The 111597-nt window shown below is 45.3% G+C and overlaps 2 protein-coding genes, 1 long non-coding RNA gene and 1 pseudogene across 4 annotated transcripts; 2 read left to right on the top strand and 2 right to left on the bottom strand.

The window, feature by feature from the left end:
- Positions 1-6486: 6486 nt before the first annotated feature.
- Positions 6487-35983, bottom strand: FDXR (ferredoxin reductase). The gene is made up of 13 exons (XM_083430043.1): positions 35656-35983; positions 30697-30806; positions 24025-24120; positions 22139-22261; positions 20914-21027; positions 19995-20096; positions 17233-17340; positions 16607-16691; positions 14452-14651; positions 13651-13822; positions 12820-12993; positions 8764-10381; positions 6487-8563 (listed from the first exon to the last, which is right to left on the bottom strand). The coding sequence occupies exons 1-12, from the start codon at positions 35963-35965 to the stop codon at positions 10251-10253; spliced, it is 1725 nt and encodes a 574-aa protein (XP_083286169.1). The 5' UTR covers positions 35966-35983; the 3' UTR covers positions 6487-8563; positions 8764-10250.
- Positions 35984-36027: 44 nt separating this feature from the next.
- Positions 36028-49033, top strand: LOC310672639. Its single transcript, XR_014508696.1, has 4 exons — positions 36028-36134; positions 38078-38095; positions 38136-38254; positions 48783-49033. It is a non-coding gene; the product is annotated as an uncharacterized lncRNA (long non-coding RNA).
- FADS6 (fatty acid desaturase 6) lies at positions 44363-71321 on the bottom strand. Its single transcript, XM_083430048.1, is given in 10 exon segments — positions 44363-45624; positions 47567-47746; positions 49040-49227; positions 51296-51476; positions 54672-54838; positions 56716-57247; positions 65918-65968; positions 65970-66029; positions 68760-69317; positions 71246-71321. Coding segments are annotated over 9 exon segments (1575 nt in total). The 5' UTR covers positions 68826-69317; positions 71246-71321; the 3' UTR covers positions 44363-45474.
- A 24786-nt stretch (positions 71322-96107) lies between these two features.
- On the top strand, positions 96108-97365 carry LOC310671959 (cyclin-dependent kinase 9-like; annotated as a pseudogene). The gene has a single exon. The product of its transcript is annotated as a cyclin-dependent kinase 9-like (transcript).
- The last annotated feature ends 14232 nt before the right edge of the window (positions 97366-111597 follow it).

Raw genomic sequence — 111597 nt, 5'->3', positions numbered from 1 at the left:
CTCCAATACTTTGGCCACCTCATGAGAAGAGAAGACTCCCTGGAAAAGACCCTGATGCTGGGAAAGATGGAGGGCACAAGGAGAAGGGGACGACAGAGGACGAGATGGTTGGACAGTGTTCTCAAAGCTACCAGCATGAGTTTGACCAAACTGCGGGAGGCAGTGGAAGACAGGAGTGCCTGGCGTGCTCTGGTCCATGGGGTCATGAAGAGTTGGACATGACTAAACGACTAAACAACAACAATATTATTATTATTATTATTATTCCCCTGCTCATCTGACTGGGTTGCCCCAGCCACTCTGGGTGGCTTCCAACATAACAGTCGTATTTGGTTGATGAACAGCATCCGTTCCGGAAGTCCATTTGACTTCCGAAAACGTTCGACAACCAAGGCACAGCTTCCGATTGGCTCCAGGAGCTTCCTGAACTCAATCACAAGCCGGGTCAGACATTTGGGTTCCAAAGAACTTTTGCAAACCAAAACACTCACTTCCGGGTTTGCGGCGTTCGGCAGCCAAAACATTCAAGTCAGAAGGTGCTCGAGATCATAGGTACGACTGTATATAAAAACATAATAAAACATTAAACATTCAAAAATTCCCTATACAGGGCTGCCTTTAGACGTCTTCTAAAGGTTTTATAGCTACTTGCCTCCTTGGCTCGGCGGTCGCATAACTCCATACCCTCTGACATTTCGCTGATGAAAACAATGACATGTTAAGGAAAAGCATGACATTCTGGGATCAAATCAGAAACCAGGGCGGCTTCTGTAAATCTGGGACTGTCCCTGGAAAATAGGGACCCTTGGCACACTTGACAAACTACAATTCCCAGGATTCTTTGGGGCTGTCAGATGTGTGCTAAATGGTGCTTTATATGGTGTGGAAGTGAAGCGTGGCTACCTCAATCTCCCCCAGGACCCCAAGATTTAATGGAGGGTCTCTCCATGATCTCCCCTCCCTTCGCAGTACAGTGGTAGCTCGGGTTAAGTACTTAATTCTTTCCGGAGGTCCATTCTTAACCTGAAACTGTTCTTAACCTGAAGCACCACTTTAGCTAATGGGGCCTCCTGCTGCTGCCGTGCCATGGTCATGCGATTTCTGTTCTCATCCTGAAGCAAAGTTTTTAACCAGAGGTAATATTTCTGGGTTAGCGGAGTCTGTAGCGTCTGTAACCTGAAGCATATGTAACCCGAGGTACCACTGTACTAACAGCAGTCCCTCCTTAGGCCGAGGGGCGGGAGACGCCAGGTGGGGCGCAATGAGTGCCCTTTCCCCACAACTGGCATTTTCAAGAGGCTCAGCAGGGCTTGCGCTCAGGCCAGCATTTCAGCAAAACGGAGCCTTCCGGTGCCAGCAGCCTCCGGTGCCATCTGTTCCTCGAATGAAAGGCCATTAAGGAAAGAATCATGAAGCCGCGCACCCGAACGACGGCTGCCGGGCCCGATGATTCATTGCCGCTAATGTCGGGGAACTTTTTAAAAAGCGGGACGCAGCCTCTGCAGACGGGTGTGTGTGTGGTAATTTGGTAAATTCGTCTAATTTTTTTTTAACGGTTTCCTTAAACAAATCGCTTTTTGAACAACGTCCCTCTCCCGCTCCTCTTCCCTCTTCACTCGCTTCTGAACCGCCCTCTTCCCCTCCTCACTGCTCTGCCCAAAATGGAGGCAAGGAGGCCTCTCCTCCTCCTTCGTCCCTCGTGAGCATTAAACAACCAGGTAGCCAGGCGGCATGGGTCCCCAGGTAGCATTGCGCACACACTTAGGAAGAGCTATTACAATAACGAGGGCGGTAGTTAAGCAGGCGGGCGCGCCAGTCATTTGTTGCGCCTGCACAGAGGAACATGTTTACAAACACAATGGGAAGGAAATGACAGGCTTTGGCGTCAACTGGCATAATGGGCCTCTGCTGTGGGAAGCTGCCGCGTTGGCATTGCCTGCTCCAGGGATTCTGCAGGGGGCCGAGCTAGTGCATTTTCTGTCGCTTGTTATCCACACACCCCTCTCCTCTCTCTATTTTTAAAGCCTGCATCGTGGGGCAATAGATGGGGCTACCAGAAAAAGAGGCTAGCAAAACGGATGGCAGGCTTGTTTCATTTTTTTGAGTGCGCAAGGACGTAAGTCACATTCGCACCAGCCATTTGAAGAGCTATTAAGACTGCTTTCGATCGTCGTGAAGGACCCTGGGAACTGTAGTTGTGAAGGGACAACTACATAAAAAACTACAGTTCTCCATGACTGCTAAAAAGTGGCACAACAGGGCTTTAAGTGGCTGGTGTGGACGGCGTGAGCAGAACCGCCAAAACTGCGTCCACTCCTCTCACAGAATTGCCCACCCACAACTTTTCCAGTGATGTGGTGGTACGAAAGAAGTGAGGGGGTGTATCAGGAGAACATGCCCTTTATCATACAGTCTTCGGCTCTCTTAAAAGCAATTTTGTCTGTAATATAATGAGGGATGGGGAAGAAATTTGCTTGTGGTCACATTTTGATGCAAAGCGACTTAGCCTGCGCTTCCTCAAACAATATATGAGCCAATCCTTTGAAATTCACACTCCTCTGAATTTTGTGGTGCAGTTTCCCAACCATATACTGTATTTTTCCGTGTATAAGACTAGGGTGTTTTTTTTACCAATAAATTAGGTTTAAAATTGGGGCTCATCTTATACACGGGTAGTGCTGAGGGGTGTTTTCTTAATTTGGAGTCCCCCAAAATAGGGGGTGTCTTATACACGGGGGCATCTTATACACGAAAAAATACGGTAATGAGTATAAAAACAATTAGGGGAAAGTATGCATAAAAAGGCAGGAACTAGTTCAAATAATATGCCCCAAAATGCATTATATTAAGAGGAATTGCCAGCAAAAAAAATAATTAATGTGATAAGCAGGCCCTTCTGGCTTTGTCTTTTGCGTCCATAGAGCTGAAAGCTCCTAGCCCAAAGATAGCTTCTGCACTATTAGTAGCTATGAGACAAGGAAACATTGGGGCAGAGGGGGGTGCCACTTATTCCATCACAGTTGTGTTGATGGTAAGAGAGCAGTGTCTGTAAGTTCCCTCCTCTCTCTTGACGCAGGGATGTTAAATACATAGCAAGTGCAACCTCATTTGTCAAGAAAGAATGCTAACTTATCAGCCCTCAGACTCTTGATGCGTGCTGCACCCCTTGTATTTGTGAACAGACAAGAATGTGGTGAATTAAGACACCCCACCAACAGAGTACAGTATTCCCTTCATACCATCTGTTGCCCTGCCAATTGTGGAATAAGACGCTCAAAACAAAACTCTATGAAGCAGCCTTTTTCAATCCAATGCCCTTCATATGTTTTGGACTAGTGGTGACTGGGGTTATGGGCATCAGGTCAGTGAAGGCAGATGTAAAAACTATGCAGAAACATACTAAGAATTTAATCCCCCCCCCCAAAAAAAAATCATATGGAGGGAAAAGGTATGTAAGATAATTATTGGAAGCTTGGGTGCAACTCAGCTTTTTTCATGGGACCTCCAGCTTTCCAGGCAATCCCTGTTCTTTTATCTCTTTGCTGACTTCTCTCTAGCCTTTGAAGTATAGACTGATACATCTTCGATGGCATCCTGTTTATAACTTCCTCCTCCTCCTCACACTTTCTCTGGACCTCGAAGTGAGAGGTCATCTTGGATTTATCTTCTGACAACAAAGCAGAAAATGTGGCTCCTTTTTTTCTTCGACTAGTTAGCTAGGACTACAAAACTATTTTCCATCAAGAATGTAATTCCTTTAAGCAAGCTTTCTTATTTAATACCAAGTCTCAGATCTGAATACCTTCCAACTAAAGGTGTGCTCCAAGAAGAATGCATTTAACTAAAGTTAACTTCTGCTGCTTATGAACTCTCTATGCTAACACTATTTTCTACTAAGAAGTCTTCTTGACCAGGGGAAACAGGAAATGATTTCAGAATTGTGAAAGTGTACAGACCTTCAAAGTCATTTCTCCAGTTCCACACTGTGGCCCGGCCTTCATATAGCTCCACAACAGTCTGGCCTCTCAGTATTCCACAGAGAGGAAATTCTCCTTCCTCTTAATAAAAACCATAACAGCGCCCTATAAACATAATAAATACAATATATTTTAAAAAATTGTGAACCCAAATAAAGGAATGAAAGGTTGCACAGGTTTATAGGCAAACCAGTTGCAAGATTTAGGTTTTCTATGTACTGAATTCTAATTCCCTCAATTTCGTTTTACCTCAGTTCCTGTCCCCTAGGTGGCTTCACACTTCGTGGGGCAGTCATGTGTGCACCAAATGTCTACAAGGGCACATGTCTATAAATACACAGTGGGCGCACGCTGAGAGCCATGCTTGGTACTGGCATCCTGGCATGTTTGTCCATCTCCCTTCCTAAAGGTATGGAGCTCATTGTTTTTATGCACCAGGCAACCAAGAGACACATTGGCTACCCAAAGCATAAAGGGGCCTCAGTGGAACACTAAAGATTAAACCCAACAGGGGGCTTATTCACCTGTAGATATTATCAACAGGTGCCTCAGCAGGAGAAAAATAATGGTTTGTGCCATTATGGGCAAAAGCTGAGGGAATCTTTTCCTGTCACCAGTCTTTAGATCAGCCTTAGTCAACCTCCAACACTTTAGACTGGGCTGGGTTAAGTGGGGCATGATCGACCCACCTGGTGGTGCGAGGAGACAGGCAGTCCAGTGAACATCTTTTAATTGCATGACAAAGTGTAGATGGGGCATTTTATTGCAACCCTGCGTTTAGCAGGGAAGATGGTGAGTGGCATATCTGAAACTTGAGTTCACACCCACTCTATAGGTGATCTTAAGCCCTTTCCAGATTATTCCCACCCCTTCCTCCCAGTCCTAAACACAGGTTTAATATGCAAATTTTGTTGTTCTTGTTCCAACCAGGACAGAATTATCAGGGCATGCTGCAGAGTTTGGAGGTAAATGAACCATTCCATTCCTTATATCCCGACCTCATCACTGAGGTCTTGAGGTGAATCGCTGTTTGTGGTCCTCCACAGCTCAGATGCACAGCTCCCTTCTACCAGGAGCCATGCACATTCAAGTACTATGGGCCCAATTTTGGGAAGCTCCCTTCCAGTTGAGGTCCGACGGGCTCCTTCCCCACTGGAACTTCTGGCACCTGGTAAAGTCGTATTTAAATTTCTGCAGGCATTTCAAGTCAGGTGGGTGGGATACAAATAATAAAATTATTATTGTTCTTTCCAATTTTATAATTAGCTGTTAACTGGCCTTTCCTCTGGTGCATTTGTTGAGCTTGCTGTACACTTAAAGGCGATGGTAATTGAGGAGGATATAAATGGTCAAAATAAAGAACTCCTGCATTGAATGGGTACCTCTCTTTTTTGACCATCTCCCCTCCCCCCCCCTTCCTCATTTAGCACTGCATAGCTCAGTCGTACCTGAACTTAGAAATACCTTTAACACTGCAACTGGGAAGCCACGGGAAAGAACCTCCTTCTAAACTTAGCGGCAGGCAGCTCCTGAGCAAAGAACGATTCCCTTCCTCTCCCCAACCTGCCTCCCACCGGTTAAACAGGCAGAAGGGGTCTTAAACAGAGGAGAAGGCAAGTCAATATGTGTGGCATGAGCCATGCCATGGCATCCAAGCCAAGCCTTAAGTCCAGCCACTTTTCACTCAAACTTTTCAGGAATCAGGTGTCTTGGAAGGGGTGTGTGGGCGCATGCACAGTAGTTTCTGGCTCCACAGCACCACCTAATGGAGAGAGCAGACTCGGGACAAGAAAGTTGCCCCAGGAAGGTCGGCCTTGTATGGGGAGAGAGAGAAGAGAGAAGGGTTTTCAGGCCAAATTGGGTCACAGCAAACCGATGTGGTGGGAGGGGCAGTTCAAAGGCATGAAGAACCGGCAGCACATTTACATAATCTTTACTGAGGGCTCCCTTCCCTCCCCTGCTCCCACAAGGTTAAGCCCAAAGGATTGACTTTTTGTCCTCCGGTGCTACTTTGCATAGGGGCATTAATCCCCCAAGCTCAAATCAGACTTCAGTGCGAATAGCTAAGTGGCTGCCCCAAAAAGTTTCTCCTTCAAGTCTTCGTCCTTTCTCAGTTACTGACGTAGAGGGGAAGCCAAACCAGAGTGGCAGCAGGATGGTCATCTATGTGGAGCTGCCATCTCTCTCTTGTTTTACACAGCTGGAATGGTGAAGGTTGTGTGGGTGTCAAATAATGTACCATTTGCTTCCACTGTGGATTTTTTTTACCTGTAGGCCTGATCTTGAGGTAGTTCCTGCAAGGGGCACGGGGAAACGCCTTTGCAATGGGAATTCAGGCATTTTGACGGAAGCACCAGCACTAAGACCTTGCACCCACCGTTGAGTTGGGACGGTGCGTCAGAGGCCCTCCTCCACCTCAACATCCCCACCAGAAGCCCAGCTCTTCCACCTCCACAAACCCCAAACACACGTCAAGGCTAATTCAAGAACAAGAAATACGACAACGAAACAGAGTAGGCACACTTCGACTGGCCTCCTTAATATATTCAAGGCTGCAGCTTTATAGCTCTTACAACACTCGCTTTATTTACAAAAGGAAATGTTGGAGGCAGGATTTATAGACGGTCCCCCAAAGTACCTATTTCTCCCATTTATGAGAGGCCAGGCAGAGCTGATACGTGTACAGCAAAAACTGATCACTTGCCCAGCTCCCCAAGGGCTCCGGAGAGAGCAATAGTCAGGCTCACTCTCTGCAAACTCATACTAGCACAGGCAAGAATTTGAATTCCAAACTCTGTTGCTGGGAGACAGCATGGCTGGCCCCAAACGTTTTGCTTCCCAAGGTAGCATATCCACATGACCCTCCTCTGCCCCACAGAGGAGGCAGACAAACCCCACTTAATGGCAAACAGTGCTGTGGTGACATCATCTTCAGGAATGCCAGGGGTTTGTAACATGACCTCCTTGCTCTGGCTGGTGAATGAGGAGATGACAAGGCTTTCAAGTTTTACTTTTGTTTGTGAAATGTCAGCATGTGACATGATTACTGTCAGCTTAAAACGCTTGGCTATAATGGTATATTATACAATTGGTATAATGCTGGGCACTATTACTCTTTTGTGTCTACGTGTAAATTCAGGAATAGGGAACCAGGTGCTCTCCGTGCGATGATGTAGGACTTCTATCAGCCCCAACTTATGCTCAGGAATGATGGGAATTGTAGTCCAACTACCTCCGTTGAAACAAGAGCTGCCTGATAGCATGATTCCTGGTCATTTCAATGTGCCTTTTACAGAGTAACCACCCAAGCAGAGTCTGCTACATGGGACAGATCCTCCCCATCTCTCACCCAAAGTGGGTCGCTGCTGGAGGCGAGATGCTAGCTCACTCCCCAAGCAGCAAGGGTCAGCTACCACCCTTGGGGTCCAGGTAAGCCGCCTCTTTTATCCACAGATGCACCCAGCAAAGGATGGTGGGATGCTTCAGAGTACAAGATTGCCTTCTGCCGAAAGGCTTTAAAAAAACAAAAGCCAGCCTTCCGAGGGAAATCTTTGGATACAGGAGCAGGCCAGATCAGAAAACTAAAGGGCCCCCGCTTTTTGTACCGGGACCCTGAATCCTCACAGAGCAGGGGACGCAGATCAGTTCCAACACTTCTTAGAGCATGCTGCCAAAACCAGCTTTCCTAAATCCAGAGTTGATGTAATCCCCAGATCAGAGAGAGTAACACCATAAATGCATCATCCAAGTGCCGTAACAGGGGCTCTATCACACAAGCAGCTGTTCGACAAGCTTTATTGCTCGTTTGCATACGACTTTCCAGCAGTCACTCCATTTCTCCCGAGTTCCCTAATGAGAGACTGCAAATGAGATTCCGGGGGTGCGTGCCTGCCTTCTCTCCGGGTTGGAAATGGGTCTCAAATACGGAAACCGGGCAGCTCGAAACCTAGTGTCTCCCAGCAACTGAAAAAGCCCCCTCAGGTCCCCATAGTGCAGTGAAAATGTGTATCTTGTGCTCAAAAAGCAAAGAAAGAAAAGCCGAGGCAATAAAACAAATCTGAATTTTTTAAAAACTAGAAAAATCCACACATTTCAATGGGTTTGCACAATTTATTCTGTCCTGCTAAATCATGGAGAAGGGTAATGAATTCTGCAGGGGCCCTACGCCATAACCCTGCCAATTAGGTTGGCTTTAGAGTTCCCACCTGGGAACCTCTTATTTGCAGCTACAACAGTTCTAGAACATGGCTGTGGAACCTTTTCTTCTGTCCCTTGGGGAAAGGTCCTTTGGGGGGCTGCATGCTAGCAGTGGGCAGGGTCTGGAGCCGCTGCTGTTGGGGGGTTTGGGTCAATGACAAAAGTAGGTGGGGCCTGAAACCATTCCCCCACCTCCTTGCCACCTGTCTGAAATGATTCAACAAAATGCATATACTGCTTGACTGTACAAAAACCTCTAAGCAGTTTACCAAAATATAAAATAAAATTATTGGTTAAAAACCAGTCTAAAACAGGCATTTAAAAATATTCTTCCAAACAACCCAAGGTCTAAAACCAACTTGATGAATCCTGCCTTGTTTTGTGAGCCACTAACCACAGTTTCCGAAAGATGGAGGGCACAAGGAGAAGGGGACGACAGAGGATGAGATGGTTAGAGAGTGTTCTCGAAGCTACAAACATGAACCTGACCAAACTGCGGGTGGCGGTGGAAGACAGGAGTGCTCTGGCGTGCTCTGGTCCATGGGGTCACGAAGAGTCGGACACGACTGAACGACTAAACAACAACAACAACCACAGTTTCCAGTTATGCTCAAACCTGGAAACTAAGGTCAAGTGCTGGATTCTTGGCTTGCACATAGGTAGGAGCAAAAGATTTCCAGATACCGAAATGTAGCTTAGGCACATGTTGGCTTATTAAGCTTGGAACTGATGGTGCGAAGGAGATCACATTGCCTCTGCAGCCCTACCAAGCGAGGAGGAGGATTACAAACCTCCTCCTTTCAGCATAATAGATTGATACCCAGAGACACACTCCATGGCCCGAGAAAGCCCCAAAACATGCAACCCGAGAAGCCATCACTAATGCCCACCCAAACTTTGCATTGTGGGAGCAAGCTAATTAATCACGCACGTACGTTCCTTTATCTGCAGCAGTAATCCAGCTTCTGTTTGAGCTTCCAACAAGAAAAGATAATCATCGCCTGTGATTTATTGACAGTGACCGTGTGCTTGAAATTGGCAAGGACCAGTCAAGTTTGTCAAGAGCAGCCCTGCATTTCCCCAGCTCTTAGGACGGCTCCCGTGGCAGGTTTGCAGGCCTGCGTTAAAGCTAAAGCACACAGGCTGGCTAAGGAAGCTGGATTCCACTGTGCTGACCCAGGTTCACCTTCTGTTTGAGAAAGAGCTTTATTTTAAAATGGTTATACAATCCGCAATCTGGCATCAAAGTTGGGCGGCGGGTAGAAAGGAATAATTTGAGTTTCGGGGCGAAGGGGAAAGGTGACTGATGTTTCTCGTCCTATCTCTGGCTCACTCTCATGATTATTCATCCAACTTTTCGGCCCTCTCTCGGAAAGTTCTTTGACTTGGGTTTTTACTTCTTTTATGCTCACGTCCAGTGTGTGTGTAAATGGAATGCTCTGTACATTTAACTGGGGGGGTGCTCTTATGAAGCTTTTCATTATGGCAGAATAAGAGATGGCGAAAACTCATCAGGATTTTCTAATTACACAGGGGGAGGGGGAGGCGTGCCTGGCTTTGTCTTCTCAAGATGGTTTGTGTAAACCTCATTACGTGGAGATGTGAAGTGAGAAAAACAAAGGGACAACCCTGAAATAACAAGTAAGGCACTTGGGAAAGGCCTGAATAATAAAAAAAAACACAAAAATGTAAATTGTTCGCTTTAACCATTTACAGGCTACCTTTTCTGCAATGATTATGGCAAAGAGACAAGTGAGCCAATTCATTTTCTGGAGCAGGAATGTAAATCAGGAGGTAAAACTATGGCTAAAAGCCAGAGGTCCTTTGCAAAAAAAAATGAGCGTAAAGGTGGACAGGGCTCTGGACCAAACGCTACTGCTGGCAGTAGCAACAAGCTTTTAGCATATTCACATCGTTTTCAAAGTCCAGTGCCAGCACCGCCGTCACACGTTCTCTGTTTTCGGCGCATCTGTAGCATCATGAACGATGATTTCCACCATCTTTAGCAAACCAAGCACCTTTGGGAGCTGCAGGGCCATTAACACGGCTAATTCTTGGCCGATTCCTGGCTGCATCTCAGGGACCGATCAATTCTAGCATTTCCTTCGGGTCGACAATCTTCTCCCGAGGCTTCCCGGCCAGCTTGCCTCTCGCCACTTCGGCAGCGTCAATCTTCTCCCAATCCGAAAAGGAAACTGGGCGGATCCCTGTTAATCACCGCAGAAAGGGAAAGCACAGATCAGATCAACCTGCTGCTCCCAGATAAATTCACACATGCAAAAACGGCAGAAGCTCACAAGCCTTCCGCATCAATTACTAGGCAGACTCAGGAGTGCCGGTCAAATGAGATTACTTGTATCTTGGAAGGCTCTTATAATAGCACAGCTCTACCTTAGGGGATGAAGCTCTTTTTTGGTTTGCTTTAAAAGCCTGAATTGGTTTAGAGGGAACACGTTAATTGAAAGCATTTAAATATAATGACAGCAAAGGACCCAGTTGGGCTTTAAAACTACGTCCCCAAGCCCACTGGGGAAGGATCGCTGCAAAAACGATTCAACGTTTCTCCACAAAAACAAAGCCGTATTCCTGTGGTCTTTTCCCCCCCCCAGGTTCTGCACATCGCTGAGAAGCAGTCAAACCGTCCGGGTTCCTTTTGAGATGGCATTTCTGCCCTCTCAATCTTGCCACGGCTACTGCTTTTCACATCACCACCACCCCATAGCTTTGCACCCTTGGGAGTGCAGGGATCCTTTTTGCATAGGAATAAATTACCTGCATGGATCTCTCTGCCACACAGCAAAGTGAGCATGCAGCTTTGTGGGTGGACAGTTACATGGGCATCCCTTATGCTGCATGTTCAAATAGAGCAGGAAGTTTTAAATGGCCCAGGTCACCAAACGAAATAGACACTAGGCCTGGGTGATATATCACATGATAGCGGTTTCATAATTTGTGATCTTGCAATATATCACAATTCATGATATATGTTTGTGTGTGTGTGCCCTATGCAAAAAAATATGTGGGGAAAACCGTGAAGTCAGCCAATGACTCTTTGTAGCTCCATCCTTATTTCAGGCATTGTGATATAAAAGTAAAAGGCAAAGGACTTCTGGACGGTTAAGTTCAGTCATCTCGCTTTCAGGCCGAGGGAGCCGGCATTGGTCCACAGATAGCTTTCCGGGTCATGTGGCCAGCATGACTAAACAGCTTCTGGCACAACGGAACACCGTGATGGAAGCCAGAACGCACGGAAACGCTGTTTAGCTTCCCACCACAGCGGTACCTATTTATCTACTTGCACTGGCATGCTTTTGAACTGCTAGGTTGGCAGAAGCTGGGACAGAGCAACAGGAGCTCACTTCATCGCAGGGATTCGAACCACTGACCTTCTGATCACTGAGCCCAAGAGGCTCAGTTGTTTAGACCACAGCGCCACCCGCATCCCTATCAGTATATCACAATGTTTAGCGGGCAATATATCACGATGCTGAAAACCAGATATCGCTCAGCCCTACTGCTCACCTCTACAGAGTTTCATCCTTATTTCAGACATTGTGATACATTGATATATCACAATGTTTAGCTGGCAATATATTGTGATGTTGAAAACCAGATACTGCCCAGTCCTAATAGATACATGTTTCTATCACATAACTGTGTGTCCACAAACAATTGCTTTTACATACTAGGTAACTATTTTCCCATGGGCAAAGTGGCCCCAAGAGCTGCCAATGGCTTCCTGCTTGCTGCCTTGGCTTTTATTTGAGTCAGATATGTAAGCAACAGCACAGTGCTCTTACATAGACAAACCTTGTTCGCCCGCCCCCAAAGCTTGCCTGACATGCTGAACACGGCACAGCACAAACCTGACGTAATCCTCTATTACGGCAGGCAAAAAAGAATAACACCACCAGACTCTTTGTGTGGAAAGGGATGAAAGTCTCTAATCGTAAGAATGAACACCCAGTTCAAGCTCCAGTTCTTTCAACCTCAGCTCCCCTTCAGTGAAGCACTGAACAACAGCTCACCTCAAAGCACTTGAGGCAAGGTTAGGCAAAGACTGCAAACTACACACTTAAAGAAGAGAACAACCACACTAACACCAAGTTCGTGTCTTTGGTTCCTGGGAGAGGAAGGCTGAATTTCCTGTCCATGATGTTTGGGTCAAAAAAAAATCTCATTAAAAGTGAGAACAGCAAAATAAAGTTGACGGTAGGTATCCTCAAGGCTCCAGAAAGAGATTAGAAAGAAACACAACAGCAAAGGGCATTATTATTTCTTAAGATCCTTATAATGTAACAAGTACAGATAAAAAACAAGAACCCAAAAATCAAGTCCCCTGGCAAAGCCTTAAAAATCTAACATATTTCTTTAAAAATTAGAAGATGTATCTTGTCCCTCAACACTTGAACTGTGTATTTAAAGCCTCACATTTCCAAATCTTGTCTCATTGTTCGGTGCACTGTGCGTCTTCCAGCAATATATTGGGTCATTAAGGTAGCTGCATGGACACCATTGCCAATCTGGTGACAAGCTTCTCTAATGAGAATTAAAATACACACCTTGGCCAAGGTCACCTGTCCTATTATAGGATTCCAGTGTGAATCGCAGTAGGATGGACAGAAAGACAGAGCAACACACTTACGTCGGGATTGAAGGATGCTTCTCACTGAGCCAAAGCCTTCCTTGGCATCAGGAAAGTCCAGAGCGCCAGACTGCAGGTCCTCCAGCACAGACTGGGCCGTGTCAAAGCTATCGTTCATCGTGGTGATGATGACGCCGGTGGGGCCCCTCTTCACCCAGCCGCTGCAGTAGAGCCCTGCAAAGGGAAATGAGCAGATGAAGCACGTGTCCGCAGGTCTTCACATGGAACAACTCCAAGCAGAAGCTGCAAACCTGCAGCTCTTTCTCCAGGGTCAACTGGAATACCTGCGGCTGACCCCAGGAAAAATTGCCGTATTTTAATATTTTGTTGGAAGCCGCCCAGAGTGGCTGGGGAAGCCCAGCCAGATGGGCGGGGTATAAATACAGTGGTACCTCGGGTTACAGACGCTTCAGGTTACAGACTCCACTAACCCGGAAGTTCTTAACCCTTGGGTTAAGAAATTTACCTCAGGATGAGAACAGAAATTGCGTGCTGGTGACAGCAGGAGGCCCGATTAGCTAAAGTGGTACCTCAGGTTAAGAACAGTTTCAGGTTAAGAATGGACCTCCAGAACGAATTAAGTACTTAACCCAAGGTACCACTGTATTATTGTTATTATTGGGAGGGGGGACAAATGCAGCAGCGACACTCCAAGGCCCATGCATGCAGGTGCCACAAAGCTGGCCCAGAAAGCCTCGGTGCCAGAGCCACGAACCTCTCAGTAGAAATTACCCTGGGAATCCCAGCCAGCCGCTCTCACAAGCATCCCTGTCAGAAACACAGTCTCACCCTCTGCAATGCCAGTCTCCACATGGCTGCAGGTCCACTAACCTGGTGCCCCGAGAACTCTGCCCAACTGGTTCGGGATAACGCCTCGCTTGGGGTCAAAGGGCACAGCGGGGTCAATCGGGAGGCTCCTGTACCCAATGCTGCTGAGAATCAATCCGCTCATGACGTCCTCAGTATCTCCAGTGGGGACTGCCTTGGCAGCGTCTCCTGAGCCCTGCACAGTTCAGGGGCAGAAAAAGAGGAGCAGAGGACAGCGTTAGGGAGGGACGTCCTGTCCTGCCAGCACACACACAAAAACCAGGCTTATTGGCCGGGTGCATGAGCCGAGAGCCCCCAGCAGCACTGCTAGGTGTGTCCCTGGCTAGGCATCTCCGCCACCCCTGTCCTGAGAGCCTCATGCTCCAAGCTTTTACATAGCTGAAATAGATTTCAGAAGCAGCATCCGTTTGGGTCTCACCAGGATGCTGGTGATCTCCTCGTGAGCACTGGCTGCGTTATGAGGGCATCCTCCTCACCCCAGCTACCAAAGAGATTGTGGGAGGGGGAGACACTTTCTGTACCACTCGGAGGAAAATGGATCCTCGGGGAGACATCGTCCCGGCTTGCCGAGAAGCTGCCATTTCAGCTTGCAGACGGCAGGCAGTTTACACCGGTGGCTCTAATTAGACTGGGAGAATAAAGCTGTCTTCCACTTAATGCCGAAAGGCTCCTGGGGGAAACTCCAAAGCTAAATGGATGCAGCAAGGCGTTCCAAGCGCCAGACAGGATGAGCGAAAGGGGGCAGGAGCAGGGAAGGAAACGAGGCTTGGTGGGGCCACGGGAGAGGAATTTCGGAGCTCGTACTTCCAACCTGGTGGCAGCCAATCGGATGGCTCTGGCCTGCTTCCCGTCGGCGGTGGGCAAGACTTCCAGCGGGCTGCACAAGAACTTCAGGCTCCACTCCTTGGAGGCCGAAAGCCAGCGGCCAGACACCACCTCCCCGGGCTCTTCCAAGGCTGTTTTGGCCATCAGCTCCGTCAGCCGTTTCCTAGGTCTGGGGAGATCTGAAAATTACAAAAGCACTTCAGAAGCACAGGGCGGCCCTGTTGGGATCAGAGGTCCCTGTTGTGCTACTTCAGATGGTGATGGAAGAAGGCCCAGCAGGAGGAAGAGAGACCATCTTGCTCTGCTACACAGTAATCAGAAAAAGTGGAAGACTATCTGCGGGACTCAGCCAGCCACCAGAACGTGAGAAATTGGGGTTAAGGCTCCATTAACTGAGGCAGCTGGCACTGAGCTCGGTAATAGAACATGAGGAACAGGACAACTCTGCCCACAGAGCCACTTGCAACGAGGGGATTCAACCTGCCGTGTGAAGCACAAAGCAGAAGACTTTTTTCTCACAAGGAGAGAAAACACAACAGCCATCTACATGGATACAACAATGGAGCCTAAGTGGGGAGGGCTATTACCCCTTTGACGAGGTAGCCACTTTCCTACAAAAGGAAACACACAAATAAAGCAGGAATGTAGCCCTCGTGCGATACATTGGGCTCCATCAGCAGTTCTCAGAAGGCGTCCCAAGCATGTCAGCATCTGTAAAGGTCAAACTAGACATGAAGTGATAGGATTTTCCCCAACGGGGCCCTTTGCTTTGCTTAAAAGCAGCAGGGTGGGGTAGAGGTGAGATTGGATTGGGGCCCAGGAGGACGACGAGGGGTCAATTCTTTTCCCTGCCACTAACACAGTGATTTATATTGCCCCACAGCCCAAACTGTTATTAGCCTCCAGGTGTGGGATTTGTGGGGAGGGGCTAAGGAAGACCCATGCAGTATTTCAACATAAAGAAAGCGTACATCTAGGGATCTGATCGCGGATCTTCTCCCTGTATCTTGGGCTGCCAATTCATCAAAAGCGGAGGTGGAACTGGCTCAAGTCTGCAAACTGGCTCAAGCCCTTCGCAGCTTGCTACACTACAAGGGGAGGAAAAACTTGGGTTGTGATTTTACCAAAATTGTTGTTGTTATTATTATTGTTAATGTGGCAACAAGCATTCATTCCCCAACCCCAATCTGAAGGGTTTCAGATTTTACTTGCTGAATTCAAAATTTGAACATACAACACTTTAAAAGACAAACAGCTTAGGCCAGCTCAGCTACGAGACAGAATTCCAAACACAGCATTTATCTGTTTCCCCCCGCCAACAGAATGCTTAACCTTCTACTCTCTTCTGCTCAGCCCCCTTGAAATGCACCCTCCATCAACTCCTTCGCCGCCTACCCCTCTGGGCTCCTCCTCCTTCTCCCCTGATGTTCCTTTGCTGTTGCTGCGATCGGGATGTGCAGGGAAGAAGCCTTAGGACAGAGCTTGCTGCACGCTCCCGAGAGCCAGCCAGCGAGGAGGAGCTTCTGCCTGTCTCTGGCCCTCAGCCATCTCAAGGTTAAAGACAGCTGTTGTTGCAGCTCATTGCCCTTTGGAGCACTGCAGTTCGTCCCGACAGCGCACACTTCATTATTGTAAAAGAGGCTCTCCGCAGGAAACAAAAGGCAAAACAGGGGACATGTTTCGCTTGCTAAACCAAACCACTCCTGTTTGAGGTACGGCTGCACTGTAAACATTTGCAATGGTTCGACCTTCATAGCAACCCTCACACCTCCACCATGGAATTTGGGTATGGTGAGGAGGACTGGTTCAAATTATCACCCTGTGTTGACTTGGCCTTGGTCATCAGCACCAAATGGTAATTTATGAACCATAAAAAAGCACCAGCTGCCGAACGAAACATAAACATCATCCACATGTCTCTGCCATCTAAATGGAGGACCCCTCCGTCTCTATATGGGGACTTGGCCCAAGAGCATCTGATGTGCCCCTACCCATGTACAGAGTGCTTTCTGCTCATCACTTCCCGTGCTCAGCCACACCACAACCAGCTGGGATTAGCAGGAAAGGTTTTCAGATCACGAGCCATAGCAGCAGCACCATTCATTTAGGAAACGAGCTTTGGCTGATTCCTCACCTTTAACAGCCTCTCCAAGGTCTTTGAAGTCTGCAGGATCTAGGAAAGGCCGGGCGCTAGGTAGGCTGATCATCTCCCGCAGTTCCTGAAGGTTGTCAGACAGAGAGCCATTATGCGCCACAACTCCACACCACCGAGTTGCAGAAGCAGGTGTGATGCAGGGATGCAGAATCAAATTGGCTTTCAAAAGTCCTATTATCAGTATATATTTATACTCCACTGCCATAAAGAGCCTATAGGCTTAGAAAACTCATGTTTCAAATACCCACAAATTTTCTACCCAGCAGGCTGACCTCACAACCAGGTGTGTCCTGGCAGGAACAGGCAGAGATTGCAGTCATTTTTGCGATTGTGAACTGCGAGCAATCTTCCCGCCTTCAAAACATTGGTGCGGAGTGCAGAAGCTCTTGCTCTGTTCCTTTTCAGACCGTAATGTGGCGAATCCAAGATTGTCTTGGATACTCTTCATCCCAAACTTTAATCAGTGACTTCAGCAATTTTACACCCAATGGAACATATCAACCACACCAGATGAAGTGATAATTATACTGAGCTGGAAGACACAGAACCTGAAGAGCTTTCAACTGAAAAACAAAAGAAGTGTGTGTGTGTCTGCTTGTTCATACCTTTATGGTGAAAGCCACCTGGAGGGGTCCCCTCCTACCGATAAGGCACACCCGCTTGACTTTGCTGCGGGCCAAGGCTGTCAGGGCATCCTCCGTGATGTCAGTTTTCTAGACAAAGGGAAGGACAGCACCATCCAGGGTTAAGGCAGGGCCACGAGGACCAAGAGTGAAAGTCATGTAGCCACCAGTTCACAAGAACGACCCAATCTCCTTTAACGCAAAGCTCATCTACGCAAGCAAATCTGCCATTCAAAATTTGAAGAATTGAGCACAGCACAACCTGAGTGGGAGTATAGGAATTTGCATCATTCCAAGTCACACAGCTGGTCCACTCTGCTGAGTATTGTCTGCACCAGGGTTTCCCAAACTTGGGTCTGAAGCTGTTGTTTTTTGGACCACAGTTCCCATCATCCCTGACCACGGGTCCTGCTAGCTAGGGATGACGGGAATTGTAGTCAAAAAACAGCTGGAGAAGTTTGAGAAATCCTGGACAACACTGATGGAAAGCAGCACTCCAAGGCAGCTCTTAACTGGAGATGCCAAGGATGGAAACGGGGACTTTCTGCTTCAGCTCTGAGCCACACCCCTTCCACACATTTCTCGAGATTATAGACCAGCCATGAGCGTGCTGGAAACTCCGCCTGCTGCCTTCTTTATAGGGCACACGTGGTAACTCAGGAATCAAATTCTGAGCTTAGAATAGCAAACTAGTTCTTTGTCGTTTTGTCACTTATGAATGACCAAAGGCTTCTGGTTGCAGAGGGATCCAGTCCTCATCTGATGACCAGTCACATATACACAAGAAAGAGCTGTAATTGACATACAATGTGTCAATAAGACACTATGGGTTGCGTCCCAAGGAAGACATCCCATCAGCGCAAATGCTTCCACCTGCACAACAGGATCTCCCCTCCCCTGTCTCTAAGAAGGGACAGATGTTTGCAGGTAGAATCAACCAGCATATCCATGGCGACACATCTGGCAACCCAACCAGATGGGCGGGGTATGAATGAATAAATTATTATTATTATTGTTTGGCAGCTCCTTAGGGCAGGGCAATGACATCACAGGGGAGATCTTTCTAGGCATTTTTGCAATGACTCGCCCAACTAGTTGAGCTTCAACGTGAAATCTTCCGGTGGGGAGGCGGGAGAACAGAGAGCTGCACAGCAGCGTGATGAAAGGTCAGCCGAACAAAGCCAGAAGCACAATTCGACATGAGTGTGGAGGGAGAAGCCTCAACGGGCAGCATCTCTGGAGCTTCCAATTCATGTTAGCTCAAGACTGGTTTTCTCTCCTTCACTAGCGCAGGAAAGCTGCAGGTCTAAGCCTAGCAGGGCTCGTCGGATTCTCCACTGTCTGTGTTTTCCAGATATAAAAGGGCCGAGAGATGCTCAGATGCCTCTTGCCCAAGGCTGAATAAACTCCAGTTCAGTCAGCGCCTCCAGGTGGATTTAGTCCAGATGGAAGGCAAAGGAAAGGCTGGCTGAAGTCACCAGGGAAGCAGTGGATAAAACTCAAGGCGCCAAGTTGGACGTGGGTCGGAGGAGGAGGGGGAGAGTTTCCTGACCAACATACATGAAAGACATACCCAGGCTGCCACCTTGTGCTCAGCTGAGGTATGGGAGACGGTTCCAGAAGAACGCACTGTGGCAAGAGCTGCTCCCATTTCAAACATTGGCTCAAGAAAGCTCTACCCTTCTGCATGCAAGCACTGTTCCCTCAATGGACAATTCTGCTTTTATTTTTTTAAGGACATCCTTTCCTCCAGTTCCCACAGGAGGGAAGACTCTTAGAAGTGAATGCAGGCAACCTCTAGGCCAGGGAAGGGGAATCTCTCTCATCCCGAGGGCCATGCTGCTTTGTAGGAAACCTCCCCAGGGCCGCAGGGTATGTGGCAAAAGTGGTTGTGGCCAGACATGTCCCATTGCATCCTCCCTCCAAGCAAGGAAAATATATTCTTACTACAGTTCAAGGGCACATTCCAGCCCAGTAAAATCTCCCGAGAGGTGGGCACGGAGCAGGGCCAGCGAGGAGCATGGCTTAGGGAAAGGGGAGTGTGGGCTGAGGAGTGCCAAGGGCCAGGCAGAAAGGCTTGGAGGGCCACATTCAGCCCTGCGGTTCCGCACCCCTGCACTAGGCTCCATTCATTGCCGCTGATAACCTATTTACTGTATGCCACCCACACTGGCATACAGCATGCAAGGAAAGAAACAAAAGAATCTTGCAAGGAAAGAAACAAAAGAATTTAATGCATTTAAATAGCAAAGAATGCAAGGGGGGTTTTTTGTTTTGTTTTTAAAGAGATTCGTTTTGCCCGTGACGGTGTGTCAGTCCTACTGTTGGTGGATTTAAGCAGACACACCATAAGAAAACGCGAGGGTTGATTTGTCTGTGTCTCATTTCTTGTCCATCTCATGCACACACAGAACAACACACACGGCTGTGACCCTATCAGAACCCTCAATCACTCCCCCCCCCCCGGCCACCTCCCTACCCCAAACTCCTTCAGTGGCAGATGCAGGATTACAACCTCCCCACAGAGCTAAGCAGCAGGAGGACAGCTCTTATCTGCAAGGCGGGAATCCAACAAGCTGGCTGTAGCCATGTAGCTGCTTTTAATTAGATTCTGCCCAGCTCCACCTCGATGGCAAGAGCCCTTCATTAATCTAGATGGGATTTTCTGGTATAGTTTTACGCAAAGCCTTCACTGGCTTACACACACCCCTGCGCCTGACTTCCGTCGCTTGTTCTCGACTTACCTGAAGGATTTCAAGTGGGGATAAGAGAATCCGGGCAACGTCCAGCGCCACATTCCCATGTCCCAGGACCACAGCTGTCTCACTGCTCAGGTCTGGTTTCAGCTACAAAAGGAAACGGATTTTTCACCACAAGCACTCCAGCCATCCCCCTCAGTCTTATTACACAGCAGAGATTATCAGCTCTTCAGGATATGCAGTTATGCTTTGCCTGCCCTTCGCCGTCTCTTTCAGGACTTCCCATGCCTCCCCGCTCGAAGTCTCTGGAAGAGTTTCCCATGCCTCCCTCTCACAGTCTCTGTGGATATAGGCCTGTGGACTCCATTTCTCTGTGCTCCAAAGGTGCCACTGTTCTTCTGACCAACTAAAAGCTGTCGCCAGCATCACAACCGATGTGGTTAATTGAAGAAAATCTACCATAGAAGCCACTTAGTCCCATATAACTCAGAGACCAGCCAGTTCGGTGGACCCACTTCAAATCTCCTCAGATGGGAGCCTTAGGCAAGCCACCATTCCCAAGCCTCCCCATCACATGCAATATTGGGATAACAAAGCTTTTCGTACAGGTTATAGGACAGCCCAATCCTTTTATTTCCTACACTCAAACAGGGGTGGGAGGTGGGGGAAACACCCCACTGGACATACCCCCACTTCCCACCCACCCCTCTTCCCCAAAGCAGAAAAATGCCCCTTCTAGGTTTCCTCATGGCACCTCCAAGAGAGGGTGCCAGCTAATCCCCTCTTACGGACGTGCAAATTGTTCACATTTGTAAGTCTAAGGAGGATTTAATTTGATGTCTGCTAATCTTTTCCAATTGCAGGCCTTTCAGCCAGCCACTAATCTGAAGCTGGATGGCTTCTCTGGAACATGTGGAAAGCCTGAAGAGGCTGCCGGGGGTGGGGGTGAGGATGTCCTCCTTACGTCTCTGTTCTCAGGCAGGCCATTGTACCACCCCACGAAGGCTCTGGCTGTATAAACTCCTGCCAGGTCTTCCCCTGGGATCCCCAGGGTCCGGTTGTCCTCAGCTCCATAGCTCTGCAGGGGAAAGAGAGGAAATCCACATACATTTTGCAGCACAGCTGGGAGGAATGGCTGGCAACATTCTGCAACACTGCGATGGGTTAACTTAAATTACCCTCATGTTATCTGCAGCAGAGGAGGAGGTGGGAAGACCACGATGACCATAGAACTGTCAAAATCCTGGCAGAGCGGCAATGTTACTTCTCCCTTAGTTCTAGTGTGCTACAAGGGACTTTTGCCGAGATCTCACACTCACATTTATCTGATCGTAATGGGCGGCTTGAGCATTTTGAACTTCTAAGCCTCCAGCGATTTGTTTTCCGACTTCTGCATGGGACTTTTTTGTACTCTGGGAGCTTTTCCAGTTCCCAACAGTCAGAACTGAAGCAAAGTGGTTCTATTTGGGTATTTTAAATGGTTCCTGTCACTAGGGGGCAGTGTAACAACAACAACAACAACAACAACATTATTATTCAACAACAACTACTTTACAGTAGTAAAGTACTTTACAGATGAAGGGCACTGTGGGTTAAACCACAGAGCCTAGGTCTTGCCGATCAGAAGGTTGGCAGTTCAAATCCCCGCAACGGGGTGAGCTCCCGTTGCTCGGTCCCTGCTCTTGCCAACCTAGCAGTTTGAAAGCACACAGTGCAAATAGATAAATAGGTACCATTCCGGCGGGAAGGTAAACGGCGTTTCTTTGCACTGTTCTGGTTCAACAGAAGCGGCTTAGTCATGCTGGCCACATGAACCGGAAGCTGTACGCTGGCTCCCTCGGCCAATAAAGTGAGATGAGCGCCACAACCCCAGAGTCGGCCACGACTGGACCTAATGGGCAGGGGTCCCTTTACCTTTACCACTTTATTATTTAACCCCCTGCCCATCTGGCTGGGTTACCCCTCTAGGCGGCTTCTAACACATATAAAAATGTGTCTTTGTGGTTTCAGTCCCAGGAAAAAAATAACTAGGGACCTAGCAATGGACACTGTGAGAAGTGGGCACACCTGGACTAAGGTAAAACATAGTCCAACAACTCTGACCTAGCCAATATATCTTTGAAAAACCCATGTCTGATCAGGCCTGCCACTGATTCTCCCGCTTAAAAACCAGAGCCAAGCAAACTTACCAAAACTACCGCATGGTACGCTTTCTGCAGCTCCTCTACGGTTACGTCCTTCCCCACAGTCACATTCCCGTAAAAGGAGCAGCGGTCGGAATGTGCCGTCTGAGTAAAGGTGTTGATCACGTTCTGTTGCAAAAGGTCAAAAGGGAGAGGTCAGAAGAAGTCGTGTTCCCACATCTGCAGAGAGAACTCCCACAGCACCCAGGCAGGAGACCAGAGTCAGGCCAGAGAACAATGAAGGTCCTCAATGACCTTGCAGCATTTAAGCCAGCATCTCGCTCTCTGGTTCATGCTGCCTCTTCCAAGACTCTTATCTGACAACCGACGAGAACATCTCATTTTAAAACAACATTGTTATCTATGACCTGGCACAAGGCCAGACAGTTTCACTAAAACGGTACATTTATTTATTTTTCGTCCCCCAGCGTATAGTCATAGGAGAAAGATCGGGGGGAGGGGAGGATTTCAAGTGCTGTATTCACAGGGGGGAATGTGGGCTTTCTCACCCATCCATTTACAAGCATTTTATAAAAAAAAATGAGACAATGGCAAGCTAGCAACGACCTTGTCCAGACATCAGGGTTTACCACTCCAAAAATCTAGTTACCCATACTATTGCTTTCCGTTGAAAATCCTGCAAAATCAAAAGGTGAAGCGCAAAGAAGAAATCTAAACCCACGGAAATAATGCAAGTGCTGCACATATTACCACTTTTAAAGCACCTGCCCACAGAAGACGGTCCTTGCCTGCAGGTGCACAATCTAATAGACATGGCACAAAAGGTGAAGGGGAAAAAATGGGGAGGGAAGAGGACAAATTCAGATAGCAATTATTGAAGTTACATAACCTGAGCAGCATCATTTGATCAGGACAGGTGGGCATCCCTGCCTTTTAAGTACAAATATATATGCAGCCCAGCAGCCCTTAGTCCCTCAACCAATGACAGAATCTACTCCGATTTTCTCTTCAGCTTAGCAGTTGGATCCTAGCTATTACTTACCCATCCTGCCCCAAATTCATACCTCTAGGATATTTCTTCCTTTCACTATAATACCTAGGTTACTTGTACAGCTCCCTTTACTAGGCAGGTGGAGAGAGGAGCCATTGGTCTAGCCTGCTTCTTCCCATAAGAAGCCTGCTTCTTCATGCCATAAGGAGGAATATTGCTCCCTCTGACCTAAGATACACACACCCAAAAAACCTGCAGCCAGGGCAAAAAGGGCTCAGGTGCTCGCAGCTTTTCCAATTCTCCATTTTGCAAAGGTCAAGTGGCTCCTCCCTGTTCAGCATGAGATCCCTCAGCCCTGGATCTCTCCTACTTCTTGTTAACTACTCTGTAGGATCCACATTTGTCTCAATTCCTTTATGGAGAAGCTCACGGCAGCATTTTGGCTTCACTGCAACCTGTGAGGTAAGGGAGGCTGACAGATGGTGACTTGGCCAAGGCAACAGAGTTCAATACTCCACTAAGCAAGGATATGAATCTGTGCTTCCTCACAGCCAAACCCCAAATCCTGCCCAGTGTGCCAGGCTGGCTCACAGGCATCTGTGTCATTTCATGGAGAAGAAAAGAAAGAAAAGCGTGATTAAAGCAGGAGTGGGGAACTTATGCCCCTCTAGATCAGTGGCGTGGCAACTTGTGGTCCTCCAGGTGTTGCTTAGCAACAATTCCCATCACCCTCAGCTATGCTGGCTGGGGCAAATGGGAGTTGCAGTTGCACAACAACCAGAGGACTATAGGTTAGCCATCCCTGCTCTAGGTGTTGCTGCTGCCACCATCCCAGATCATTGGCCACGCTGACTGGGACTGACAGGAGCTTGAGGTTAACGATATCTAGAAAAGCACAGGTTGGTTTTAAGGCGAGAGATGTTCCCAAGCTACTATTTACCTTTACTTCAGGGTGGTCCGGGGCTACTCCAAAACGAACAAGGCCAAAGGGAACAGGCAACTTCTCATATATATCCACCTGAGCCAGTTTGTGGTGCTAGGGAGGAAATTAAGTTGGATTAACACATGTAGCTGATAGCGGTGGGGCGGGAGACACAGGAAAAGTTGAAATTAAATTGACTGAAGCTATTATACAGTTGAAATAGGCCATATGCAACAGCTGCTGTTGCAGCAGTTTAATGCAACTCCTATTTTTACTTTTTGAACAGACAGTTTTGAGGTCCACTTACTCACAAATTGCTGTGGACGCCACCCATGGATTACATTACTTCCTTTTAAAAAACCCACATCTTCTCCTGGATGATGGCAGTATCTAGAAGGCTCCATGAAGTTGGTGGGGATCAAAGCATAACCACTTCAAGTCAGCACTGACACCATCTTGGGATGCAGCCACCTGGTCTGGAGTTCTCACAAAGCAGAACCCAACATCCATATGTGTTCACTTTCAATTTACTTCAATTACAATTAGCAACTTCAAACATTCCACTTTTCAGAGGTTTATCTCAGAACAGGTCTTCTTGCCTAAACCAGGGAAATGTGGGTTCTCTCCTCCTTTACTGCAGCCACAAGGAGGAGCTTGAAAGCTTTCCCTTCTGTTTTCAGTTTACTGTGGTGCCTCGCAAGACGAAAAGAATCCGTTCCACAGGTCTTTTCGTCTTGCGGTTTTTTCGTCTTGCGAAGCAAGCCCATTGGCGGATTAGCGCTATTAGCACTATTGACAATTTAAGGGCTAAAAACGGCTTTTTAAGGCTTGGGGGATTAGCGGTTTTGCTGCTAAAATGCTTTTAGCAGCTTAGCGCTTCAGGAAAAGGGGTTTTGGAGCGAGAAAAAAAATTCAAAATTTTTCGTCATTTTTCGTCTTGCGAAGCAAGCCCATAGGGAAATTCATCTTGCGAAGCGCCTCTGCAGACGGAAAACCCTTTCGTCTTGCGGGTTTTCCGTCTTGCGAGGCATTCGTCTTGCGGGGCACCACGGTACTGTGGTTTTCTGTAATGCCAGAACCTGGAACTGTGGCTAAACTTAACTACCACTTAGGAAACAGGATCATAAACCACAGTTTGAAGTTGGTTTCTTTCCCTCAAGCATAGATAAGATTGACCACTGTTTGTCCAGGTTTAGCTGTAACACACAACCGCGGCTTGTAGGAAACTGAAGCAAAAGCTTCTGATCTTCACCTTGCAAACTGTGCTAGAGGAGGAAAGAGCCTGATGCACAATCACGTAACACTAACACTATAGTTCAGTGTTACATCCAAAACATAGCCACCGTGCTCCAATAATGTAATGCCTTTTTCTTAAATCTTAGTGCTCTTTATTCATTGCCGCATAATGTGTATTTAACAAGCGGCAGGCCGCAGTCCCAAATACTGGGGAGTGAATCCCATCAGACTTAATGGGATTTGTTCTGAGTAAACATGCTCAGGGTTGCTTTGTTAGGAAAGGAACTACAATAGATCTCAGTTAATTACCAGATACTTGTGAACCAGTTGGAACCATCCATTCGTGGATGAGCTCCGGAACGTGCTAAACAGTACAATACAGAACAGCTCATCACAACTGCCACCTTCTAACCCAAAGAGCTGCCTGTTATTGGAATACAGATTGGCAAAGGGACGAGACCTCGATTCAGTTATAAATATGTATGCGAGGTTTTGAACTTTGGGGACATTATTGTTTCTCGGAGAGACTTCCCTCACGACCTGGTAAATTATTTGCTTTTGATCATCCTTTGCCTGGGGATTTCGGGGTAAATCTTAACACTGCAATTGTTTCAGCAGGAGTGGGAACTCTGGGAAGGGGGCTAGAATCTAAAGTAGGCACACACTTTGAAAATTCGGTTAGAGAATACCATGCATTTAAATATGCTTCCCACCAGGTAACAAAATGTCTCCCACCAGACAGCTATTATGGAATCCAACATCAACAAACCCAAAACCCTGGGAATGATTGGGTTGTATTCAAAAGCTGTTTGTGCCCAAGTGGAAGTGACTTCGACTCCTAAAATGGGACATTACCTCTCTCCTTTCCCTCCCATGTCCTCAGGGTTGGGGGATCTGCCAGAGCAGATTTCAGGAGCATGTGGTGGAAGGACAGAAAGGTGAAGTCCCACTGCGTGGGCTGAAGTCCATTCACATAACACTGGGTTCCATTCTGTAGCTCTGCGAAATGACTGGTGGCTCCTATGAACTAGCAGTACATTGGAGGCAGTATGCTTCTGATTACCAGCTGACAAGGACAGTACATTTGTGAGCAGGTCCTCTTTCCAGGTTTCCTACAGGAATCTGGCTGGCCACTGCGAGAAGCGGATGGTTCTCTGGTCTGATCCATCCGGGTTCCTCTGAGCAGCACTCACAGAACTACCATCCCTATGGTTCTTCAGGAGGAAGCGGTGAGACTTTAATCATCTGAAAACAAGCTTTAAATGTGGAGGACAGATTTAATGTTGGCTTGTAGCAATTCAGCATGGCCCCGCATTACAGTGTATTAGAAAGCCAGTGTGGCGCAGTGGTTGGGATGCTGGACTAAGACATGAGAGTCAAGGGTTCTAATCCCGACTCATCCACGAAGCTCACATGGTGACCCTGGGCCAATCACAAGTCTCCATCCTACGCCACAGGGTCGTTGTGAAGATAAAACGTGTCGGCAGTGGAAATCGTGGGTAGGACTCAACTAACAAAGCCCCACAAATGGAAGGGCCTTTGCTAGCACAACGGGCCTTTGCCCCACCTCCGCCACTGGCCTTGGCTCTGGGTGCGTTGGCAGAACCCCCGGAACAGGGAGGGAGGAGAGTGTAAAAACTGTCCCATTAGGCAAGCAGAAATGTTTGTGGTGACGGGAGCAATCTGCTTAGCACCACACAGAATTTCTCCCTGCGAATGCCTCCTAAGGCAAGATAGGAATGCATGCAATTTCCTTTTGACAATCTGAAGCCACAGTAGTAACTCCATGAGCAGTACCGTTGTAGGGGGTTAAGATGAGATAGAGATAGTCCTCCTCCAGGCTCCAGTGGGGCGGGAGAGCAGGAGGTCTGCCCCTGCCCAAGCCCCAACTGTACCTGGCAGAAGCCAATAGAACAGGGCAAAGCAATTCAAAGCTGCTCCTCCACCCCCAGAGAGGAGGCTGATATTTGCCCCTGCTCTGCTGCACCAACGTGAAGCTAGCGCAGCCAAAGAAACATGCATGCACATGCACACATGCGCAGGCACCCCTTGTGGCCAGCAGGGTCTGGGTGCAGTGGAGGACCTGATGTTACGTTCCTCCAGTCTTAGGACTGCCATGCCGGAGGACTTTCCCAAGCCTTGACACAAACGCAGGACACAAAACAAGGCTGGGGAAGCCAGAGCTACTCTTGCAGAGACCCACATTTTCAGCTACACTAGCATCACACGTCAAGAGCTCGCCCTGAGCAGGGAGAGCGATGCCCTTGAACATGCTGGCACCCATTCCAGGATCAGTTTGTTATGCCTTTCAGGATTATCCTTCACAGTCGAATTCTGCAGCTGAGGGCGAGCAACAGGAACATTGTTTTCCCAATTTCAACCAAGAGGGAGAGAGAGAGAGAGCTCTTGAAGTTCAAAAGGATAGCAGTGGAGGCGGGAGAGAGAAGAGTGATCCTAATTTAATAGCATCACAACCAGTACTGCAAGAAGCAGAACACTTTATTCCCAATTACAGTCTCTTCCATATTCTGAACCGGCCTTCCAGCGAGAGATTTCCATCCCTCCAAGAGTCTCTGATGTGCTAATTAACCTACCTGACCTGGCTATACACAAGCACAGAAAATCCTTTTTTCTTTTTACTATTTGGATCTAATCACCCTTGCAAAAAAAAAAAAAAAAAAGTTGTGTGAAGCTTGCTTTCTCTTTTCGGGTCCAAAGCATTGTCCCAATCAAAGGAATCGCCTCCACCATCAAAACTTGCAATCTCATGCAAGGCTTAAGGCCAAGATCTGCTAAGCATTTCAGACAGTGGGTGTGAAATTTTCTAGTTTAGAATCCCTCTGCAGAAAAGCTGCAGGCCTCCATAGACCCTTAACCAGGAGTAAGTCCTATTGAATTCAGTGGGGCATACTTCTGAATAGACAAATGCAGGGTTTCCTCTGTTATTATCTGTGGAGCCTCCACGAAAGGAGGCTCACCAAAAACCTGCTATGAACAGTGTCCAGTTAAGAGATGAAGGTTGCAATTCTACACAGGCATAGTAAGTACCAAGGAACTGAGCCATAATAATAATAATAATAATAATAATATCTTTATTGTCATTGCCCCCTTCAGGGACAACGAAATTACTTCACTGCTCCATAAAAACACTAATTAAACAATACAGTAAATGCACAGGATTGCATTTTTGCTCACACTCATGTATGAGGATGGATTTTTAAAAAATATTATTTGGGAATGGCTATTGTAGTTGTTGCTGTTTTTTATTCTATTACATGGTACAGGAAGCAAACCCTCACATCTGCTTCTCAGTGACTTGCACACAGACACACACAAAGAGGGGAAATGCTACTAATCGCCTGTGATCTTGCAGGTACTATTCAACAGACACCCAGTCAGAATAATAATAATAATAATAATAATAATAATAATAATAATAATAATATATTTATACCACGGCTGAGTTTCCCCAGCCACTCTGGGCGGCTTCCTATCGAGAGTTAAAAACAATACAGCATTAAATATTAAAAACTTCCCTAAACAGGGCTGCCTTCAGATGTCTTCTAAAAGTCTGGTAGTTGTTTTTCTCTTTGACATCTGATGGGCGGGCGCCACTACCGAGAAAGCCCTCTGTCTGGTTCCCTATAATCTCACTTCTCGCAATGAGGGAACCGCCAGAAGGCCCTCGGCGCTGGACCTCAGAATGTTTTAAATCAAACCACAAGGAAAAGCAATTGGTCCGAAAACATTCCAATCTAAAACAAAAATAGATAACTGTGTGTTTTTTGTATTTTAATGCTTGCCTAAGCGTTTCACTAACAAACATACAACAGAGCCACCAAAATACCCAATAATATAGAAATGAGCTAAAATGCCAACTCTCCAAACGTTTTTTCAGCTACTCAGGTCTTCTTCAGCAGTTTAAGCACGTTAAAAAGAATCCTACAAGAGTTGGGAGGGACCATGAGAGTCATCTAGTCCACCCCCCTGCAAGGGAGGAATCTTTTGCCCAATGTGGGGCTTGAACCCACTTCCCTGAAATTAAGAATCTTTTGCACTACTGACTGAGCTAAGAAACCTTGTTCTTGCTCATCTGGGCCCTGCTAGGCCTACATATTCATCATGCCCCCAAGTTCTGGTATGTTTCATGCACACAATAGAGCTATGCTGGATCAAAAAGGAAGACAATATGCCATGTCTGGGTCTCTTGGGCCTTTGTGCACATTTTTTTCTGCTTTAGCCAACAGAGGCCTTGGCATCATGATAAGAGTAGCGGAAAAGCAGATGCGAAGCCAAAACAAAGGTGACAGAATAGCACATTTTGGCAAACCGGCACTGGAATGTGATAAAATGCCCTGTGTGGAGAACTGCCGACACAGCAGGGTCCCAGGTGCTCAATTCTCCACCCCCTCCCAAATTAATTAATTAGTCTGTTTCTACTCTATACAGTGGCACCTCGGGTTAAGTACTTAATTCGTTCCAGAGGTCTGTTCTTAACCTGAAACTGTTCTTAACCTGAAGCACCACTTTAGCTAATGGGGCCTCCTGCTGCCACTGTGCCGCAGCTGTGCAATTTCTGTTCTCATCCTGAAGCAAAGTTCTTAACCTGAGGTATTATTTCTGGGTTAGCGGAGTCTGTAACCTGAAGCGTATGTAACCCGAGGTACCACTATATATGTAGTCATTTCGGCTGCATGAACAGTAAAATTAATAGAAAGTTCCTGGTTCCATTACTGAATGATCTTAAGACGTAAAGGGATTTTTAAAGGTTGTTCTTTTGCAGAGTTTTCTGCCCCCCCCCCTTCTTTCTTGCTTCATGATTGCATTCCATATGGATTTTCATATCATTTAATAGAGTCATACCTCGGAAGTTGAACAAAATCGGTTCCGGAAGTCCGTTCGACTTCTGAAACATTTAACTTCCAAAGCGCAGCTTCCGATTGGCAGCAGGAAACTCCTGCAGACAATCGGAAGCCGCGGAAACCCCAGCGGACATACGGCTTCCAAAAGAACTTTAGAAAACCGGAACACTCACTTCCAGTTTTCGATCGTTCGGGAGCCGGAACATTTGACTCCCAAGGCATTCAGGAACCATTAAGCTTTGGGTAGTATTATAACAAAGTGAGCAACTGCAGTCCTTTGTTGCCTCCTTTCCACATGATAAGCCGTCAAAGCCCCAAAGAGAGAATTTGGAACACACGTATTAAGTGAATTCTTCACCCTCCAGGGACAATCATTGCCAGCAAATAAGAGTCATAGAATAGTAGAGTTGGAAAGGTCCACAAAGGTCATCTAGCCCAACCCCCCTGCAATGCAGGAATATTTTGCCCAATGTGGGACTCGAACCCGTGACCCTAAGAATAAGAGTCTCGTGCTCTACCGACTGAGCTATCTAAGCTCCTGCTTCCAGAAGCCACGGTGGAGATAAGAAGCCTTTGTAAGTATGCCAATTACCTTCAGAAGGTGTTGTGCCGTGTAGAATCCAGCAGGTCCGCTGCCTACAATACATATCCGAGGTTCGGTCTTGGCTGTGGAAAGGAGCCTCTTGTTGCCTGAGAACAAAACTGGGGGGAAGACAACAGAGAGGTCACACGAAAAGCAAAAAAACAAAAACCACAGTGGTCCATAGCTGGTAGGTTCAATCCAGCTGCAGAAATGTGCACCTGGCCTGGAAAATAATAATATATCACTGGAAAAGTGATGTATATATACACCCCTTCAGTTCCAGCCTGATTGCTGTCAAAAGTGGCTATCAGCAAACAAAGCAGAACCAAACCCCATGGAAGTGGGGCAGAAACAGTGGGGCAGGAAAAAGACCCCCTTACAACAAGGGGGCTTATGGCCCACTGTTTCCACGTTCACCTTGCCTGCTGATCACCACTATCGGCTTATTCAGCTTGCAGAATGAAGCACAGAAGCATAGAGTTGTAAGTGTGCAATATTTCCAATTCGCCAACCATCCCCTCCTCTAGCCATCCTTGCTCAGAGTTAACATATAGAGAAAATGTTATTCTTGTGTCTGTGAATTTTATTCCCCTCATAGGGGGAAGTGAACTGGTGCCTCCTTTATTACTAAGCATCCCCAACTCTACCAGTTAATTTAAAAAATAGCAACAATTGTTCCTATAAGCAGTTATCAGCACAGTTTGGATAAGCAGCTGTGAATCCAATATACCCACAAAATGCATGTCAAAGGAATTAGAGGGGGGGCCTTACACTTATTGTAACAACCTCATGGTGATAATGGGCTACCTATTATATTGGGGGGGGGGGCACCAGTCACAGCATTGCATGGGTTTGCACTGTAATATTTTATATTTCCCCCATGATCCAAGTCCTTGACAGCTTGCTTATCCATGACAAATAACAGGGTTCATACTCTCATCCCCTTTGTGTCCCAGCAGCAATGCTGGTTTGAAATATCTCATTCACGACAGCAATACAATCCAGAGGCCAAAAATCATCAGTTACCACACGTGACTTAATCAAAAAGGCGAAGGCCTAGAGATCGTAGCCTTCCCACCCCCCACCCCACCCCAGCCTAAAAAGACCTTGGCAGTCACTGATAATTTTTACACTGTGAAGTACAAAGATAGCCCTATTCCCCAGCACGTCACTGAGTCGAACATTTTGACGAACTGTCCCTGAGATTTTATGGGTTGTTGTTTTTTACCAGTTTGGGTTGCGCAAGCATTACTTGCTTCAGAACTGCTAGACTTGCTTGGATCTACAGCCTGCCTAAACTTGTATTCCAGTTCCAACCGGGGCCAATATTAGAAGCTTGAAAACAGAGATTGAGAACCAGTGGGCCCTCCAGAAGTTGCGGCCTACAGAGCAGTCAGTGCACAGATCAAAATGGACTTCAATAGACCCCTATGGCCTTTCAGAAGGACAAGCATTTACCCCCTATACCAAGGCTACACTATTGAAAAATGCTGCTAATCTACCTCAGAAGATCCTTGTATGACCTACTGAGATAGTGAACGTGAATACAGTGGTGCCTCGCAAGACGAAATTAATTCGTTCTGCGAGTTTTTTCGTTCTGCGAGTTTTTTCGTCTTGCGAAGCACCACTGTGTATTGACGGTTTCCCGTAGGAATGCATTGGCGGTTAAAAAAAAAAAGGCGCAAGACGTTTCGTCTTGCAAGTGAGCCCATAGGGAAATCCGTCTTGCGAAGCAACTCAGAAAACGAAAAACTCTTTCGTCTTGCGAGTTTTTGGTCTTCCGAGGCATTCATCTTGCGAGGTACCACTATATCCAGAAAGACAGGAATGCCAAATCAGATCTATATAGTGGCTGAAAGAAGCATTGTGGGTGTGAGGATCTATGGGTCTTTGGGGGCACACTATGTGAACCTGCCGTGGATGGTTCAGCCTCCCCGGCTATCACAATGCATTGTAGAGGTCATTTGGGATCTCGTCTGATTTACACAACAGACACTAAAGCATACAAGCAATTTAGCAGGATACACCCTATGCCAGTGGATGTCCAACAGGTCGATCGCGATCGACAGGTCGATTCCCGGGGGCTCCCTTTTGATTGCCAGCTGTAAAAAGAATTGTGTAGGAAGTCTCCCCACCCCCACCCCGCTCATTCTGTCCGTGAGATGGGCGGTCATTTAAGATAAAAAAACTTGTTTGTATCATTTTGTCTGTTCTTTAGACCTGTGGTTGTTTTTGAGTGCTTTATGACCCTCCCCAAAAAAAGTTCACCAACTTTCATCCTCCCCCCCAAAAAGGCTCAACAACTTTGGTTCCCCCCTTCCAATGACAATGGGTAGATCACTGCCAGTTGTTTTATACTGGGAGTAGATCGCAGTCTCTAGGGAGGTGGGCATGCCTGCCCTGCGCTAATGCATTGCCACTGAGAAGGGGAATACCTTTACCGCCTGTGCCTGCAGTCTAAAGACTACTGTGTAAACTTTACCTTTGGTTAAATACAGTCTTGCAGCCCTTGGAATACTTTGTGTAGGCCTACACCCATCTGGAAGCAGGGTGGTCCAACACACAGCCCAAGGGCCACATGCAGCCCTCAAGGCCTTTTTTGGCAGCAGTCTTAGAAAATCAGATATACAGTGGAACCTCTGTTTTTGAATGTAATCCGTTCTGGAAAACCTTTTGACTTCTGAAACGTTCAAAAATGGAAGCAATTACTTCCGGGTTTTCAGCGTTCAAAAACCGAAACGTTCTGCTTCCAAGACGCTGAAAAACCGATGTTCCACTGTTTAAGCTAACCAACCAAATGGTTCCTTAAACCTGGGTTAAGGTAAGGTTGACACAGCAGAATATCTAGGCGCCACTGGGCAGGGGAACAGTGAGGATTATTATTAATTATTATTATTATTATAATCATCACCATCATTTATATACCACTTTATAGTTTAAGGGGGGGGGCATCTCAAAGTGGTTTGCAATACATTAAAGCATCCAATGAAACAATCCAATTTCCAGCTTCAAGGAAAATACTTCAGTGTCATTTTGCTTTCCCCATATTGATTTACCAACTTAATTTATATAGCTTCCTCTTAGCAGAAGTACTCTATGAAGACAGTGTGGTAGTTAGTGTTGGACTAGGACCTGGAAAATGCCTGTACAGTGGTACCTCGGGTTACAGACGCTTCAGGTTACAGACGCTTCAGCTTACAGACTCTGCTAACCCAGAAATAGTACCTCAGGTTAAGAACTTTGCTTCAGGATGAGAACAGAAATCATGGTCCGGCGGCGCGGCGGCAGCGGGAGGCCCCATGAGCTAAAGTGGTGCTTCAGGTTAAGAACAGTTTCAGGTTAAGAACGGACCTCCAGAACAAATTAAGTTCTTAACCCAAGGTACCACTGTATTTGTGCTTCACGCACGGCCCTAAGACGCCCATGAAATGTACGTTACCTAAGCGGGTCCAAGACAGAACAGCAACACCATATCCAATTGCAGTAACGCTGCACCTAATCCCAAACTCACCCCTGCACATGAATGCAGAAAATCTCTGGTGTACCCTGGTTTGAACACACTCCAAATGCCACAAAACCGACAAGATCAGACAAAAGATCTCTCCCTCTCTAGTCCGGCCTCCTGTTCCCACAGTGGCCAACCAGAACCCACAGCAGCAGGACATGAGCACAACAGCCCTCACGCCTCAGAGTGCCTCTGGTCCTGGAGAGAGCATAAATAGCAGCCACCCTGACTAGTAGCCACCGACAAGGAATTTGATACCAAACACTTTTTCAAGCTATGCACGCCAGTGTTGGCTTCCCACGCTCTGGACTAACAACGGTGGGAGAAAGAAGCACCTTCTAACCCACTGGGGGTTAGTAGCATCAAGCAACACTGGGCAGATCACACAGGCAACCCACACTACTGGCCTTTCAACTGCCACACCTCTGGAGCACGGAAAGGCCTAAGGGGCAGCAGCATAGGCCTCACCTCATGTGGCCTACGGCCTCAGGTGGGCCCAATAAGGGCACCAACTTTCCCCTGCTCCTGCTGTTGCTGGGATAGCAGAGTTGGTAGAGCATGAGACTTCATGCTGACCTTCAAAGCCCTAAATGACCTCAGTCCTGTATACCTGAAGGAGCATCTCCACCCCACCTTATGACGGTTCCCTCACTGTGAGAAGCCAAGTTACAGGGAACCAGGCAGAGGGCCTTATTGGTAGTGGCACCCGCCCTGTGGAACGCCCTCCCTTCAGATGTGAAGGAAATAAGCAGCTATCTTATCTTTAAAAGACATCTGAAGGCAGCTCTGTTTAGGGAAGTTTTTAATATTTAATGCTGTATTGTTTTTAACACTCGATTGGAAGCCGCCCAGAGTGGCTGGGGAAACTCAGCCAGATGGGCGGGGTATAAATAATAAATTATTATTATAATTATAATTATTATTCATCTCAGGGTCGTGGGTTCAAGCCCCACATTGGGCCAAAAGATTCCTGTATTGCAGAAGGTTGGACTACATGACTCTCTGAGATTCCTCACACACACATTCCCTGCCGCCCGGACTTGGGCGCCTCCCTCTCCCTGTTTCTCCACCCTGCCAAACAGCCAAGTTCTGGGACAGCTCCCTTGGTAAAAGCCTGGGACTCTTAATGTCTCAGGGTTGTCTGTTCAAGTCCCACGCTGGGCAAAAGATTCCTGCACTGCAGGGGGTTGGACTGGATGACCCTGGGGGTCCCTTCCAACTCGACAATTCTACGATTCCGTTCTTCTACCTTAGTCTTTCAGCAGATCGGGAGCAAGGTATCGCTTTCGTTTCTTGCTATGCCGTTTATCTTTTGCCTTTTTATATTGCAAACCGCCCTGTGACCGTCGTGCGGTATAGAATTTTAATTGATATTAAGAACAACCAAGCATGCAATCAAATGACGCCCCCCACTTATAGGGTCCCCCCCCCCAAAAAATAATTCCAACAGCTGCCCCGCTTACCGGCTCCGGAGGGAGGCCGCTCTCCCGCGAGGGCTCCGCTAGGCAGAGAAGAGCGGAGCGCGCTCGCCCTCCTCCAGCGAAGGATCCCCCCGGCGCGGCTCATCCTGGCAAGCGGCGCGGCGGCATCGAACCCCGGCGCCTGTCCCGCCGCTTTAGTCTCCTCTCGCCCGGAGAACGCCGCGACCAATCGCAGGGCGCGAGGGGACGTCCTTAGCGTGGGTCCGCCCACGCGCCGCCGGACGGCTCCGTTCTCGTCCCGCCCCTCGGTCAGCCAGAGGGCCAATCGCGCCGAGCGCAAGTTATTTAGCATAGGACCGGCCCAACCCGGAAATTCAGAGCGCGGCCACAGGAGGAAGCACGTGACGGAATGCGCCTCTCCTGCCTTGGCCAGGTGGGCTGCGGAACTCTATGGTGCATCCTCCGCGGAAAAGGGGTATCGATTCTTCCCCCAGCTGCATGGGAAGCATTGATAAGTAAAGGTAGCTACGATCATGGGCGTAGCCAAGGGGGCGGGGCAGACCCCCCCCCAATAAATCAAAATCAATAGAAATCTGAAGTTCTGCCTCTCCGTAACTAAAATCCTGGCTACGGTGATGGGGAATAATCACACTTGCCCAGCCCTGAGTTGTATTCTGTTCAACAGTGAGTGGACAATTGACTGTCCACGTGCAGCAGCAGCCCTGCCTCGTAATAGGGCTTTAATCCACCCTGGTCCATACTAATTCTTCCTTATCGCAAACTAAGCCATATGATTCGCAGACAGCATGCATGAATTCCCTTGCTAGGAACAAAATAGATTTGTTTTCTCGTACACCACTAGATGTGAAACGTAAATGTGGAGCCCTACAATACAGAAGTGCAAATTGCATGTTGTTGTCACTCCCTTGCCGTGGCGAAGGGGCTTGAATAACTCAGAGAAGCTATGGGCTATGCCGGTCAGGGCCACCCAAGATGGACAGGGCATAGTGGAGAGTTTTGACCAAACGTGATCCACCTGGAGAAGGAACCGGCAAGCCACTCCAGTATCCCTGCCAAGAAAACTCCATGGACAAAGACAACAGGCACATTGTTGTGGTGGTGGTTATTATTACTATTATTATTATTGTACCCCACCCATCTGACTGGGTTGCCCCAGGCACTCTGAGCAGCTTCCAGCATACAGTGGTACCTCAGGTTACATACACTTCAGGTTACAGACTCCACTAACCGAGAAATAGTACCTCGGGTTAAGAACTTTTCTTCAGGATGAGAACAGAAATCGTGCTCCGGTGGTGCGGCGGCAGCGGGAGGCCCCATTAGCTAAAGTGGTGCTTCAGGTTAACAACAGTTTCAGGTTAAGAACAGACCTCCGGAACGAATTAAGTACTTAACCTGAGGTACCACTGTATACAAAAACATCAAACGTAAAAAACTTCCCTATACAGGGCTGCCTTCAGATGTTTTCAAAAGGTTGTATAGTTACTTATCTTCTTGACATCTGATGGGAGGGGGTTCCACAGGGCGGGCGCCACTACCAAGAAGTCCCTCTGGCTAGTTCATGATTAATACAGCCTCTTTCCCCTTCCATTGCTTTCTACCTTAACATTAGCTAGATAAGTGTGCTGCTAAGGGAAACCGTCAGGCGTAAGAAATGTTTAGGCTGGATCACTGTTGTGTGTGATAGAGGACCTTGGTGTGTCACCTGAGGATGCCAAGCCCTAAGAGTTACTTGTCTAGTAATATAAACTAAATACAGGGGTACCTCGGGTTAAGTACTTAATTCGTTCCGGAGGTCCGTTCTTAACCTGAAACTGTTCTTAACCTGAAGCACCACTTTAGCTAATGCTGCTGCGCCGCCGGAGCACGATTTCTGTTCTCATCCTGAAGCAAAGTTCTTAACCCGAGGTAATATTTCTGGGTTAGCGGAGTCTGTAACCTGAAGTGTATGTAACCCGAGGTACCACTGTAGTGCCATCTGAATTGGGTGCAAAATGCTGTCCAATCACAGTCAGTTTCATAAAAGTTTTAACATTATATAACCTTTATAATGTCAAACAGGAAACACATTACATTTTTGTTCCACCATTCCGCCTTCAGGATGTTTCTCTCTCATCCCTCATTTTACCTTGATAAAATCCTTGTGAGATAGTTTAGACTGAGAGATGGTAGTTGGTTCAAGGTTATTCAGTGAGTTTCATGGCCAAGCGAGGGATTTGAAGCTGGGTCTCCCACATCCTTGTCTGACACACTGATTTTTCCATAGACTCACTAGCTCCGCACGTCAAATGTTAATGGTAAAACTGAAGGTCGAGATACAGCTGGAATCTTTTCTGGTCAACAACCCTTTATGGATGCTAATCTGAGTCATTGCTGTTCCACAGTCATCTGGAACAGTACTTTGGAAAGCAGAATACTATTTATTACTTTGAAATTTTCTTCACAGCTCGTTTAGCAGGGCCAAGCCCCCACCCCCCAGTTGAACACTCATTCAGCAGGGCCAGGCCCCCACCCCCCAGTTGTACATACGGTTACATTTGTACTGTAAATCATGTTGTTTCCAAAGAGGTATCCAGCCTGATTCTGTGCATGTTTAGTTGGAAAGAAGTCCATTTACTTTCAAGTAAGTAGTAGCATTCTCTGTGATACTGCAGTATTCGCTCAATATTCAAGTTGACAAAATCATATACATATCAACACACTAGACTTCTTGTCTATCCCGTTGTATATTCCTTTTTTTACAAATGAATGTACTCTTATTATTGTATATTTCTTTACATTTTATCTAATACATTCCTATATCAATATGTGCTCTTATTCTTATTTCTCAACTCAGTCTCACTCCAACGTCAGTCAAATGCTAGCATAGATACAAACCTTTACTGTATTTTTGAACATATCTTTTATATCTATCCCACTTTTCCATAAATTTTTGTTTTGAATTGCCTCTCAGGGTATTTGTTAACTGCGCCATTTGTTTTTGTTTTTTCTCTTTGTTCTTTTGTTTGTTTGTTTGTTTGTTTCATTTTTTTCTAGGTATATAAAATTTGTATATAATTTTTGTATACATGTTGGAAATTATATTATAGTAAGTCCTGTAATGTAATATAACAACGTTTACCGATGTAATATAAGAATGTTAACAAATAGATAAAATGCAAATACATACATATATATATATATATATATATATATATTCAAGTTGACATAGCTGTTGTCCTGCCCCCAACTCTGGCTTCCTTAGTCACAGCTACCTCTTTTTTTCTTCTTCTTTTTGGTCATCAGTTACATGTTGAAGGATTTTTCGTTCCCAGGACAAACCATGCCTTTAGAAGTCTATTTTTATTAAAGACCTTGAAGCCATAAATAAATACTTCCTAAAAGGTCTGCTAGATAAGCCACTCACAGAAAGAAAAAAACAAGGCTATATTTATCTGCCTAAAATAGACCATATTTTCCCTTTCATCTTCTCTTGAAGTCATTGATCTGCAGAATTGCCAATTATTCAAGATTTCAGCATGAATGATAGGAAATGTGCCCCAGCACAAATGTTGCTAGTTCTGTCTGTTCTCCCTTAATTTAATAGCCAAGAAGAGCATAAAAACATGACCTAGGTTTATTTCAAGACAAGCTGTTGCAATCTACTACTTGATATGCCACAATATGTGGGTTTTTACAACACTGAGTATAATGCAAAAATTATATTCTTTATAATTTCTAGTGTGTTCTGATTTCTCACTAAACTGATACAGTGGTATCAGTGGTACATCTCACTAAACTGATACAGTGGTACGCTTCAGGTTACAGACGCTTCAGGTTACAGACTCCGCTAACCCAGAAATAGTACCTCAGGTTAAGAACTTTACCTCAGGATGAGAACAGGAATCGTGCTCCGGCGGCGCGGCAGCAGCAGGAGGCCCCATTAGCTAAAGTGCTTCTTCAGGTTAAGAACAGTTTCGGGTTCAGAAAGGACCTCCAAAACGAATTAAGTTCTTAACCCGAGGTACCACTGTACACAGTTGTCTAGTATTGAATCCTTCATGGCACTTCCTCAGTAACATATTGCAATAAAAAGAGTTTCCATGAAGTTGGGATCAAGGGCAACACAAAATGGCACCGTGTGGTGGCTTCCTGAGGAGGATGAGCAAGATCTACTGCCTCTGAACTTGGAGGGGATGTAATAATACAGAGCCATCGTGACTAGTAGCCATTGATAGCTTTTCCCACTGATGTGTAAAAAAACCCCAAACCCTTTTTAAAGCCATCCCTGTTTGTGGCTATTGCCAGATCTTGTGACAGCATATTCTGCAGTTCAGCCATGCACTGTGTGAAGATGTATGTCCTTTGTCCTGATCTCCCATCATTCAGCTTTTGTTGGATGACCCCCATGTTTTGGCACAGTGGTACCTCGGGTTAAGAACTTAATTCGTTCCGGAGGTCCGTTCTTAACCTGAAACTGTTCTTAACCTGAAGCACCACTTTAGCTAATGGGGCCTCCCGCTGCTGCCGCGCCGCCGGAGCACGATTTCTGTTCTCATCCTGAGGTAAAGTTCTTATCCCGAGGTACTATTTCTGGGTTAGCAGAGTCTGTAACCTGAAGCGTATGTAACCCGAGGTACCACTGTATTATTAAAGAGGGAGAAAAACTTACCCACTTCCCCCACACCGTTGTTCTATAAACTTCTTGTAATGTCCTTCCTTACTCAGTAGAATCAGAGATGGAAGGGCCCATGTGGGTCATCTAGCCCAACCCCCTACAATGCAGGATTTATTTATTTTTTACCAAGGTGGGGCTTAAACCCACAACCTTGAGATTAAGAGTCTCATGCTCTACCAACTGTACTATCCTAGATTATATCCTATTTTTGGTAAACTAAAAAGCTGAAAATGTTTGTAACCTTTCGTCTGGGGTGTTGCTCTTGCTCCCCTGATAATTTTGGCTGCTCTTTCTCTGCAGCTTTTCCAGCTCTTAAATCTAAACCATTTCTGTCTAGACCAGCCTCTTGTTTCGTGAAACAGCCAGTTGGAATATTCTGGGGCCTTACAAGCAAAGCACCAAGAGCACAGTCTTCTCCTGTTTGTTCTCCGTGTCTGGTAGCCATTTAAACAGCATATGAAGCTGAAGGTTTATTAGCCATTTAGAGTCTTCCCACCCTGACTCCAAATCACTTTAGTCATCAGAGTTGTTCGTAAACATTACATTTATAGGTGCATGATATCAACCCTCTACAATGGCAGTTCTTCTGAAATATATCCAAACAAGCACTGAATAAGATATTTTCTGAATATCCTGCTGACCTGAGACAATTCTCCTGAAGTGAGAGGGACTAGCTGATTTTTTAAGCGATCTGTTTTGAATGCTGTGTCCTGTGATAGTTAATACCATGGCTTATAGCCATTGGTAGACTTAGCTTTCATAAATGTGCCTAATCCAGTTCAAGGCGGCTTCCAAACCAGCAGCTACCATCACATTTTGTGGTAGTAAATTCCACAAGTTAATATATGTGCATTGTGTGAAGCATTTTATCCTGTCATCTGTGAGCTTATTGCCAATCAGCTTCATTAAATGGCTGCCCCATTCTCAAGGCATGAGAGAATATTTATTTCACCCATTTTATCCACTCTGTACCCAATTTTGTAAACTCCTTAATGATAGCAAATTAATTATGAGCAAGCCCCTTGGATCCCCATTCAACCTGCAGATGTTGGCTAAGTATGCAATCTGATGCATGCTTACCTGTGGTTAAACTCCACTGGTTTGAATGGGATTATGAGTGGACATGCATAGGATCGCACTGCTAATCTCTGTGTGGTGATACCATAGAGAGGGGCATTATTTTCAGTAGCAAGCAAATTTTGCTTAAAAACTTCACCTGCATGCTGTCAATATGATTTTACTGCAATAGCAACCGCTGTGTATATGAACTGTATAGTTAAGCTTTATTCTGAACAAGATCAGAGCTTGTCAAACATGATTGTTTCTGAACTGAGCTGTAATTATGCCAGCAGCATGTGGCATTGGGATTAACCTCTTCACACAATCTGAAATGGTATCGAAATAAATCTCTGTTTAATCCTCCTCTCCCCCCCCCTTGCCCCTTAATTTTGCTGCCATTGGATTGGGGGGCACTGTGGTCTTCGTAAACCACGGAGGAAATTCATCATGATGATTAATCAAGCCTTTAATGAACAAATAGAGAGGAATGGATGGGAAATTAGACCAGCAAAATCCACCCTTGTCAGCCAGTTCAGGATTATTCCCTACGCAGTGCTTGCTTCTACTCTGAAATGATAAAGCCTTACTTTCAGTTGGTGGCTATTAAGTAAAAGTTGAAGTGAATGTGTTGTTTTGAAAATATTGTGATGAATACTCAGATTTTTAAAAAATCAGGATAACAAAAGGCCAACAAATGACCTTTCAGACATTTGTTGGAGTATGACTCCCACCATCCCTGACCATGGGGCTTTGCTGATTAGGGATAATGGGAGCTGGAGTCCCAGCAAAATCTGAAGGGTTCTGCATCCCTGGCTTCCAAGAACATTCAGGTTTATCTTCTACTTCTAGAACTTCTTGTTCTTGTGGCATACTGCTTAATTTGCCATGATTCATTTGCTGGTCAACAGTGAAAACATTGCACATCAATAGTTGCAAAACAGACATCACTCTGAGCTTGCAGACATAAGACAGGTGAATGACTTCTTGTATTATCTTATATTCCATCCTTTCAGCACTTACCTTTTTACATTCCACTCTTATCCTCCATGGTGTAGGAGCTCTGGAAGTGGGGTAATAGCTACAGCTATGGTTTGCCATTTCAGAAATCACAGAATCATAGAAGTGTTGTAGTTAGGATTCCTTAACCATGACTTAGCATCATGTCTTACTTGTGCCTATGTATCAGTCATTAAGGATTTGTATTACAGGCTTGATATGTTGTTGAGGGGTTTATATTCTTGCTATTTGGATTGGGGGGGGGGTCATTTGTTCATAAACAACAACAATGACTTTCATAATAAAACTTGCAATATAGAAAGAACTTCAAATTTGATCTATTTTGGTAAGTTCAAGCGATGCATAGTCTACAATGAATATTCCATTCGATACCCACTAAGACCAAAGAATAACAGTTTCGGGAACTAGCTGAATTGAAATGAATATTCAGAGCAAAATGAATTTGTTATCTTGGTCCGGCACAGCTACTGTGTTGCTGATCTCTTGCCTAAGAGAGTGAGAGCAGGTATCAGGCTCCTATTTGCTTCAAAGTGATCTTCTTCTTCTCTTCCTTTGACTTCCTGCCATTAACTATAATTTCACAGAACATGTTCACCAATCCAACCCAAGGTTGATGCAAGCCAGCTTCCCCTAATAAAGCATGATTTCAAACCACAGTTTTCAGAAGAACATGGTTTGTGATGATATTCATGTAATATTCAACTATAGTTAAGGCAGGGGGAAATTATTCTGAAGAGGGGAGGCTTTGTCTTTTCTGTGATGGCTTTGTTATAAATTTAAGTGCATAGGAGCCAACTCTAGGGGCTGGGGGTTTTTGCACACACCCCCAATAAAATATTTGAGAGTTGATGGGCAATTGACATCCAAATGATGCATGCGCACTATGTCATTTGATCAATTATGCAGGGCAGGCCTTACCTGCCCCCCCCCAATATTTTATTCAAGTTGGCACCCCTGTTTAAGTGGGAATGTGTGTTGAGTACTACAGAATACAGTGGTACCTCGGGTTACATACACTTCAGGTTACATAGCTTCAGGTTACAGACTCCGCTAACCCAGAAATAGTACCTCAGGTTAAGAACTTTGCTTCAGGATGAGAACAGAAATGGTGCTCCGGTGGCGGGGCGGCTAATGGGAGGCCCCATTAGCTAAAGTGGTGCTTCAGGTTAAGAACAGTTTCAGGTTAAGAACAGACCTTCGGAACGAATTAAGTACTTAACCCGAGATACCACTGTACTCACATTCACATCTCATCCTGATTTTCTGCCCCCAAATATCTTCACACTTTTTCTCCCTATCAAAAATACCTTGCCACGTACTGGATGCTTCATGAACCCAGCTGTACCAAGTGATAACAAATGGCACATTGATTACACAACGCTCGACACCTGCAGCCAGATTCGGGATGACAGGTTTTTTTGTAAAATAATAATCATCAATGAAATCCATCAAATCATGGATATGTAACGGAGCCTAGTTGGCTGTCTTATTGAAAAAATGTCACTTTAAAGTTCAGTAATACTAAATTTGGAATGTTGGAGCAGCATCAGCAATTTCAATATCCTGACTACATCTGGGTCTCTGCAATAGCTCATACCATGTTCCACCCACCCAGTCATCTTCCCTTCCTGCCTCTGCTACCTGCGACCTTGCTGGTGATGCTCAGTGGCGGAGGAACTCTCTCCGGCACCCGGGGCGGCACAGCCCATATGGACTGCGCATGTGCGGCATCCCACGTTTGCACAGTCCATATGCCACTCATGTGTGACAGCATCCCGTATGGACGGCATGTATGAGCAGCAGCCCGGATGGACGCCATGTGAGCAGCGCCCATACGGACTGCATGCGCCCTCGGCCGCTCTACAGCTGGGGGGAGGCAGGGGCCATCTTGTCACCCCTCCCAGAGTGGCACCCGGGGTGACCTGCCCCCTCCTTCCTACACCCCTGGTGATGCTCCACATTCTTTCAAAAGAAAATAAATTAGGCAAGGCAGAGATGTAAAATTGCATTACCAGTTTTATCTCAAGAACGCAAGTTCTCCATCACAGGAAATTTTAGGGGGAGGGGGAGGTAATATAAGAATTCATTTTCTTCCTACCTCCTCCCCCGCATTGCATAATAATTTCCACAGCAGCAGTCTTTAATATAGGCTTCCCCCCCAACATCATTCTTGTTAAGAAGTCTACCACCCAAGGTGGTTGTGTTGTCCCGGCTTATTGGGCTGTCATCATTTGGAGGTAACTTCCATTTTGCCAGTTCTGGAAATTTGCCTTCAAGGCCCATCAATCATTCCATGGAGAAGTATCACCTTTTCAATTGTCCTAGATTGGAGGCTTGACTTAACAAAGTGATTTAGCTAAGTTTAACAAAGTCCCTGAGTTATCCTGTCTGCACTGAGACAGGAGTCAACTTGATCTTTCATGTATTACTTTCCCCCTTGCAGACAAAACCTCCACACATTTCATTTCTGTTGTAATGTATGGAAAGCAGTATGAAATTTCCTCCATTGTGGATTCATAAATCAGCATCAGTCTGATCTCAGGCATACACCAAAGTTGTGCGGGCGAATACCACTCAACCATCTTGCTGTGTGCAAGTGTCTCCTGACATGAATGTTACATCTGTTTAAGGGGCAGCGGGGGAAATAACGCATGAATCAGCCCTTACAGCAGCAGTGGCAAACCTGTGGCTTTCCATTTGTTGCTGAAACATAACTCTCATCAGCCCCAGCAAACATGGTCAGGGATGATGGAAACTCTAATATAGCAATGTCTTGACTAGAGGGTTCACCATCCCTACTCTATAATTCATAGGAAGGATGCATCAAAGTTGTCGGTGTGCAAAATTAAAAGAGAGCGGGGAGGTTGAGTCAAAGTATTAAAAATATCTCTTGTATAGGAGCAATTGATCTCCCCTTTGACTCATCACTGAGCAGATGCAGTTTCTTATCCAAAAGGTCATCTACTTGTCCATATGGAAGATATTAAAGACATGCTGGTGTTCCCCTTGATAGCTTGATCCAGTTCCTAATCTGAATTCTAAATTTCTTGATTCTGGGAAAGAGCAGTCTTGCCTTAGGTTTATAATAGCTGTGTGTCCTAGAAGAGCTGTCACTGAATCCCAACAAGTTCAGAAATAGGTGGCGCGTGGACCATCAGTTCTTCATATTTGGCCAGGAACAACTTCAGGCGGGACCAATAAGAATCCTCATTGTATGTCAACTTCTTCTCTTTAAAGTACCGGGAAACAATTGGCTTGATCTAAAAGGGAAAGGCAGCATTAATTAGCATTACTAGTGATTACTAATATTTCCAGCAGTTAGGATAGCCCCTAGACTAAATCCCTCTTGGGCCCTCATTTGCCAGCTGCAGAAGCAAAAGAGGGGTGTGGTTAAACAGCATGCCCTTCAACATTTCTCCGATGAAAATAGGGACATCTTAATTCAATAAATTGAGGGACGCGGGTGGCGCTGTGGGTTAAACCACAGAGCCTAGGACTTGCTGATCAGAAGGTCGGCGGTTTGAATCCCCGTGACTGGGTGAGCTCCTGTTGCTCGGTCCCTACTCCTGCCAACCTAGCAGTTCGAAAGCATGTCAAAGTGCAGGTAGATAAATAGGTACCGCTCTGGCGGGAAGGTAAACGGCGTTTCCGTGTGCTGCTCTGGTTTGCCAGAAGCACCTTAGTCATGCTGGCCACATGACCCGGAAGCTGTACGCCGGCTCCCTCATGACTGGACCTAATGGTCAGGGGTCCCTTTACCTTTATTAATTATTATTACTATTACTATTATTATTTTGTTTATATCTAGCCCATCTGACTGGGTTGCCCCAGCCACTCTAGGTAGCTTCCAACATATATAAAAACATCATAAAACATTAAAAAACTTCCCTATACAGAGCTGCCTTTGGATGGCTTGGGGGCCGCATTAAAACATACCCTCCAATATTTCTCTGATGAAAATAGGAACACTCTAAGGAAAAGTGGGAAATTTCAGCATCAAATCAGAAACTGGGACAGCTTCTGAAAATTCTGGACTGTCCTTGGAAAACAGGGACACTTGGAGTGTCTGGAACAGTCCTCATGCCACAGATATTTGGCAAGTGGCTGGGGGGGGGGGTGTCCTCCACTTCCATTACAAAGCAGCCCCAGCTCCAGCAAAACTCTTTGCTGTTGACCTGAGTTAAAGCCTCAGGCCCCAAGTATCTGAACAACCACATCCTTCCCTACAACCCCTCTCAACTGTTAAGATTGGTGGGAAGGCGGGTGCTTAGTATTTCTGCTGCCCTCAAAACTAATGTGAGGTGGTGGCCTGGAAGCCAGCATTCCTTGTGACAGCCCCTAAATTGTGGGATTCCCATGGCACCAAGGTTTGTCCAGCATCTTCACTGTACAGCTTCCATTGGATGCAGAAGACACTCCTCTTTACCCTGGTCATTGATAGCTGAGAATGTAAAAATATACCTGTCTCTGCCTTCCGATTTAAACTGCATGGGTTTCTTATTTAAATTGTATTAGTTAGTTGCTTATAAAAATTATTTTTATCTGATTTTAAAATTAGATGGCTGCATTGTTGTAACCTCCTTATGGTGAGGAGTGGGTAAGGAAACCTATAATGGATAGAATAAATGCAATTTCTTCTATCCCCAGAGATGTTGTTGTTACAATATAGAAGCAATGCTGCTGCGAGCTGATTGCTTGGAAACGTCACATGATGTTGGGAGTGTCTGTGGGAAACAGACAGCACCGGAATTAGCTCAGAGTGTAATATGAGCTGCACAGGAAGTGTTTGTTCAGTTGTCTGCTGGAGTTTGAAGAGAGCAGACATGTTTTTTGTAACACTGCAAAGACAGAAATAAAGCCATGTAAATACGTTTCTGTCTATCTCTTTCCCCTGCCGGGGGGGCAGGAAAGAGGGGTGTGTTCTTCTCATGCTGAGAAGGATCGCCTATCGCGACCTCTGCCTGGATCCTGCCGGGAAAGCAGACCGGGAGGTCAACAGGAGACCAAGCCGGGTGCCTGGGAGAGTTGCCAGTTTCTCCTGATAAAGGCTTGGAATCCAACAGTTGTGACCTTGACCTCCCATGAATTCACTTCCTTCTTAAAACCACCAGACATGTCCCCTTCTCCTTACTCATTCCACATTCAATAGACACTACTGCCTTCTAAAGACCCAGCACGTCCATCCGCCACCCAACTTCGCACCTTCAGGCACATGTTATCAGAAAGTGCTGGGAAGAGATGATGCTCCACGTGGCAGCTGATGATTGAGTGCCCAAAGGACCAGTCCAGCAGGGGATTCCGAGGCAGGTTCAGAACGCCACAGCTCATCATGTGAATCCGTTTGGGCTTTTTGTCAGCTGCGAACATTGGCAGGCCAATATGCTACGAGACAAAACCACAAAGAGCTAGCTGCTGCTGATCCTTCCTAAGAGCTCGAGAGGAAGCTTAGCTACAGAAGGAAGCATCTGAGTAATAGCAATAAATCATGTTTCCAGATACATCGCAGTGTATCTATGGTGGAGAAACAGTAACTCACTCAGAAATGGAACAGACCCAGAATTCTGCATTAAGTAATTCACAACCTGCATAAAGGCAGGGATGGGGAATCAATTTGATTTAGTTCACATAAACCTAGAATTTGTATGTTCTGAAACAACGTGCAAACTGAAATGCAAGCAAGATTTCCAAATTCGCACTTCTCTAAATTCTGCAATACATCACAAAATAATATAATTAATTCACTTTTCAGGGGAAATGTGGCATAAAAATGCATATATTAGTGAGATTAATAGCAAAAAAATATTATTAACATATAGAGGGGAAATCTTGCAAAAACACGTACATCAAGCAAGATTTCATTCAACAATCTGTATATTAGGAGAAATGCATGCTAACATTCTATTTTTTGTGAGGACTTCTTTTCAACAAAGTAAATAGTAATGTAGGAATGTAGGGAACTGAACTTAAGATGGGGGAAAAGAGAAACTGCAAGAAACCTAAATGGACAGATTCATCCATCTATATACAAAGATCACATCAAGTATGGATGCTGTCAAATATCTGATGCAGCCTAATTCCATGTTTACTTGCAATATTGCATCATGTGTACTTGGAAGTGAGTTTATTTATGCAGCCTAATTCCATGTTTACTTGCAATATTGCATCATGTGTACTTAGAAGTTAGTTTATTTATACAGCCTAATTCCATGTTTACTTGCAATATTGCATCATATACCGTATACTTAGAAGTGAGTTTGTTTATAAACTACATTACACTTATTATATTTGAGTGGGACTTATTCTTAATTGAGTGAACAGGATTGCAGCCAAAATGCATACTATCACAGAGGCATCTCTATATGTGTGTTTGTGTAGTTAAATATGCAACCAATGTTTCATGGTTCCATTTCCTTTGCAGGTTTTGCAGAATCCCATCTTTTAATCTACTTACAGCTCAGTCCTGTGCATCCCCATTCAGAAGCTGGTTTTGCGGAGTTCAGTGGGAGTTCATATACGTGGGGGGGGGGGGATTGCAGCCTAAACATGTCAACAGTGGGAAAGAATAAAGCATTTGCCAAATATGTTGGATGTTTCGAGTCACACGGCCTATTGCCGCGAGACCATCAATTAGTTAAACAGCAAGAGAGCCCTTGATACAGAGTTGGTAGCATTTACCTGGAAGATATTAACATGGATGTAAGGGTGGGAAAGGAGAGCTCGTGTGACCAGCATGCAACTGAGAGCGGACCACATGGACTGGAAACCTGAGATGTTGATCAGCAGCCAGTAATGGGAGTACAGGCCAACAAACATGCAACAGAGCGTCCGGATGGCAGTCTTCAATTCAACTTCTTTGAGCATGCCTGTGGAATCAAGAATCTGTGAATGTAGCAGCTCTCAGGGCTCTTTCCCTAAGCTGTTACACCATAGGTGGGAAGGCACATTTCTGAGAAGCAACCTGAAGCTCTGCCTCATGTGGGGCAATTTGCAGCAAGGCTCCATTCCTCATCCTTCTCCTTGATAATATTACAGCAACAGTCATTCCATTTTTGAAGCATTTCTATAGAGCCAAGCAGTGGTGTTAGGAGAGGGGGTGTTCAGCTCTTTTTCCTCATCACATTTCCCTAATGGCCTCCTTCTTGGGAGCTCGGTGGCAGGGGAAAATTTAGGTACAGCATCTGTGTGTGTTGGTGGGGGAAGAGAATTTAGAGTGGGGAAATAGTTCAGGTAAGATCAGTGGCTTGCTTGGGCTCCCCTCCCCACAGAAAAACACATCACCAAAAGTAGCCAATGGAAGATGCAGTTCTGTGCAGAATTAGCTTCTGCTCACTTATGTAGGTGCAAATTTAGAAATACTTACTATAATTGAAAGAGAAATAAAACATACCTCACTTCACACAAGATTATTGTTAAATATTTGACGGAAAACTAGGAAAAGGTGTGGATTTTGTTTAGTGGCATTGGGGTATTCTCCAGTAAAACTAGTTTTGGTAGGATGTGGTGAATGGTTTTATTCTGCACTCAAGGTCCGCCTGCCTGATCATAATATTTAAGGTCAGGAGTATTTGAGGTCAGGTGAGACTGGCTTAGCAACCCTGCAGAGGCAGGTTTCTCCCCTCTAATGTGTGGAATGGCCTGTTTGCTTGCTTTAAATAGCTGGAACTATGTTCTACAGGCCTCTTTCTCAGCCTGTGAGCACACTTGATTCAAATTAAGTAGGTGGGACTGGTTAAACAGATGTTCTTGTCTAATGGAAGTGGATTAGACTAGCATACTACATCTGAACTCCTGGAACATGAGTTGAGAAACCTGTGGGTCATGGACTTTCTAAAGTAAGCCAAAAGTAATTATTGCTTTTAATCTTTAACTGGTATGATGAATACCTCCTACAACTTTGTTTTCTTGATGTAACGTAAATAAATAAAATAAAATAAATAAATAAATAATACCCCCACCCATCTGGCTGGGTTTCCCCAGCCACTCTGGGCTGCTGCGTTGATACTTGGACCTGAAATGCTTGAGTCTTACATTTTAACGCTTGGGAACCACTTTTGTCCAGCAGATCCAGTGACAGTTCACCACAAGGTGTGGGCCTGTGCATCACAGGCAAGCTGTAATAGTCACTCAAAATTGTTCCCTATATGAGCACCTTGTGGCAAACTGTCACCGGATCTGCTACCAGGTTCAGTGAAGCCAAAGATGCTCTGAAATTCGCTTAGTCTAAATAAGAAATAATATTTTTACGATATGTATCAATAATGATCCGAGTCTATGCCATCAATCCCCACATTTACAAACCCCAGGTAGGCAAAATTCAAGCTTAGCCATTCCACTTTGGCACTTGCCAAAACAGACTTCATATCAAATAATTTCTCTCATGATATTGACCTATGAGTATTTTTAGTACTGCTTGTAAAACTGTACGCTTTTAAAACAATATTGCAATATCCTGTGATCCAATGGTTGGTGTTGTTAAATTCCCATAAACAAAAACAGCAAATGCTTTGTAAGTACTATAAATATTTCAACAAATAATTCCACATTGATAGAAGCATTAAGTGCCTTTTTGCTTCGATGCCTCATGTACTGGCTATAAAATAAGCACAAACCTGCAGTTAAAATGCAGGAAACCTATGGCTGCCAAAGACCTAAGGTCCAAAACTCATGCGACAGTAAAAAGATGAGTCACACCACACCAAGTGAATTTCAGTTGATGGGTTGCCATACCAAAAAGGTTTGGATCCGCTAGAGTAGCATATATTTAGTCCTTCCCCATCTTCTTACTCTGAGGCAAAGAATAAATGCTACACTGTGAGATACAATGACCAAAAATATCTTGATTTAAATCACCTTCTACACGAAGATACCTAAAATTGTCTAGGATAAATGTTATATTTGAAAAGTAACAGGATTCAGAGGAGAGAAACGTACCAATGGCTACCAATGGGGTGAGGATGGGCACTGCGATGGGTGCAATGAACATGTAAACATAGCGGTTCAGGAAGGGAAGCTTCCATGTGCTAGAGTCTCCCAGGCCGATGACATTTGTGTAAGCGTGGTGGATTTTCACATGGTTGTAGGACCCCTGTTCTGCCGTGAAAGCAGAGCAAACCTGGGACAGAAAGAAATGGTAAATAAAGGAACGCTGCCTGCTCATGTATCTAGTACATATGCATTCAGGGCTCTCAGAAGTGACAGTATTACAGAATTTTACATAAGGTTGCAAGCCTGGTAAGCTCACTATTGGTCAACAAGACCTACTAGGCAGTACCGTATTGGCCCGAATATAAGCCACCCTTTTTTTTTTCCAAATTCTGATCGTGAAAAGTTAAAGTGCGGCTTATATTTGGAACCTTACGCCGCCAGCAAAACAGAACAGCTCCCACCCCCTGGAAGTGTGGCCGGCTGCCACTCCAAAGCCTTCCCCGAGCTGTCGGAACGAAGGTGGGGAGTCATACCGCTTTGCTGGCAGCCTTCCCCCCTGTACCCCTTATCTCTGTCAGCTCAAGGGAGGCTTTGGAGCGGCGGGTGCGCTGTGCGCCTTTGCCCCAGGCTCCCCTATGGGGAGGGCGAGCTGCACCACTTTGCTGGCGCCCACACTTTGATCCGTCCACTCGAAGGCGGCTTTGGAGCAGCTGTTCACAAGCCTCCCTTGACCCACCAGAGATAAGGGGGGAAGGTTGCCAACAAAGCATCATGACTCCCCCCTCCCCCGCCCAGAGAGCAGCCCGGGAGCGTGGGAAAATGGTGCACAGCCCACCCACCGCAGCTTATATTCAGGGTTCCCCCCCTCCAATTTTATAGGTAAAAGGTAAAGGTACCCCTGCCAGTACAGGCCAGTCTTGACAGACTCTAGGGTTGTGCGCTTATCTCACTCTAGAGGCCGGGAGCCAGCGCTGTCCGAAGACACTTCCGGGTCACGTGGCCAGCGTGACGGCGCTGCTCCGGCAAACTGGCACCAGAGCAGCACACGGAAATGCCGTTTACCTTCCCGCTATAAAGCGGTACCTATTTATCTACTTGCACTTAAGGGTGCTTTCGAACTGCTAGGTGGGCAGGAGCTGGGACTGAACGACGGGAGCTCACCCCGCCGCGGGGATTCGAACCGCCGACCATGCGATCGGCAAGTCCTAGGCGCTGAGGTTTTACCCACAGCACCACCCACGTCCCATTTCCAATTTTATAGGTATGGCTTATATTTGGGTGCGGCTTATATTCGGGCCAATACGATAAGTTTTAGAACACTGCTGTTTGGTGGTGAATGCTCAAATTACTTAATTCAGTGTAGCCTCCCTGACTCAAATGGGACTATGTTAGAATGTGTAGTTTCACAACAGGGTCCATAACACAAGATTTCCTCTGTTTGTACCACACGAGCGTCAAACTACACATTACACAGAAATACATGGAAACGTAGCTTGTAAGCCTGTTTTGAAGAGAAAGAACTACTTGGAGAGGGGGAATGTCATCTGGGAGCACAGAAGGGGTGCCGGGGAAGGAAATTTCATTCTTTCACTTCTCATTACTTTCCTGTTCCAGATTGCTCCTGAAAAACACAATCCTATGCATGTTGTCTCAGAGGCTTAAAATTGCAGCCTAAGTGACTTTCACCTGCAGAGTTACACACATGTGTGCAAATATGCATTAAAGATCATACCCCAGACCCTCTCCTAGACTCTTTTTTTTTTTAAGTCCAGGTTATTCCAATTTCCATTTCATATAAGACTCTGAAATTGTTGCAGGCAATTTGAATAAATTCATTTTGCAAAATAAAAGGGCAAAGTTCGCTGTGAATTTGTTTTATACTCAATCTGAATCAAGCAGTTTGGAATTTTTTCACTTGTAATCTTATTTTGACATCTTTCAATTAGGGCAACTTTTTCTCTAAAGCTTTGCCAGGTTCAACCGCACCTTGAGTGGAGCTGAAGTTTCACAGACTCCACAGACTCACCTTTGAGAGCCACTCCTTGAATCTTGCTACCCAGGATTTGTGAGAAAGCATTTAGCAATCCCTTTGCGAGGTGTGCAGTGTTGATGTGGCCTAAAGGTTATAAAAGACTGATGCCTTGTAAGTTGTCTGTGCTGCCGGCGCCCTGCCACTCTCCATTTCCAACACAAGATAGGAAAACGATGGACATAATGATGGAAAGAACTTCTTTCAAGGGAAAGATTTCTATATTCAATGTACCCCTTTTTCAGGGCAACTTTTCAAGAAAAAGGGAGCTTTTTCAGATTTCTCAGTTTTTATCTGACCCTACACAAATATTATTTCCTGCTTTCCTGAGGCTAAGACAGCGTGAGAAACAAATATGGGGTTAGATCCATGGAGTAAAATGTGGCACGTGAACCCCCTGATCACATTCTCCACTAATCTACAAGAGAACTCTCAAGTTTGTTCATTGGTGGTTTTATGTGCCAGTTCAAATGGTCCACATTCAGGGCAATGGTAATGCTTCATGTTGGCAGTAATGCAACAAAAGACGACCTTTTACTGGATCTGTCCAGTATTAAAGCAAGTGGTCGTGCAGATAGAGATAGAGCGGCACTGGACCCCGTTAGGTTTATTATCTGTATTACACGGAGGAAAATGCTGGTGCTGTTTGTAACCCCCTAATCATTTATTTGATGGTGAAATAAGGTAAAGGTAAAGGAACACCTGACTATTAGGTCCAGTCGTGACCGACTCTGGGGTTGCGGCGCTCATCTCGCTTTATTGGCCGAGGGAACCGGCGTACAGCTTCCAGGTCATGTGGCCAGCATGACTAAGCCACTTCTGGCGAACCAGAGCAGCACACGGAAACACCGTTTACCTTCCCGCCAGAATGCTACCTATTTATCTACTTGCACTTTGACGTGCTTTCGAACTGCTAGGTTGGCAGGAGCAGGGACCAAGCAACGGGAGCTCACCCCGTCGCGGGGATTCGAACCGCCGACCTTCTGATCGGCAAGTCCTAGGCATCAATTACTTTAGATAACTATTGCAATATGTAGTTTACCCCTCATGAAGCTGCAATTCCCAGCATAAACTGCAGTTCCTAGGATCCTTTTTCTTTGGGGTGCTTTAAATGTAAAGTTTATGTAAATCTAAAATGTGCTTTTAACATAAAAGGAGGGGGCACCTGCAGATGAAGAAATAGCCTCACACTGACACACACAGACACGCGCGCACGCGCGCACACACACACACACACACACACACAGTGCTTTCCACTCTCCTCTTCTAAAATAAAAGGGGGGAATGGGTTGAAACGAGTCAAACCTCTTTGCATTCTCTCACAGAACAGGAGCTGCTGAAAGTGAAACGCACCTCAAGGAAGAATACGGCCCATATTTTCCCCCAGGACTTAGACTCCGCCAGAGCATTGTGGGTGGCCAGGTGGCTCCCCTTCATAGTGAGGGTTTGATGTACCACACCCAAGATGGCAATGCCCAACAGGAAAGGGAACAGATTGTCAGAACGCAGAAGCAGGAACCCTAGGGAGAGAGAGGACACATTTAGAACTTTCTGCTAGAGGTAATCAAAGGACCTAGAAGGTCCATGAGTCCTAACCAGCTCTATCATGATAGCAACAAGGACCTTAGAATTATTTGGGCTCAGCTCATAGCTAGAAGGGAGGTTGATCATACTATCTGGTAGTCAGACAGAATCAGGACACTTGTGAAGAACAGGATCACACCTGTACTGTACATTTAAAGCACATGACGCCTCTTAACAAACCCCAAGAGTGCTGGGAATGACAGCTCTGTGAGAAGTAACTAACCCTTCTCAGAATTCTTTAGAATAAGACATTTCCTTTAAATGTATGGTGTGAATATGACCCAAACTGCTTTTTGGAGTTTAATGAAGCCTGGGCACTTTGAATTGAGGGCTGCCGAAAAGTGATTTGTTTGGGGGTGGGTCTTTTTTTACCATAGCCGTGTGGTGTTTTTCTGTGTTTTTTTTTTCTTTTTTGAAGGCCCAAATAGGCAGAGCTTTTGCAACTCAGTGTCATGTGGATGATGTCATTGTGCCATATTTTGCCCTGCCCCACGTCATTGGCAGGGTCAGGATAAGGCACGGCACCAATGATGCTGTGCCACATGTTCTAACTCAACATTACAGGAAATGGGAAGAGACCAAAAAACGAAAACAAACCAGCAGCAACAACGTCCATGTCTTTCAAGATGGTCTAGTTCAGGGTTTCCCAGACTTAGGTCTCCAGCTGTTGTTGGACTACAACTCCCATCATCCCTAAGTAGCAGGACCAGTGGTCAGGGATGGTGGGAATTGTAGTCACAAAGCAGCTGGGGACCCAAGTTTGGGAAACACTGTTCTTGTTGGACCTTCAAATGCATTCAGCTAAGTCAATGCGAAAGAACCACAGATACATTGTTCTGTTCCATTCTGGAATGGTTCAAGGCATATTTATCTGGTTTTGCTGTAACCCACCATGGGACCTCATGTTGAAGGAGGGATAATAAATAAATTTTCATGCCAGCTGGGACAGATATGAGGGAGAACATCCTCCAGACTCTTCAGCTGGCTGAGGAATAATTTGGTCAAATACATCCCAAAAATTAAACTCCCAGAGAGAGTGTCTCTCTCCACTGTAAATAACCTCATACCACCTGGGCACTCCATTACTGACCTTACTGTTAGATAGCACTGATTTTATTATGCAGGATGACTAACCACCAGGGGGTCAGGCTGCGCGGCAAAATAGTGACTGATCTGAAATTCACCAGTTTAGCTGTATAAAAGCACCTGCCAACATCAATACAGATTTCCAAAACCACTGCAGTAATGTTCACTGTGACTTGCTGTGTTCTTGCTAGATACCATTTGCAACATGCCCACTGAGCTAGGTTGGAGAGCTCCTCCACAAATAAGTTTCTATGGGGAATATCTCAAGATGATTTATGATAACATCAGTACAGTGTTGCACTGACTCACTTTTCAATGTGGGAAAGCTCCACCATCCTTTTCTGTTGCATAGTCCAGGGACTATGTGGCCATAAGTGGCAAAATGAAATAGTAGCCCCACCCCCAACCCCATGCTTAGGAGTGCAGCGCAAGGACGTTAACGTACTCCATGCTGTGAGGGTCAGAGACAAGCCCCAGGGCATTCTAACCAACCCATTTCTCACCAGCCAGGCAGATGCCCCAGAGAAGTCTCTGTGCAAGGTAAGACTGGCCAATGCCCATGCCTCAGCAGTTGGCAACCTATGCTTTCCCTTCTTTGAGCACATCACAGGGCTTAAGATCGGTAAACTTTAAGGTGTTATAGCACCCATTAAGAATCACGGGACTCCCCGACCTTCCTCCCACCCCACTCCGCAAGTTCAATGAGCACCTGATGCATTCTCCTTACCTACTGGCAGGGAGAGAAGGTTCAAAGCGATGATTGTGCCATCAATGCCATGCCTCTCCCACCAGCTGCTGCTCTTCACCACATCCTGCACCATCTCAGAGAGCTCCCGCATCATGGATTCCTCAGACTTCCTCCCTCCAGTTGGCTCCAGTTCCTCCTTGGCTGATCTTTTTAATACGCCCATCTTGTTTCCTTTGCCTAGGCCTGAATTGCCTTGGGGGGCCCTTAGGCTTTGTTCTTCTGAAATCTCCTCTTCCAAAGGGCCTTCTCTTCTGGAGCCATTTGGCAGCTGTCGCTTGGCACCTGCGCCCTCTTGGCTTGGGGCGACCCCTTGTCCTAGCCTCCTCTCACCTTCATCCTGGCAACCGTTCCCCTTTTCCGGAGCCACCCCAGGGCTTAAAGGAGACGCTCCCTGCAGAGGTCCTCCGCCATTTACATCTGCTGCCTTGGGCTGCTCCTCTTTCCTTCTCTCTGGGCACCATTCCTGGTTGTCCTTCATCAGCATCTCACCCTGCCGTGGCTCCATTCTTCCCTGCAGAGCACAGGACACTGCAGAGTGAGAGCCAATGTCCTGGTGCTTCCGCAGGATCAAATAACAAGCAAGGCTGTCCCAGCAGGAAGGGCAGAGAGAGAGAGAGAGAGAAAGGGATAGGGATAGAGAGAGACAGCAGAGAAATGCAGGTGGCCTTCTTGGCAGAAGTGCCACAGTGTGCAGTCAGAAATGCTCACTGGGCTGTAAGCTCATGTTGCTTCGCTCTAGCTTGGAGCAGTTGGCCCCGGTCCCATCCCTAGGCTCTGCCCATTTTATCAGCCTCTGCTCTGGCAGCTTCCGCCACTCCCATTCTGCTTGTGTCTCCATCCCAATGGGGCCGTGTCCCTTGCCCTTGGCTCTCTCTGTCATTAAGAACAGCTTGTTCAGGCAGGAACAGTGCTGCTGCGCTCACCACTGCCGGAGGACATGGGAAGGGCAGGGCAGCGGGTATCTTTGAAAAAAGGAGCGCGGAGCTCTGCTGGAGGCAAATAGGAAAAGCGAGAGAAGAGGCAGACTGCAAGAGAGAGACCCGGGTCCACCACATCCCAGTCTTAAAGGGCCATCCCTGATAGTAAAGCAGAACACTCTTCAAACATTCCTGGATCTGCAGTTTTAAAAGTATATTCTAAATGCTTACAGCTCTCCATCTGTGTGTAGCACAGATGAACGTACAGTTTTGTGAATGTGAGAAGAGGGGGGTCACAGTTGGAAGAGTTTATTATGAACGTGGATTACTATTGTATTATTTTTCGGTATTCAGCAGAACCCTCATTACTCCAACCTGATTTGTGTCTTCCTTCATAACAGAAAACCTGTGTTGGTGTAAACAGCTTTTTCATTTATCTTCTTAGCATAAGCCTTTGCCACAATGGCTCAGGGGATTTATTTAAAGGGCTGCCGTGCCAGTTCTGAATTTAAAAAATCAACTCCTCGCAAATCATGAGACTTTATAAATGCCAGTTATAAATGTTGGGAAATTATTTGTATTGGCCCACAGATATTGCCAATATTAAAGGATACAAATAGATTTATTTCCGTGTGTGTGTGTGTGTGTGTGTGTGTGTGTAGGCATATTTAAAATAAGCTAGTACCTAAACACAAACATATACACACAGAGAGAAGAAAGCACTATAAAATTCATATTAGTTCCCTGATCTCTGGCCAGGACCACTAATATTTTTGCTGTGCTTTGACCTCTTTCTCACAAAAGTTGTTCTTATTTATTATTTTAAAACAAACAGTTGAGTAGCCTAGGGCTGCCATACATCCGGTTTCCCCTGGATATTAATGGGACTTAAAAGGCAGAATTGACGTCCGGGGAAGATTTGCAAAAGGTGGTGGTTTGTCCTGGGTCTTAGGCAAGTCAATAGAAAAATTCTGGGGGTTTTTTTGTGTCTTTGTAAACAGTTTGGGTGTTTCCCTAAAAAAAAGCTCAACAACCTTCAGGATGTCCTGGTTTTTACTTTTGGAAATATGGCAACCCTAGAGTAGCCTAAACCTATAAGAGAGTCAGTGTTGCATAGTGGATGAGGACCTGGAAGACTAGGGTTCAAATCCCCACTCAGCCATACAGCTCACTGGGTCACCTTGGGCTGGTCACTGCCTCTCAGTTTAACCTACCTCACAGGGTTGTTGTCAGGATTGAATGGGTATAGGGAGAACCACGTATTCCACCTTGGAGACAAAAGTGTGATGTGAATGTAATAAAGAAATAAATGAGCTGTTTGGAACAGGGAGGGGAATCATGAAATTTGCCAGAACAGATTATGGGGAAAGGGTTACCTTTTTGTTTTTAATGTCCCTGCTTCTGTGCCTTTTAGCTGCAGCCTGGCACACACACAAATTGAGCTGGTGAAATTATGTATTTTGTGTTTTTATATTGTGATTTTATGTAGTGAACCGTCCTGAGGCTTGCGGGTATAGGGCAGTATACAAATAATAATAATAATAATAATAATAATAATAATACAGACCCTCCAAGTGTCCCTATTTTCCAGGGATGTAGCACTTTTATAGAAGTAATTCCGGTTTTTTTATTTAATTCCATAATGTCCCGCTTTTCTTTAGGATGTCCATATTTTCATCGGAGAATTGTTGGAGGGTATGGAGTTATCTGACCACTGAGCCATCTGAAGGCAGCCCTATATTAGGGAAGTTTTTTTTAAAATGTATAATGCCTTATTATGTTTCTTATATATGTTGGAAGTCGCCCTGAGTGGCAAAGCAGTCAGATGGGTGGGGTATAAAGAATAAAATTAATTAATTGTTGTTATTGTTGTTGTTGTTGTTGAATAGGATGACCCTATTTTCATCAGAGAAATGTTGGAGGGTATGGTACTAATAGTAGAAAGTGAGGAGAACAGCTTCACCTGTTAAATGTCTGCCTGACAGACTGCTGTTAAAGGCACAGGAGGAGAGCCAGTTAAACAGCTGGAAACTCAAATTGCAGGCTATACCACATAGGCCACAGGGAGAGGAAAGGAAGACAAGATGAGTTGGAGGAGAAAAGATTTGGGTGGGAGTGGGAGAGAAAGGAAGGGGGTCAGAGTAAAAAAGAAGACAGGTGTAGGCAGTGGAAACAGCAAAGGCGGCAAAGAGAAACACAAGCTGTGTATTTAGGCCGGCAGATATTGTTTCAGTTCCCCAAGATAAGCTGACCAGGGTGTATGTAGGACGGGCATGTACTGAGACTATTAAAACTATTTGAGGGGGCAGTAGGGAGGAATGGGAAGGCTAGTTTGGTGTATTAGAATATTGCACGCTCAGATGCTATGAAGATTGTGTGTGTGTGTGTTTCAGGTCAAGCGAAAGGACAAAAGCTACCAAACAGGACCGGCTCAATACATTTTGCTGCCTGAGGCAGAAGACAAGATGGCGCCTCCTCCCCATTCCACCTGCGTAAACTGACTGGACTGGTAGTGCAATCTTACCTCTGACCTGGAAATAGGAGTTCCAGGAGAAGTATGTGACACACACACGTGACTTCTAGAAGTCAGGGAATGGCTTGGGAACTCAGGAGACGAAGCCGGGGGAGCTGCTGCTACTGCTGCCACCCAGTATGTGCTGCATGAGCCAGTTGCCTCACTTTGCCCAATGGTAGGGCCAGTCTCAGTGTCAAATGCCTGATAATGTGTAATCTGTCAGCTTCCAAACAGAATTAATGTTATTTGATTGATTGGTTGATTTATTGATTGAGGGTTTTTTTTTTTCTTTCGCAATCAAAGTGGTTAAGAAAAAGATAAATCAATAAAATCAAGGGGGGATACAACCCTACTTTTAAACACACAAAAATTAAAATATTATAACAGGTTAAAATCACTTCAACTTTCTAAACATCTGGGTAGGCTTGTTGAATCAATGTTTTTTAGCAGGTGCTTGCTTGATTTCAATAGGCAGGGAGTTCCACAGTGTAGGTGCTGCCACGCTCAACAATCAAGTTCTTACAGATGTGGCATCTGTAGCAGTGTCAATTCTGCTGATTGAAGTGGTCGAGTGGGCACATATGGGGCAAGGCAATGTCATGAAGATGAAGGGACCCCTGACCATTAGATCCAGTCGTGGCTGACTCTGGGGTTGCAGTGCTCATCTTGGTTTACTGGCTGAGGGAGCCGGCGTACAGCTTCCGGGTCATGTGGCCAGCATGACTAAGCCGCTTCTGGTGAACCAGAGCAGCGTATGGAAACGCCATTTACCTTCCTGCCGGAGCGGTACCTATTTATCTACTTGCACTTTGACGTGCTTTCGAACAGCTAGGTTGGCAGGAGCAGGGACTGAGCAACGGGAGCTCACCCCGTCGTGGGGATTCGAACCGCCGACCTTCTGATCGGCAAGTCCTAGGCTCTGTGGTTTAACCCACAGTGCCACCCGCGTCCCAGGCAATGTCATAGGTAGATATTAAATAGTACTAGAGATAAGATATTCCGCTGCGGCACCCCATAACGTTGCCACCAGGGAACAAAAAGGCACTCACCCAAAGCTTCTCTCTGGACTTGGTTGTGAAAGTAGGATTGGAAACATGGTATAATACAGTGCCCCAAATTTTCATTCCCCAGAGGAGATCCAGGAGAATACCATGATCAATGGTATCAAAAGCTGATGAGAGATCAAGAATCAAAAGAAAAGTGGCAATCCCCGTGTCCCGCTCTGCGCATCAGGGAGACCAAGGCTGGCTCAGCTCCATGGCCAGACCTGAACTCAGATTGGAGTGGTTCTAAATAATCTGTGTCCTCCAAGAACACTGGCTGCTGCCCCACCACAGCCCTCCACCACAAAAGGGGTATGCACAACTTGTCAATAATTATTCCAATCCAAAGGGCCCACAGCCAGTTTACTTAGAAGTGCCTTCACCACTTTCAATGCAGCAGGGACCAGCCCCTCACGCAGTGAAGTTTTAACCCAACCCAGTTATCCACCATCAGTTCACCCTCCCAAATTCTAATGAAGATGTGGTGTTAAAAAAAACACAACTTCCTTTCACTTTTAAGGAAAAGAATCTCTCTCTCTCTCTCTCTCTCTCTCTCTCTCTCTCTCTCTCTCTCTGTGATATACAGTGGTACCTCAGGTTACATACGCTTCAGGTTACATACGCTTCAGGTTACACACTCCGCTAACCCCGAAATAGTGCTTCAGGTTAATAACTTTGTTTCAGGATAAGAACAGAAATCGGGCTCCGGTGGTGCGGCAGCAGCGGGAGGCCCCACTAGCTAAAGTGGTGATTCAGGTTAAGAACAGTTTCAGGTTAAGAACGGACCTCTGGAATGAATTAAGTACTTAACCCAAGGTACCACTGTACAGGGCCAGCACCCAGTATAATCAGCAAAATGCGAGGGTCCTGGGGCACCCCACTGCAGCTGATGCGGTTCAGCTGAGCAGTGGCTGCAAACGGTGGAGCTCCAAGTTTGCTTGGTGGGTGGGGGGTGAATACTGTCACCCTCTTAACCAGGGGTCAGCAAAGTTTTTCAGCAGGGGGCCGGTCCATTGTCCCTCAGACCTTGTGGAGGGCCGGACTATATTTTGAAAAAAATAATAATGAACAAATTCCTATGCCCCACAAATAACCCAGAGATGCATTTTAAATAAAAGGACATATTCTACGCATGTAAAAACACGCTGATTCCTGGACCATCCACGGCCGGATTTAGAAGGCGACTGGGCCGGATCCAGCCCCTGGGCCTTAGTTTGCCTACCCATGCTCTTGCCCCATAATGGCGGCAGCACCCCTGAGTTAGGGGTACGGTAGGGTAGGGCTGGTTTTAACATAGGGATTCTGGTCACTTCATGTATCCCAACTGGACCCAGAGTTCCACATGGTACCGCCATAACCAGGCCACCTCCCTGTATTCTGCCAGGAATAACCAGGCCACCTCCCTGTATTCTGCCAGGAATAACCAGGCCACCTCCCTGTATTCTGCCAGGAATTTCCCTCTCAAAGAAAATTCCTAAGCAGGAGTTTTCTTCAGTTAGTTCAGAAGCGAAAGGAAGGCTTAACCACCACCCTTTCCGCACCTACTGGCATGTAAATAATTATCAGAGAAAGACAGACACATACAGACACACACACACACAAACACACCCCTCCAGCTGATGTTATTTTCATTTTTAAAAACCTGTAAATTAAATGCGAAGTTAACATCTTACCTGGTTTGGTCTCAGAAACATGCAACTAGGATGGCTCTCTTTGACCCATGTTGTAACCCACAGCATAAGTTCTGCATGTCAGGTGACACCCACCCACTGAGGAATTAATCATCTCTGGGAATTTGTTACATAACCATGTGATACCCATCCAAACAACTGCAGGCCATTTCTCAAATGGGATGCAATGCTAGCATGCCTGAACTGGTTCTTTTGTAATGTTGGGGAATTCAAATTATTAGCTGCTATATATACAGGCTTCTCCTCTTATATTCCATTGGCTCTTCTGTGGTATAAATTAGGACTGTGCACCATCACCCTGATCTGATCTGGCACTTGGGATCAGATCTGAACCAGTTTTGGGCCAACCCAGATCTGGGCCCCAACTCAACTCTATACATGAAACCCTAATGTTTAATGAGGATTTTAAACCTTAATTACACACGCTGTCAGGAGAGGGTGCTGCTTTGCCAACACACTGCCTGCCTCAGTCTAGTCTCAGCTGGTGCCTTGTATCCGGGAGTTGTATCACACCTCTTCCTATAGGCCCAGCCAGCCTTGCTTCATTTCCATCCTGACAGAGCTCCACAGAGCCTGGGGCACTTAGCTTCATGGGGGGCACACTGGGACTGCCCAAGAAGGAGGAGGCCGCAGGATGAAGGGGTGGACTGGGGGAACACTGTCCTTGCTGTGGTAATACAGCAGCTGCTCCTTACTCCTCATCCTTGGCTACTTCTGCACCTGAGAAGGCAGTGAATGGGGTTGGTGAGGAGAAGCAGAGCAGAGACCGTATCTACTTCAGCCACAAACGGAACTGACTCTGGAAGGAGTTCAACATCATCCCTTAGAAACCAGCACTGCCAAGTGTGCACATGGAAGGGCAACCACCGTCTCAGACCACAGCACCAAGTCCAGTACAGTGGTACCTCGGGTTAAGTACTTGATTCGTTCCGGAGGTCTGTTCTTAACCTGAAACTGTTGTTAACCTGAAGCACCACTTTAGCTAATGGGGCCTTCTGCTGCCGCCGCACCGCCGGAGCCCGATTTCTGTTCTTATCCTGAAGCAAAGTTCTTAACCCGAGGTACTATTTCTGGGTTAGCAGAGTCTGTAACCTGAAGCGTATGTAACCTGAGGTACCACTGTACTGAGTATCTGCTCAGGATTGTCCCAGTTCTTCTCGACCCTTCGCTTGTGCAGCCCAGGCAAGGAAAGCATCTATTCTGTAACACTCTCACAGACACACAAACACGTCCTGACCTCCCTCTGCTCAGTCAGTGGGCACTGCAGGAGGATGAGTGGGGTGGGAAGTCCCATTGCTCCAGCAGGAGTCCTTGTGTGGGCTTCTGCTATAGGCAACAATTTGTCAAATCCTGCCCTATACTTAATTCAACAGTATGAATAGTTTTCATCAGTGGTTTTCCCTAAAAAAAAAGTTTAGGGGGTATTCTCATTTTCCTACTCATATTGAAATACTGCCCCTCAATGAGGCCAAACTTAGATTCACAAAATGTTTAGGGGTATGTGTACCCTTGCATCCCCCCCAGAAAAAAAGCACTGGTTTTCATGCTTACTCATCCGATGAGACAACAAATGCAGTTAGCAGGCAAATAGCATTTTGGCACCCCCTAGTGACAGAACACTTGTATTTCAACATACTAGCTGAGAGGAAGCCAGTCTTCTACTGCAGTCCAGAGAGACTGCATGTTTAAACAGTCTAATCCATTGAGAATCTAATTACAGAAGTCCAACCTGATATATTTTCTGTGTAAATTCATCCTCATTCAGAAATGAGGCAACTATAAGAGGCAGCTCCTTTTAAACAGTACCTCTGTATCCAGAGATGTCAGGGACGGACCCTAGTAAAGCATGTGTTCTACCACTGAGCTCAAGGTTTCTGTGTGGCACGGTGAAGATAAAACCAGGCCTTGTGATGCCCTTCCCCCCAGAGAAAGAGAATATGAGCTCACCCACACACTCTCAGAGCGGTGCAGCAGGAAGGATTACTCTATTAGAGACATGCAACCATTTCCTCACTTAAGCTCTCCCTCTGGCAAAAGAAATAATCCCTAGGAGCAAGCAGCACTTCTGGGTTCTACACACAGCATAGGAGAACTGGGAAGAGACAGGGCAAGTGGCATACTAGGTTCCCATTAAGGCCCACAATCAGTCGTATTGTGTTAAAGCTGGTTTACCCGTGATGGTGATAGGAGTAGAAGCAGTACAAATCAGCAAGTAAGAGGTACTCATTTTACACCTGACTACAGGCCCCCTGCAACCAAGTGAAGGTGCCTGGGAGCCACAATGGTGCCTGAAATCTCCACCATCTGGAAGTGCATCCCTGGGGAAGCTTCGATCTTGACTGTTTTCACACACTACCAACACATTCTGTAGAATTCTATCCGTTATCTTTTATCTGCACAATCAGAATGAATTTCAGACACCAATAAGTCATATTGAAAAATACAACTTTTGAGCTTTCTGAGCTCAAAATGGCAACTAGGCATTCCCTTTTGGCAACTGTAACCCTGGTTTAAGGAGCCATTTGGTGCCTAGATTATATAGCAGTTTCTAATAATGTTCCTGGGTATCTTACAAGGGTACTCCCCTACCTAGACTAAAGTTACACACTGTGCTCCTCTGCGTTTTGCTAAAATGTGCCAATTTCTGAGCCAGCTCTACTTGATTGACACCTGCCTTTCCTCTGGCAGAACAAAACTAGGGCTTCACTAGCGCTTTTCCTCAGAACACAGGCAAGGAGGTTTCAGACATGCAAAGAGGCACATGCCCCAAGCAACTGAAATAACTATGTGCATCTATTCACTTTTTAAAAATTACGTAGTTATTTTCTGAAAAGTCAGAACAGAATCTTACCAATTCACCCAGTATGTCCTCTTGCTGTATACAGACAACATAAATAATTCCTACACCAGCAAACAAAACATAACATAACCATCCTTAAAAATATTACCTCTAAATTAGGTGCGAGTCATAGGTCTATGATGTGGCAATAGGATGTGAGGAAGCATACTACTGACCTCAGGTCCTGAAGCATGTGGGCTTCTTGAAGGCCCCTGGGTGGTCACTGTGGCAAATGGATCCTGGACTTTGATTTGATGAAGTAGGGATCTCTTGTGTTCTTATGATCATCTGAGGGCACAAATTTTTTTAATTGATTCATTTATTATACAGTGCTATACAGTGCTATATTATACAGTGCTAGAAAAAGAGATGCTGGAACTCACCATGAGGACCTCCCTTGTTCTCTTAAAATGGCAATGGCACCCACTTGAGAGGTGCCGGAACTGAGTTACAGTGAGTTCTGGGTGAAAAAAGCCCTGATATTATATACACCCCACAAACCTACCACACAAACATACCTTCAGGCATTCCAACTCTGGTTTCAGTCCTTCTTTGAGTTTTCCTTCTCAACAAGCTGATAATGGTTGTCATTGGGCACCACCCAATTATACTGATGATAACTCTTTGCAGCCGCTTTGGTCCAGGTCACATTATACAGGGGTCAGCAAACTTTTTCAGCAGGGGGCCGGTCCACTGTCCCTCAGACCTTGTGGGGGGGGCAGACTATATTTTGGAAGGGGGGGGGAATGAATGAATTCCTATGCTCCACAAATAACCCAGAGATGGATTTTAAATAAAAGGACACATTCTACTCATGTAAAAACACCAGGCAGGCCCCACAAATAACCCAGAGATGCATTTTAAATAAAAGAGAACATTCTACTCGTGTAAAAACACACTGATTCCTGGGCCGTCCGCGGGCCAGATTTAGAAGGCTATTGGGCCGGATCCGGCCCCTGGGCCTTAGTTTGCCTACCCATGCATTATGAGGTAAATAATGAACGCTAAGCAACAGCTCGTCCCGGGCATTTCCTCTGAGTGTTTTCCTCAGAACAACGGTTTGTATAAATTGCAACCACCCCCCCATCAAGAGAGGAATTAACCGCCACGACATTTTCCCATGTATGAGAGATGGCAATAATAACTACATGCAGCAGTTAATGATCTGTGGTGAACAGCCGCTGTAGAATATTAGGTGCTCCAGGAGTGACAGTGCAAACCACAAGCAAGTAATAGACCGAAAACAGCCCTAAGAAAAACAGGAATTCAACCTGATAGTGTGTCTCATCACCTGAAGGTCAAATTTAGCCAAAGAGGGAGTGGTTGCTCTTGCATATTCAATTAGCCCTGGCCATGTGACTAACCAGCATAAGATCAGAGGATAATTGGATGACATCTATACTAATTCATACCCAGTCCATCTAAGTCAATATTGTCTACACTGACCAGCAACAGCTCTCCAAGGTTTCAGCCTTATCTGGAGATGCTGAGGATCGGGACCTTTCGCATTCAGATCACATGCTCTGTACTGAGCTACAGACTTTCCTTAATATTAGATGTAGCCAAACATTTGATAAAAGTTAATAGAAAACGACTCAATGGGTGCCACTGAGTTGTCAGGAGAAAGAGACTACATTCAGCAATCAGGGGAAAAGGAAATGTGAATAGATTATATGAACTGCAAAAACTTTACCTAAACGTACTTCCTCCCTCTATTCCTACTTCAAATACATGTGGTTGGGCAGAATTGACCATTATATTGGGAAGGAAAGTAATGATGGAGGAAAAGGACACTTAGTGTGAAGTTTGGGGCTGGGGGGTTTGCATCTGCTGAGTTCGCCACTGTTCAGAATTGTGAAACCTAAAGGGAAGCCAAAGTCCCATGGGTGAGTTTGATTGGCATTGCTCCCTCCCTGTCCTGGTGTTTACTAAGTCAGCACCAAAATCTGCTTTCCCTCCCGCTCGGCACAGGATTTGGGGAGGGAAAAATGAGATGATCTCAGTGAAAAGTCATTGCTATCCCTCCCTCCACTGGCTGAACTTTGAATGCAGATCTGTGGATTGTCATATATATGGTTTTTTTTAAAAAGTGGCATATTTCAAAAAGTGAAAATCCAGACAGAAAAGTTGTTGGCAAAGTTGTTGAGCTTTTAGTTTTGGCCAAAGTTGTTGAGATATTTCTAAGGAAAACCAGCAAAGAGGACATTTAGCAGATTTCTGCCCGGGCACTGCTTGCGGCTGCAATATTCCAGGTAGGTCCTGGAAATTTGAGGTGTATGGCAACCCTAGGTACTGCATACCTCTATGAATACCTGAACCACCCACATTCCCACTCTTTTAAAGATATTAAATACAATTGCAGCACTTTTTGGGACCGACAGCAGAATTTTCTGTTAAAGCTTCAGAAATGATGGATCAGCAATATTCTCCAGGTCTTTGTCTCATGAACATCTGTGTATTTTCTTATACTCATTTTTACACACGCAACACTGCAAATAGAAGCACACAAGCAGGAAACTGGCACACACAAAAGATATGAACCCTTATTTTTAGAGGCGCATAGAATTTTTAATGCTCCTGTGGTACTTTGGTCCTTGGTTTGTGTTATGTACTGAGTTGAATAGGATCCAAACTGCAGCAGTCTGATTGGTCCTAGAACAATAGGATCCAAATTGCAGCCGTCTGATTGGTCCTAGAACAATACGATTCAGAATGCAGCAGTCTGATTGGTCCTAGAACAATGCAGTAGTATGATTGGTTGGCAGGAACTACCCAATCATGCTCCAGATATAAGTGAATCCACAACCTGATTGGCTTACAGTAGAATTCCAGAATTAGCCAATCATGTGCAGCCCATTGTGTAATTAATGTATATAAAGCAGATACTTTGAGGGGACTCAAAGTTTGCATTGTTCATTCATTCCTCCTCACCACTATGAGCTGAATAAAGAGCATGAAATCACTTTGCTACTCTGAGTATATTTCAGTTTGATATTTCAGTAAACAGTAAAGACCTACCCAAGTCAGATCTGACTGTGTGTTGTCTCCAAGTGAAGAGCACCATCTCCTGGTAAGCTGCAGCATTGTCCTTTCTCCAGCTTAACTAGTTACTACTCTGGTCCCTGCAGTTTAATACTTGGGACAGCAGAGGATTGGTTTGCAAAGGATCCATGCACTTTTGCTCAACAATATTTGGTCCTGTTGTAGCCCCGTCTGAGTCCCATTGCTGAGCAAGCAGGGGCTAGGAGTCTGGAAGGAGCTCTCACCTGAGAGCAGAATCCACATACAAAGTCAAACAGTCCAGAGGTCAGGGAATCCTGATGGAGAGCAGGTAGCAGCAAGCTAGGGCCAGAAACTACAGACATTGTTTCCAGCATCTGACTGCTGCTGAGAGCTCTGTTTAAGAAGGCCACAGCCAGCTGGTTCTCATCAGTGCTTTCTCCCGTAGAGTCACTCCACCTTCTCCTCCTTCAGGATGCTGTTCAACAGCTGAAGCTGACTCCTGGGCCCATGACAGGTCCAGGCAGAGCACCATACCAAGTGGGGCTAGGATTGCAGCTTTGGTTTACAGCAAACCTTCAAAATATCAAAACGCAAAAGGGGTGGGAGAGAGAAGTCGCTTTGCAAAACATATCAATAAATCAATAAATTCAAAAATCAACAATTTTGCAAATGCAGAACAGAATTTCAATAGAAACGCAACAGAAATAATCTAGACTTAAATATATAGGCGGAGAGCAAAAAAAGGCCCAGGCCCTGGTCTTCTTGCTGTATGACCTTCGCAGCCTGGCTTAAATAAAGTTCAGAGGGGGAGCAAGGTCATCAGAAGACATCTGAAGGCAGCCCCGAGTAGGGAAATTTTTAATGTTCCATGTTTTATTGTATTTTTATATTTTGCTGGAAGTCGCCCAGAGTGGCTGGGGCAACCCAGTCAGATAGGTGGGGTACAATTATTTAGAGGTTTGGGGTTAAACCCATCTCCCCCACCCAAGAGCTCTGCCAAAATTCAGAGCCACCATAACTGGGTTTCAGGAAATCAAAATAATAGGCGATTCATAGATCTTCCACTTCTTCTCTGGCTTGGCCTAAGTTGAATTTCACCCAAGGAACTTAGTTCAGTCTTATCTATAAAAAGAAATGCATATTAGTTGCTGGCAAAGCTGGATAAACAAACCAGTCAAATGTATCGCCCGCCTATTGTACTGTTTTCGCAAGAATCAGAAAACCAAAGGAAGAGATTAATGAAAGCACAGTTTGCATTGTTCATGACTTTTTCCCATTGAATTCCAACAGTTCTTAAGAAGACAACAATGCAACCAATCATAGATATCATCCAACACGTTCCAAAGATTGCAGTGATAACGACAGCAGGCCCCTGGCACCTTGAAGTCTAACTATGCCACAATAAATCTGTTAAGTCCTTTAAGATACTTCAAAACTCTTTGTTGTTTCATCTGATACATGTTGCCCTAGGAAATCTTTCGACAGCAAAATATGACAACATGTGTTCTAGTCTGATGAAGCGATGCAACAATTCATTATATAAAGCGCTGGTTTTGGCAAGATAAAGCTTGTTGCTCATTATCTGGAGAATCCATGCCTAAAAGATCAATGGTTCAAATTCTGACCCAATATGGCCATTATTCTTACTTGGTGCTGAGAGGATATTTTATCCATGGAGGTAATGGTTGCGTTCTGCTTGGCAGGATGATTCTCCGGGGTGTTTTTTATCATTTTATCTGCTGGGCTGTGCAAAGGAGCAAGTGCTACGGCATATGTCAAACTGACATTTGGGGAGAGATAGGTCGGTCTGCCATTGCTTTGCTGATTCACATCATACTAGGCAGAAGTTCTCAAACTTTCCCATAATAATGGGGAAGCCTGCATTTTAAGGGAGAGACGTGCTCCATGAAGCACCACTCCCTTCGAGGCCACTGGGGCTGTGGAACCTTCTGAAACCAAGGGCATCAGAAGGACAGTAGGAGTAGACTGTGCAACATCTATTTTAGTGAGCCAGTATGGTGTAGTGGTTAGAGTGTTGGACTATGACCTGGGAGAGTAGGGTTCTAATCCCTACTTAACCATGAAGCTCACTGGGTGACCTTGGGCCAGCCACTATAGGACTAAGCATGAGGGATAGCTCAGCTGGTAGAGCATGAGGCTCTTAATCTCAGGGTCGTGGGTTCGAACCTCATGTTGGGCGAAAGATCCCGACATTGCAGGGGGTAGACCAGATAATCCTCGCCATCCCTTCCAACTCTACAGTTCTATGACAGGCAGCAGAGCTGAGAGAGGCCTGCACAGAGTGAGCCATCTCTCAGCCTAACCTACCACACACAGTTGTTGTGAGGTTGAAATGTGGAGGAGGAGAACCACTTTGAGCTCCTGGGGGGGGGGGGGAGGTGGTATATAAATGTAATAAACACGCCAAATCCTTCAGATGGTTAGGACTACAACCAGCCATGGCTAGTCCTTTCGGGCAAATGGGGCACTGATCCACCAACCTCAGCCAACCGCCACTTGTCTGCCTCCTTCCTTGCAACCAGCCCAGTGGGTGTCCCTGGCTGCCAGCTTTCTCCTCCTCAGTTTCACCGTCATCCCTTGGGAAGAAGAAGAAGAAGAGTTTGGATTTGATATCCTGCTTTATCACTACCCGAAGGAGTCTCAAAGCGGCTAACATTCTCCTTTCCCTTCCTCCCCCACAACAGACACTCTGTGAGGTGAGGCTGAGAGACTTCAGAGCAGTGTGACTGGCCCAAGGTCACCCAGCAGCTGCATGTGGAGGAGCGAGGAAGCAAACCCAGTTCCCCAGATTATGAGTCCACTGCTCTTAACCACTACACCACACTGGGAGCAGGATGGAAGCAGAACTAGAATCTATTGGCTATGCTAGCTATTGGCTCTGGCTCCACTTGCTTTACTGTGCATGACTCTGTTCCCTTGTACTTGATCTAGAAACTGCAATTAGGACAGGATGCTGCAGCATGGTTGCTGACAAAAGTGGAAACTGTGCTAACTGGCCATCTGGCACTGTTATCGGTGCCTGAAAGGGTTGCCATATTTTGGAGAGCAAAAACGAGGACGCTATGACAACTCTCATTTTAAATACCCCTACTATGTGTAGTAGGGACGTGGGTGGCGCTGAGCCTCTTGGGCTTGCCGATCAGAAGATTGGCAGGTCGAATCCCCGCGATGAGGTGAACTCCCGTTGCTCGGTCCCAACTCCTGCCAATCCAGCAGTTTGAAAGCATGTCAAAATGCAAGTGGATAAATAGGTACCACTCTGGCAGGAAGGTAAACGGCATTTCCGTGCAGTGGCATAGCGTGGGGGGTGCAGGGGGGCCGGCTGCACCGGGCGCAACATCTGGGGGTTAGGGGGCGCAAATTACTTGCCTTGCCCCGGATGCTGACAACCCACACTACGCCACTGTTTCCATGCGCTGCTCTGGTTCACCAGAAGTGTCTTAGTCATGCTGGCCACATGACCTGGAAAAACTGTCTGCGGACAAACGTTGGCTCCCTCAGCCAGTAAAGCGAGATGAGTGCTGCAACCCCAGAGTCGTTCGCAACTGAACTTAACTGTCAGGGGTCCTTTGCCTTTTTTACTATATGTAGACTATAGAAGCTGTGATATATTGCTGGGGGGGGGGGTGAGGAGAAGAGAAGAGGAAAGCAAGTCTTCAACTACCAGTTACGTCTATGTCTCATCCAGAAAGACATTTTGGCAAATTTGCCAGAGACATTTTGGCAAATTTAAAAAATCTACCCCGACAGAAATTTTACCCCTGAAATAGAGGACATGTCCTGGGACAAGAGGACACATGGCACATGGCACGAACACGTGTTCAGTACTTGTAAGATGTCAGCCGTTTGGTGTGGCAGCACCTACACACATTGGAACTCCCTGCCTAATGACATCAGGCAGGCTGTGCTGTACTCTTCTTGGCACCTGCTTAAACCATTTTTGTTTAGGCAAGCATAGTTGAAATTAAAATGCATTTTAATTATCTGTCGAATACTTTAAAATCCCTGTTGTTAGAAGACTGCCATAGATAACTTCAATGTTTTATTTTTATTTTATTTTATTGTAAAACGCTTAGAAGTTTGACGCAGAATATAAATTTTGCTAAAACAACCAAATTAATAAACATTGTTTTAGTCTGCGTTGTTTTATGGGCTGCTAAACTGACTGTTTTGTGAACAGTCTTACCACCTTGCACTGTTTCAGCTCTGCTTTGCCACTGGTTATTGTACCATTATAATTTGATTGTTTTACCATCTTTGAAAGTTCTTTAGTTGAAAGGTGGGGTATAAATTCTGAAAATAAAAAAGTCCTTATGTTGAAACTAGCACTACTTTCTTAGATCTCTTCTGAAAACATAAGACAAGAAGCTTTGGCTGTTATATAAGATTATGGAATTATGTTTTACGTTTTGATTTTCTTCCAGTTTTTTCCATTTATGCTGATGCTACACTGATAAAGCGAGATGAGCGTCACAACCCCAGAGTTGTCCACGACTGGACCTAACGGTCAAGGGTCCCTTTACCTTTACACTGATATATGATGTAGCATAGATAGATGATGATGATGATGAAGATAGATAGATAGATAGATAGATGATAGATAGATAGATAGATAGATAGACAGATAGATAGATAGATATAGATAGATAGATATAGATAGATGATAGATAGATAGATAGATGATAGATAGATGGTTAGATAGATAGATAGATAGATAGATAGATAGATGATAGATAGATAGATGATAGATAGATAGATAGATAGATAGATAGATAGATGATAGATAGATAGATAGATGATAGATGATAGATAGATAGATGATAGATAGATAGATAGATAGATAGATAGATAGATAGATAGATAGATAGATGATAGATAGATAGCTAGATAGATGATAGATAGATAGATAGATAGATAGATAGATAGATAGATAGATGATAGATAGATAGATAGATAGATAGATAGATGATAGATAGATAGATGATAGATAGATAGATAGATGATAGATGGTTAGATAGATGATAGATGGTTAGATAGATGATAGATAGATAGATAGATAGATAGATAGATAGATAGATAGATGATAGATAGATAGATGATAGATAGATAGATGATAGATAGATAGATAGATGATAGATAGATAGATAGATAGATAGATAGATAGATAGATAGAGATAGATAGCTAGATAGATAGCTAGATAGATGCCAGCTAGCTAGATAGATAGATAGACAGATTCAAAATGAGTTTTTTCAACAAAATATTGACGACGGGAGGGCTGGAAAATGTGTCTTACACCAGATCAGACTATCTGCCCACCTCACACAGTACTGTCTACTCTGGCTGGCAGCAGCCGTTCAGCATGTCCAGTAGAGGAGCTTCCTATTACCTATCTCACCATGTAATTGGAGATGCCACCAGGGGTGGAATGTGGTGCCTTCTGCATGCCAGGCATGTGGCGCTTGACCACTGAGCTACAGCCCAGGGACATCCTGGGTGGTTGCTCAGCCTTGTGGCCACCACACTAAATGTACAAGGGCATGAGCCACTTCCCTTCCCATCTGTGATGCCTGCAGAACTCTGTGGAACAATAATTTACAAGAGGCATGCATCCTGCATCTTCATGTGATGCATGTTAGTGTAAAACAACAGAATGAGCCACAACCAATTTACCGGCTAGCTTATTCACTGCGGGCTGCAGCGTGTGAACCACTGCCTCTGGGTATGCATGCGTTATGTGTCATTTTGTGATTTTAATTAATCACTGCCGCACGTTTATGGATCTACTACGGATATCAGAGGCACAAACATTCTTCCCAAAGCTACATGCAAACTGAAGTGGTGAGAAAGCAGCACAGTAAATGGAAAGATTTGCTTTCAGATGACTTGTTTACTGAGCATTCATCCTGATTTATTTGTATGCACTTTCTGTCAATTGATGATGATGATTTATTAATTTTTTATACTGCCCGTCATCCTCACCCATTTTTTTAAAAAACTTGATTTGTTGAGCAAGGGCACCAGAGCGCTTCAATCCACATTAATTGTGCAAACCTACATTTCCCAGTATGCATTTTAATCCCTCCAGCAAAATAGTAACAACCTTGAGATAGCTAGTAAACATGGGAAGTCTATTTACAAGAGACTAGCACAAGGAGAAGGGGATGACAGCGGACGAGATGGTTGGACAGTGTTCTCGAAGCTATCAGCATGAGTTTGACCAAACTGCGGGAGGCAGTGGAAGACAGGAGTGCCTGGCGTGCTCTGGTCCATGGGGTCATGAAGACTCGGATACAACTAAACGACTAAACAACAGCAAAAAGCCTCTAGAGGGAGACATAGGCATAGATATAAGCAACAGTTAATGATCTGAAAAAGAGATGCAGTACCTTACCAGGGCTCATTTAGCAAAAAACAAAACAATATCTTGTGTCTGTTGGTATCCAGCTCTTTCCGCCATCTGGTTCTTGGCAAAATAGACATCAGCATTCTTGTGCTAATCTTGGGGGCGATGCATTCTTGATCACTGCATAAGGAGATGGCACAGCCTACACATCACATAGTAGAATATGTGACATCGTATTCAATACATCGCTTGAGTGGATAGACCCGCCCCCAAAAAATGTACCTAACTAAAATTGCACAATCACCTTGCCAACAAAGTTCCGTATAGTTAAAGCTATGGTTTTCCCAGTAGTGATGTATGGAAGTGAGAGCTGAACCATAAAGAAGGCTGATCGCCGAAGAATGGATGCTTTTGAATTAAGGTGCTGGAGGAGACTCTTGAGAGTCCCATGGACTGCAAGAAGATCAAACCTATCCATTCTTAAGGAAATCAGCCCTGAGTGCTCACTGGAAGGACAGATCGTGAAGCTGAGGCTCCAGTACTTTGGCCACCTCATGAGAAGAGAAGACTCCCTGGAAAAGACCCTGATGTTGGGAAAGATGGAGGGCACAAGGAGAAGAGGACGACAGAGAACGAGATGGTTGGACAGTGTTCTCGAAGTTTCCAGCATGAGTTTGACCAAAGTGTGGGAGGCAGTGGAAGACAGGAGTGCCTGGCGTGCTCTGGTCCATGGGGTCACAAGGAGTCAGACACAACTAAACGACTAAACAACAACAACAACAAATTGCACAAGCCTTTATTGATCTAGTATCACACTGCCCAAGCACCACTGTGGGGTAGGGACATTTGGGAGGGTGAATTAGAGAGGTGACTGTTGATAGTTGAGAAACAGAAACTAATAAACTATTACAATGAGAGAGATGAAAGAACAAAGGCTCGGATTAAAAAGGAAGTCAGCAAAGATGCTACTTAGCTAATGCCAAGAAACAATGTTACAGAACATTTCCACAGTTCAAACAGATTAATATTATAAGAAACAGAAAAGACATGGAAACAAAGCAAATATTGGACTTAAGTCATAACCTGAAACTCAAACAGTCCATTGTTAATATATGATTTTGAAGTTAGCCATAAACTACAAACATACCAAAGAAAGCCTCTAGGTGGGAATTCAGACAGAAAGCAGGTTCTTCAAGCTCTTTGGTCGGGAAAACACTTCCTTACCCAATCTCAGCTCCTCCTCATTTTTTTGGGAGCAGCTAAGAAAGCTAAGTAAGATTTTCCTAAAGACAGGCCAGCTCCTACAGCAGTGATGGGGAACAGGTGTCCATCAGGGTGTTTTGTACCACAACTTCCACCAGCCCAGTCAGCATAGCCTGTGTTCAGAGATGAGGGGCTCTGTAGCCCACCAACACCTTGGAGAGTCACAGGTTGCTCACCCCTGCATTAAAGAATCCTTAGGAAGCTCGTGGAAATGCGTCCCCCCCCCCTTACAACTACCACCATATAATTTCACAGTCTCTTTCGTATGCTCTCGTGCTACTGTGCAAATATTATTTGACATTTGGAGAAGTCAATCTGTTCCCATAAAGGCTTTTCTCTCTCAAGCAATTTTATTCATATCTAATGTCTGTACGCTATCTGTCAGGGCCCACAGGAAATGCAAGTGTGGATAATTTCATGCAAAGCAACTCACGGCTTGCTTAGATACCAGAGCATCTTATTTGTTCAGAAGCATACCCATGACAACATTGGATTCAGGGTGTGTTCCCGTGCCCTGGCAAGACTTCTAGTCAGGGTTCTTGAAGAAATCTCATAGCTTTGGCACACTCAGCGACATGGCATGCCATAATTCAGGTTCTGTGGCCGGCTTTGCTCCTTGCGCCCGTCCATCTTCAGCGGACAACTCTCCTGCCATGATCTCCCTCAGTAACACGTTCCCTTTGATGTGGTTTTCATACACAGTGGTCTAACCACAGTAGACGTTTTGCTTCGCCAGTCTTATCTTAATAGAGTGGATGAAGTATTGTGGTCACAAGTATAAGAAATGAAGCAGTCATAATTGATTCCCTATAGGGGTTTTGACAAATCGTCAGCATGCCTGCACGGATTTTCCAAAGGCATGTGATTGGCTAGGATGCTGGACTAGATAAGCCATTGGCCTGATCCAGCAGGGCTCCTCTCATGTGCTTACGTACTACTGGAGAAGAGGTAGGTGTTGCTCAGCCTTCTTCCCTTGATTTCCCTTGGTGTGCCGCTTTATTGCTCAGCGCTCTCTTCCCGTGTTGCCAAGACTTGCCAAGCTACAGCTTTAGGGAACAAATTAATGGCTCCGAGATGAATGAATGTGATAGCATATTTGCACTGGTCCTCTATTAGCTTTCAGGCACGGCCCATGAAACTTGTTCCCGACCCAAGAACGCAGCCCTAACTAGTAGATGCGTGCACTAAGTCCATGCCCATTCCCCAGGCATTTTCTGTGGCTGCCCCACAGCTGCACACTCCCTTCCATTGCAGACCCGCAGAGCTGCTAACATCACAGACATGCCAAAATACCAGGGCTGGTTTTAAACAGCTGGCGTTAAAACAGAAAAGGTTCCTCAGTAAAATGTTACTGAGCACAATTCCCAGAGTTGAAGGTGAAGAGGGATGGGTAGTTAAACCACTCTTCGAACTGTATCCCTGGGAGGGGAAGAGGGGTCTTCTAACGACTCTCTGCACCCTTCACAATCTACAGATTCCAGATTTCTTTGGGGAAGCCACGACAGTTTAAAGTGGTATCACAGTGCCTTAAATGTATAGTGTGACTGTAGCCTAAGTTAGATGAGAAGCTTGGATTCCAAACTCACATCAACCCAAGAAGCACAGCACTGTTGGAAGAAGCAAGATTTCTGCAACCCTATAATGATTCCTAGCGAAACAGGGCCAAAGCAGGTTCAAAAAGGCCTATATGGTACACAAACCAAAATTCCTCATAACGTGTGTTTTTTTCTGAAGGGGCATTTTGTGGTGGCCAGGCTACCAATGAAGAGGAATGTTGCAGGAAAAAAGAGGCTGTGCTAATGCCACTGTTCATAAGGAGTCTTGTCCCTGAGACGCTATTGGAGAATTTCTCCTCCCCCTAAAGAAATTTCGGAAAATGTCCCCCCCCAGCAAATGGAGTAGGGAATTTTGAGAGGCCATTTGTATACAGCACTAGATATGAATGTGGAGGTTTGAATGCTGTGAGCTAAAGACATAATGTGCATATAAACACAGCATATAAACACAGGTCCTTCCTAGCAAAAATCAAAGTGCCTGACAGGACACCAGCTTTAATACAATATACTGATGCCGAACAATATAGCAGTGCCCTTAAGGCTCAAGGAAATCACCCAGCGGAGGAACAATTTGGCAATTGCCTGAGGGCATGCACTGGGGGCTTGAGGAACCCTGCGTAAAGTTACTGAGCCTTCGAAAACAATTCCTGTTTGCGTTCATCAAGTTGCACAGAATAGCCAAGGGGACGCAATTGGCATAAATCATGTCCTGCTCTTCAGTGGCAGATTTTGTTATGCAAATCCTAGAACTGTGGGTGTCAGCTTTTAAACTGCATGGCATTGATCCCTGGGTGTCATCTCCCTCCAAAGCTACACCGTGACGTTTCCCACAGATGTTGTTGGCAATTGCATGCACTGTCTGAATCCTTTCTGGCTCATGGCAAGTATTATTTGAGGAGCCAGTTTGAATCAACACAGCATGCCTTTATGTACTCAGCTGACTTGAATTAAAGCAGGGCTTGACCTGACCTAGTGATATGTGCAAATCCCTCCAGTTCTCCCACGACTGCACTGGAGGGACATGTTTTGCCCCAGTTATTCTCTCACTTAACCCCATTCCTACAGGGTTACGTCAGAAACTCAGGGCCTTGTCTGGCCCAGTTGTGCCTCAGAGGCCTTTGACACCTCCCACTTTCAGGAGCCTCAGCTGTTTGTTTGCAGATATGTACTTCTTCATTTCAATTTTTATTTCTTGTAAGAAAAAGACAAAGGAATAAATTAAAACTACCCCTGATATAATCCATCTGGTCAACTAATAAGCACTCTTTTCTTGGCTTCAAGCCTCTCCAGGAGCCATTGTTCTCTGCTCCGACACCAAGCCATATTTTGAGAAGCAAAAGTATGCATGTAACTGGAAAGAGTGTGGAGGTGTGAGGGAGGTTTCAGGAAGCTGGCAGGTAAAGAACCAAGAGAAGATAATTGGGTATCACAGCCAGGTTGCTTCCTTTTCATGCCGCACCCCCTTTCCTAGTCTCAGGGCCTATGCAAAATGTGCTGTAGCATGTCCGTGAGAGAAAGAACAGCCATACATTGATACTACGCTGGGTGAAAACATGTAGTTAGGAAGTTTTCTCTTGCATAATTCATGCTATCTATTTCACATGTTACCTCTTATAGCACCAAGAGGAACCATTCAAGAAGAATGTGATTGCTTTGTTGGCACCAGCTCAGCCAACATTCTGAACAAAGGGAGTCACCACTGAGGAAACCTGCTGTAACATATTGTTATGCATTTGGAGGGGTCGGTTTGGATGACACCCTGCTTCTCTTCCAAACCCTCGATCCTGTATCTGTGAGGATACTGTTAAACCAGGAACTTCACCAAGGCTATGGTCTTTGCTGGCCGGTTAAGCTAGCCTCATCAGCGTTTTAAAGAATGAACGGCTAGGCATTTTCCTCACTCCCCTCACCTGGCTGGAAGCCACGTAAGCCTAGGTAGAAAAACAGTAGTCAGAGTTGAATGTGTGAGTTTGACTGGTATTAGAAGCTGGAGACAGAGAGACACTCTGTGCTGGATCTAAATGTGGGACTCCCTCTGAAAATCTACTTATGCCCCTTCACCCTACGCTTCAGTGTGAATGAATCCTAAAGACACCAGTCCCTACTGACCATCGTTCCAGGGAAACCAAACCGTGGGAAAGTACAGGAACCCCTGGAGTCACCCTGGAGATTAGAGATGTAACAATATAAAGGGGGCAGCTGGTGAAGGGCCTCAGCAGAGGTTCTTGATGTGCAGGCTGGTTGTTATGTGAACAGGCCCTTGCCATGTTGAACCCAACTGACACCGTTAGGCAAGATATAAATCCACTTGACCAGGGGTAGCCAACATACTGCCCTGCATTTTTTTAAAAATACAACTCCTATCATCCCTTAACATTGGCCACACTGGGAGAGGCTGATGGGAACCAAAGTCCAACAATATCATTTGGAGAACCAAAGATTCCAAAGTTTGTTTCCAGTTCCCACTGCATATAAAGCAGAGGAGAGGACAGAACTGGGCAGATCTGTGACTGGGATTTTACTCTTAAACTCAAAAGAAAGCCCTCTGTGAAAAACAGTTGCATGCAAGTTTTGTTGTTGTTGTTGTTTAGTCATTTAGTCATGTCCGACTCTTCGTGACCCCATGGACCAGAGCACGCCAGGCACTCCTGTCTTCCACTGCCTCCCGCAGTTTGGTCAAACACATGCTGGTAGCTTCGAGAACACTGTCCAACCATCTTGTCCTCTGTCGTCCCCTTCTCCTTATGCCCTCCATCTTTCCCAACATCAGGGTCTTTTCCAGGGAGTCTTCTCTTCTCATGAGGTGGCCAAAGTATTGGAGCCTCAGCTTCAGGATCTGTCCTTCCAGTGAGCACTCAGGGCTGATTTCCTTAAGAATGGATAGGTTTGGTCTTCTTGCAGTCCATCAGACTCTCAAGAGTCTTCTCCAGCACCATAATTCAAAGGCATCAATTCTTCGGCAATCAGCCATCTTTATGGTCCGGCTCCCATGCAACTTTACTGCAATGTTATTTAAAAACGAGAAGGAGCCGTTGCAATTTTAAGTGGAAGAAGAACAGGTGGAGAGGTTAGCATGCCAACCCCTTTCCCTTGGCCCTCGTGGTGATTTTTCTGCTCCAACTCTCACACCCATGCTCAGCTGCACCAGTGATTCTTTCCAGTACTTGGTTAGCCAATGTCACAGGAACTATCATATCTGTAATGAACTGGTCACCAGAGAAGAGATGGCACTGCTATTTCCACATGTCACCTTCCTTCTCTATGGCAAGCTCAGAGATAGGAGGCATGTTGACACCTCAGGATTGTCAGCAACCCAAAACCCAGAACGGAAACCATGATCCATCTGTGAGAACGAAATGCCATATGGAGCAAGTCCTGGCTGGAGACATTTGAAAGATTAACTCTGACATCATTAGTGGGCAATTAATACAGAAGACATTTTGGACTTTGTGGAATCCTATTTGGCTTGTGAAGCAAAATCAGTTTCATTTTTTCACTTGTTCCTCATCCTGTATCCATGAATAACCCACATATGCCAGTATCATCCTCCCAGAGTTTCTTCGGTCACACACATCCTCTCTTTACTTATGTGAGGCCCACAGTATAATTTGTGTATCTATTCTTGTCTTAATTATACCAAGTCCTTTCTCCCATCTTGGTCCCAAATGTCACCACCTTTGTGGAATAAAATCCTTTTGAGTGTTAATTAAGCTCCCATTGCTCTGATGCAATACATTATTATCTTCTTGGTTTATGGAACAGCCTCAAATATTTTCACCTTAGCCATGCATGCTATTCTGCCAGTAATTATTTCTCTAAAATGCTACTGTAAGTGTATACACAGGATCCAGTTGCTCTCAGCTAATCATTTGCTAATACATTGCATCTTCTACTAATTCTAAAAGTTTCATAACAGCATAAATTTTATTTCAGTCCACTAGTATGGGGGGGGGGAGCAGAAATTATTATTGATTGACACTTCAGGTTAATACCTCGAAGTTCTAGTTCTTCATGATTTACTTGAGCATCACCTTTGCCATGTAGTCTCTTCTACATCACGCTGGCATGAAAATGTTCTCCATCGTGTGGTACTTCCCATGCCATTTTATCCATGACCCCTTTTCCCCAGTGTGCCAGGTGTTTTTGGACTTCAACACCCACCCGCCCCAGACAGTATCTCCACACAGTTGGAAGCGACCCAGAGGATCATGTAGTTCAACCCCCTGCAGTGCAGGAATATGCAAGTGTCCCATATGGGGAATCGAACCTGCAGCCTTGGTGTTATCAGCACCATGCTGTAAACCAACTGAGCTATCCAGTGCTCATGCCATGCATCATTTTAGATACTTCTAGCATGTCACCTCTTATTTACCTTTTCTCTAAACTTAAAAGCCCCAAATGCTGCAATCTTTCATAGGTGATTGATCATTTTGCCTGCCCTTTTCTGAACTTTCCCCAGCTCTACAATATCCTTTTGGAGGTGAGGGAACCAGAAATGTGAATTTAAGATTATTTTTTGCTCCAGTGTGCATCATCTGCAGCTCCCAACAGCACTGCTACAATCCAGAAAATGTTTTGTGACTGACTTCTGCTGATGGTGCAAACTAGTATAGAATACCTTGCCTAGTCCCTGACTAAGAGGAAATCCGAGGTGAAAACTTTTACCTCACCTGTATTTCACCAGCTCTTTCATCTATTAGTGTACGGATATGACTTGCAAATTGATCTAGACGTAACCTGGTATTTCCATGATTTGCGTCATCCACAAGTAATCTGCTTGCTTTAAATTCATAGACTTTGTTGTTTTACCCATCCAACATAATGTGGTCTGTCTGCTAGAAATTCTGGGTTTGGGCCTACTATTATCACAAATACAAATCCAGTGGACCTGTCATAATCCTTACAGTTTGGAGCTAAATTAAGACCTCGAAGATAGAGTCTGTTTGCCAACCAAATCAAACTTTACTAATTTATCAACTTTTGCAGTTTATCCAACTCAGGTGACAAATCAATATGTCAGTTCTCCCTAAAGTCCTGCTCCAAAGTTCAGTTCAACCTCAGCCACAAATGTATGCATCAAGTAGCCATCACTGATGTTATCCGAATTTACGTCTTCCAATTCTGCCACACTTTTGTTGAAACAAGAAGTCTTACTGTGTGGTCCAAGGCTGACTATTAGCAGGGCCAGCCCAAAGCATTTTGCTGCCTGATGCAGAGGACAAGATAGGGCACCCTCACTCAATCCCCATTCCACTTACAGGGCAGTGCTATTTTTCTAGAAGAAGAGGTGCCAGAACTCACTATGAATGCCTCCCTTGTTCTCTGTGCCCACCTGGGTGGTGCCAGAACTGAGTTCTGCTGAGTTCATGCTGAAAAAAGTCCTTTTACAGGGTTATTTCCAATGTGGTGCTAAACAAGTTGTGTCAACACAAGGATTTACATTTGCACACAGGAATCCCCTCCCCCACTTTCCTCTTCCCACACGCACCCTGCACTCTCTCCAGAGAGTTAGGGGGAGACCCCAGAACAAATTTAGAGGGTATGCAAGAGTGGATGAGAGGGGGGAAAGTTCTGTTGTTCAAGCCTAAAATCTTTGCACCGATGGAGCCAGTAAGTTGGCTAACACCCACAGAATCCAGCTACAGGGTGGGTAGCTGAATTTCACCTTAACCCTGCTGACGGGACAATATCCTCCCACCATCCCTGAGGGCAGGAGACTAGCTTAAGGGGTACAGAGGAGGCTGGCTTAGGGAACTCAGAGAGAATGTGAACAGGGGACTGCTGCCACCTGAAACAGCCGCCTCACTTCGCCTAACAGTTGGGCCGGACCTGAACCTGAGCCACACCCATTGGGTCCAAGCTATCTGAAAGATCGTATTCCCTCATACAAACCTGCTCAGGTTTTGAGATCTTTGGGGGAGGCCCTTCTCTCAGTCCTGCCATCCTCACAGGCACACTTGGTGGGGATGTGGGCGAGGGCCTTCTCAGTGGCTGCTCCCAGGCTCTGGAACTCCATCCCTGGAGAAGCTAGCCTGGCTCCCTCCTTGTCCTTCTGCCAGCAAGTGAAGACGTTCTCATTCCATCAAGCTTTTGGGAACTGACTGCTTCTAATGAAAGCTCTGGTGCTGTTCTTATTTGAAATTATTTGCATGGTTTTAACACATTGTATATATGTATATAGTCTTCCTTCTAACAATGCTTGATTGTTTTTTAATGATGTTTTTCTATGTTTTTAGCGGTTCTCGTGTTTATAGGTAAGCTGCCTTGAGTCTCGTCAGGGGGAAAGGGTATAAATATATGACGATGGTGATGATGATGATGATGATGATAATGATGATGATAAAAAATTCCCCATCTGAGATAATTGATCTGACTACACCTGACGGCATCTTCAGAATCAAGTTCTGGAGAAGCGGGAAAAGGTACTTTTGGACTGCTCCACAGGATTTCAGTTCCCTGAGAACATACCATGAAATGTTTGCAGTGCTTCCGCGGGAAACGTAAGAAATCACATCCTGTGTCGTGTACAGGGAACCTGCTCTGCAAAACCATTTGTCCTATTTTCAGGGTTTAGATTCCTCTTGCAATGATGACCAAGTGGCAGTTTTATTTCCTCAGCCTAACCACTCACTTTCCAATCTTGCCCTTGGAGGAACTTCCTGTTTTTGCTCTACCACCTGTCGAGCCAGAAGAGATGCCATCTTCCAGGTTATTCCCCATGCTAGACTAGTTGGCACCTTGCTGCTAGTTCCTCTATGGCCTCTTAGGCTCCACATTTTAAACTCTATCACACAACATCCTTCCTGCCAGCACAATGATTCACGTGTTTTAAGATGCCGTTTTAAAGCAATATTCCGACTGACAGTGTCAGAACCAAGTCAATGGCTACAACTGGAATTTTTTCTTTTAACGAACGGTTCCATGTAAGTGATGAGGACATACACACTTGATACAATTTACCAGTTTACCTGTGGGATCACCTTATCCCAGCTGCTATGATCTCCAGAATAGGCACTGTTCCTGCATTGCAGGGACATGGGTGGCGCTGCGGTCTAAACCACTGAGCCTCTTGGGCTTGCCAATCAGAAGGTTGGTGGTTCAAATCCCCACTACGGGCTGAACTCCTGTTGCTCAGTCTCAGTTCCTGCCAACCTAGCACTTCAAAAGGATGCCGATGGAAGTAGATAAATAGGTACCACTGTGGCAATAAGGTAAATGGCATTTCCATGCGCTCTGGTTTCCCTCATGGTGTTCCGTTACGCCAGAAGCAGTTTAGTCATGCTGGTCACATGAGCTGGGAAGCTGTCTGTGGACAAACGTCGGATCCCTTGCCTAAAAGCGAGATGAGCACCACAACCCCATAGTCGCCTTTGACTGGACTTAACCATCCGGGGGGGGGGGTTCCTACTTTTTTTTACTACTGCAGGAGGTTGGACTAGATGACCCTCATGGTCCCTTCCAACTCTACAATTCTATCATTCCCTCAATCTTTTACTTTAGCAGTACGTACATACACTTTGAAACACCCTGATTATTGATAACAGGCAGGCACATTTACTACACTCTTTTATGTGGCTCCTAAAAACTTTGCTCGGTCCCTCCTCCTGCCAACCTAGCAGTTCGAAAGCACGTCAAAGTGCAAGTAGATAAATAGGTACCGCTCTGGCGGGAAGGTAAACAGCATTTCTGTGTGCTGCTCTGGTTCACCAGAAGCGGGTTAGTCATGCTGGCCACATGACCCGGAAGCTGTACGCTGGCTCCCTCAGCTAGTAAAGTGAGATGAGCACCGCAACTCCAGTCATCCACAACTGGACCTAACGGTCAGGGGTCCCTTTACCTTTTTATCCAGATATCTAGAATGAGAATGTTTTAATCTGTTGTGTGTTGCACCGGTCCCCACTAGCAAGCCACCAAGGAATGCCTCACCAATGGAAGTAGTGGCTGTGGTGATAGATGGCACCCAGCAAACAGTTGTCACACACTTTAAAAAAACAAAACACCACCACCACACTCCCACACAATGCACTTCAGCATGTCCTGCGTAATATGTGACTTTTATGTTGGATTCCCCCCAACTTACTACATTATCTCTGGATCAGGAAAATCCAAATTAAATTGGGGGTGGGGGTAGTAGTACAAACTGAACTTGGAACAGGATGTTGTGTGGATAATGCACAACACACAGAGACACACACACACAGACACACACACACCTGGGACACATCAAACCCACTTTACAATGCCCTGTGTTCACACCTTGAGTCAATATTGGTGATGAGGAACTGAGGCTGAGAAACAGTGATGTACCTAAAGGTTCCAAATGACTTGAAAAGTAAGGTGGGATTTGAAGTGTCGACAATTTGGTTCAAAGCCTCAGTCACACGTCCCCAGTTCTCGAGGTCACTTAAGCTTCTCTGTCATCTACGAACTTGTAAGGAAACACATAAAAAAACCCCACAACAATATCTTTTTATGGTTGTTTATGCTTTGAGGCCTTCTTCATGGGATCTGAGCAGCCGTTTTTCATCTCACCATATCTGTGGCAGATAGTTGTGTTACTTTGTTGGTGTTCCTTGTCTTTGACTGACTAGGATAAGGAAACTACGGAGGTCAGAGGTTTCCTGAAGCATGAATTGCGATGAGAAATAGGGTTGAATGGAAATATGTACTACTCCTCTAGTGTGTGTGTTTGTGTGTGTGTGTGTATACACACACATATATATGGGCATTTCTTACTTTCTTGGCAAGGTGTTTTCTTTTTGAGAATCTCCCTTCCTATCTCTTTCTATCTAGTACCCTAGTACTCTGATCCCTCAGAGCTTGCCAAGAAGATGGAGGCATACACCTTACACCAAAATGAGAGCTTCCAGAGGCATTCCTAGGGGTAACTGAAACCAGCTCCTGCTGAGGCCGCAAGCCCAGTGGGGATGCAAAAATCACCTATCAGGTGTTGAAGTCCTCCCAATACTGGGAGCACCCCTCTCACCCAATGCTCAGCACTCCAGCATCTGTTTTGCTGGCAGAAGGAATCCGCTGGGATCTCTAACAGGAAGAACTGCTGCTCCTGCTGCAGGAGCAGGAGATGGAATGGCCTCCAGACATAGAGCGGCGCAAGTGCCCCATTCAGCTCCAAGGAGCCACGGTCCTCCTGTTCAGGCAACCTTGCCTGCTTCTCAGGTTGTTGTTTTTTTCAGGGGAGGGGGGTGCCTATACAGCTCCTTGCCAAGGGTGCAAGGGACACTAGGTATGCCTCTGAGAGCATCCACCTTATACCCTCAAGTGCATGTCTCATCTTCAGGCTCCTCCAGGGAAATGTGAAAATTTGTAGGTCACCTGCCACCTCCTATGGTGTTTTGTTCCTTAATTGATTTATTTAAAGCCGGCAGGGTGAAACCAAATGCAGGAAGAAACGAACGATGGACTCTCCTGCTTCCATTGCCACTTATATAACCAAATTACAACCTGGTTTAGACAATTCCCGCCTCAACTCTTATGGGTAATTTAGAGCGCCGTCCCACTGCTTGTGATGGAATTCCTAACACAACTATGCAAGTACATTTCCAAGCGATGATTGATGTAAATAACTTTTGGGCTAGCCATTATGGAGTCGTGAGAAGTCCCAAGGAAGGGTGTGTACAATTTCCTGGTCTGGTATGTGGAGAGAAATGGAGGCTGTAGGCCTCAGAGACCCCAGAGCTATGGCAACAGAAGAGTAATATGTAACTCAAAGGGAACTGGGCCCTGTTAGGTGACCATAGGGCCAAACTAGCCAATACATTAGCTTTGTATCTGGGCCCTTAAATGCATCTTTAAGCCAGCTGGCTACACATTATTTAGTTTGGTCCTGCATGGCACTTAACCCTGAAGAAAGTATACCAGTGTAAGTCAATGGCTCGCTCACACATCTTGAGTTGAGATTATGTAAAGGATAAACAGTAGGTGCTTAACTTGGTCATCAGGACACATTAATTAGGCTTGGCAAGCAGTAGCTGCTAAATATTTGGCAAAGCTGGAGGATTATTGGCTAAAACCCAGGTTTCTTCCTCCCTGGGCACCATATTTCCCCCTTTATGTTTAAGACTTAATTTCCAGGTGCCATTTGAAACTGGCAGGAGAAGAGAAGAGACTGGTTCATTTGCAGGCGTGTAGGAGGTTATGGATCCATTAGTGCAATTATGTGTGCTTGAGGCCTGCCGGGTTATGAACTCAGGGTCAAACTAGATCCGACTTGAAGTACCTGATTCAAAACTCTGCTTGTGTTTATTTACAACATTCCTACACCGCCCATTAATAAAAAGTTCTCTGGGTGGTTCAAGAACAAAAGTTAAAACCTCCATGAAGTGAAAAAGCAGAATGCAAGCATAAAATCTGATCAGAATAAAACCAGTATAAAGGCAGCAACAGAAAATAGTGCAAAGAGCATTAAAAGAAACCCTGAGAAAATAAAAAGGCCTTTTGCCACAGCATGGGTCTCAGGAGGAAAATCTCTCTAGTGAGAGAATTCTGCAACCAGGAGTGTTGAAAAGGCCTTCCCCTAGTGACAGCCAGCGTGGTGTAGTGGGTAAGAGCGGTGGACTCGTAATCTGGTGAACCGGGTTCGCTTCCCCGCTCCTCCACATGCAGCTGCTGGGTGACCTTGGGCTAGTCACACTTCTCTGAAGTCTCTCAGCCCCACTCACCTCACAGAGTGTTTGTTGGGAGGGAGGGAGGGAAAGGAGATTGAAAGCCGCTTTGAGACTCCTTAAGGGGAGTGAAAGGTGGGATATCAAGTTCAAACTCTTCCTCCTATTCTTCTTCTGGCCACCAGCTTCAGTTCAAATGATGTCTCCTTGCCCTACTTTGTAGAGGGCAGACCTCTGTTTGAAAGTGTCCTCTAGAGCAGATCTCTTCAACCTTTAGAAACTCAGGACCCACCTTTAACCCAAACACGCATTTATGGACCCATTTCTTATGCTTTTACCATATTCCAATTTAAATGTTACAAATTTCTTTCAAAATTGGTATTTATACACTTAAGCTACCATATGCAAATTGGAGTCCTCTTTTGCCCCCTACTTTTTTTGGTGTCACAAATCATAATCTCCTATATCCCACTGATTAAAATTGGGGTGCTCGTTTGGCCCCGAGTTTTTGCAGGAGCCAGCTGACTCACGCAAGAGCGCGAAACCAAAGAACGGGCGTCTTTTGGGCCAGAGATCTAGCACGAGCTGCTAGCATGTGCCAGAGTGCCCAACCAAAAAATGGGACATTCCAATCAGAAGCTGGGTTGGCTTCTGTAATTCCAGGATGTCCCCCTCAAATCAGGATGGTTGAGGAGTATGGCGGATCCTCAACTTTGGCAATGCGTGACTGAGCACCCTATGGGACGAATTTATTGAGGACACCCAGAGAAGGGCTTCTTAAATGAGTCTGTTGAAACAGACTGGAAAGTAATTGGAAAGTAATTCAGAATTCCCTGTTCTGTGTCTGGGGAAACCAACTGGTCTGAGCTGGTGAGAAAAGGGAGATTAAGCCTTTCCTCCTTGCTTCCTAAACCCCACCCCCTCCGATATGCTATTTACAACTAGGGCAAACAGCTTCTTTGGGTGGTGCTTTATATTTATAAAATATTCTTTTAGGCAATAATCCTAGGTGCAATTACCTGAACATTAATACTACTGAAATCATTATCTATAATTATAATATTAAGATTGCTGTGATAGTTAGTTACATATTCACCCTCCCAGACATTTGTCAGCTGGGAACTAGGTGCAAGCCTTTCAGTAAGGGAGAAAATAGAAAATTACCTTTTGCCAGCTTTGTCTGATTTACAAGCTGGGTTTTTTTTGGACAGGGATAGACTAATCGCTGTAGTCAATGCCTTGGTAACTTAAAGACTGGGTTACTGCAATACACTTTATGTGGGCCTGCCTTTGGACATGACTCCAACTAGAGCAGAATGCAGTGGCCTGGTTATCCCTCAACTTTCCCAGGAAAACTGGGACTTCCCATTTTTTAACACGAGAGCATGGCAGCCATTTTGGGATACTCTGCCAATAGAGATTCAGCAGGCACCTTCAGTTTCAACTTCTAAATGCCTGCTGAAAACTTTATATTCCATCAGGCTTATGCAGGCAACTAATAATGCATATTTCCATAGTATAGGTAACTCACAAATTGTGCACATTCAACTTGTGCACATTCAGCTTTACACACTTGGCAAATAAAAAAGAAAAAAGGGGTGGGGTTCTAAGAAAAATGACTTTGGCAACCCCAATCACCATCAAACCCAATGTATTTTTGACTATATACAATTTTGGATTTACAGGTGATCCCGGAATGGAACCCTGCATAAGTTGAGATTCATTTGTAATTGGCTGCTTTCTGATTTAAACATTTTCAAATGGCATGCATTGTCCTTTACGTATGGTTATTGTAAACCATTCTGATTCTTTTAAAAAAATGAATAGCAGTATATAAATATTTTTTATAAATAAATAAATATTGTTGTTATGCACAATGGCAAATGTCATGATACAGACATTTTCATCAGTTCCAATGGCTGGGAGGGGGAAAACCCAGTGGATATAAAGAGGATAGTAAGAGTTGCTGCACTATCAAATGCAATATACAGTACATATAAACAAATCCTGATTATCCTTCTTACTTTTGTGGTTTAGCGTCTGCCCTAAAGAATTCACCCTTATCCCGTTATGCTAAAATGAAACAACTAGTTGTCACCGTTCCTTTGTATTGTGAGTTGTTTTTCCCCGCACTCCACCCACAAGTCGTCACATATGGTCCTGGAACTGCTTATAGAGCAACAACAGAAAGCACTGTTTACTTGCGATGCAGAGCAATGCGCCATCTCTTGCTGGGAACAACAGGTCCGGCCAGCCCCAAAGGCCTCTGTGACGCTGTGCAAACAGCCAGAGGGAACCTTGCCCTAATTCAATAGTGTTAACTAGGGGCAGGTGATAGGGGAACCTGCCTCAAGTGCAGCCTGGACAGGAGAGCAAATTGGTCGCTTTAAATCATCTAACATTCCACTGACAGCTGCTAAAGCAATACTTCATTTGGAATAATTTGACATGTTTTCCAAGCCGGTAGCTGAAAAGTCAAGAAGCCCAGGTATCAGCTTGCTCAGGGTGCTGGCGGTAACAGCAAGCCAGACTTAATGACATCCATCTAATTTGCCAGTAGGCTAAGGCTAGCCAAAGAACCTTCATACTGCAGGTGAGGGAAAAGGAAATCAGAGACATGCAACTTTCCCCAGATTTTACCATTCATTTCCCAAAGGAAGTTAAGGTTGTGGATGAATCCATCAATTTGGGGTTCTCAGTTCTCCACATATCTGCATTAGTTTGTTATACACACACTCCAGAAAATGCATCAGCTTTTAAGTACAAATTTATCCTAATATGCAATTTTGGTGTGCAACTCTGCCCAAGTGGTGAAGTGCCCACGTTTGACACTTTGCAGGCTGTGACTGGAAATTGCATTTCCAACATTTCACAAAAACATAGGGATATGATTGTATCACGCCATTTCCCATACCAAGGATCGGTGCCTGAGCTCCTCACAACTAGCACATATGATAAAAGGCTTCCATTCACTTGATACATGGACCCCAGACCCCAATTATTTTTAATGATCCCCAAGTTCCCTCAACATTTAAAAAATATATACAGTGGACGCTTGGGTTGTGAACGTGATCCACGCGGGATGCACATTTGCAACCCGCAGCGGCGCGTCTGCGCACGCGCGGGTTGTGATTCTGCGCATGCGCGACCTCCAAAACCCAGAAGTAACCCATTCCGGTACTTCCGGGTTTCGGAGCATCCGTAACCTGAAAAAATGCAACCTGAAGTGTCTGTAACCCGAGGTATGACTGTACTGCAGTGTGATGTTTTTTTATCTCGGGTGGTGGTGTCATGCTCCCTCTCCAGCCATTGTCAACAGCAGCAGAACCGTACCCAGTAAGCTACCTGCCACTTCCTCATTCAAGATCGCTTTTGCAATGCTCAGTCATCTTTGAGCACTTCTGGGAAGCCTTGTCTGCCCACTGAATGATCAGCAGCAGCTGGCTAGTCCCAGCAGAGATTGCACATTAAAGCAGCCACTGTTCTGCCATGCCAGAAGTTTCACAAAGCCACTTTTCTGAGCTAAGTGCTTGCTGAGCACCCTACATATGTCAAGTACTTGTTTGATCAAGACTGGAATCAGGAAATTAATTATCCATTGTTTTGCGATTTGAGGACATTGACGCTGCTTATATAACAAAAACAAGAGTTCCCAAATTATTTAAGAGTTAATGAATTAAATTTAATGAAATGATGCTGAATTATTAAATATATGTCTGGCAATACCCTCTTTGTGCACTTCTGCCACACCCACTTTGGCATGCAGTCCCCAGGGAGATGGCATGGGGACAATGTAGGCCTCAGACCAAAAACGGTTAGCTAGCCCTAATTTGGATGCAGCTCCTCTGCATACTTCCAGTCTGAGCTCACTTTTGGTGCAACCTTTCATTGAACATCCCTCCTGGTTTGTTGGCACAAAGTTTACAGGGAGATTAGATGACATCACCTATTTATCTAGCATTCAGTTGGATTTGTTTATGGGGAGTTTATGTGCAGACCCTTCAAGTGTCCCTATTTTTCAGGGAGAGTCCCGGATTTAGAGAAGCCGTCCTGGTTTCTGATTTGATCCCCAAATGTCCCGCTTATCCTTTGGACATCCCTATTTTCATTGGAGAAACGTTGGAGGGTATGGAATTATGCAACCCCAGAGCCCAGGAGGTAAGTAACTTGCAACTTTTAGAAGACACCTGAAGGAAGCCCTTATGTTGGAAGCCACCCAGAGTGGCTCTGGCAGCTGAGTCAGATGGGCGGGGTACAAATAATAAAATAAGAATTATTATTGTTATGGAATAGGATGTCCCTATTTTCATCGGAGAAAGGTTGGTGTGCATGTGATTGTGGGTCCAGCAATCATTACCCTACATCCACTGTCACTCATTAGTCTACAAGTTGGGTCAGGGCAGCCCACTATGCCACTTCAGTTGAGCAATGACTGACTAGGGGGCAATCTGGATGTAGCTGTGCTGAGGAAAGCTGTGCATCCACTTGGTGCACCTGAACTAGCCAATGCCACCCTGTGGCTGGCCCTGTGCGGAGATGTGCAGGTCGGGGCAGTTCCAGCATCATTAGCAGGGCAGCACCAGCCACTGCACATATGCAAAGCAGACCCGGAACTCCACTCAGCACAGCCACCAAACCGGAGCATCCGCTGTGGGCTTAGCTGTGTCATTAAGCCCTCCCAGGGAATCCATTGTTTGCTTTACAATGCATGCCAGAGGCTGGTGCCAGGCCTATTAAATCCCATTAGGAGTAAACATGCATAGGATTGCACTTCATGCTAAAGTCTATGGCGCTGCAATGTCATTGACTGATTGATTGATTGATTGATTGATTGACAGGCAGACATGGAAGAGGAGCCACAGAAGAAACCTTTCGAATTTAGGAGAGATTGGATTATAGTTTCGCTGTGCCTATAAAATCAACGTGCATGGATTGTTAGTGTGCAGGACAGCAGGCCTCGGACTTAGGTGACACGTGTGCTTGCACAAAGCAGGTTATAAACATACTTAATGTGGCTGACACTGACACTGGCATCTCTCTTGCACATCCTCAGACGAGAAAGAAGCCAGCCAGCCCTGTTTTATGGCAACAAATAATAACCCCTCACAATGTCCACAGTGCACCGTCACTACCATCCAAAGGGCTGGGCAAGCATTCTGTTGAATTGCTCCTCCTAGGAATTATAATTTGGTTTCACATGCCCTGCACTTACCCAGCAGCAGCACCTATGCTAAAGAGCTGCTTGGAAATTCCCTGCTGCCACCAAACTAAGGATGGAATTATCTGAAAATCTCAGATAATGTCAAGTTTATCTGCAATATTTCCCCCCCTAATTCCTGCCTCACTCGTTCTCAATGAGAAGTTTACTGGTTCTATTAAAAACACAAACAATTCTTGCACAGTCTACACACACACACACACACACACACACACGAATAATATTACTAGGGGCTGCCAACCCGGCTTGCTCCATTCACCAACCCACCAATCCCTTTGCCAACCCTCTTCCCCCACACCCAGCCAACCCCTTCTCGTTTCCCAACTGGGTAGGCAAATGAGCAGGGTGGGGCTAGATGTGTTTGATTTGCCAAGATGCTATAAACTGTATTAACATACCCGCCTACATTTCTCTGATGAAAATAGGGGCATCCTATTCAACAATAACAGTAATAGTAATAATAATGTGTTTCCAACATATATATAAATATAATAAAACATTAAACATGAAAACAATTGCTTGTAAAGGACTGCCTTCAGATGTCTTCTAAAGATTTTATAGCTACTTGTCTCCTTGGCCCAGGGGTTGCATAACTCCATACCTTCCATTGTTTCTCCAATGAAAAAGCCACTTCCGCAATAAACAAGGAAGTGGGGTTGCGGGCGTCACACCCCTTCCCCACATTTGCGGGGGCTGACTCCAGCCCCCGCGATACCTAAGGGAATCCCCGCCCATGTCATACCAATCGGCTGGCTCCGGGGGCGGGGCCTCGGCTATTTAAACCTGCTGCAGCCGAGGCTCCTCCTCTTTTCCTCCGCTGCTACAGCTGACCCGGTTTTCCCGCCCATCCCACCCCTTTTTAGGATAGGTTCTCTGACGTTGCTATGAACTCCGGTTGGTCGCCGTCAAGGGGCGTGGTAGGAATTTTCCCAAATGGCAGATTGGCTCCAGCCATTTGGTTTTCGCCTACCTCGTAGCAAACCGTCACAACTCCTCGGTATTGGCGGTTAGGCATTGGTAGGGGTACTGTCCTATTGTTATGCAAATGAAGGGGGAAGGAGTGCCATCACCTTCCCCCAAGCAAGGGTAGTCCGGTAAAGGATTCCGGTGGGCGTGGCCTTGTCCTAAGCCTAAGGAGGTGTGGGCCCACAGCACGCCCCCACGCGGTGATGCCCGGGGGAGGTCCTAGTTGACGTGCCTCAGCAGGACTCCTCCCTCTGGTGATTAACCTCTAGCGAGTTAGTAGTTAGGACCAATGCCTAAGCCAATACCGCTCAATTCCTGTAATCAATAAAGTTGTGGCCTAATTTGACCCACTAACCTGAATTCTTGTGTCCTGTGTCTTTATTTCCTCGGGGGGAGGCGGGAACTCGCCACGCAATAGGAATAGCCTACCATACCCTCCAACATTTCACCAATTAAAATAGGGATGTCCTAAGGGAAAACAGGACATTCCAGGATAAAATCAAAAGCTGAGACAGCTTCTGTAAATCCAGGGCTGTGCCTGGAAAATAGGGACACTTGGAGAGTCTATATTAATGTCAACAGAGAATTGCCAACATGTTTATCTCCCGCCACCCATTTATCTTCAGCATAATAGGGGCATCTCTTACGTAAGTTATCATTTTGTAATAAACCCTGTTGGAAATTACCTTCCAACCTTTCAGTAGCATGACTCAACAGAAGTTACATGTTTAGAGTGTGAGGTTAAAAGCCTCTGTGTACTTAAGTACCTCAAGTACCTCAAATGAGGTTGTCAGTCTGTAATAACCCCTCTTAATAAACAACCAGTGCAATGGCCAGGGAACTGTTGCCTAGGGACTTGGTGCAGGTAGCACTCCAACCAGCTAGCTCCTCACACACAAAGTGGCTCAGAAGAGTGACGCATGCAAGGGAACGAAGATCCCTGCCTGCAATTAGAAAAAGTGGCAGCTTGCCATTTTCCTGTTCAAAAAGAGAGGGAGCAAAGCACATTACTACTACATAAGTAGGCTGTTCAGATGAGCGGATAGTTATGCAGTCAAAGCTTGCTGCACTAACATCTGTCCTGGCAGTATTATTAATATTATTATTATATTATTATTATTATTATTATTATTATTAAACCAATAATCACTCTGATTTGTACAGTTCTCATGCTGTTGCTTATTGCTTGTTCTTATTAACTGGGCTGCATTAAACAACTGTCACTTTTTTTGCATTATTGTATTCGGTGCATTGTTGGAAACTGTCCTGGAATCACATAAACGTCTATAAACTGGACAGATAAATAAACTGTCTTACAGCCCACGTCCTGGAAGTGGCGTTGGTGGCGGCGGGATGAGAGGAACTGCAAAGAAATGGAGCGGCTGGGTGAAAGCGCTCCCGGAAACATGCCGCTGCGCCCCTCAGATGGAGACCGGCGGCAGCCAGAAGAGATCAGGGGCGCCGGCTCCGCCATGGCCTAGCAGTGCAACACGGTGAAATGTCTCTACTGCGACAAGGTCTCCAAGTACGAGACGTTGGCCAAGATTGGGCAAGGCACCTTCGGGGAGGTCTTCAAAGAAAAACATCGTCAAACAGGCAAAATGGCATTGAAAAAAGGGTTGATGAAGAATGAAAAGGACGGGTTCCCCATCACAGCCCTACGGGAGATCAAAATCCTCCAGCTACTCAAGCATGAAAACGTTGCGAATCTCACTGAGATCTGAAGGACCAAAGCCTCTCCGTACAACTGCTGCAAGGGCAGCATCTACCTGGTATTTGACTTCTGCGAGCATGACCTGGTTGGACTCCTTAGCAATGCCCATGTCAAGTTTACACTTTCAGAGATCAAGAAAGTCATGCAATTGCTCCTGAATGGCCTGTACTACATCCACCAGAATAAGATCTTGCATCGGGACATGAAAGCAGCCAACGTGCTTATCACCCACGATGGTGTTCTGAAGCTGACCAACTTTGGCCAGCCCAATCGCTACACTAGCAGGGTGATGACTTTGTGGTATCGTCCTCCGAAGCTGCTTTTGGGGGAACGAGATTATGGACCACCCATTGACGTCTGGGGCGCAGGATGCATAATGGCAGAGTTGTGGACCCGAAGCCCCATCATGCAGGGAAACACAGAACAGCACCAGCTCACTCTCATCAGCCAGCTTTGTAGATGCATCACCCCGGAGGTATGGCCAAGCATGGATAAGTACAAACTGTATGAGAAGGTAGACTTGCCGAAATGGCAAAAGCACAAGGTGAAGGAGAGGCTAAAGGTGTACGTCAAAGACCCATATGCTCTGGATCTCATAGACAAGCTGCTGGTCCTGGATCCTGCCCAAAGGATAGATAGCGATGACACCCTGAATCACGACTTCTTCTGGTCCGACCCTATGCCTTCTGATCTCAAAAACATGCTCTCCACTCATAACCAATCCATGTTCGAGTACCTGGCTCCTTGCAGGAGGAGGGGTGGACATGTGCCACAGCAACCTGCCAATCAGGGCAGGAATCCAGTGGTGACCAATCAGACAGAGTTTGACAGAGTGTTCTGATGGCTGTGGACAAAGAACAAGAATGGAGTACTGGTTTCCAATGGAATAACGAAAACGATTTGTTTCAGCTGTTGTTGTTTTTACTGTTGCAAAGCAAAACAAAATGAACAAAACAAAAATTGGTGGGAAGAGAACAAAACACCTGCGGGTCTGTGTTTTAAGAGCTGCAGGGCTAGATTAAACACTGTCTGGAAAGGTGTGTAGAGTTCTGCCTACCTGGGCTATCACAGACTGAACTGCAGCTTTTCTGTTGATTTCTGAGGTACTGAAACAATCTTGGTGAACTGTTTTTCGGGGTTGTTGTTGTTGTTTTTAATTCATTGCTTCTATGAAGTTGCACTGCTAGGAAAGTGTGTATCTGGTGTGCAGGAGGATGGAGCAGACTGGGTAGGGTCTTGTGTCCAATAATGGCTGCTGACTTTGAATCATACCGTGTGGCCTGTCCACTTCTGTCAGCAAGTTCCACACACGTGTTGCTGCAGTGGGTTTGCAGCAGTGGTCTCCAAGATTCTGAGAAAGCCCATATTGTGAGAAACAGTTTGTCATGTACTCAATTGCAGCTACAGGCCATGGACAGTTGCGAGAAGACTTATTCTTTTTGTACTAACCAGTGACGGTAAAGCTCCCTTTATCTTATCTGTGGAATGTTGCTTAGAAGAACCAAGAAAGTCTGTTCGGAACAACAGTGAAGGCCATGAAAGAATGATGGAGCTTATGTGAAAAAGGGGGAAGTTAACCTTAAAAGGAGTGAGGAAGGATGTGGTTTAACAATTAGCTAATGAATATGTAATGCTTCATGTATGTCAGCCAAAAATAAAGTATATATTATATATAAGCCAAAAATAAAGTATACAAGGCAACCATGGCAAGGCACTCAGCTTTTGGAAGTATCCTCTGAGTATCCACTGCTTGCTGTCAGCAAACAATAAATTTACTTTCCTTTTCTTTATTGCTGCATTTTGAAGTTTTCATTCAGTCTGCAGAGTCTTGCAACAGGTTGATTAGGGGGGCCAGGAAGCAAGCTGCAGATCTCCCAGGCTTTGGTAACAGAGGTAGCCTTCCCATAGTGGGTGAGAAGAATGTGGCCATCAAACCAGTGTTTCTTGGATTTAGGTCCTCAGCTGTTCGACTACAAGTCCCATCATGCCTGGTCACTGGTTCTGCTAGCTATGGATGATGGGAGTTATAGTCTAGCAGCTGGTGGCCAAGGTTTGAGAAACACTGAATTCTTATATTTTTGCTGCACCACTATGTAGCTCTGCCATGGATTTTGTAGACTTCAAGCTTATTAAAAAAAAAAAAAAAAAATCCCAACAGCAGCAGTAAATTGTCACTTACTTGGACCTAACAAGGCAAGAGGTCTGATGACTTTCCATTCTGGGTATGGGTGGGATACTTATCTGTATTACACTTTTATCATGTTCTGGTCTTTTTCTAAATAGCTCAACTGTAATAAACGGTATTTGCATACACACACACATACAGTGTCTTACAAACTGGACAGATAAATAAACTGCCATGTTGTTATTACTTGTATACTCCACTTTCCAATTACCAGTAATATTTCTCAAGGTAGTTTAGGACGACGATGATCAAATTTTAAAAAAACCTACAGGGTTGGACCAATATACAGTATACAGTTGAATCAATTAAATTCATCACAACAGATTATATGGGTATACATAACTGACACAAGACAAAGGGGCAGTTAAATTTCAGGCTGGCAGCTTAAAATAATGGTGCGGCAGTCGGAAACAGAACAGACCAATTTAACATCAACTTAAAACATGGTCACTTCAAATTTTTTTTTAAAAAAAAAAGGTAAACAAAGCCCCCCCCCCCCCCCAGTTAGCAACAAGAAGTAAAAAAGCACTAAGAAATAAAGGTCTGGCTTCAGGCCTAGCATATGAACGAGGCACTAAGCAAGAGTCCCAGTTGTAAGTACTGAGAAGCCCCATTCACCTTACCATCACATACACAGTGGTGCCATTTAGTACTTTGCAGCAGAAGTCCAAGGCCTCACCAAGTGCAGGCAGGGCTCCCCAATGCAGCCTGGCTGGCCAGCTGACAGAGTTTGTGTAACTGTGACACATTTGGCTTCTGAAACTTCCATTACAGTGGTTTAAGTACTTAATTCGTTCTGGAGGTCCGTTCTTAACCTGAAACTGTTCTTAACCTGAAGCACCACTTTAGCTAATGGGGCCTCCCACTGCCGCCGCGCCGCCGGAGCATGATTTCTGTTCTCATCCTGAAGCAAAGTTCTTAACCTGAAGCACTATTTCTGGGTTAGCGGAGTCCGTAACCTGAAGCGTATGTAACCCGAGGTACCACTGAATAATGAAAACCAGATGCTGAGCCAGTGAAAGGGTATTGACTACCAGGAGTAGGTATTGGGCTTAATCTGTGCATGATTTGGAATTTGCATCTATTTAGCTTAGAGATTGCCTCCATCCATACTTTACGCACCACAGGAGGAACAGCAGTGTGGTGTTAACAAGACAGGTACGGTATGTCATCCTATAAGCAGCCTGCTGAAGGACATTCTCTTCAGAGGACTACAAGCCTGACTCAGGTCATGAAACATTTAGCATATGCAGGCATTCAGGTGATGCATCCCTAGGGATTTTTATGGTTTTAAGCATGCAGTTTTAAGCATGTCTGTGTGTATGTATGCGATATTAAATGTGTTTATTTTGTACATGGAGAGCTTTGGGCAATGGGTGCTTTCATTTAAAAAAAAAATCACAATGGGCATAATCCATACATAAAACCCTCCCACTGAAACTGATGGGACTGAAAACACCTATTTGAGGCACATTTTGTACCTCTTTTATAAGACTAATAATCAAATTTATTCCAGTCATTTATAATGTGGATTTTAAAAAAATAAATCAATCAAAATTTCAACATCAAATAAACAGAAACATACAAAATGTTTTTCTTTTCTGGCTTATACATATGCACACAAAAAGAGAAAGAGAGAAAGAGAAAGCACGAATGAGAGAGATCAATCAGTTGAAACTGAATTTTATGCATCCCACGTTTGCATATTTTTGTATCATCTACACATCACTGCCCTCATCCAAATGTCAGTCGGTATTTTCTTCCCATTCCTCAGACAGGAAAAATATGTCATTTGTTATACACAATCACTGCTGCTGTGGATGTTCCTTGGCACTTTTTTGCAGTGGGTGGTTTGTCGTGTGTGGCGACCAGTTATACTGCTTTCAGTGCTCTCTATTGCCACACCCCCGACTTCCTCACCTGAGCACAATGGAACCGTTTTGTTTCTGTGGCCTACACAATAAGAGTGTGCCTGTTTCCTCTGGCTGTTGAAGGCATGCTCCCGGTGCACATATATATATTTGTTTTTAATGCACCAGCCTTGCCCAAAACTACACCTGCACAAAACACCCACATAAAAAATAATACAGAAGCATAGAATTGTAGAGTTGGAAGTGATCCCAATGGCCATGTAGTCCAACCCGCTGCAATGCAGGAATCTCAACATGTGGTTCCTCATCCAATTTGAAATCATATTGGACCCTGCTTAGCTTTGCAAATGCGCTAGACGTTTTGTTGCTGCACCACTAGGAGATAATTTGGACTGTCATCCTCTCTTGGCTGTCACCCAACAAACACAGTTAGAGGCTCTTACTTGTAACAATACAGGCTCAGCAGAAGACACCGTTCTCAGGAGTCACGATTCAGGAGCAGGACAAGAAGTTCAGAACTGGATGGAAGTGATGAAGATGTCCCAGCAAGTTTTCCCACACCTCCTGCCAAAATTTCAAAGATGAGGCATGGTACACTAACTCACAAGGCTCCAACAATTTTGCCTGCCCACCACCGCTGCTTCCTCCTCTTCCATCAGAGCCTGTCAGCCCAAACCTAAGAGCACTGTGGGGCTCAAGACTTAACCTGAATAACAACTATGGCAAGTGGAAAGGGGGAGAGTCCAGGTGTCATGAGCTCATGCCACGGACCCCCCTCCCCTCCGGTTCTACAATATGCATGAGCATGATAAGTGAGGGAGATTCACTGTGCAGATATGATACACTGTTATATGATGTAGCATAGATAGATAGATAGATAGATAGATAGATAGATAGATAGATAGATGATAGATAGATAGAGATAGAGGAGAGAGACAGATACTCAATATACCAGTTCAGTGCAAATTGCTTCCAGGCAAAAAAGAAAAAAGAAAAAAAGGTCTGTATTAAAATTTTGAGCAAATATTGATCCATCAGGATATGGTCAGGATTTGGTAGCCTTCCACTCACTCAGATCGCATCACATTAAATTCAGACTCCTGTCTCTCGTCACAAAAAAACTCCCTCCCTTACCTCCTTGACTTACAGCTGTTCAGAACACTGGCGATTTCACTTTTTGTGTTGGCGAAAGCAGAAACAAAGCAGAAGGAAAAAGACCCCAAAACAACCACTTGGTTTTTGTGTGCTTGGGGAGTGAAATGGCCTGGGAATGAGCTTGATAGCACCTTAAGAGAGACGTTGCAGGGGTGAAACATGGTGGGCGGGGCGGGGGAGGAGAGAACAATATTGGGTCCGTTTTAAACTGCTGTGTAGACAGACCAAGCCTGGATAGATCCCACTGGTGTGGACTGCAAGCAACGCATATAGTGTCTAAAAACCCTGGAGTGTGTGTGTGGACACTTGCAAGCCAATAGTTCACACACATGAAACAATTCTGAGCCACCTGTTTGCAAGATTACAAGCATCCCTGAAGCTGAAAGAAAGATTGATTCCAACCTGTTTATAAAGCATCCGTCCTGATTTCTTTGTACAAAGGTTGTATAACTTACCATCAATTGATGGCTATGCCACGCTTTCTTGTGCCACTGCAAGCAATCATTATCCCACACATTCCAGCACATTTTCCCACCACTTTCCTTACCGCAAAAAGTCTATTAAAAGAAAAGGTGGATTTGTTGTGCAAGAGAGCTAAATCCACTTTAATTGTGCAATGTGAATTTTCTCGTTTGCTATTGGATCCCACCTACAAACTAGCAACGGTCTGAAAACAGCCAAATCAGTTCATGTGTCCAGTGTCATGTATACACATCTCCATCTCGCATTGTAAATTAAGATGCTAATTCTATGAATGCTTATCTTTACTTATTCATAGGACACTTAAACTTATAATTGACATGTTACAAAAATAAAAACAGGCCCTGCCTGTAGGCGTTCAACTGGAAATCAACCTGTGCAGTCAAAGTGCTTTTTTAAACTTCAATTGATTTCAGTGGGAGAGAATTAAGCATGGGCTTAACTTCTGTGGATCATGCACTTAGTAAATATCATCTCAGAAAAGGCCCTCCTGCAGTGCAGTGAGGCTTAAATTCTGAGTAAACATACATACAGGATGCATATGATGTAACGTTTAGTGTCTCCCAGCTTAATATGTTTTAATAAATGCAGTGTGGTGCCATAGGGATTGATCATCAGCTCTTATTGCCTTGCTTATATTACGGGAGAATCCTGTAAGGAATGAACACTGTCCAGAAGAGGAAATCTATTGCGGAATAAATTACACCAGGGTTTAGCCAGTCATCACCTCCTTTGCCCCTATTTGTCAACTCCTTTCAATAATGCTGGAGAGAAAATACCTTGTCCCTCTCACCTTTCCTCATTCCTCTGGGCCCTTTTCCCACGCCCAGCAAATCATTCCAAAACATTTCCAGCAGCATTCCACCACATCTTTTTTCTTATTAGTGCATATTTAAATTCTTATTAGTGCATATTTAAAACAGTGATTTCCCATGAAAACATGTTTTAGCACCTCCCCCCCGCCCCGGTAGCTTTTCTTTTTCGCTTTCTAAAATCACCATAGGTAAAGGTAAAGGGACCCCTGACCATTAGGTCCAGTCGTGACCGACTCTGGGGCTGCGGTGCTCATCTCGCTTTATTGGCCGAGGGAGCCGGCATACAGCTTCCGTGTCATGCGCCCAACATGACTAATCCGCTTCTGGCGAACCAGAGCAGTGCACGGAAACGCCGTTTACCTTCCCGCTCGAGCGGTACCTATTTATCTACTTACATTTTGATGTGCTTGCAAACTGCTAGGTTGGCAGGAGCAGGGAGCGAGCAATGGGAACTCACCCCATCGCAGGGATTCAAACCACCGACCTTCTGATCGTCAAGCCCTAGGCTCTGTGGTTTAACCTACAGCGCTACCCGCATCCCTTAAAATTACCATGGTGGTGCTCAAATCTAGTGCCCCTTCAGACATTCTGGTTTCCAACACCCATCAGTTGTGTGACCAGCACAGGGAATGGGAAAGGATTTTGGGAGTTGTAGTCTGGACCAAAACCCCCATTCAAGGAAGGATTAACTAGGACTGGGACCCCCAATGGTGGCATCCATGGGCATCAGGTTCTCCATCCCCTTGGTGCCTAACAAGGCACCCCTCTCTTTTTTTTAACTTGGAGGTTGGGGGAGACGACTATTTGGGCCAAAACGAATTTCAACAGATGTACTGCTAAGTTAATAATGCAAAGGGCTGCCCTGTACGCCTGCTATTGAGCAAGAATTTTGCTAGTTCAGTAGGCAAACAGGGTAAAAGGGAAATTAAGAAGGTAATGAAATGTTTTTCTTCTGGCTTTTGTGAATGAGGCACACAATTTCGAAATGATTCTCTAGAAGGAGCCAAATTTAAATATGTCCTTACCTGCTCAAAATGTCCCCAAGCAACTAATCAGAATTGCTTTTTTTAAAAAAAAAAATAGAAATGTGTAACTTGCGGTTTCTCTGCATTCTTTCCTTACTTTTCTGTGTTTTGAAGAGGTTGTTTGAGCAATTCCCACTGGCGCAGAACCCACATCGTGAATGCTATACTTTCTACCACGTCAGAGTAATGGTTCAGGCCTGGTCTACACCTTGTAAAAACTGAGGTGCTGATAGTCATATACTGATAAAAGTTATTTGAGTGCCAGCAGAAAATGGCTGCCATGGACAGTAAGAGAGAGAGACAGAGAGAGAGAGAAAGAGAGAGAGAGAGAGAGAGAGAGACTGACAGACAGACTGACTGACTGACTGACTGACTGGTACTCCGTGTTGGTGAGTACTGTAACAGAAAAAAGCCCTGACATTATTTTTAAAAACAGCCTGTTCTTGAATCCTGATTCTATCTTCTGAGGTATTAGCCACCCATGCCAGTTTGGTGTCATCTACAGTTTTGATGAGTATTCCTTCAATTCCTTCATCCAAATCATTTATAAAAATGTTGGACAGCACCAAGCCCAGAACAGGAACCAGTAGCACCCCACATATAGGGTCTTGGTACGGTTTACCAGGATAATAGAACCATAGAATTGCAGAGTTGGAAGGGACCCTGAGGGTCATCAAGTCCAACCCCCTGCAATGCAGGAATCCTGCCCACACCTGTTGCAGTGCTTTTTTTAAAAAAAATGTTTAGGGGTACTCTCATTTTGACTCAAGGAAATCACCATTTTATAGTTCAAATTGAGGAAAATAAATACAGTAAATGGACAAAAGTACAAAGATTCGCAAAATGTTTATGGGTATGCATACCCCTTCGTACCTCCAGAAAAAAGCACTGCTACTTTGTAACCCTCAAAAGGTAACGTGGAAAGCAGTCCGTCTTTTGTCCTCCTCACCCCCTCCAGTTAAATTCTTTAAAATGAGATACTGGAGCTGAAGCCATCTATACATGAGTAACATGTAGTTGTGCACACACATGCACATTCAGAGGGCGTTCACACACCCAAGAATCCTGGGATCTGTAGTTTGCTAAGGGTGCTGGGAAATATAGTTTTGTGTGTGGGTGTGAACTGCAGTTCTCAGAATTCTTTGAGGGCAGTGATTTAAATGTATGGGATCTATGCAGCCTCAAATGTGTGTGGGCTGGTCAGGTATGATATTGTAGTTGGTCATGCTGTTATTTTCTTCGTTGTGGCCAAACCTGGGAATGCAGGTAAGCCCTGGCCCAGCTCAAGCTTCCTACTGACCTCTAGCGGTATAAAGAAGCAAGAACAAATGGAACTGAAGCAAGCCACAACCTTGCTTTTTAAGTGCAGAGACAGGAGACCTGGGGTCTCCCCCTACAGCTCCCATTATTTTGACTATTGGCCATGCTGGTGGAGGCTGATGGGCATTGGAGTGCAACAACATCTGGAGGGCCACAGGTTCCCCACCCTGGCTGAAAGTGTATTTTCCAGTTCTCACTGCATATGGGGGCAGGATAGGATAGGACTGGGCAAGATCTGTGGCTGGGAAGATTTTGCAGAGAACATTTGCGGTGGCACGCACTTTCCCAGCTGGAGCTCAGAGGAAATGCATGCCCAAGTAGCAAAACAAAAAGGGCTGCTTTTGCTGTGTGTGGTTCCTTCTTGCCTGAAATGCACTCTCCAGAAACCTTTTGCTTTAATCAATGGGAGATTATCATATCGACAGAGAATTTCCCTTTTGTTGCAAAGCCAACTCCTTGCCATTTGGGCCTCAGCTCAACTTTAAACAATAAAGAGTAAATATTGGCTCTAGTTTCACATAGTTGTTAAAAGGTGGCTGTTTTCAGCGGCCCTCCAGAGGTTGTTTAATTGAGTCCAACAATACCCAGAGAGCTGCAAAGTCATCCACCCAGATGTAGAGTTTCTCTACTGCCGCCGCCCCCCCCCCATGAAAAACTGAAAATAGTAATAGGGTTTTATTATTTATTCATTAATAGATTTGTACCCCACTTATCCATGGAGGCCATATATTCAAAATGGCTAACAAGAAAATCCAAAAACCTATCATAAAAACATCCAATATAATTTCAAATGAAGCCTGCTCTTATTTTGATTCCACCTGGCTGAAATCCTTTCAGATCAAGTCAATCAAATTTCTATAACCAGTTCAGCACAAAATAGAAGAAAATAAAATGATGCTTAATTTTTTACAGGTGAGTAATACCCATTTCAGAGTCAGAGCAGAACAAGATGACCTAGTGACAAAAGCCAGTGTGTTTTAGCATTACTTTCTACAATAAATATGATCTGCTCCAGGGTGAAGTTCCCTTTGCATCAATGGGCAGAGTTCTTATCTAGACACCACACAGAAAAGCAGTAAGTACTTTATTTCACAATTCCTTCCCCCCTCCCCTCTCCATTTCAGTGTAGAAGGAAGATGGGAGAGAATTCTCAACTGGTTTGCCCAATCACAGCCAACTTGCACCAACTAGGAGTTCTGCAGGTCATGGAAAGGGGTGGGGCTGTGGTTTGGGAGGCAGGGAATATCATCAGGATTAAAAGTGCTATATAGAAGCACCTGCCAGAGTCATTCTGCTCTCAGTTGCCCAGTGCTGCATCATCAAACAGCTTCCTGGATCGTCTACTCAGCCTGGATTGAAGACAAACACCTGTGCTTTCTTCTTATCCCACTTACAACCTGATACGCCTACTGCAAGCAACAGACCTCGGTACATCACTTCTGTAGGGATAACCAGCACGCATCAGGGGAATATAAAGAAGAGTGATGATGGAGCAAGGTAAGTGAAGCAGGATAACTTCTTTATCGCCTTTTTTTTAAAAAAAGTGGAGCTTGGAATATGCAAGATCAAGAACAGCAAAAAAGAGTTCTGGCATGCTGAAGTTTACAATTAAATAATGTACTGATTGCGTTTTAAAGGGTTTCCCCTTGTTGTGCCTTTTCTTGCTGATGAGACTGGAAAATCTGGGATGTTAAATAGGTTCTGAGCTACTAGTATTTGGTTTAGCTTGTTGATGGTATTCCTGTGCCTTCCTCAGCCTCCTCCTGAAAGTTGTTGTCGTTCTCGTTTGAAGTCTCTGTGCTTTTTTGTGCCTTGCCCATCTTTGAACTCTATAAGTGAATGAGTAACATAACCAGAATTCTGCCTTGGTCCTCATCACACAGGAAGATCACTGGGCATTAGTGGTGGCTGTGCAGCAAAACAGTCATCCAGCTAATTTGTCACATGTACAAGTTGGGTTTCACCCTGAAATAATGTGCCACAGAAGTCAATAGTTCATCTCTTTAACTGGTTGAAACTTGATCTAAGTGCATGTTGGAGCCATCAGACATTTCCAGGACACAGGCATGGGGTGGTCAGTTAGTTTCTGCTCAAAAAAACATGGACTTAAAATATCAGACAGATATCTGTCTGGGATTGTAGACTAGGTGGAGGTGATGTGATTTGATGTGATTGATAGGTTGTCAGTGGCGCATGCACTTATTTCCCACCCCACTCCTCCTCCTTCTATTGCCTCTGGTCAAAGATGTCCAGCAGGGCTTTGAAACGCTGAAAACTCATTTGGCCAGAGGCAATAGCGGTCTCAGTGCCAGCTCCAGGTTTGGCCAAGATGCCTTCAGCCAACCTTTCTCTTTTCTTCTCTGAGTTGACCCACCCTAGAGTCTGTCAAGACTGGCCCGGACGGGCAGGGGTACCTTTACCTTTACCTTTAAACATGGGACGCGGGTGGCGCTGTGGGTAAAAGCCTCAGCGCCTAGGGCTTGCCGATCGAAATGTCGGCGGTTCGAATCCCCGCGGCGGGGTGCTCTCCCGTTGTTCGGTCCCAGCGCCTGCCAACTTAGCAGTTCGAAAGCACCTCCGGGTGCAAGTAGATAAATAGGGACCGCTTACCGGCGGGAAGGTAAACGGCGTTTCCGTGTGCTGCGCTGGCTCGCCAGATGCAGCTTTGTCACGCTGGCCACGTGACCCGGAAGTGTCTCTGGACAGCGCTGGCCCTCGGCCTCTTAAGTGAGATGGGCGCACAACCCTAGAGTCTGTCAAGACTGGCCCGTACGGGCAGGGGTACCTTTACCTTTACCTTTAAACATCTCTGCCCTTTTGCTTGTCCTCACCCTCTGGACTCAAGAGAAATGGTTGCTGCTTCATTCCTGCTGCTTAAATATCCAAAGAGGACCAATGATTAGGTAGAGCCAGAGATGAAAGAGTAGCAAGGCCAGGAGGCTCTTAGCGTTGATGATAGGCTCTCTGCAGGGGTGTAGACCCTGGCAAGTGCCTGATGATGATGATGATGATGATGAGATCCTGAGCCTAAATGCCAGGGAGGAAAACCAGTGAGTGCAACTGTGAGCATCAATGGTTTTACTCAGCTATCTTCAACTCTCTTTGAGGAGGACAGGAGAAGAATCTCTTGACTATCTCCATCCTGAAATATCTATAATTCTTTGTGTGCCTCCTAGGGTGGCAACACAAGAAGAGGCCTTCTCTGCAGCGGCTCCCAGTCTGTGGAATGCTCTTTCCAGGGAAGTTCGTCTGGTGACTTCCTTATACACCTTTAAGCACCAGGCAAAATGTTCCTTTTTAACCAGGCCTTTGCATGTTTTGATTGACATCCTATGCCCTTTTAAAATGGGGGGGGGGGTGTTTTTATATATTTTGTGGTTTTATATCTTGATTTTGTTCTGTGAACCACCCTGAGACCTCTGGGTATAGGGTGGTATACAAATTCAATAAATAAAATAAACAATAATATAAGGCCATAATAATCCATAATGTAACTGAGAAAATGGAGTCACTCTTTGAAATAGATAGCAACTTTATTCCATGGCTACAACTTCTGTCTTCTCAAAATTACATGCAGAACATAGATTGGAATTTACATCTTTATTGGATCTTAGTGTTGTGCAAGGATATTTGTCCAAAATGTCAGGCAGAGAGGTTTATTGGTACTTTTTCCTTCCTTGTAGTTTATAGAGCTGTTGTATATAATTCCTTCACCATTAATGTTATGTCTGCAATCCAGCAAGTGGATTTTCAGGCTTCATTCCTCTTTGTTTCACCATACATAGGTCTTATTTTATTTTCTGCAAAGCTCTCATTTATTTCAATGGAATGTACAGTACGGGTGCTTCCAAACTACCGCTATTTTGGGATGGAATTCAGTCACAGACCAGCAATTTCAGGTTGTGCAATGGTAGTTGAGGTTAGGAATTGTGCAACAAAACTTTTTCCCAAAAAGTTCAGGCTTTTTGCTGTAAGGCAAGTGATGGGGAAATGAACCAGAAAGTGTGGGATAACACCTGTGTCCTCCAACTTCTTTGGAAACAAATCAGGATGACTGCTGAATAAATGGTTTTTGCTTGAAGAGGCCTCAATGTCATCATGCAGGCTTGCTTGTAGTCCACACATTTCCCTCTGGCTTTTACCCTTCCTTTCTTATTTGTCTTGCAAAGCAGACAGCTTTGAAGCCATTTAGGTAGATAACTAAGAGTGCAATAAATATTTTTCCCAAAGAAAGAAGAAATGGGGCAGAGGTGGGTGTGTGAAGCATTGTTGCTTGCGAGTGAAAAGTTCAAATGTTACCTTACACTCTAAGTAAGCAGCTTCAGAGCCTCGCAGCAAGATTCATAAAACTTTTAGGGCAACACCTTTCCCATAAGATGTCCTGTTTAATTTCCTTATGGGTCCCAATTTTGCAGAAAGGAAGTGGGTTATAAGTCTCCTTGATGGCTATGTCTTCCAGTTAATTATTTGGGATCCGAAATAACTAGCTTCAGTAGAAGTAAATTGCACACTAATGTTTTGAGGACGACAGCCTTGCAGATAAATCTTATGCTGCCTACAGGCAGCACTTTATTCCATTTACTCAATGTTTATTACCTGTTAATTTCTGCAGTGAGGCTGATACTGACCCAAGCAAACATGCATAAAATTGCAGCCTTGGCTTCCTCACTGTTAAACGTTATCTCCCCATCTCAGTCAGCCAGTCTCAGGGCCCCTCCTGCCTTGTGTGTGTTTGCCTTTTTTGCTGGTGTCTTCTGTGACACGCCAGTGATGCAATAATTGTGCATTAGTGGTGGATTTACTCTGGACCATCCGCACATCATTCTGCTTTATTAGTTGCTCTGCTATGCTTCCTCTTTGTTACTGCATTATAGCCATCCGGACAAGCACTTTTGCACTACAGTGGTACCTTGGTTCTCAAACTTAATCCGTTCTGGAAGTCCGTTCCAAAACCAAAGCATTCCAAAACCAAGGTATGCTTTCCCATAGAAAGTAATGCAAAACAGATTAATCCATTCCAGACTTTTAAAAACAACCTCTAAAACAGCAATTTAACATGAATTTTACTCTCTAACGAGACCGTTGATCCATAAAATGAAAGCAGTAAACAACGTACTGCAGTCACACAATCAATCAATCAGTAGCTGAACTGAGTTCCACACAGTCACAAAAAAAGTCACAAAAACGTAAAATAAATAGCAAAAAACAGACAGACCTCAGTGTAACGCTCAAAACAGAAGTGTGGCACTCAAATCGGAAGCGTAACACTCAAAACGGAGTATGTTCAGCTTCCGGAAAAAGTTCGCAAACCGGAACACTTACCTCTAGGTTAGCACTGTTTGGTTTTGAGTACCAAGGCATTTGAGAACCAAGGTACAACTATATAGCACAATAAAAATGGGACAAAATAAATAAATAAGCCAGAATCTTGTGGTATGAAAAGTTACAGGATTTCAGCAGACACGAAATGAGGCAGTATGTCTGCCCCGAAACATTTGCAGGCACAAATAGTACTGAAAGCAAGATCGCATATACCTACGCCATCTGTCACGGATGCTATCGCTGAGATTCCTGCATTGCAGGGGGTTGGACTAGATGACCCTTGGGGTCACTTCCAACAACTGTTGTTGTTGTTGTTGTTATACCCCGCCCACCTGGCTGGATTTCCCCAGCCACTCTGGGCAGCTTCCAGGTCATATAAAAACATAACAAAACATCTGCAATACTATGATTCTACCCTAATACTATTGCAAACACAAGCACAATGAAAAGGATGTATGGAGAAGCCCTATTATCTTTTTAAAAGATTAGAAAGGACAGGATGGCACAAGATTGCTCCTTAAGCTGCATGTCTAGTGACTACACTATGGGCTTGGGAAAGATATGGGGCCATAACTTCTATCCAACTTTGCATATGGTTTAAAAGTTAAACTTTAACTCATCTGCTAGCATGGACTAAAGTGTATTGTCCATTGATGAGCTATGTTTGGTCTCTGTGTTGCCCAAATCGCTATGGCCACGTGAAGGTAGACCTGGGAACAAATGAGGAGGGGAGTGGCTTGATTTACCACAGGCACTTCTGCATGACCGAAAGAACTCTTGCAGAGTCTCCAGCTTGGTGCAAATACTTCCAGTTGCAATGTGTGTAATTAACTTAGAAGCACTCTCTGTTGCTAGATATCAGCAAGGGCTGAGTCACAGGGAGGAGACACCAAAATGACTAGGGTGAGCACATGCAGTGACTCTAGCTGGGATGCCAAGAGTCTATTAGTGGTTCAGGCATTTGTGTTTCCTTGAA

Source organism: Podarcis tiliguerta (genome assembly GCF_965153285.1).
Source record: "Podarcis tiliguerta genome assembly, chromosome: 2".
In the NCBI taxonomy this organism is placed as follows: Eukaryota; Metazoa; Chordata; class Lepidosauria; order Squamata; family Lacertidae; genus Podarcis; species Podarcis tiliguerta.
This window is presented reverse-complemented; position numbering and strand designations above follow the sequence as displayed.

Excerpts from the sequence above, each read along its gene's own strand:
- FDXR (XM_083430043.1), bottom strand. The coding sequence starts at position 35,965 with ATGCTAAATAACTTGCGCTCGGCGCGATTGGCCCTCTGGCTGACCGAG. Across the intron at positions 21,028-22,138 it reads CGTACCATGCGGTAGTTTTG|AGCTATGGAGCTGAGGACAA; the intron begins GTAAGTTTGCTT and ends TTTCCCCTGCAG. Across the intron at positions 16,692-17,232 it reads AGGTGGCTTTCACCATAAAG|GAACTGCGGGAGATGATCAG; the intron begins GTATGAACAAGC and ends GACAACCTTCAG.